At 42.7% G+C, this 144,179-nt stretch overlaps 2 protein-coding genes and 1 long non-coding RNA gene across 6 annotated transcripts; 2 read left to right on the top strand and 1 right to left on the bottom strand.

The window, feature by feature from the left end:
- Positions 1 to 49,395: 49,395 nt before the first annotated feature.
- Positions 49,396 to 120,778, top strand: LOC139069629 (spectrin alpha chain, non-erythrocytic 1-like). Of its 4 annotated transcripts, XM_070550269.1 has the most exons (8): positions 49,396 to 49,906; positions 50,038 to 50,150; positions 118,467 to 118,877; positions 119,301 to 119,393; positions 119,504 to 119,608; positions 119,681 to 119,713; positions 119,794 to 119,829; positions 120,038 to 120,778. In XM_070550269.1, the coding sequence occupies exons 4-8, from the start codon at positions 119,328 to 119,330 to the stop codon at positions 120,113 to 120,115; spliced, it is 318 nt and encodes a 105-aa protein (XP_070406370.1). In that variant the 5' UTR covers positions 49,396 to 49,906; positions 50,038 to 50,150; positions 118,467 to 118,877; positions 119,301 to 119,327; the 3' UTR covers positions 120,116 to 120,778. The 4 variants fall into 4 exon arrangements, with proteins under 4 accessions (XP_070406370.1, XP_070406369.1, XP_070406372.1 ...); XM_070550268.1 differs by having other exon boundaries at positions 49,396 to 50,150; XM_070550270.1 differs by lacking the exons at positions 49,396 to 49,906; positions 50,038 to 50,150 and adding an exon at positions 110,834 to 116,120 and having other exon boundaries at positions 117,785 to 118,877.
- On the top strand, positions 73,995 to 76,487 carry LOC139069627 (gastrula zinc finger protein XlCGF57.1-like). The gene has a single exon (XM_070550261.1). The coding sequence runs from the start codon at positions 74,423 to 74,425 to the stop codon at positions 75,908 to 75,910; it is 1,488 nt and encodes a 495-aa protein (XP_070406362.1). The 5' UTR covers positions 73,995 to 74,422; the 3' UTR covers positions 75,911 to 76,487.
- LOC129153522 (uncharacterized) lies at positions 90,398 to 91,306 on the bottom strand. The gene is made up of 4 exons (XR_008559514.2): positions 90,797 to 91,306; positions 90,648 to 90,719; positions 90,517 to 90,570; positions 90,398 to 90,439 (listed from the first exon to the last, which is right to left on the bottom strand). It is a non-coding gene; the product is annotated as an uncharacterized lncRNA (long non-coding RNA).
- Positions 120,779 to 144,179: the final 23,401 nt, after the last annotated feature.

The following is a 144,179-nucleotide window of genomic DNA, read 5'->3' as shown; positions in this document are numbered from 1 at the left end:
ACATACCTGTTTAAAACAAGAATACTTTCAGTGCAGCACTTCGGTAACACAGGTCTCCTCACAAACACCTTCAATAAAGAACAAAAAGAAACCACAATGGCGCAGGAGCCTGATAAAGGTTACATGAACTTACAGCCACTGCACTGATTAAAAAACCCGCCCCAAAACCCCTAAATGGATGGATAAAAACATTAAATGGGCTGTAGAGTTAATTAATGCAAGTTGAAAGTGTTTTCTATAACATTAACACATTCAAATGCGACACAACTCAACTCACTCACCTCTCCCAAGCGCAGCTAAGCGCGAACTGAGGGAAAAGAGCGCCAACACGGAAATGACATCCAGTGGGTTAAGAAAATAAGAGCTTACCCGCCAAAACAAAATACAATCTGTATAAGAAGAAGATAAATACACACAGAAAGGAATAACTGATTTTGGATGGAATATAAAATTGCTTCTCTTGTTTTACACACCTGTTACAACAGCACTCTGTTTATTATTTACCCACACACTAATTTTATTACTCCCCTCCTCATCTCTCCTAGAGAGCCGGGGACGTAATAACGTGGGGGCTCGTTCGGGATTTTCTTTATTTTCCATCATATCCCGACAATTTCAAGTGTGTGTCACAATATTAACATTGTGTTTGTGTCCCTTAGAGGCGGAGCATGGCAGCCTTCGACCTGCACGCATTTGTGACGGCTCCTTCGCGCCGGCTTCTGGAGAGTTGCTGCAAAGCCGATCTGCGGCAGGTTGCCGCCCATTTCAGTCTCCCCCTTCTGAAAAAGCTCACCAAGGCTGCTCTTCAAAATTTGTTGATGGATTATTTGGAAACACAAGGACTTATGCCTTCGCCGTCCCCTCATGGTGCGTCTCCGCCGCCCTCGGACGAGAAAACGCCCGGCTCATTCAGAAGAGGGAGACCCTCGCCTCGGCTCCTCCTTCTTCCGCTGACTCGTCGGGAGCATGTTCTCCCCGTACTCCACTCACTAAAGCCCGGCTGAAGCTAAGCTTAGCTCGCCTAAAGATCCAGGCGGAGGAGAGAGCTCATGAACGACGCCATGAGCTGGATTTGAAAAGAATGGACACCGAGGTTCGACTCCGGGAGCTCGGACTACAATTAGCCACCGTGCAAGCTACTTCCTCTGTGAGCTACCCCCTCGCCGCTGATCACCCAGCGGCCTCGTCTCGGTCTCAGCATGAACTGTCCCGAGACGCCACGTCTCCTCCGGCCGCCACAACGTTGCCGCCCACCTTCGATATCTCCAAATGTGTTTCGCTTCCTCCGCCCTTCCGAGAGACTGAAGTGGATGGTTTTTTTTCTGCTTTCGAGAGGATTGCGGTGACTCTCCAGTGGCCTCGTGAGGTGTGGTCATTGCTTTTGCAGTGCAGGCTCACAGGCAAGGCCCTTCAGGTAAATTCGGCTCTGTCTCTAACGCACAGTTCTAATTATGAATGTGTAAAAGCCGCCGTGTTAAATGCTTATGAGCTCGTTCCTGAGGCTTATCGTCAGCGCTTTCGTTTTGAAAAACCTCGGCCTAATCAGACGTATGTTGAATATGCTCATGAGAAATCCATCCTCTTTGAAAAATGGTGCTCTTCTTCAGGGGTAGACTCAGGTGACCCCAAAGAGCTAATCATGGTGGAGGAGTTTAAAAGACACGTGCCTGAGAGGCTCATTTTGTATTTGAACAAACAGAAGGTCTCAACTCTTTCGGCTGCTGCACAGTTAGCAGATGAGTTTAAGCTAACGCATCGGTCTTGGGAGTCAAGAACTGACCCCGGTTGACGTAGGAGATCCTCTGACACCTCCTCTTACCCTTGCGAGCTCCCGGAATGTTTCTATTGTCATGAAAAAGGTCATTTCATTAGAGATTGTTTTCATCTCCAGCGAAAAAACCGGAGGAGTGTAAATCCCCCTTCACCGAAACCCGTAGCTGCTTGTGCTGTTGTCTCAAACAAGTTGGATAACTGTGAAACCCCTCACTCGAGTTTTAAGCCATTTTTGTCTGCTGGAGTGGTGTCTCTGTTAGGAAGCCATATTGACCAGGAAGTAGTGATTTTAAGGGATACCGGAGCTGCTCGAACCCTGATGAAACGGAATGTGCTACCGTTTTCTGTAACCTGCCAGGCTGGTTCTTCTGTGTTGTTGCGGGGTATTGACATGGACTCTGTTCCAGCGGAGGTTCATTATATTAACCTCTCCTGCCCTTTGATTGCTGGTGACCTAAAAGTAGTCATTTTAGATGAGTTGCCGATCCAGGGAGTAGACATGATTTTGGGAAATGACGCTGCCGGTGGGTTAGTTTTACCACCTCCTGAGCTCATCTCTCCTCCAGAAACCTGTGCCGACTCAGATTTACTGCCTGCTTGTATCATAACCCGTGCTCAGCGTAAGAAGAAATCAGAAAAGTCTCTTGGTGGTTCAGTGTCCCCGCCGCTAGCTGATGACGTCACCCGGCCAGAACTGGCTGTAAAAATGCCTGATCTGGCCTCTAGAGGTCCTCGAGTGGTTTTGCCTATTTCTCGTAAATCGTTGACTGATGTTCAGAAAACAGAGCTACGTCTGACATCCCGTTTTGCTCGAGGGAACCTTCTCTGTTGTGGCTCAACCACTGAAAACCGTGTTGAGTCCTCGCATTCATTTATCAGGGGCCCCGAGATGTCAAACCACTTTTGTGTCTCTGCTAATCCTCATTGGTGGTGCTCTGTCATCCTCATCACAACCGCTTCTTTACACAGTTTAATCATGAGGCTCCCTTGTAGGGTTTTTTGTTTTAGATGTCGAATCTCCTATAAGGCTAGTGTTGTCTGTGAAAGCAGACATCTCGGGAACACTCCGCTGCGCTGGGGATAAGCCCAGCATGATAATTTGTGTTTAATCTGCCCGCCTTGAGAAGATCCAGGGGTAGTTAGTTCAGTTAGTTTTTTGTGTGTGTTTAGATAGCGGGATACCTCGTTTTAATAAATGTTGGTCCTTTTGAGCCCCCCCCGTTTATTTTCTTAATTCAATTCAATTCAATTCAAGTTTATTTATATAGCGCCAAATCACAACAAGAGTCGTCTCAAGGCACTTCACATAATAAACATTCCAATTCAGGTCAGTTCATTAAGCCAATCAGAAATAATGTTTCAGTGACTATACAGCAATCCTCATACTAAGCAAGCATAAAGCAACAGTGGAGAGGAAAACTCCCTTTTAACAGGAAGAAACCTCCAGAGAATCCTGGCTCAGTATAAGCAGCCATCCTCCACGACTCACTGGGGATCGAGAAGACAGAGCAGACACACACACACACACACACACACACACACACACACACACACACACACACACACACACACACACACACACACACACACACACACACACACACACACACACACACAAAGACAAGTAATGTGTCTATAGTTATATTCAGAGGTGGAAAGAGTACTAAAATGTTGTACTTAAGTACAAGTATAATTACTTTCATGAAATTTTACTCAATTACAAGTAAAATTACCTGCCTCAAAATGTACTCAAGTAAAAGTAAAAAGTAGCTTATTTCAAATGTAGTCAGAGTAAAAGTTACTTAGTTACTTTTTTGACTGTGCAAGGACGGGCTCTTCTGAATAGTTAAAAAAAAGACAATGGGGTATAAATGTCAAAGTGGCCGTTTTTTTAATTAAATGAACAAATATGCATATTGAAGTACAAAGGCAGTTACACTGCAAACTAGTAACATAAATTTGGTTATAGTCACAAGCCCATGACTTTTCCCTGAATGCTTATTTAGAGCAGCTGATTTTTAAAGTTAGCAGAGTTCATCTTTGGTAGTGGGTTCACTCACTCATTTAAAGATATCGTCCAGAGGCAAAATTTGTTTGAACAGCATGTGTAAATGTGTATTAAAATCTCAGATGAAAAAGGTTTTTGGATTTTGTCGGCTGGAATTGTAAGAAAATCTGATGTTTGTGACTGGCGCAGGAAAAACAGAAACTAATTTCCGGTCTAAGCCCTGGGCAGCAGTTGACGTTTCACATGGAGCTCTGCTGAAACAGCTGTAGTAAACAACGCCTGGCTCTGCTGTTTCTGCGTTAGCGTTATAGCAGAGAACAATGTGTCATCAATCAGATGTAGCTTCTGAAGCCTCTACTAGTCCATCAGATTTGTTTTTTCTCTGGGATACGGCGACAAGAACGGATATTAGATTACTGGAGAAGTTCAACCGAACTCCGACCCTGCCAGCTGGATTTCGCTACCAGAGGTGCAGACATGTTTTAGACCGTTTGACTCAGAAGACCTGCGACCTGATTTGGACATAGAGGAGGATTCTGTTCATCTTCAGAACCAAAATCGGTACAGTTTGTTTACTTTTCTTAAATATTTAATTTCTGTGCTCCAACGGGAGCTCTAAGCTGACAAGTTTTCAGCTGGTCTTAGCTCCATCATGTGTCCCAATATAGTTCAGTAATCTACAGTTTTACTGCTGTGTGTATTTATTGATATACCTCTGGAAAATATTTAACCGACAATTTACCAGAATAAATCTTCCTGATGCTGGAGTAACTCCTTAGCTCAACTCGTTGTTTGCACTAATCCAGGATGTCATGGAGGTTTTAATGTTGAAATATAGAGATAATCTTTTAGATTATATCTGTGTGTGTGTGTGTGTGTGTGTGTGTGAGTGTGTGCGTGCGTGTGTGTGTGTGTCGTAGCTTTCCCAAAGGACTTGTTCTTTCCTTACCGGAGCGAACACGATTAGTTTTGTTGCAGTCATGCTAACGGGACTCGTCTGGAGTCCAGAAGTAGCGGTGCGTTTCTAGATGGATTTATAGATGTAAGGTCTAAAGATCAGACCTGTTATTTAAAAATGCGTGTAGGACACAGACACATGGCTCAGACCTTTTGCTGCAGCTGTAAACGCAATTTTACGTAATAATTAGGAGCATGAAAGTAAACAAATAACAGTGATTCACAATATTAGCATCAGCATCAGCAGCTAGCTTGTTGCAGACAAGCTTGTTGCACTGAACACCTGCAGTACCAGAAGATGTGTTCCCATGGAAGTAGTCATAACATAACAAGTCCAACACCTCCAGATCTTTGGACATCTGCACACCTGCTCTTTCAGCATGATTCAGGCGACAATGTGCATCTTCTTCATAATAGGGCTCTTAGGAGCCTCAGAACTGTTGTTTGTTATGCTTCTCCTGTATCACAGACACGGCATAAGTTTGAGAAACAAAAGGGGGGTGTGAAGCCTCCTCCTGATCTTAGAGCATCGTCTCTTCATCTCCAGTTCACTCCAATTTCTGATTGCAAAAACGTTGCCTCCGTTAAGCTGATAAACATCCACGAACAGGTCAATTCAGGTTCTGATCTAACAACTAAACCATCCGCTTCACTCCAGTTCCAAACGGGTCCCTCAGGTAAATTCAAACAAGTTTCCCTGTGGGTTCGTAACACCAGATACAAACCGCATGATGACCAAATCTATTATGACACGGCTCCCACAGATAAATTCAAACTCGTTTCTCTGTGGGTTCGCAACACCAGATTCAAACCGCTTACTGAACAAATCGATTCTGACCAGATTCGTTTCCACTAACTGGTGGAACGTTACAAATTCACTCAATTTTTTTGCTTTGTTGGATGAATTTTTAACAAATGTGATATCCTTTGAGTTTTTTTTTCAGGTTACCTGCCTCCAGCCAGGGTCCTGCTACTAACTCACATTTTTAGGGATTACTAACCTACTGATTTACATTTTTAGAACTGATTTACACCTCTATCTTTTCATAGTGCTTTGTGTAGAGTGATTAATTTTGATTACAGATTTTAACTTGTTAAAAATTTCCCTTAAAGGGCTACAAGCAATTTGCCCTTCATTTTCAATTTTTTTATATAAGCCTTTAATCAGTGCAGCCTGCTGATTTTCACATATCAGTTAGGATTTTATTTCTTTTATTTGTGTTTTCTCTGCATCATGTTTTCACATGGCATGTAGAACAGGGTGCAGAACATTTCTTCTTTAGATAATTCACAAAATGCCTTCACATTTTCCCAGAGGTACCCATAGATAGGTTTTTGATCATTTCTTTGATTTGCATCAAGCGCAATCTATCGTGTGGGCTGTCTCACTGTGTCTCCTTCTCCGAGCTCGTCCGGCCTTCGATGTCTGCTTCCATTCCATGGGGGTCTCCGCCATCAGAGGGTCGTCTTCACCTTACTCCACCTGGGTTCCTGTCGCATGGGGCTTCGGTTGTGGTTCGAGAGGAATCGAGGTCGTCCCTGGACTTCGCCTGGACTACGGCCGAGGGTTACATCACCTGCCCAGCTCCGTGTGGACACACGAGCTACCTTATCCTTTGAATATACCTTTACATTATTGCTGATGAAAATTAACTGCTATTGAAATAGCTCTGCTTTCAAGATTTCCTAAGTGGATTACTTTACAATGATTTGCAACAGTTTTGGCCTTAATCATCTGATCAGGATATACTCCTTTCTACACGAGACCTGTGGAGACGCTTCATCGCTCCTGCTTTCATCTGGAACATGCATGTCTACCTTCATGAGTTTATCACGTTAATGAGGTCACGACGTCAGGTGGTTTTTGCTTGACCACCATGTCGTCGCGAAAGGGGGGAATGTAACGTGAGGAAATATGGGTTTTCTGTGCCAAAGGTCATTTGACTCAGCTGGGTCAAGAGCTGGGTCGCTGAGAACTTTCACCCACAGATTAAGACCTGAACGCCAGCGAGTCTGGGAGAAACCATAACATCTGAACACCTGCAGTACCAGAAGATGTGTTCCCATGGAAAAGCTAGTCATAAGAGTCTTACGCTTCCTTTGTTTATTAATTAAAATAATCATTTTAATAACCATTTTACTCATTATAAATGTGTTTTAATCAAATGAATGATTATTATGCTTTGGGTAATCATAATAACTAAAGAATCACTGCTAAATTAAATAATGTTCTGAGGATGTTTTAGTGGTGACCTTCACACACTCAAACATTCACACACACACAGATTCTCACAGTAAACTCCAAAACACATTTGCTGACGCACACGTTTTGCTTTCAGAAGAGAAAGGCTTTTGGTAAGTTTCAGTCTCATGATTCAGTTCGTGCTTGACAACGAAGGAGGGAGGACGTGCTGAACAAACGCATCGGGGAACGGAGCTGCGGCTCCCCCCCCCCCCCCCCCCTCACGCTATTCTTGCCAAGTCAAAAAGGAATAGCTGAATTGCAACAACTAACGCGGACTCGCCTCGAGTCCTTTGATTTCTGAGTAATTAAACTTATGAAAGCGCATCTGCAAACGCTTTATCATCAACGTGTACCGGGGGGCATCTCTGGACCAGACCGGTGGACACCTTCGTCTTCTCTGCCAAGCCGAGGTGACCTGGATGAAACATCATCCTTTGACGTCCGGATCTGAATGAGGGTCCTCGTACGGTGAGGCAGACACAGTAGATAGCATTTTGATGCATCTTTCCAACAAAACCTGTTTATTCAAACCATCACTTTTCACTCAGACACCTGTTTCTTCCTGAAGCAAATCAGATGCACACGCATTCATCTCACCTCATTTTCAATTCTCACTACATTTTGCATACACACATCCATAATCACGTCATATCACTCTCAATCTTCAGCACCTCCAACAGAAGGTCTATTTGAGCAAGTTTACAATATCAACTGTTAAAGATTGTTCAACAAAGTTGCCAGTGTTGATTGTTGTTTCATATGCTTGTCATTTCAAAATCACTAGTTTAATTTGAAGAATTAAATCTTTTAACTTTCAACTTGTCTCTTCATTGAACTGAAACACAGACCCACGGATATTATCGACAGTTTATCGATGAAAACAACCGTTGAGTCTTCTTAAAACTATACAATTTGGTTATTAATTTAATAAAATTAATATCACAAATTAATATGTAGAATGGTTCCTCTTTCATAAAAGAGCATAAACCATAACGCTACAACAGTATCAGGATTAACTCACAGAGGCCTGCAGGTCTTCTGTTTTATGATCAGAGCGCTGATAATCGGCTTCTTAGGAGCGCTAAACGTAATTTTGCCGCTTCTGTGCGCGGTAAGGAAACACATTTCAAACACGGAACCGAGTCTGGTTGCCGAACCGAGCAGAATTCTGATGACGTCACACCGGTGCGCGAAGGTGCGGGTTCCAACCCACAGGAGAGGAGGGAGAGAGGAGGTAAACAGCGAGTGGATAACAGGGACTGAACTGATGTTTTTGAGCAAAACTTCGGTAAAAATGGCTGTTTGTCCTCATCATAAAGCGTGTAGGCCCCCCCGGTTTAGACGTGGCGCTCATGCAGGTGTCTCTTTCTGTTCCAACGCTGCTACACGTAATATTTGTAATTTATTAAGCCTACAATTTATTTTTACTCAGTATATATTTTACTCAGTATATTGTGATCTCTTAGTAGATATTCTATTTGGTGAAAGATAAACTTTATTGTATTTATCCTAGAGGATCTATAATTAAACAGATAAACTAGTAGTAGCACATCCAACGTCAAGGAAAGCAAAAAGTTAGTATCAGGAGAGGGATAATGTTTTAGTGCAGGGATTCCCAAAGTGTGGTGCGCGCACCCCCGGGGGTGCGCGAGCTGCCACTAGGGGGTGCGCGAGATGAAAAGTGTAATGGCTGCGGAGCTCAGAGAAGTCTGTCAGGTGTCACCATTAGCGTTGCCAGAAAACTCATTTGTGGGTGGGCCAAAGAAAAAGTAAGTGGGCACAATAAATGTAATTGAAAACAAGTATATTTTACTTGTGTGTGTGTGTGTGAGTGTCCTCCACATGTGCCCTAACTTCATAATAACAATGCGCCGAGCTTCAGCACTCTGGCCTGCGCACGCCGATATGTTCCGTATTTGATCATTTTTAACGGTGTTGGAGAAATCTGAAGGTGGTGAGTCATTCTGGCAGATTGTAATTAACACCCTGTCTCATGCAGGTGTTCTGACACTGTAAACCTCACACGCGCTGAAGATCTGAAGTTTAGAGTGCGTCTGTCAGAGGTCAGACGCGGTCCAGCGGAACCACGGCTCACGTGTGCACAAGTGAGCACATCCGGGCTGGGCAGAAGTAATTTTACAGCATTGGTTTAAATAGCGCCATTAACGAGACACAGTGACTTAAACACTGCAAGTTGTGAAGCGCGTTCCATCCGCGAGCCGCATCACCAAGCGGAAAGTGAATGCATCAAGCATAAACCAAGCTTCGTGGAGCTGTGCCGCGCGCGCACACACACACACACATTCAATAAGTGCACGCTGCGCAAACTGCGGCGCGCCAGACTGATACCGTCAGACTGAAGGCAGAAATGAGCTCTGCCTCCTCTGTGATAAAAACTTTTAAGAGGTTTTATAACAACATTTTTCATTCCAGGTCAAATTAAGATATTAGCTTCTATTTTGGGATGACGTATTAAAGTCGGGTCCGCTCCAGCCAGTGACTCCGAACCTGCAGCATGTTATTCCTGTCCGCGTGGCAGCGGATCGCAGATTCAGCCACACCATAAAACAGCAATAAGTCGGTCTGAGGCAAAAGTGAACCTCATGGCTATATCTTTTTCCTTTTCCCCTATAGACATTTGAGTACGCACAGGTGGCCAGTTAAGGTTTACGCAGAGCAGAAGGAAGGAGAGCGCTCTGGCCGCACAGATTAAACGTTCCTACTTTAAGAAAACCGTTAAATTGCATTGTTTATGTGCTACCTGGGCTCTCTAAATATTTATTTAAAATTAAATCAAAGGAAATTGTAATGGTATCGAATGTTTATTAATTACTATTTAAAAAATGAAAGTGATGGGGAAAAAGGTCGATCATATTTTTTAACCCTATATATATATATATATATATATATATATAGCCATGCCGTGATGTGTGTGTGTGTGTGTGTGGGTGTGTGTGTGTGTGTGGGGGGGGGGGGTGCGTCGACATGGTCGGCACATAGAAGGGGGTGCGCGGCTAAATAAGTTTGGGAACCACTGTTTTAGTGGTTAGCAGCAGTGTGCTAGTCGATGGCCCCCTCCTTGAGGCCACCACAGCTCAGCAGAACATCGTTGTAGCTTCTTCTGGGGAGAAAAACACTTACAGAGAAAATAAAGTTAACAGCTGAAATTGCAGAAAATAGTACAGTTAAAGAGCAGACTGTAGAAGAAAGCAGTAGAGTGTGAAAAGTGGTCAGTATATCCTCCAGCAGTCTAAGCCTATAGCAGCATAACTACAGAGATAACTCAGGATAATCGATCCTATTTAGATGGAGGCATGTTGGAGTCAGGGCAAGGGAGAGCCGTCTTTACCGACTGTACACTCCACCTCCCTGTACTCCCCCACTTGTCCAGATTAAGGCTAACATCAGATTTTAACCATAGGCCCTATCAAATAAAAATGTTTTAAGCCTATTCTTAAAAGTAGACAAGGTGTCTGCCTCACGGACTAAGGCTGGGAGCTGGTTCCACAGGAGAGGAGCCTGATAACTAAAAGATCTGCCTCCCATCCTAATTTTAGATATTTTGGGAACCACCAGTAGACCTGCAGTCTGAGAGCGAAGTGCTCGGTTAGGAAGTACCACCCAGGAGTAGTCGATTCAGATGACGAGTCACGGATCCACCCCCAGGAAGCAGGATCCTCACGAGCTCAGCAGAGGAGAGAGAGCACAGTGCAGGCACTTCAATGTAGAAACGACAAGATTGCGTTTCATGTCATCAAAGAAACACAAACCTAACTCTATGAGTACCTGTTGTACTATGTGTAAGTTGTATGTGAATTACCCATTAAGTGAAGAAATGGATGCAGCCCTCTCTGTGTGAGATGCAAAAAGTATGATGCGAAAAGCAGAAAATGAAAGAACCCTATCTGGTATCAGTGAATCCTCACATGAAATACACGCTGTCAGGATAGGGGCAAAATTTGTTATAGCCCTGTAAGGTAAATCAACGCTGATAACATTCACTTTTAAATCAACTTGTCAAAGGTACTATAAAAAACAGAAATGTAAATCAGTACTAAAATGTAAATCAGTAGTTAGTAATCACTTTCATGTTAATGTACCCATAAGGAACTGTGATTAGTAAAGATAAAAAAAAAATTTTGGACAACAGTACTATGTGGCCTAACCCACTCACTGTTACCTGGCCGTTTACCTGACTCCAGGAGCCCACAGCACGTCCGTCTCAACAAACCCTAAGTCTGCACGTGACGTACAACATGAAAGACAACCATGCACTCTCACATACAATCAAATTTGTGTAACCTGAGATAGAAATCTGTGGAACCAATGGGACGTATTTTTCACCCCCCTTTTGAAGTCGGTAGATTGTTGTCGGCATCGGCCAAATCTGTGGAACCCTTGTGCAGTTTGATATGGTCCCTGTGTACCCATTTGTAGACGGGCGCCTTGTTTTTGCTGGCGATCTTGATCTGGTACACGACCGGAGAGATCTTATCTGTTATCAGGTATGGACCCGACCATTTGGGCAAAAGTTTCTTAGCCAGCTTCCCCGAGGGAAGCTTCACATCCCAGTCTCGGTGGTTAGCTGACACGTACTTCTTCAACATGCCGATAACTGTGCGGTTCACCCTTTCGACTTGTCCAGAAGACTGGGAACGGTGGCTAATGTGGAACTTAGCCTTGACACCCAACAGTTCCCACAGATGTTTCATCACTTCAGAGGTGAAATGAGTACCCCTGTCCGAGTCGACCCGCGTGGGCAGACCGAAGCGGGCAAAAACGTGATTCATCAAGAGGATCGCTGTCGTCTTCGCCGTGTCATCGGGTGCTGGCAGACATTCAACCATTTGGTGAATGCACAGGTGACAGTCAACATATATCTATTTCCCCTGGTGGATTTGGTCAGAGGCCCCACCCAATCGAATTGCAAGTCCGACCATGGAGTGGTCGGCCCTCTTTCCTGTAGGGGAGCTCTGTGCGTAGGGTTGTACGGCTGAAACTGACAACAAACCAAGCAACGCTCGACGTGGTCTGAGATGTCACGACGCATCCCCGGCCAATAAGCAACCTGGCACAGGGCACCGAACGTGGCCTTGACACCTTTGTGACCAACGGAGGGAGAGTCATGAGCCTGCGTGATCATGCCCCTCCTTAGCGGCTTTGGTGTGACAAGGACAGGAGGCAAAGGAGGCTTGGCGGCGTGCATCAGCAGCCCTTCGACCATCCTCAGGGTGGACCGCACGCGAAAGAGAGACCGAAGCTCAGGAACGGAGTCAAGCTCGATGGAAGTTGGTAGCTGGGTTTTAGGATCAGAAATGTACTTGATCATCCTGCTGATAGCAGGGTCCCGAGATTGAAGACTGACAAGATCATTACCCGAATAGGCAGGTCTAACGGACACCGCACCTTTGGTTGGTTCCGAGGTGGACGCGTGAGCGGCCTGAGCTCGAGTAACAACACACACCTGGAGTTGACCAGGTAGAGGCCACACCCGTCCATCAAGCCACTTGGGGCAAAAAACCCATGGGGTACCATCGGCCGCGCCCCGTTTGGCCAAAGAGTCTGCGAGATCGTTCAATTCCTTTTCTGGACCGGGTGCACGAGAGTGTCCTTTGACTTTACGCCAGTAAACGTGCATGTCAAGTGCAGTCATCAGAATGTCACATGCCCTGAAGAGGTCCTGATGTTTGACGGGATTCCGGTTAGCGGTCTGGAACCCGTTCCTCTTCCAAGATGGTAGATGACATATGAAACTGAGACGCGTGTAGTCCGAGTCAGTGCAAATCACCAGTTCACGGAAGCCACGGTCCCTAGCACTGCGTAGCATTATCAAGATCCCCGCTACTTCAGCATACTGTGAGGTCTTTTCACCCAGAGAGTAACATTGGGATTCCATCTGATCACCGTCTACCCAGACGACACCTACGCCCGCTCTAGGCGCAGGACCTTGCCGAAAAGCACTGCCATCTACGTACACGGTCGGCAAATCCGCACAGAATGACTGGTCGAAGTAGTGGTGGTTGTGGTTCAGAAGAGCCTGAGGAGGGCTGGCTGGCGGGACTGGCGCGATGGCGTCGTCCGAGCAGTGTTGGCACGCAGCCAAACCCATGCCAAGAGGGCTACGTTCGTTCTGGGCGTAGCGCACCTCGATGTCAAAGCTTTGAAGAGCCAGCAGCAATGACGCGATCCGCGAATTGGTCACCACCCCATCTCTGATGCGCTGATTGTTAAGGAAGGTCACCGGCTGGTGCCGTGTCTCAATGATGATCTTCTGGCCACCAATGTAGTTCGCAAAGTACTTAACTGCCCACATGGTGGAAAGCAAAGCTTTTTCACAGTCAGAGTACTTCAACTCAGGCCCAGACAAGAGCTTACTAGCATAGGCTACCACACGCCTGTCACAGTCATGAACTTGGTAGAGACCAGCACTCAAACAGTGAGCCAAGAAACCAACCTCAAGGTGGAACTCCTTGTCACAGTCGGGGAGCGCCAAGCACGGAGCCAAGCACGGAGCCGAGCACAATGCGGCCTTCAGGTCATCCATGGCCTGCTGGTGCTGCTCTGCCCACTCGAATGTCACATCCTTCTTCAACAGACTAGTCAGAGGGCGTGCTATCTCAGTGTAACGTTCTACGTTCTACGAACGAGACATTAGTCGGAGGTGTGATGGTGGCAACGCCCTGAATTCTGCCAAGTTGAGGCTGCATTCCCTGTGGTCCCACCAGGAGGACAACGTACTGAACTTGCGACCTGCACCACTGTCCTTTGGCGAGAGAGATCTTTGCACCTGCCGCCGCGAGCTGACCCATGACATGGTCCAGCTCGGACAGGTGGTCATCTAATGTACGTTTGCGAATAAGAATGTCGTCGACATAGATGAGGGTCCCCCGCTCTCGAGCATTGGGGCAGGCTTTGTTCAAGAAGATGTTGAACTCAGCAGATGAGTTGGAATAACCAAAAGGACACCGGGTGAAGGTGTACTGCCGGTTGGCAAAGGAGAAGGCAAGTTTGTGTTGGTCCGATTCGTGGACGAGAATCGTCCAAAATCTGGACGCAATGTCAAGTGTGGAAAAGTACTTAGCATCTTTCACCCTTGGAAGCTCCTGCTCTAGGCGTGCCATAGGCCACCTAGACAAGGGAACCTGTTTGTTGAGTTGCCGGTAGTCAATGGTTAGTCGCCACTTACCATTAGGCTTCTGTACCGGCCACAACGGAGCCGAGTAGGTGCCGTTGCAGGGTCGAATGATCCCGTTAGCCAAGAGGCTGTCAATGATTTCCTGGACTGGTCCTTGGGACGCCAGGGGAATCTTGTATTGCCGCACAAAGGTCGGCGGTGCATCTGGCCTTGTAGGAATCCGGACTTCATGGATGGTGGTTAGACCACAGTCCAAGGAGTCAAGTGAAAGAAAATCCTTGTACTTTAGCAAAAGTTGTCGTAGTTTGTCTCGCTCGACCTCGTTGGTGAGAGCATCCGCTTGGTCTATTACATTCTCAATATGAGACAGAACTTCAGGGGGCTTTCCGGTTGGCTTTGAGCGTGGTGGTGAGCCCGTAGTCGCGGCCTCACCTGAAAGACTTGCCACAGAACAGCGGAAGTCTGTGTCAGGCGGCGGTTTGTACGGCTTAGGCTTTCTCACACGTGCAAACAGTTGGCCGGACTTGTAGTTGATGACAGATTTAAGGCGTTGAGACAGTCCAGCCCTATGAGCATGGGAATGGTCATATTTTCATCGATGTACACGGGGTGTTTTAAGGTCATGGCCCCTATCGAGATGTTCACCTCAGTCTTGGAAGACGCGGTCGCTGGAACGCCATTGAAATCATTGAAAATCATCGAGCCTGGAATGAGTGTGGGGGGTGAGAGGCCCTCCCCCCTTTTTTCGCACATGCTGTTGTAAAAACCTCCGCTCATGATCGTAATGTCCGAACCAGTGTCTAGTAATGCGACACAGCGATGTCCCTGATGTACGGTGACCTCTACTGTGGGCCTATCAGACCCCTTCCTCACGACCAGAGGTGCGAGCAAAACTTTGTCAGCTACGGCGATGGTGGTACCGGGGCCGTTGTCCATGGGTGCATCGCCCAACATCACCACGGATGGAACAACCGGTGAGGTGTTGTTGTTTTCCTGTGAGTCAGAACCTGTGAAAACATCAGCCTGCTGAACATGCTCATCATGTTCCTTATCTCAGTCACCATCGGTAGGAGAGTGCTTTGCATCATTGGTAGGAGAGCGCTTTGCATCGCCGCCTGAAGTTGTGATGGTAATTGCATCGTTTCCTCTGAGCCCATCTTCCAAATTAGTAATGAGTTCTTTAATTTACTAATTCCTCCAGAAACAACCTTACCTGTAGACTTATTAAAGAATTAGTTACAGGGAAGCTTGGCTTTTGATTGAATATTTGGGGCAAAATCGTTTAGTAATGCCAAAAATATCATTCTCTTTTGACCTGCCCAAGATGGCCGGTCGAGCTACGTGTCGGGTTACCTAAGATGGCGGATTGTTGCGCATGCGCTGTCCGTCACTCGGCGCTTATCTCCGTAGCAAAATCACGATTCTACACACCGGAGCGTTTTACACGAACCGCCGCTAATGCAACCGACTGTACTTTGTATCGGAAGGTTTAGCGGATTTTAGGACGCAGAATCGCTGCGTCGGAACGGTTGCTGTCGGTTTGACAGCTTATCGGGACGCGTTCCCGTGCCAAAACCGGGGTGGCTAGTTAGCTCTTCGGCTAAGCTAGCGAACGCCTGGAGCGACCAGGACAAAATTGCCCGATTAACCAAACGTGCCTTAGCGACGAGGTAATTTTGGGACCTTAGCGTCTGCACTCTGGGGTGCAGATGCGCTCTTCGGTGTATAACGTCGGCTTATAGCAAATAATATTAGCAAGTGAAGCTAACTATTATGCTAGCGATGTTTACCGGGAATGGACAGACGCGGATCAGACGTCTTCCGAACGGAAGTAACTTCCGACGGGGATAAATCTATCTCCGATTTCACAAATAATCGCACACAGTGTCACAAGCACTGCGACAAATAATAAAACAGACAGTTTTCAACGTACCAAGACAGGAAAAATATACTTTCAGATGTAGGCCTCAAAATGGCCGCTAGTGCACGTCAGCTTTAAGGTGTTTTGATGAAACAGCGCCTCCTTTGGAGGGTGATGAATGTGCAACCACCCTTCAAGATAAAAGCCCTGTCTCACTAGCTGAATGAGAAAAGCTCACTTTTTACTTTTTTTCTGATCTTACACTGAACAAAATCCCAAATATGTCTCAAAATCGGCACAAAGTGTAATAAACTGTGCAGATATCAGGCTAGGCTCGCCAAAATGTAGTGGAATATAGATTGTATTTTTATACACTGTAATTAGATCTAGATATTATAATCAGAAGCGGTTGTTTTTATCATCAGGGAGTTTACTTAAACACTTTGTATTGACTGAGAGACAAGAAAAGAGAGAGTTGGGATCATTTAAGAATCTTTAATTTCTATAATTATAAATTCTTACAATCTACCAGGACTCACTCTGTGATGTATGCATATGGATTAGAATGTTATCGTGTTGGTGTGTGTGTGTGTGTGTGTGTGTGTGTGTGTGTGTGTGTGTGTGTGTGTGTGTGTGTGTGTGTGTGTTCAGAATCTCTAGGCTGACGTAGGCGAATCTGGTTGTTATGACTACGAACCACGAGGCTTCAGAAGCTGATGACATGAGCAGCCATTTTGCCGTGACTACGTACCGTCTGGAGCCTCCCGTGTTACATCAGGAAATGCCAGGTCCTCGGACCTTCAGATGTACTGGAGCTGGTGGAACAGCGGTCGCAGCACGACAAAGCCCGTCTGCGGATCGACTCCCGGTATCAGCGGCAGGCGTCAGCGAGTTTGCTCTTATTTTGAAGGAACGTCGTCTTGTTGTTCAAACGACGGAAATCTCCAGCTTGACAGTTCTCAGCTTAAAGTAGGAAAGTGCAGCTGGCCAGCCTGCACTTTTCTTAGCGATGACGATGGAACTCCTTAGGAACTCAGATTGAACAGAACTGAGGTTAAAATGGAACAGAGGATAAAATGGCGTTGCCTTGTTTTATATCCCCTAGTTGTTTATAAATCTTAGTAAACCGGATTGGACAACTTCAGTAAACAGCCCAGATTCTGCCCTACGACCGACGAAAGTTCTGATTGGCTGAGAACAATGTGTCATGCGTTTCCATGTTAATGTAGATCAGTCTGTCTGGTGCAGTCCTGTTTATTCATTAAACACATAAATCATGACACCTTTATTTCACAGATCATTCACCTGATTATTATTGATCAACATATGTTTTGAAAAACGTTCTTCTTCTCTTCTTCTGTCTCTTCTCCTGGAATGTAAACATTCAGAAACCAGCACCCGACCATGGCGATTCCTACACGTTGTTACTGTGTAAAGGGGCAGCTGTTAAGGGCAGACAATTAGAATATTCATAACGCTACAAATGCATGAACTAGTTTTTCAGCATCACTCCTGGAAAGGATGCTTCTAATCTTAGCAATATTCCGAAGGTGGAAAAAGGAAATCCTACAAACCTGTTTAACCTGGGATTTGAATGACATGTCCTGGTCAAAGATAACACCAAGGTTCCTTACTTTGTTCTCGGAGATTAATGTAATGCCATTCAGGTCAGGTGATTGGCTAAGCAATTTCCTTTTCTGGATTTCTGGTCTAAAGATGAGAACTTCCGTCTTGTCTTGATTTAAAAGCAAAAAGTTTAGAGTCATCCAATTTTTTATGTCCTCAAGACAAGCCTGTAATCTACCCAACCGATTAGGTTCATCAGGGTTAATGGATAAATATAACTGTGTATCGTCAGCATAACAGTGGAAGTTTATCCCATGCTGTCTATTGATTTTACCAATTGGGAGCATATATATAGTAAAAAGAATTAGTCCAAGCACTGAACCCTGTGGTACTCCGCAAGTAACCCTGGAGTATGAAGACGATTTGTCATGTACATTTACAAAATGAAATCTGTCAGACAGGTAGGATTTGAACCAGCCTAACGCTGTACCTTTGATCCCTTCAACATGTTCAAGTCTTTCTAAAAGAACATTGTGATCAACTGTGTCAAAGGCAGCACTGAGATCTAACAAGACTAGAACAGACACAAGATTCTTATCTGAGGCCATGAGAATATCATTTGTAACTCTCACTAATGCAGTTTCAGTGCTGTGATACTCTCTAAAACCAGACTGAAATTCCTCAAACAGAGCATTAGTGTTTAAATGCTCACATACTTTGCCACTATTTTCTCCAGGACTTTGGATAAAAATGGAAGGTTAGATATTGGTCTATAATTCATTGGGTCATCTGGATCCAGAGAAGGCTTCTTAAGTGAAGGTTTGATTACAGCAACCTTAAAATATTGTGGTACATATCCATTTACTAAGGATAGATTGATTATATTTAGAATGGGGGCAGTAACCAAAGGAAATGCTTCTTTAAATAATTTGGTTGGGATTGGATCCAAAATGCAAGTTGAAGGTTTAGGTGAAGCTAATATTTTTGATAACTCTGAAAGCTCAACTGGATCAAAACGGCACAGAAGCTGCAGAGGGGTGGGTTAAACTACGACTCTGCTTCCTGGTCTGGACCCTGGGTTGTCATGAAGGACTAATAAAACTGGCCATGTTCCTAGAAAGAAGAGCTGCTCCATCCAAAGAGGGATGGATGCCGTCTCTCCACATCAGACCAGGTTTTCCCCAAAAAGTTTTCCAATTATCAATGTAGCCCACGTTGTTTTCAGGACACCACCTAGACAGCAGGGCCGTGCAGAGACCTTTGAAGGGGCGGGTGCTCAAATTTAAAAAGGGACACACAGAATAATATTTTCTAACACCATGACATAACCACAGTATACCCGGCTGAATAACAAATCACATTTATTAGAAATTCAAAATGGAAGCGAATCATTATATACACCCTTACCACATAAGGACAATGTAAAGCAAAAGTAACTTGTTTGGTAAATGGTCTGTATTTGTATAATGCCTTCTTAGGGTTCTACAACCCCCCAAGGCACATTACAACACAGTCATTCACACACACACACATTAACACACTGATGGTGATGAGCTATGATGTAGTCATAGCTGCTCTGGAGCGCACTGACAGAGGCGAAGCTGCTGAGCACAGGCGCCACCAGTCCCTCCGACCACCACCAGCAGGCAAAGCAGGTTAATTGTCTTGCCCAAGGACACAACAGCATCAATCTCTGATTACAGTCAGGATCAAACCTGCAACCTTCTTATTACTGGACAACCTGCTCCACCTCCTGATCTGTTGCTGTCCTATTTTACCTGATGATGGGGTACAATGTAGCTGTTGCAGGGTTGCTCCTCTTGCTGCTGATGATGATGCTAGAGGGCAAGGCTGTGTTGATCTCAGACTGTAGGTAGTAAAACGAACAGATGAGAAATGTTAGTCAATTACAAAATTAATGTAAGCTAATAAAAAAGGCAAAAATTGGTGAAAACTCTTAGAACTGTAAGACAGAAATATCTGAGACAACACCTGTGGTAAATAAATGGAAATCTAAACATTAGTGGATAATAGAGGAGTTTATGTCAGAGATAAGAATGTGACAGAAATATAAACAGAAAGAGTTGTGTGTGTGTGTGTGTGTGTGTGTGTGTGTGTGTGTGTGTGTTTTCAACATCATAGTATGACCCTTACCAGAATAGACTGTAGAACTCTATTGGTTTCTTCCTTCCATCATGATTCTATCTTTCTTTTTTCTCTCAAATATTAAAAGCAACAATACAAATGCAAATAAAGATAAACCAACAGGCAACAATCAAACTGTTTAATAATCTGGAAACAAAAATAACAGTGGTTGTGTTCAGCAAAGAGCAGGAAGAACCAAGATGGTCATCAGGTCATTTTACACATCACAACAGTAACTTTCTGTTGGCCATGTCTCGAAAAATGTCAATAACATCACCGTGGTTGACTGTAACATCTTTCTCAACAGCCAATAAAAGAAGCTCCGACAACCTCTCCTCAGAGCAAAGGGTGCGGAGTTTGGTTTTTACCAGTTTGAGATTTGAGAAGGGAACGCTCCACTGTTGCTGTGGACACCGGAAGTGTGCCGTATGTCTTCATCAGCTCAGTCATGTTGAGGAAGATCAAATGTGCATTGTTTTCTTTGACCACTGAAAGAATGGATGTCACATTTATTGGTGGAGGGCATGAGTAGGAAGCATGAAAGACCTTAAGTTCTGTCAGTAATTTGTCTTCTTCCTCAATGTCATAGAACTGGCAGAGTTTCTTCACAGCTTGGAGTGACTCTGTTGAGATTCTTGCTGTTTGCCAGTTCTCTGGGACTGTCAGGTAATGGAAGGCATTCAAGATGTCCCATGTGGAATTAATTCGTCCTTTAAAACGTCTCTGAAGCTCCTGTGTCATTGTGTCCACAAAGGTGTAGTACACTTTGGCACGGTAGTACTCTTGGGGGGTTGTGAAAACATGTTCAGCAGTAGCTGTTGTTGCAGTAAACTTAAACTTTGCTGGCACTTTCCTCCTCCGAGCTTGTCCAGGCACCTCAGATGGAGGATCCAATCCCACTGATGCTGCCTTCTCTGTAGCCTGTTGATACATTTTCTCAAATTCTTCCTCCGTTCTGCTGTGGGACAGCCTATTCAATACTCCATCAACAATTTTGTATGCTGAAGCCAAGTCCATGTCTTTTTGCTGCAGTGCATCAGATGCTGTTGCTGTCACTAGGAAGATTGGACAGGTGATCTCCAGACACAGGAGGAATTCAAAATTGATGTTTTTGAGTAGAATCATAGCATCACCTGCTGAAGAGTCTGGGGGATCTTGCTGTGTTATTTCCCCAAGAAACTGCATTAAAGCTGGAAGGACCTTCCTCATTGTCTTAAGAGCAGTTTCTCGGCAGCTCTACCTAGTGTCCGACAGCTTCTGCAGCTCCAGTGGACGCTGATCAGGGTACACCTTCTTCTGCATTTTAATAAATGCTGAGTGTCGTTTTGATGAGTTGGCCACAAAAGTGTAAAGTTTTTCAACCAAGTTTAAAAAACTCACAAAACAAATGTTTGACTTTGCACTTTCTACCAGCACCAGATTAAGGCAATGTGCCTGGCAGTGCACATATAAAGCCTTTGGATTCTGTTTCTGGATTCTCGACTGAAGCCCCTTAAACTGCCCACTCATGTTTGCAGCCCCATTGTAACCTTGACCTCGGATGTTGTCTATCTTCAGGTTATTTTCTTCTAGTAGAGCCCTCACAAGCTTTTCAAGAGCATCTCCACATGTTGATTCCACGTTACACACCTGAAGGAAGCGCTCTTTGATTTCCATGTTGTGTACATATCTGACAACAAAGGAAACCTGTTCAGTGTGAGAAACATCAGTGGTTTCATCCAACAATATGGAAAAAATGTCACACTCTTGCAGTTCTGTTTGGATGACACATTTTACTGATGTGGCCAAAGCTTTGATTATGTCATTTTGACTTCTGTTTGACAGGAGCGAGACAAGAGGTCTTTTTCCAGGTCCTTGTTGCTCTTTTATGGCATCAAGGTATATTTTCATCACACTGTCATACTTGCTGAACAACTCAACCAACTCCAAGAAATTTCCTCGATTCTGACTTGATGCAGTCTCATCATCCCCCCTGAAAGGCAGGCCCTGTCTTGCTAGGTAAAGAGTAATGGCTATCAAACGAGACAAAATTTCTCTGTTTCTCTCTCTCTTTGTCTTTTGCTGCTTGTGACACTTGGTCAGCCACTTCAAATGCTTCCTCCAATGACTTTTTCCTGAATGAGTTCCATCTGACCATACTACACATGTGAGACTCTGACGCACTGTGCTCTTTGATTTTTTGTAAAGCCTTTCTCCACCTATTAAACCCTTCTGTCTTCCAGCAGGTTTTGCGGCTTGTGTTTTTCCTCATGTAAAAAAAGACGGCAGCTGAAACAAAACATAGCATCAGTACTTGGAGAATACTCTAGCCATGAATTATTCTCATACCACTTGTTTTGAAAGGATCAACCTTCTTCATTTCTGGGATATGATGACAGTATTGGTTTGCAGGGTCCAATTTTATCACACATTTGAATAAAGGCCTCTGTGTACTTTATGTTGCAGAGTAGGACATGGGCAGGATCATTTGGGTGTGCAAGTCCAAGTAGGTCTAAGAATGTTCTCTCTATGGCTTCACTCTCCTTCTCACTGGGCTCTGACTCATTCTCTGATACTTTCACTTTAGCCTCGGTCTCCTGAGACTGACTTGCCCTTTCCTCAGAAATCTCTCTTGGCTCTGTCTGTGACTTGCTTTCTGTCCCTTTTCTTCCTTCAATCCCCTCATGTGATCTATCACTCTCCACCTGCTGTCCATCTGAGAACAAGGCAAAATTACCTATTGTATGAATGAAGTTTGTAGTTATTCACATTTAACAGGTCTTGCACCTAATCCATGATCAAGTAGCTAACAAAAAACATTTTCTGGCATCAAAACATTGCAGTTGTGTATATTATTGTTTCTACACTTGTTGCTGTGATGCAACTTACCTGTACTCTTTTTTATCCAGCTGGTGAGGGACCCACTGCCTTTAGCTGCCTCATGTAGCTCCTTCTGTCGCTGCTTCCGCCTCCTCTCCTTACGAGGCATGTCTGTACAATGATATATCATAATTAATTTACAAATATTTTTTCATGCATGTAAAACTCATGCATACACATACTGGGACATTTCATTCCTTATCCAGAAAACTAACTGTATATAATTTGGCCACAAATTTGCTTCATGATGCTGATCCAGAATATTTCCATACTATTTTAATCATAGTGCTTTAGTAATTATAATAAAAATAAAGAATAAAACAATGTTTATGCTTTCATTCAGTTTTACTATCTACTTTGTGCAAAACAGAGAACTGTACAGATAAAATAATTTTGCTGTGAAAACAATAGTTTTTTTTAATGTACATCTTTAAAACATAATGTTTTTTAATACAATGCATTCAAAAAGAGAGCAAATATAAACTCCAAATTTTGAGAATACGCATAGTATATTAGTGAACTATAAAACCCACCAGAAGGGCTGAGAAACCTTAAAATCTAAAACAAAACTATGTTCCCTAAAACGCTGGACAGAATTTACAGACAAGGACTGAATATTTTGTAACACAAAACTTGTGACGGTTGTTACCTTTAGTATTTTTCTTATTTCCTTTCACAAAAGGTAGCTAAATTTTAAATTTGTTCAAGTTTTATAAGTCCGCGAACCAGGAAGTGATTTTGTAAACAAGAAGCAGGACTGTGTGTGAGACCCCAGTCACATGACACGCAGCAGCGATAGGAATGCAACTTTGCGGTACCTAGTTAACAACAACATTTTATTGGCAAATTCCCAATATTTAAGATTGAAAAAATATTTTTGTACAAGTACTTATGAACAGAATGTTTTTGGTTAACCCTAAAGCTACTGAGGTTCAGAATCGGTACCCAGCCACAGACACACACCCAGCTAGTAATATATCACACACAGGGCCGTTGCTAGCTATTTTGGTGCCCTAAGCACAAAGGCTTCGTGGTGTCCCCCACCCCACCCCCACCCACCCCGCAGAAAAAAACAACACAATAACACAGTATGTGCAGGCGCTTCGCCTTAAATTATCTTTAATTCTCTTGTATGCACAAACTGCTTATTATTTACAAAAAGTAGGACTGATATTTACATAATATAACATACTCAACACAGGAACTTCATATCGTTATTATTTAGAACTATGTAACAGATCCACACAACACAAGCACCGGTTGTGGCACACGTGTTTCTCCAATGTAATTTTCAGATGCTTTTTCAGATCCAGGACTCACTCTGCCTTCAGAAGTGCTGGCTGTGGGCTGTGCTCGGCCTGTAGGTGTGCTTTACTTTGTAATTCCTGGTCAGGGCTGGGTGATGTTGTAGAAGGTTCAGACGTGATGGCTGACAACTGATCTTGAGCTCTTGAACTGCTGGTGGATGGCTGATCTGAACTTTTGGCTTGAGCTCCTCCTTGAATGTACTTGTTCATTGAGCCTGCATTCAAACACAAAAAGATAATTTGTCATATTCATTCTATAATAAGATAAAAGTTTTAAACCATGGTAAAAAAAACTGCAATAGATTATTTATAGGTTTATATTATAAATCACTGGCATGTGACATGACTAAATTCAAAACTATTTAACCTTTATTAAGGACTAGAGAGGCACAATATACACATTTTATACACAACTAGAAAATTCTGAATAAGAAGGGAGGAGGTTAGCATAATGGACTTTTTTCTTCAAATTATACCATCAGCAGCTGATGTTCCCCTTGGCCCGTAAATGTTTATGAAATATAAGTCAACATAGAGCAAATACCTAGTTTGAAAATAGGTTTATCTAATTTTTCATATTAAATCTCAGTTACATAGCCTATAGGCCACATGGGCTATTTAATAATGATATAAATCATGTCCATAGTCCATGATTAATCACAAACAGCCGCTTATTTAAAAATAAAATGTCTTACTTTACCTTGACTGTGTTTTTGTCCTTCCTGTTTTTGTGATATTTAAGTATTTGGGTGGACAAATATGATTCATTTGTTTATTTCTGTTTCAAAACAGCACCGATGGGCCTATCTGACCTCACAGAGGAAACTTTATTTTACTTGAGAAAGATGTTTTAAGATTAAATTATTAAAACAAAAAATCTTCAAACTCTTCCAGGTCTATTTTTTAGATGAACAACCTTTAACACTGTTCAGACTTATTTTTTGATACAAGTCACATGAACAGGCTGAATAAAAGGATATTTCCCTTTGTTGCATTTAACTATTTCTTCTTCTTTAAAGAAGTGCTGATTCAGAAGAGAATAACTGCATTTAGGAAGATGATGACTTACGTTTTTTTTCTCCAGCAGTAAAAAAGCTCTAAAGCGTCTCTGAGTTTCTCTCCCTCTCAGCCTCTCTCACTCAGCTACTAATGAACGCCCGGTAGGCGGACGGGAGGCTGCGGGACAGAGTGGCGCATTACTTTTAACAGACTGGAGAAGCAGAGAACGAAATCTGCTCAAACCACGCAGATAGAGTCAAAATGTTAAATGTACGGAAGCAGAGAACGAAAAACACCAAATAAAAGTCCTGAAAAGCAGCATGCTTATACCAAACTTGGCAAAATTTGACCATAAACAGATTAATTAACAGCAGTAACAAGTCTGAATTTAAGCTAGGTCAAACGACCCTCTGAACTTGACCACACGTGTTTAGAATTAGGAATAGATTTTAAAAAAATTAAGAATTTCCATTTAAATATGAAAATATATGTAACTCTCATATAAGCTCTTTTATTATTCATTCTTACATGCTACTCTTTTCATTATGGGATCATGTTATAATATTAAAGGCCTCTCTGTGTTTCTCTCCTGCACAAGCTCTTAAAACAGCTGCAGGAACTCCAAAAGGGAGTGAGACATTGCAGTCTCTTCTTGTACCAGGTTACCCAGGATGTTTCTGCTCATCTTATAATTACAAGTTCTTGTGACATGTTAGATCCTGCCTAACAAGGCAATATATATATATATATATATATTTACCTTATAAGCTCATTTTATTATTCTATGCTATGGAAACTCGCTCAGATACTCAAGGCCTCCACACAAAGATTAATAGCTGTGTATCTTCTCCTGCACCAGAGAAAGGAGTGTGCACATTCCATCTCCACTCAGTGCCTCTCCACACCGTGAATGTATCTTCTCCTGTCATGAATGTATCAGGATGTTCCTGGTAATCTCAAGGATGAATGTTCTACACTGTCCGCTAACAAGGCTGTTATTTTCACCTGTCATAATCATTGACGTATGTACATGGCAAACTGCGTATGTAACATTCCTGTAATCTTCAATAAAAATCAGCCGTTTTCAGCAGAACGGCGAGAGTCTGTCCGAAGCAACTGACGGGAGCAGGTCGCGGGACCTGCTGGATGTTGCAAAAAGGCTCTCCCCCTCATGAGCGGTGAAAACAGTGACTGGACTTCTGATCATTTGTCTCCTCGTTCTGTCAACTTAAAAGGTGTTTAACTCCATCTTCTCCGTACCCGTGCTTGGTCTAACAGAAGAAAGACCAACAAATTTGGCGTCACGAACAGGATTTTTTCTTTTTGAAGAAAAAGGAGTTTTTGGAGGACGATTCGACCCACTGACCCAGCGAACAATCTTGGCACAAAAACACCGCGGTGGAAATAAGGTAAGCAGAGCCTATTATCTAAAATCTGCTCATTGGATTTATCCAAAGCCTTTGTGTCCAGAATCATAGTAGCTGTGGTCCTAAAATAATAGTTGGAGAAGAAAGTGGAGACAAGTGCAGAAAGAATAAGAGATTTTTTGTAATGGTTTAATGGTGAAATGAAATGAGGATTTTCTAATGGTTTAATGATAAATGAGATAAGGAAATAGTACAGAAGAAGGGTTGGAGGCCCAGGGCTATTAGAGGAGCCCTAAATTCCATTTTCCAGGTCGTGGCTGACCACACTATTTGCTGACGAGTGAATAGAATATATAACGAGGTTATATAATGCTTGGTTGGAGTCCATAGGTGTGGGAAGCCTAAAATTCTACAGGTCAAGGACCTGGTTCGGGTTAAGGCCCTGGGAGGCTAAAGAGAGCTCCCTAAATTTTAAAGGCACAGGTCGAGGACCTGGTTTGGGTTAAGGCCCTGGGAAGCTAGAGAGAGCTCCCTAAATTCTAAAGGTCAAGGACCTTTTGCATGAGATGAGAAAAATGTTCTGAGGTAACTGTTTTTGCATAAGATGATAAATGTTTTTGACTGCTTCTGCGTGAAGAGAGCAGTGCTTTTGGCTATTTCTGCGTGCTTTTGGCTGTTTCTGCGTAAATGAGCAATGTATTTTGGCTGTTTCTGCATGAAATAAGCAATGTGGATATGAAACTGTATTTTTAGACACAAAACACACACTATAGTTAGAGAACACGCTGTATGAATGTCAAGTCTCAATCAGCTTTGTCGGTAAAACAGATGGAGCTGACTGATTAACTTGAATTACATAATAAAAGAGACAGTATAAAACTCCAAATGAGAGTGAATAAGTCTCTTTAGGCTTAGCAAACATATCATCTGCACTCACAGCGCAGATAGTAAGAATAAGTGTAAAAGCACATAGATTTTTTCATATCACAACTAATAGGGATTAGTTGAATAAGCGGAAATCATCACACACTCCGCAGTTAAAGATGGGTAATGAGTGAATGAACCGTACTAACAAATTGTATGTGTAAGTGAGAGAAATACAGCGCGCCCTTGTGGATGCTCTAGGCAAGATTTCCTCACCTGAAACACAGGTTGAAGAAGGAAATACCACAGAGGTCATTGGCGCTGTCTCACTAATCAATACTGGTGAGCTAGAGCCCCCTATGGGCTAAACCCCTCGTCAGTCCAAATTGTCACCAAAAATCAGCAACATACAACATACTAACAGAATGATGGAAAAAGAACATGTTTGTGGAACGGAGGATGATGGATGGGAACCTGATGACATTCTGAGTACACTGGGAGAACAATTAGCTTGTATGGAAACTGTAATAAATTTGACAAGCAGCCCGGCTGAAGCTACGAGAAATAAGGTTTTATTGAGAAAGTCAGCAGAAAAGGCGATGAAGGAAAAAGGAACAGATGTTAACAGCAGAGGTAATTGGAGCAGGATCTGGGAAGTAAAAGCTGCAGAAGCGAGAGAGAAAAGGCAGGAGGCTGCAGAGAATCTGAGGGAAGCTGGAATGTTGACGAGGAAGAAAGTAAAAAGTGAGGTTGACAAGCAGGCAGCTCGTGTGAGTAAATACATGCAGTGGATAATGTTATGGAACGCCGCCAGACCCAACATGAAAAAAGTAAAGAAGGAAAATAAATCTCCACCTCCTTATTCTTCTGCTGCTGCTCCGACAGCTGGAATGTATCCATTAATTAAAGTTACAAGCGGTACATTGGACATTCAGCCTGAAGTCCCACTTGATAATGAGAGTGAGTGGTCAAGTGTAACTATGACCTCAGGATCAGACGTTAAAGTCAGTCCCACAGCCCCTGAGACACACAATTCTTATCTGAGAAGCAATGAAACATTAAACAGCATTCCGTCTGCGAACAACCCAGCTGCGCCGTTCGAATTAAGAGCTAAACGACAGGAAATAGATAACTCACAAAAACAGTTCACCACTCCCTACTTCAGTCAGGGCCTGGTCGCTCCTGATTACAACATGGGTATGAGCTCCCATGCTCCCCCTCCAGCGCCTTGGGCAAACTGCCCACCAGTATGGCCTAAAGCACCTGAACAAAAGCCAACACCAATTTTTTCATCCTCCCAGCTAAAAGGTGAAGAGCAGGAAGACCCTAATAAAAGTGTAGTGGTTAAAATGGTTCTGGTAGGACATGAATCATCTGATCCCCCTCCAGCAGCCAGTCAGAGTCATAAATCTCTCCTAGAGGAAGAATGGCAAGAGCCGCCGGAAGAGTTTGGGGGAGAAGGGGATTTGCTTTCCCACCCTCCATCCCCAGAGCCAGAAAGAAGACACACTAGGTCCATGGGACCACCCACTTACCAATTACCCCTGGTGCAGAATAAACCCAACGCCCAGAAAGTCTATCAGCCGTATTCCCTTGGGGACATACAGGCTTTAATAGATAAATTACCAGACATACAGGAGGGTGGTAACACTTGGCTTTCAGACTTTGACACCCTCACTGCTGGACAGGATCTTGCATTGGGAGACTTCAGAGCAGTAATCACTAGGTGCACGTCACGCTCACAGGCGGAGGCCTTAGAAAAGGATGCTGGCACAACTCGTGATCCTAATTCTGTACCTCTCGGTAGAGTGATAGCCCAATTAGGCCCAGCTGTCAGAAAGATGTTTCCGCTAAAAGATAGCAGCTCAATGTGCAAATTTAAATGGGATGCTAAACAAAACCCTTCAATTTACCTGAACCAAGCCATTGACACCTGGGTGGCCCAAACTGGCCAACACCCATCCAAACGGGGCACGAGCAGCATGTGGTTTAAAAATGCAGTCCTGAAAGGAGTCCCTGATTCGGTGACTCAGAAGATGGAAGATAACCCTGATTTGCAGGATTGTGATTTTAGCAAATGGAAAAAACATCTTATTTTTAACCTTAATAAAATGCAGGTAAAGGAAGAAAAAGACTCTGATAACTTAGAAGATTTACAAAAACAATTGCTCAGGGTCCAATTACAAGCTGCAAAAAAGACTTTAGGTGAAAAGGGGGACAAGGTTAAGAAACAAATGGTTGCGTCCACAGCCACACCCCCACCACAGCAGACACTTCCTGATCAGGTTTCACCTATAGCTTGGCAGCCGCAGCCACCATATTCAGGGCAGCCACAGCCACAGCCACAGCCACAATATTCAGGGCCATATGTAAACACACCCAACCCATATGCTGCCCAGCGACCACCTTTTGCTGGTCGAACCAGAGGCGGTTTCAGGGGAAGGGGACAGTGGAGGCCAGTAGGCAGCAAAGGGGGACCACATGCTCAAGACATTTGCTACAACTGTGGTCAACCAGGACATTGGTCCAGGAACTGCCCCTTGCCATACAGCCCACAGAAGGAAGGTCGAGGCAGAGGCACCTTTTCAGGACAAGGAGGGCCTACCGGACCCCACACCCAGATGCCAATGATGGGCTGGGAACAGTGGGAGGGTGGTCCAAGACAATAGGACGCCCCACAGAGAAACTCCGACGGTCAGGGAGCCACGGCAGACCCCCTGCTGTCAATAACTGTAGATGGACAACATCAACCATTTCTGGTTGACACTGGTGCCACCTGCTCCACCATGCAAACTGTACCGCCCTCTAAGACATCTACGCGCACTATCTCAGTTACGGGCTTCTCTGGGGAACAACAAACTCTGCCTTTCTCCCTGCCACTCCCAACTACGGTGGGAAACCAGACAGTACTGCACAGCTTCGTCTGTTCACCAACAGTTCCAGTCAACTTACTAGGAAGAGATCTCCTCATCAAATTAGGAGCCACCATTTTGTGTGGTCCTACGGGACTTACTGTCACTCTGCCAGAAGGGACTATTTTGCCCTGCACCGGAGAAGCCAGTGATGGCATGTACTTGGCCCAAAAACTGCCTGACATATCAGACTGTGCTGAGATTTATTGGGCTCTGTTGGACACTGAAACCAAGGACACTCCTGGCTTAATGACTCTGTACCAGCAGTGGAAACCCTGGCTGACTCAGGTCCATCCTTATGTTTCTCCCCCTGACCCTCCTCACCTAACATTATTCTATGACAGACATGATTCAGTTTGGTACAAAGAGGCCTTCCAAAATCATTTAGAGGGACAGCAATGGTGTGTACAAACAACAGATATTTATGCTGCACCAGAAGGTGTGGCTGCTGCAGCCAACCTAACCCAGGAACAATTGGCATGGTACATGATGGGAGATGAGGCAGTCCCTCATGTCTCTCTTGCTTTACATCCAGCCCATCAGGCAAAAGAACTAGGAGGAATGGTTAAACGTTCCCTAGCAACCACTGATTGGCGTTCAACTCCTCTTCCACAAGTGTCATATTCAGAATCAACTCAGACATTTAAAATCACTGCGGCTTGTAGTAATTCGACACATTTACAACAGGAAACAATTAGCAGATCTCATGGCCGTGAACGAACCGATCACCCTGATGCTCTGATAATGTTAGACTCGCTTCCCACCTCCCTGTGGTCAACAGGCCCCACTGATGTTGGGTTGGTGTCCATCCCACCTGTGACCTTTCACCTAAAAGATCATGCTCCTCTGTGGGTTCCACAATACCCACACAAATCGTATGCTGAAGAGGGGATAGCAGACACCATCAATGGCCTGTTGCAGGCAGGGGTGTTGGAGCCATCCATGTCAGAATGGAACACCCCGATTTTACCTGTAGAAAAGAAAAATACTGGTAAATATCGAATGGTTCATGACCTGCGTCGTATAAACGCCCTACTAAACACAGATTCACTTCCCGTCCCTAACCCATATGTGGCTCTGACAAACATACCACCTTCACATGCATGGTTTACCTGCATAGATTTGGCAAATGCATTCTTTTGTCTTCCACTTCATGAGTCTCTGAGGGACATTTTCTCTTTCACATTCAGAGGGCAGCAATTCAGATACACTAGGTTGCCACAAGGGTTCACCCTGTCACCTGGTTTGTTCAACCAATGTTTGCGACAGCTCCTAGACACATGCCCCCTACCTGATGACTGTGTTTTGGTGCAGTATGTTGATGATTTGCTCTTGTCAGCGCCCTCTGCAGGCTCCTGTCTGCAAGCTACTCAGACTCTATTGACTCATTTGGCCAAGCTTGGATTTAAGGTCAGTCGGTCCAAACTTCAGATAGCCAGGAAACAAGTGTCATTTCTAGGCAGGATGGTTTCACAAGTTGGTGTGTCATTGTCACCAGATCACAGAAACTCCATTCTCCATCACTCTAAACCTGAAACAGTCAAAGACATGTTATCTTTCCTTGGCCTGACAGGCTACAGTAGGCACTTCATCCCTAACTATGTTGGTCTCACTGCCCCACTACGTGCTCTCATAGCACCTTTTGGGATGCGTCAACTCACAGCTCACCTGAACTGGACTATTCCAGCGGAAGAAGCTTTCATAAAACTAAAACAACAACTCTCCACTGCTAGTGATTTAGCTACTGCAGACTACAACTCTACGTTTTTCCTTGATGTTTCTGGATCAGAAACTCATGTAAATGGAGTTCTGTTCCAGAAAAAAGGGGGAGGTCAGAGACAAGTCTTGATGTACATAAGTGTCATGCTAGATAACATGGAAAAAAGACACCCACCTTGTACACAGCATGTAGCAGGCCTTGCTAAAATTTTACAAAAAACAGCACATATTGTAATGGGCTATCCTCTGAAAGTACTAACAACACACAGTGTAGTGGCTTACATTACATCACAAGCTTTCACCATGACCCCACTAAGACAAAGAAAAATCAGTAAGATCCTAGAGGCCCCACACATCACCTACACACATGAAGGGATAAACATGGCAGACCACATGGGTAATGGGGAGCCTCATTCGTGCGAACAAAGAACAGCAATAGAAGAAAAAGTCAGACCAGATTTAAGTGCAACCCCACTAGAAAATCCTGATAAGAACTGGTTTACAGATGGCTGTTGCTACAGAGATGACAATGATGGATTAAAAGCTGCATGGGCAGTAATAGAGCAACTCCCTACAGGCGAGTGGTTCACTGCAGGAGCGGAAAAGCTGAAAGGACAACAGTCAGCACAGAGAGCAGAAGTGTTAGCTATTATTGCCGCTCTCAAAATGAGCACAGGGAAGAAAGTAAATATTTACAGTGACTCAGCTTATGCTGTAGGAGCCGTGCATGTTGAATTGAAACAGTGGTTGAGAGCTGGCTTTGTGACTGCTGGGGTGAAACCCATAAGACATGAGTCTGAGATGAGGGAACTAGCAGAAGCTTTATTCCTTCCAGCAGAAGTGGCAGTGATAAAATGCAAAGGACATAGTCAGGGCTCTGACTTTGTATCTAAGGGAAATCAGGAGGCAGATAGAGCTGCCAAGATAACAGCTGAATATCTTCCTGTATATAACCTGGTGGTTGAAACAGCAACTGTTGAAAAAAGCATTGATCCTAGAATATCCATCACAAAAGAAACACTGAAAGACATGCAAGATCAGGCTTCAACACAGGAAAAAACTTTATGGTTGGCAAGAGGTGCCACTAACACAGATGTTTGGAGAAGTCCAGATGGTAGACCCATACTACCTCCTGGCATCAGGCAAACTGCAATGGAAGAAGCACATGGTGTTGGACATGTTGGTGTAGCACAGATGATGAGAAATTTGTCCCCCTGGTGGCATCCATACCTAACAGACATGGCCAGGTATTTGGTTAAAACTTGTACAGAGTGTACTCAGTTTGGCATTAGACCTACCCTGAAACCAATCCAAGGTCAATTTCCAATACCAACATGCCCTGGAAAAGAGATAATCATAGATTTCACAGATATGATTGACAGGGTAAAAGGCTACAGGTATCTCCTAGTGTGTGTAGATGCCTACACTGGATGGCCGGAGGCTTGGCCTGCGAAAAAAGAAGACAGCAAAACAGTCATCAAATGTCTGATCAATCATTACATTCCCCAACACGGGTTCCCGGAAAAAATCAGATCGGACAATGGGACACATTTTAAGAACAAAGATCTACAAGAGGTTGAAACCATGCTGGGACTGAAACACAAGTTTGGTTCAGTGTATCATCCTCAGTCCCAGGGAAAGGTGGAAAGAATGAATCAAACGTTAAAGGTCAAATTGGCTAAAATCTGTGCACAGACCAAATTAACTTGGTTAGATGCTTTGTCCCTTGCTCTGATGTCCACACGGAGCTCAGTTAACAAAACCACAAGGTTCACTCCCTTTGAACTGCAGACTGGACAGCCGTTTCCAGGACCCGCCACAAAACTACCTCTGACTGCTGACCTGACTGACTCCCTCGACTCAAGGTCATATTATAACCTGTTGCATAGTCTTGTCTCTCAGTTCTCGTTACAGGTTAAGGCTGATCGTACCACCACAGATGCCCCATCTCCACAACCTGGGACAGACTGGGTCCTGCTGAAGGTCACCAAAAGGAAGTGGACGGAACCGAGGTGGACCGGACCCTACAGGATCGCAGAGAGGACGTCACACGCTGTCCGGCTGGACGGCAAAGGAGACTCCTGGTACCATTGGACCCAGTGTGCTGCTGCGGAGGAGCCACACCGCACCCTGACCGAGGTCCAAGAGAACCTGTCACAGAGGGAGGAGCCTAACCTGGAAGAGAAGCAGCCGACATCTGCCTGACCAGAAAAGTACCCAAAGATCACGACGAGAAGCAGCTGACATCTGCCTGACCGAAAAAAAAAAAAAAAAAACAAGGGACCTAAAAACCAGGAAGAGAAGTAGCTGACTACAGTAGCGTGCCAAGCTACCAATTCTGCGGGACGAGGTAGCGTGCCAAGCTACCACCACATCCTGCAGGACGAGAATCTTGATATCATCACCCCCTGCAGCTGCCTGGAGCCAGTGAAGGGACCTCAACAGGGGGAAGAAGTAACCACCCTATGAACATTCTACAAGGGTTCTATTTAACACCCTCATTTATTTTACAAGGGTTATATTTAACACCCTCCATTTATTTTATCTGGGTTCTATTTCACACCCTCATTTATTTTACAAGGGTAATATTTTACACCCTCTACTCATTTTATATTATTATTCATTTACCTGTTTAGTATTAGATATATGTTTGTGCTCATTGCATTTCTACAACCTTTATGTACATTCTGATCACTCATTTGTCCTGGCCAGAAGAAGATTCTGAGGGTAACATAATTCAACAAGAATCATTTACAATAGTCTGGTATCCAAGTAAGCTGAACCGGTTGGCATACAGGGACAGCAGGTTGGGGTTGTGGAACGACAGATACTTTCGCGATTTCTCTAATTTAGAAGATTTGTTAACAATAGCAATTTTAGCTTATAGCGCATTCTCTGGTACTGATTACAGCAGCTATAACCCATACAATTTCTTAAATTAACACCTGTATAAGTCTAATTATGTCTTGGCCATTCCCTCCCATTATCACGTGCAGGCAGCGTCTCCTGATCCTACTTCTCACTGTTATCCTGCTATGTATCCCATTGGCTATTTTGTTCCTCTGTAATGACTTCCCCTTGCCACCCTCACCCCCTACATCCACTAAGAATACCCCGCTAACACCAACAGCCCATCCCCCACCCATTGACCGGCACAAGCGATCCCTACCTCTCCCATCCCCCTCACCTCCTTGTAACTCTGATTTTCTCTATTTAACCCAAGCAATCACTCTGTGTATCCCATTATCCACAGCCACCACGGTTACACTCCCCTACGATGTTTTGCCCTCGAACCCTGCCCATGGTCGTTACACGCCATCTGATCTGAAAGAGCATGTTTGGTACTTAACGTGGGGATCTTATTCTCAATGGAAGTGGAGCAGTCTTGTTGCTGAAACAGGCGATGATTGGTCATCCTACTCCAAAGGAGTAGCTACAACTTGGCGTACCAGAATCAAATTGATAAAACAAGGCGGATCCAAAACAGGCCCTTTGACTTTCATAATAAGTCCAATAAACTCTCTCGGATGTACCCTATTTGTACTTGCTCCCTGGATTAGTGGAAGGTACTACTGGACAGTGCACCTTTGTGTCCGTAATATTACTTCACCTACCTCTACGGTCTTTGATATTGTCGGCCTAAGTAAATCTCACCCCACTCCTGTGTTAACTGACATGGATAAAGTAAATAAACCCTCACCAGCGATAACTATTGACACTAAAAGCCCTTCTGTTGATGAGACATTTCAGACGGTTACAGGCATTTCCGCCAGCACTAACAATTGGTTACTCCTGGCTGAACAAGCAGCTAATGCTTCAGATCAAGATTGTCTTGTTTGCCTTTCAGCTCGTCCTACTCTCCGTATTGTACCTCCTCCGATCCCTCCAGAATGTTTCCTTCATTTGATGAACGGGACTTCCCTAAATTCTAATTGTACTAAGTTTGGACAAATCTTTCCAAAGCAAAAACCAGGTGATGACATTGGTACGCCCTTCTTTTCAAACATTGTGGCCCCTAATAACTTCAGTTGTATTCATCTAATTGGACGAGGCGGTCCTATTCTGGGGAATGTCACCACAAATTGGTGCGTTAATACAACCGTGTCAGTTTCATCACAATTCAAACCCAAAAAGCGTGCCAATCTATGGTGGTGGTGTGGTGCTCCACAACTCTATAATGGTTTTCCCAGGAAATCTTCAGGTTTGTGTGCCCTTATTACTTTACTGTTACCTGTCACTGTAACTCCCGTAACACTTCGTGATACCCCTATTTCCAGCTCTTACTCTAGCATACGGCGAAAGCGATCTTTACCAGCTTTACCTGCATTTCACAATCCCACTTATATAGATGCCATTGGCGTCCCCAGAGGTGTTCCCGACGAATACAAATTAGTTGACCAAATAGCCGCCGGATGGGAATCTATTTTTGTCTGGATAACTCCCAATAAAAATGTCGACCGCATTAACTACATCCATTTCAATGTTCAACTCTTAAGTAACTACACTCGTACTGCACTTGAGGCAGTTCATCAACAACTATCGGCTACTTCCTTGATGGCGTTCCAAAACAGAATTGCTGTAGACATGCTGTTAGCTGAAAAAGGGGGCGTGTGTTCCATGTTTTCTCAAGATTGCTGTGTTTACATCCCCAACAATACGGCCTCGGACGGTAGCTTAACTAAGGCCTTAGACGGCCTCCGCTCTTTGACAGAAAAAATGAAATCCCACTCTGGTGTAGACACCTCCATGTGGGACTCTTGGCTTGATGTATTTGGTAAATACAAATCGCTCGTTTCCTCCGTCCTGGTGTCCATGTCTGTCTTCGCTGCCATTCTTGTTACATGCGGTTGTTGCTGTATCCCTTTTCTTAGGCAACTAGTCCAGAGATTGATTACCATTGCCATCTCTCCTCCACCTGCTGACCCAATTATCCAGATGCCCTTGTTACTAGCCAATCCTAACATCTATTTGGGAGGGGAACCCTCTGATGAAAGTGATGACTCTCATGATGAAGAAGATGTTGTTAGAGTGTGAGAATATTGAGTGATTTATGTAACAATCCCTTAAACTGTTTATTTCTATGAGTTTTTTGTTTTTATTGTTTTTATTTTTTGATCATTGATGTCCTAGGCATGCCCACTCTGTGCCAAAAGGCGTTCGCCTCAAAATGAGGGGACATGGGGGAATTTTCCCTATTTGACGTACATAATTAGGGTTTTTCGCCCTCATACAGGTGTGCATGCGATCCATACATGTTGTCACATGTTCAGTTGAACGTATGATCATGTTTTTGTATTAGTTTACTGCTAGAAATATGAGAAGCTGTAGTCTGATTGATTGTTTGTATAAGTATTTTAATACTTTACTTATTAGATTCATTTTGATGAAATTTGGTGTTGTTGTTTTGATTTCCTACATCTTTGTTGAACTCTTAAAAGAGTTCAAAAGGGGGATTGAAAATATATGTAACTCTCATATAAGCTCTTTTATTATTCATTCTTACATGCTACTCTTTTCATTATGGGATCATGTTATAATATTAAAGGCCTCTCTGTGTTTCTCTCCTGCACAAGCTCTTAAAACAGCTGCAGGAACTCCAAAAGGGAGTGAGACATTGCAGTCTCTTCTTGTACCAGGTTACCCAGGATGTTTCTGCTCATCTTATAATTACAAGTTCTTGTGACATGTTAGATCCTGCCTAACAAGGCAATATATATATATATTTACCTTATAAGCTCATTTTATTATTCTATGCTATGGAAACTCGCTCAGATACTCAAGGCCTCCACACAAAGATTAATAGCTGTGTATCTTCTCCTGCACCAGAGAAAGGAGTGTGCACATTCCATCTCCACTCAGTGCCTCTCCACACCGTGAATGTATCTTCTCCTGTCATGAATGTATCAGGATGTTCCTGGTAATCTCAAGGATGAATGTTCTACACTGTCCGCTAACAAGGCTGTTATTTTCACCTGTCATAATCATTGACGTATGTACATGGCAAACTGCGTATGTAACATTCCTGTAATCTTCAATAAAAATCAGCCGTTTTCAGCAGAACGGCGAGAGTCTGTCCGAAGCAACTGACGGGAGCAGGTCGCGGGACCTGCTGGATGTTGCAAAAAGGCTCTCCCCCTCATGAGCGGTGAAAACAGTGACTGGACTTCTGATCATTTGTCTCCTCGTTCTGTCAACTTAAAAGGTGTTTAACTCCATCTTCTCCGTACCCGTGCTTGGTCTAACAGAAGAAAGACCAACAAATACTACCTGCAATCAAAGCAACAGCATCATCCCGCTGTTTATTCTTTTGTCTATTTACTGCCCCGGACTCCTGCAGCCTTTTCGGAGCCATGACTGTGCCCGCTGCGCTGCATCCTCCGCGCGGGGGTGAGAGGGGGGGGGGGGGGGGGGTTTGACGGTGCGACACGGTCCATCTCCTTTCCGTTTTGTGTTGTTTTCTCTCTGTAAACATGCTGTTAACTTGCTTTGCACATCTTCTAATTGAAATCTGTCTGTATCATATACATTTTTTTTTTTTTCATAAGCTTGCGTTTGGTGCCCCTCCCCCGGCGTGGTGCCCTACAAGCTGTGCGTGCGTGTGCAGAGCGCTGGCGCTGATCACACACACCTAGTGCCACAAAACAACTTAATAATGTACAAAATAATCTAATAACCGTGTATAGTAGTGTGCATCCTACTTACCGGTGTTAGTCCGTTTCTCCCAATCAGTATGTCCTAAAAGCTCTGCACCGCTCGCTCGGCCATGAAGAACACGTGGGTGCTTGCAGCTGGTTGTGACCGGCTGTGCGCTCTGGCTTGAGGAAGAGACGGTGTAGTAACGTGACTCACGCCAGCTATATAACTTTATTAAACAGAAATGTTATTAATTATTATTTTTGTTATTGTTGAGGGGGCACAAACAGAAAATTCTTTTAAAAAAATTAAAAAAAAAAATCATTAACCTCAAAAAGGGCACTTTGGGCACATGGGACAAAAGGGGCAGGGTCTCCAGCAGCCTCTGCCCCCCCCCCCCCCCCCCCCCCTCTGCACGTGCCTGCTAGACAGCCAGCGGTTGAAGGACAGCATGCGGCTAAACATGCTGTCACTGGTCCGATCGGGTAGAGGGCCAGAGAAAATTACGGAGTCCGACATTGTTTTGGCAAACTTACACACCGAAGCAACATTAATTTTAGTGACCTCCGATTGGCGTAACCGGGTGTCGTTACCGCCAGCGTGAATAACAATCTTACTGTATTTACGCTTATCCTTAGCCAGCAGTTTCAGATAAGATTTAATGTCGCCCGCTCTGGCCCCAGGTAAACATTTAACTATGGTTGCTGGAGTCTCTAATGCCACGTTTCTGACTATGGAGCTGCCAATTATCAGAGCCGGCTTATCAGTGGCTGCGTCACTGAGCGGGGAAAATCTATTAGAAACATGAACGGGTTGGTGGTGGCCCACTGGCTGGGTTCTATGCTTCCTGCGTACCGTCACCCAGCCGGCCTGAGGTCCCGGCTGCTCGGGTTCTGCTGGAGGACCGCTACGGGGTGGTTCTGAGCTAGTTAGCCCCGCGCTAGCTAAGTAGCTACGGCTGTTTACTGGTTTTTCAACAGCGCGGAGCTGGGGCACCAATTCCGACACCCTCGCCTCCAAAGCTACAAAAATGCTACATTTATTACACGTACCATTATCACTAAAGGAGGCAGAGGAGTAACTAAACATCTGACACAGAGAGCAAGAGATAGGAGACGGAGAAGCAGAGACAGAAGTAGCCATAGCCGTGCTGAGGCTAAGCTAACTGGATGAGAAAACTGTTCAACACCAAATAAACTGCGTGCAAACTCAAATGGTTCCCTAAAAGCTAGGTGGAACAACAGAAAATGTGTGTTTTAGCGTGCTTATGTGCTACAATAACTCAGAGATATCCTAGTACAGAGAAATTAAATCAGCTTTAGCGAGCCCCAAACACCAAACAGCTACACGTAGTGCAACACTGAAAACAGGAAACGCCTTACCACCAGGTGCAGCCAATGAGCCAATGGGGGGGGGGGGGGGGGGGGTGTTACGTGCCGGCCCCCTTTTGGGCCACAAGATGGCCGCTGTAGCTTCTGCCTCGCTTGTCTCCAAATCCCAGCTGTTCCTAATCTCAGCTAATCAGGGAGCAGCTGTTTAAAGCTGCTCTCCGGCCCACAGTCTTTGAGAAGGTCAAGGATAGTGCAGACTGGGAACAGTTTGGGCTACTCTCTTCTCCTCGGTTCGCTCTTTGATAATATTCGGTTTGCTCGCTAGTTTGATAGATAACTCATTTGGATTTGGATAAATTAGGATTTGATCATTTGGCTTGTAGACTTCGGAACGGCTTTTTGACTTGGAATTTAGGATCTCCCCAGATATTCTCGGTTGTTTTCCCCCCATCCCCTTCTGGGTTGGCGCTTTTCATTTCTCCTTTTTAAATCTTGCTCTTTTTGTTTTTGTATATAATATTGCTCTTTAGGTTCTTTGTAAATACTCCCCTCCTCATCTCTCCTAGAGAGCCGGGGACGTAATATGATGTTGGCTTTTAGCTAGTTTTGGATCATTTTTATGATTTAAATAGCATTTTTATTTAGTTTGAACCATATTTGAATCTGCTTAGTTTATTGTTTGAACTCTTTGGCTGTTTTTAGTCCAGGTTATATTGTTTTATTGTTGATTCTGTTGTTCTGTGTGCAGGACTTTGGTCCTGCAGGTGTTTCAAGTGTCATACAAATACATTTGGTATGATTAGTAAGTTCAAAGAAGGCTGCTTTCTTCACTCTTTATGTTACTTTGGTTATCACAGTACAAGAGGAGTTTCCTCACTGATGGAGATGCTGACTACAGAATATCTGTAGAAGTACTCCTGTGTGTGTGTGTGTGTGTGTGTGTGTGTGTGTGTGTGTGTGTGTGTGTGTGTGTGTGTGTGTGTGTGTGTGTGTGTGTGTGTGTGTGTGTGTGTGTGTGTGTGTGTGTGTGTGTGTGTGTGTGTGTGTGTTTATGAGGACACACACAGTAAATTAATAAAATTATGTGGTTAGGAGTCTCCAAAGCAACACAGCTCATGTCCGCCTTTGTTTACCTTGTCGAGCAGACTTTCCCGCGTGTATTAGGCCCCGCCCACTGGCTCGGGATTTCCACATTCTTGAGAAGTTCCTCGGATTTATGTGTGAACACTACACGCCCGTACCAGCCCAAACTCACGCCATCCAGTTGGACCCAATGCCAACTGTGCCGACGCTAATGTGTAAGTGCCAAAAGATACATCAGTTGGTAATTCACATAATGTGTTTCCTACAGATGTTCAACAGCTGGCGCTGGTTAAAGAAGAACCTCCTGAAGAACAGAGTGCTGGTGACATTCAGCAGGACCCAGAACACCTCCACATAAAAGAGGAACAGGAGCAACTCTGTAGCAGTCAGGAAGGAGAACATCTCCATTTGAAAGAGGAGCCTGATGCTGCCAGCTTCCCATTCACTGTTGTTTCTATTAATGAGGATGATGTGTCACAGAGTGGAAATGTTGTTCTGTTATGTTTTATATTGCATGTTTTTTACTTGATGTGGTGTTTTTAGGTTGATTTTTAACTGTTCGGGTGTTTTGAAAGATTGCTGCAGCGTTGCAGCCCATTCTGTGTTAATCCTCCCTAATTGCCCACACCTGAGAGCGGGGTGTGGACTGGCAGAGAATGAACAGTGGCAGGACAGAGGGTTAACGAGCAGTGAGGCGAGCGGATGTGGAGACGGGAGGACGGTGAGGGGAAAGGAAAAAGACTCGCCGGAGCCAGACGGACGCCGCAAACCCCGCAAGCAGGGGAGGAGATCCACCAGGCACGGACAACAGCATCAACGGCAGCAGAAGCAGCAGCCCTCCACACCTGTGTGGCGCGCGCACGACCGTAGCAGCGGCGGAGAAAGAGGGATCCGCGGCCGGAGGGCCAGGCACGGAGCGCAACACGGCAGACGGGCAGAGTTACTCTGCCCCTGCGAGGACCGAGGAGGATTGAATCCACCGGCTGTCCAGCCTGTGGATCCCCGCGGACGACGTGCACCGCAGGAGGGCGGGGTCGTAGAGGGTTCACCTGGCGAGTGCATGCGGGGGCGGACTGGACTGCCTTGTCCTTTGGGCATCATCATCTGAGCTTTTAGAATAAATTCCTTTTTTTTTAAATTTGCTTCTGTGGTTGCACTGTTTGCCTTGGTTCTAGAATCCATTTTAATCTGTTAATAATAGTGGCACAAGCCATCCATACCACCTGATACGTGTCACATCAATTTTTGGCATTGTTGGCAGGATCCGAGCTCGAGCAGTGTAATAGCAGAAGCAAATTGTGTTTTAGACTGCATTTTAGTTTCTTTTAAAACCGAGAGGACAAAAAAAGGGTTTTAGAATGATGATGATGCCAGTATATCCCGGTGCACCTTGGTTGCCAAGTTCAGTGGGATGAACAGTGACATTAAGTATGGGGATTGGAAAGAACAAATGTTGGGTTTATTGCATGCACAGGACCTGACTGAATTGAGGAAAGTCGGACTCCTAATTGGAGCTTTAGCTGGGGAAGCTAATCAACAAATCAGTGTTTTAGACCCTGGAGGGCGGGATACGAGTGTAAAGATCTTTGCTTTCCTCGATTCCTTGTATGGTGATAATACTCCAATTGCAGTGGTCCGGTCCCATTTTTTTTTAGCTGTATTCAAAAACCAGATGAACCTTTGAAGTCTTTTGCCCTTCGTCTTAGGGAGTTGCACTGCAGGCTGCTGCGACACGACCCTGATGATGCACCCTCCGAGGGTGCGTTCAAAGACCAGATGCTCTTGGGGCTTAGTGAAGGACCTTTGGCTCAAACCCTTCGGACATATGCACGGCAGAGACAACAGTTCGTGCCATGTGGCTCAATGTAATCCGGGTTTTTGGAAGCCCTGCTAGGTTCCATTCGGATCAGGGTTCTAACTACGAGTCCTCCCTTGTCCAGCAGCATTGTCAGTTGTATGGGGTTAGTAAAAGCAGGACAACATCCTATCACCCAGCTGGCAATGGCGCTGTAGAGAGAATGAACCAGACTCTGTTGAATATGTTGCGCTCGCTTGAGGCAGAGAGGCAACGTAGGTGGCCCGAATATCTCCCGGAACTGTTGGCAGCCTACAATAACACTGTTCATAGCTCTACTGGTTATGCTCCCTCTTTTTTGATGTTCGGCAGGCATTTAAGACAACCGGTGGACCTAAGTCTGGGTGTAAGCCGAAAACCACCATCATGCAAGCTCCAAGGGTGGGTTAAGGACCACCAGCAGAAATTTTCCTTTGCCTATAAGCTGGCGAGGCGCAACTTGGGTAGAGCTGCAGATCGAAGCAAGCAGAACTATGACAGGCATGCATGCCTTCCCTCTGGTACCGGGTGAAAGGGTGTGGGTAAGAGACCGGAACCGCAAGGGTCAGGGTAAGCTCCATCCTGGCTGGGACCCTGAGCCCTATGTAGTATTGGAGCAGGTTGGAGACACCAAGGTGGTTTACAAGATTAGGCCTGAGAAGGGGGGCAATGAGAAGATGATGCACAGAAACTCTTTGAAACCCTGTATTGACACAATGGAGTACACTGAACAGACTGAGGCCCCCACAATAACTGAGGCCACCAGCCAGGCCCCTTATTACTTTTTTATGAATCCTGTTGCAAATCCCCCAGAACCCGCAGTAAACCTGCCGGATCCACCCATGAGCCCACGCCGTTCTATGAGACAGAACTTTGGGTTGCCCCCGCTCCGTTTTACGCCCGATGGGGACTGAGGTGACAGGGACTGCCACCTTTAAACCGGGGGGGGGGGGGGGGGGGGGGGTCACAGAGTTGAAATGTTGTTCTGTTATGTTTTATATTGCATGTTTTTTACTTGATGTGGTGTTTTTAGGTTGATTTTCAACTGTTCGGGTGTTTTGAAAGATTGCTGCAGCTTTGCAGCCCATTCTGTGTTAATCCTCCCTAATTGCCCACACCTGAGAGCGGGGTGTGGACTGGCAGAGAATGAACAATGGCAGGACAGAGGGTTAACGAGCAGTGAGGCGAGCAGATGTGGAGACGGGAGGACGGTGAGGGGAAAGGAAAAAGACTCGCCGGAGCCAGACGGACGCCGCAAGTCCTGCAAGCAGGGGAGGAGATCCACCAGGCACGGACAACAGCATCAACGGCAGCAGAAGCAGCAGCCCTCCACACCTGTGTGGCGCGCGCACGACCGTAGCAGCGGCGGAGAAAGAGGGATCCGCGGCCGGAGGGCCAGGCACGGAGCGCAACACGGCAGGCGGGCAGAGTTACTCTGCCCCTGCGAGGACCGAGGAGGATTGAATCCACCGGCTGTCCAGCCTGTGGATCCCCGCGGACGACGTGCACCGCAGGAGGGCGGGGTCGTAGAGGGTTCACCTGGCGAGTGCATGCGGGGGCGGACTGGACTGCTTTGTCCTTTGGGCATCATCATCTGAGCTTTCAGAATAAATTCCTTTTTTTTTTTTATTTGCGTCTGTGGTTGCACTGTTTGCCTTGGTTCTAGAATCCATTTTAATCTGTTAATAATAGTGGCACAAGCCATCCATATCACCTGATACATGTCACAGATGAACAGAAACATCTGGTCTCACAGCTTCATCAGCAGCAAATAGAAGACAGATGTTCCAACCAGCAGCTCAGCTGACCAGATGACAGCAGAAACTGGTGGAGGAGCAGGAACTAGCAGAAACCCTCATGAACGGACATCTGATTCTTCAGAGACTGAAGTTAGTGATGATGGTGTGACTCTAGACTCTGAACTGTCAGACTCTAGGCCTGAAACTGGAGACAGAGACAATGACTGGATTGAGAACAGGTCTTTCGAGTCAGATGTCAAGACTGTCAACAAATCCTTTAGCTGCCATGAGGGCAGGGGCGGATTTAGCAATTTGGGGGCCCAAGGCGAACACAGACATGGGGCCCCTTACACTAAATTTTCAACAATCTTGCCTTTAACTGGATTTGCGAAACTCTCCCCTCTTCTGACATGAGTTATTTTCCCTTTTTATTAGTCCTCCTCTTTTTTTTCCTGTATTTCCCTCCCTTTGAGTGCTTTCAATATTTACTCTGCTTTCTTTTTTTGGGGGGGGGGACGGTGGCACAGGAGTTAAGTGCTCGCCCCGTAATCGGAAGGTTGCAGGTTCGAGCCCCGCTCAGTCTGTCGCTGTCGTTGTGTCCTTGGGCAAGGCACTTAACCCACGTTGCCTGCTGGTGGTGGTCGGAGGGACCGGTGGCGCCAGTGCTCGGCAGCCTCACCTCTGTCAGTGCGCCCCAGGGCAGCTGTGTCTACATCGTAGCTCATCCCCACCAGTGTGTGAATGTGTGTGTGAATGGGTGAATGACTGATTGTGTTGTAAAGCGCCTTGGGGGGTTTCAAGAACTCTAGAAGGCGCTATATCAAATACAGGCCATTTACCATTTTTTCTGTCAGTGCTCCTGTGCTTTAGCCTTAGTTATTATTTTTTCTACTTTCCATTTTGGTCTGTTTTCCTCCCTTTAAACATTTTCCATTGTCTTTCCTTTCTGCTTCCTTTTGTTGTTTACATCGAAAAACAACGTCACTTTCAGAAGTGAAAATAAAAGCTTTTATGAAGCACGCTGCTTCTTCCTCTTATTGGAGCCACTAGGATAACTTCATGTCATGCTTAATGTTTTGACTATCGCTTTGAGTTTGTTACGAATGCTCCCGCCTCTCTTCTTATTCTTATTTGTGGTCTTATGGCACTTGGCAAACAACAATTTGGTGCATTACTGCCACCAACTGGATTGGAGTGGAATGACTACCAACCACTTCCTGTTTGTGCATCGCAGTCTTAATAACCCTCTTATGACCATAATTATAACAGGGCCACCTGGTATTTTTTTTAATCTTATGGCTGTAAAATTGTAATAAAAAGTGCAAAGTGTGTGTAACTCTTCTCCTTTTTTCAGAACAACCTCAGCTTTCAGTGTGTGGTTTGTATTTCCAAACCACTATAACATTTCACGAAAAGAAACGTGAAGCCACTTCTCCTCCAGCTTCACTGGCTGCCAGTCAACTTAGGGTTCATTTCTTAATCCTGGTTTTGGTCTATAGGGCCTTACATGGACAAGCACCATCTTACATAGGTGATCTTCTTAGTCCCTACACCCCCAGCAGGTCCCTGAGGTCCAGTGATCAAAGCCTACTGGTTGTGCAGCACCAGGCTAAAGACCAAAGGTGACAGATCATCTGCTGCTGTGTCCCCCAGACTCTGGAACTCTCTTCCCCTGAGCCTGATATCAGTGGACTCAGTGGTCTCCTTTAAAAAGCAGCTGAAGACTCACTTGTTCAAGCTGGCTTTTGTATGACATTCTTCACCTCTCTCTCTTTATTCTGCTCTCCCCACCTATTCCACCTTCCTCAGGATCCACTGATTTCCCTCTTTCCTGTTCACTCTCTCTCTTTCTTAACATTTTTTCTTTTAAATCCCAATTGCCTATTTTTGCTCATTTTAAATATATTTTTAAACATTTTCTAAATGCTTTTTTACATTTATATTTTGTGAAGCGCCTCGTGATTTTTATCTTGACAGGCGCTATAGAAATTATATTTTCTTCTTCTTCTTCTTCTTCTTCTTCTTCTTCTTCTTCTTCTTCTACTACTTCTATTTAGAATTTATTTCTGTTACAGCCTTTAAAAAATCAGCTTAAAAGTGAAAAAAGCAAAAAACGGATTTGAATTTTTTAGTGTTATTACTGAACAGGAACTTCAAAATTACTGGGCAAACAATTTAAACTTTGAACTGAAATGCATCTATTCTTAAAAAAGTTTGAACCTTGGTGTCTTGTAGCAGTTTTTAAGACTTTATTTTTGTAAACTTTCAGACGTTTTTATTTGAATTGGTAGACCTTGAAGCAGTTTCTCTCCAGCTACAGGCAGAGTCCTGCACACCTCACACCGCCATGGGGTGCTTCTCTGGCACACCGTGCACTGCTATACCAAAAACATTTGTTTTAGCAAAAATAATTATTTATTGTAAAAAGATAAATAATGCTGGAATGAAGCTGAATCTTACAATTAGCAAATAGTTGAGGGTTGTTCAAATAAAAAATAAAATATAAAGACTGAACAAACGTTCATATCCTGGTTCACTGGAGATCTGTCCTTCTTCATGGTCACTGTCTTCAGATATAAGCCTTCTGGGACACCTAATAGATCGTGTTGATTTTCTTTGAGGCATTTCCATAATTTCATGCTGGCTTTTTATGCTGATTAGCTTCCCCGTTCCGTTATCCGCTTTCACCGCGGCGCTGCGCTCCGTTTCAATCAGGCTGTACAGCAGTATTTCCCCTCGTAGCGATGTTTTCCCTAACTCTGATTGCTTCATGATATAAATCATTGGAAAGCTGCTCTTATGCACTTTTAGGAACCGTTGGAATTTCCTGGAACTGATCAGCCGTTCAAAAGTTATACAACGGAGCATTTTGGATGACAAACTCAGCACGTCTCTGAATCTTTGTTGTGATTCGGTGCGCTCAAAACAGGGAATCCCGGTGGCTACCGTAATGTATTGTATATGCACGGAAAGCCCCATTTTTAATCTTTTCAGCACTTTTGGAATTTTAATGATATCTTGAACGGATCAGGAATTATGGTAATGAGATGTGCGCATGTCCAATCCCGTCTGCGGCCACAGGTTGGTAATAAGAATATTGTGGCATTAACAGAGGGGTGCTGGTGGTCAGGGCTAGGGGGCCCCCCAACACAAGGGGGCCCCAGGCGGCCGCCTACGTATGCCTAATGGTAAAACCGCCTCTGCATGAGGGCGGTAAACAGTTTGTCCACAAGTGGTCTCTCCAGAAACACGTGAGGGTGACAAGTCGTTCAGCAATAAGGTCCTCAGAGTTTCTGCTTAATAAGAAATGTGCCAGAGTTAAGAAACATGTAGACTCATGTAGGAAAGTCCAGGAAGAACTAAAATCAATAAGTTGTGACGATTGTGGAAAAAAGTTTAGTGTAAAATCAACTTTAAACAGACACATGAGAGTCCACACAGGGCTCAACGAACTAATTTAACTACACAAGTACCAAAATGATCATTGTACTATCTAGATCCTAGATAGTATTGCAACCCTGGTTGTTGTCCTGTACCCTAGATCAGGATCTCTTCCAGACCATGAGCCACCTCTTCCTGTCCTGCAAGCCCCATATTGTGGCCACTAAGTTGTAAATGTTTCCATCAAGAGGTGGCTCAGTATTGTTACACAATGATGAGTTGCTGACCTAAGGTTTCACTTTTGGAGTGTTGCTGAAAAGTATAGAATGCCATTTAACGCTTAATCGGCCTATCCTGCTGGTGGTGGTCAGAGGGATCGGTGGCATCAGTGTAAAGCACTTACACTCTGCTTCTCCTCCAGCTTCACTGGCTGCCAGTCAACTTCAGGGTTCATTTCAAGATCCTGGTTCTGGTCTTTAGGGCCTTACAAGGACAAGCACCATCATACATTGGGGATCTTCTCAGTCCCTACACCCCCAGCAGGTCCCTGAGGTCCAGTGACCAAAGCCTGCTGGTTGTGCAGCACCAGGCTAAAGACCAAAGGTGACAGATCATTTGCTGCTGTGGCCTCCAGACTCTGGACCTCTCTCCCCCTGAGTCTGAGATCAGTGGACTCAGAGGTCTCCTTTAAGAAGCAGCTGAAGACTCAGCTGTTCAGGATGGCTTTGAGAACAGTCTCTCCTGCTTCCTATAGCTCTTTATTTTATTTAGCATCTGAACTAATCTTATCTATTTATGAGCATTATAACTTGTTGTGTTTCTGCCTTGCTCTCTTTTCACACTGGAAGCTTTTATGGTCTGTTAATCTGTTCTATTTTGTTTTAATAAACCTTCGCTCACCTGCGTTCCAGCCTTCCTGTTTTTGATTCTCAGTGTCCATCAGCTGTGCAGCACCATTTTGTAAGTGGGTGATGCACAGAGTGCTCTGCTCTGTAAGATGAACACAACAAGCTCCTGGCTGATGGTAGTCTCTGTCTTTGTGTCCAATGATGAAGGTTGTCTCCATTGTCCTATCACTAACCCATGGTGCTCTGGAGACAACCAGTCCATAAACACCTCAGAAACTGAAGACATGATTCTAGACATGAGTGAAAAACACAACAGTTACACATGTATTATATCTTTATACTGAGTATTTATTATATTATATTACATATCATGAATTCTAAATAGAAACTTATTTTTTACTTTTGCCCATCAGAGCTCAGTGAGTAGACAAAACTAGAGTGTCGCCCTCAGGAAACATTACATGAAGCTATAATGACTAAATCAGCACCTTCCCAACACTTTTTATTTGTTACTCAGAGCTGCTAAAAATAAAAGTAACAACATCAAAAGTTTCTATCACATTCTTTATAGAAAGTAAGATTTTTTAGTTTGTTTGAAGTTCATAAAGAATAAAACTGGTCAGATTTAGATTAAAAACATCATAAAGAAAAACGTATTTTACTTGTTTTTCGTGGCTTTTGAAGAGACCACCTAAAATAATAAAAATATAACACATGTTATGTGTTTATTAGTCCCATTCTGAACACACAGGTGTGTTTTATTTCGCTCCAGCAGGTGGCGCTAGTGCACATTTACGCTGATCACCGACCACCAGAAGAAGCACAAACCGGAAGCTGCTAGCAGAGCTAGCTTGTTGTTGTTCTGGTGTGTGAGGAGAATATTTGAGGCTCTGCAGTAAAAATGTCTTCACTTCAGTCTCTGGGAGAGTTGATCAGCTAAAGCGACTAACTGCTGCTGCTGCAGAAATCTTCTCACCACTGTGGACACTTTCTTCTTCTCCTCAACAACTTGGTGGAGTTCTTTCCAGAAGCAGAGAAGATATTCTGCGGTCTTCGTGACAATCGGAGCTCCTGAATCAGGTTGTGGGTCAGAAAAGCTTTTCCCCAGACTTCCTGCCCTCTGGATCTGCTGCTGTTCCTTTGGCCTCTCTGAGAAACGCGCTCGTTTTGCTGCTTTCATCAGATTGAAGAGGTTCCCTCTATCAGACTCGCTCATCTGAGTTGGTCATGATGCAGGATCGCTGCTCGCTCTCTGATCCATCCTGCTCACACTCTCCTACGGAAAAGCCCCGAATGAGACTCTGGAGGAAAAAGTGGTTAGCTCTACTCCGTGAACTCTGGTGACTAAAGGTCCTCTTTTCCAGACTGGATCTGTCCTCAGCTGATCAGAACCAAAGCGTTGGATCTTTAATCTCCTGCGTTGTTCTGAAGCAGCATCTTAATCAGCTCTCCTGCTTTGTTTCTATTGCAGCTGTTAGCTAAACACGGCTAAAGAAAACCTGCTACCACTTCAGGATCATCCATCAGCTGGGACTGATTCATGGTATGTTCTTCACCACCTGGACCTGGACAGCATGGACACAGGTATGTCTGCCACCTTTCAGATATGTAAATAAGCCTTAAACAAGGTTATCTTTACTTTGTCAGAACAAGACTCAAACTTAGGAGCGAGTGTATTTCTCTGAGCGTATAACATACAGCTAGGGCTGCAGCTATCGAATATTTTTGTAATCGAGTACTCTATCAAATCTTTTATCGATTAATCGAGTACTCTAATAAATTACTCTTTTGCGTTTTTAAACCATTGTATCAAATAGCATGTTATAAAATATGAAAGACCTCTTGAAATGAGCACGCAAATGCCAGTTATTCAAGTTTTATTCAAAATTAGTTTTCAAAACTTCAGCACTTCAACTTTACTTCACAGTAAACAAATGCGAGCGGCTGCGGCCCAAACAGCACCAGAACCGCTCACGGCGCATGTGCAAACATGGCTTGCCAGCTGTTTCTCTATTAACACATGTCCGTTTTAATTTCTACACTTTTTTTGTCTCACACTAACAAGGATTGTCGAAAGCATGTTTGCCGTGGTTATGTCAAATTATACTGATCACAAAACATTTATTTACTTTCGTTCGTTTTCCTCCGCCACTCATAAATACCTGCGTCCTCCTGCAGCAATCCTGAGGGACAACGGACATCAATAACAACACAGTAAAAAGTCTGACGTGTTGTAAAAACTGCTATTTTTAGCACATTTGAAGTCCGACATGTTGCTACCAGACTTACGGTGTGAGCTGAAACTGAGTGCTACAAATGAAAAAGTCGCAGTGTCCGCAGCAGTGTTAATTTTGACAGGAAATTTTAATTTTATTTTAGTCTTAGTCTTTTTGCTAAAAATTAATTGTAGTCTTAGTCCAATTTTAGTCATTAGATTTATTTTAGTTTTAGTCCCATTTTAGTCGATGAAAATAACAAGTAATTTTAGTCGATGAAAATAAGCAATTTTAGTCAACAAAATGCATGTTTTTTCTAATGAAGTAATTTCCTACTTTTGTATAGAGCACGGAAAAACTAGTGTAATTTAATACACAGGGTCCAAACTCTTAACCACCACTGATCAGATATAGCACACACAGCTAAGAACATAGAATATTTGAATAAAAAAAAACACTTCACATGTTTAACACTTACGTGTTTAATAAAAAACAAAAAGCACACTGGAAATTACAAAGGTGCTATTTTTAGCTATTGCACAACAAGAATTTACAAGAACAGCAAATTTAAACATGTTAACCCTGAGTCTATAGATATTCACTTGTTACAACACAGGCTCAACCAAACAGTGTGAATATTTATTTGCTGCGATTCATTTTGAGAAAAGCACTTCGTGCTAGTGTGACCTTTGCTCAGTTGCGTTTCCCTCTAGTGAGGTCACCTGTGATACTGAACACTCTTTCTGCAAAAGATTGAGAAGCTGGCATTGCCAATATATCTAATGCTAATGGTTTCAGGCTGTGATAAAATGTGTCACATTTTCCAAGCCAAAACTCCATTCCCGTTTCACAAGTGATGGACTGTGAGAGCTCTTCCTTATACTGGCTTATCTGCTGTCTAACACTACACTTGGAAGACTTTGGTTTAGGCTTTGTTCTGAATTTGGAGAGAAACCTAAAGACTGGTTGTCTGGAGGAGGAGGAGGCAGATGATGAAGAGGAGGCGGCGGTGGGTGGTGCCAGTTCAGGTCCATTCAGTTCCTCCAGATCAGAGTGGTTCTCCTGTGTCTGAGAGCACCGAACAACATACCCTTCTGCCTGCTTGAGCAGCTCCTGAATGCTATCATCAGCCACATTGAGGAGGGTCTGACACACAGTAGGATTGAGAAAGCAAGCAGCTGCTACAAGTGGGGAAAACTTGTCATCTGAGGGATCAAGTACCCAGGCAAAACGCTGGTTCACATTCCCTTCCATTTTACGTGCTAGAGCAGCAACATCTCGACTTGTGTTTTGTTCCACATCTGCCAGATGGCTGAGTAAATCAAAGAGAGCAGGGAGTATTAATGACATCGACATTGTGTCACTCTGAAGAGTTTGTGTGTGCTCAGCAAAAGGCTGCAAAAGTTCTTGCATTGACTTCAGCTTCTGCCACTCACTTGAGAGCAAGCAGTCCCATCCCATCTCGTTTGCTACTTCACAAACAGATTCTTTAACTTTGAGGAGACGTGCAACCATTTCATAAGTACTTGACCAGCGTGTGGGGCAGTCATTCACAACAGTTAGGCCGCACTCATCCAAAATCTTCTGTGTTGCGACTGATGACTTGCGAAAAAGTTTCACGATTGATCGGACTTTGTTCAAGACTCTGTTGATGCTTTCCTCCTTGTTTATCATGTGGACAACAAGCTGCAGCATATGGACGACACATGGCATCCTGTACATGCCTAGGTCTTGACACTGCAGGTTTTCTGTCTCCTTGGAATCACTTTCACTTAGGATGGATTAATCTGGATCATCAGAGCTGGAATCTTCATCTTCTGGAGCACTATGTTTGAATGCTGCCACCATATTGCTACCATTGTCTGTTATTACGGTGAGAACTTTCTCATTTAGGATCCCCCATTCTTGCATGCACTTTTCCACACAAGCCTTAATGGACTGGGCAGTGTGTGGATGGTCAAGTTGTTCAAGAGCTAGCAGTAAGTGTTCTGGTTTTTGTTGTTCAACACAGAAAAAGCAGCAACTTATGCCAAGGAATGATGCTGTCAGTCCCTTTTTAGTCCACAGATCAGTCCCAATACATACTTTTCTGGCACTAGACAGTCTTTTCTTAAATGCAGCTTTTTTGTTTTCATAGTGTTTTTCAATTAGATTACTTATCTTGGTTTTCTTTGGCACAGTAAACTTCTTATCCAAACTTTCCATCATCAGAATAAAATCCTCATCTTCTACTGTTGTGACCGGCAATCCTGTACATCCAATCCATGTAGCGATAGCCTCTTCTTTAATTTGTTTTTCTTTGGCATCACTCTTGTACTTTGTAGTACTTGTAAATGCGTCCTCAGTGTTCGGGTTGGACATTTTTGCCTTTTTGGTAGCTGGTTGGCCACCATCAGCAATGGTTTTCTGCAACTGCAAAAAAATAAAAATACACAATTAAAACATTGACTTTCTAACAATGATTTACCTGTTGCTTTTTGAGATTTCATACATTTTATTTATATACAGTGGGGCAAAAAAGTATTTAGTCAGCCACCGATTGTGCAAGTTCTCCCACTTAAAATGATGACAGAGGTCAGTAATTTTCATCATATGTACACTTCAACTGTGAGAGACAGAATGTGAAAAAAAATATCCATGAATTCACATGGCAGGATTTTTAAAGAATTTATTTGTAAATCAGGGTGGAAAATAACCTGATATAATAAAATAAATAAATAAATAAATAAATATATATATATAGATATAGATATATAGATATATCTATATATCTATCTATCTATATATATATATAGATATATATATATATATATATATATATATATATATATAGATATATATATAGATATATAGATATATCTATATCTATATCTATATATATATATATATATATATATATATATATATATATATATATATATATATATATATATATATATATTAGTGGTGGGCATAGATTCATTTTTTTAATCTAGATTAATCTCACTGTAATCTTGGAATTAATCTAGATTAAAATGGCTCATTCAAATTCTGCCAAAGGCATATGTGTGTGCTACCTAGATAATGAATAAAAGCAAGTCTTTGAGAATGGAGGCGTATTTCTTGTTTCAATAATGCATCACAGACTGATAAAGCAGTTTTACTACGATAACTGATGATGAAAATAAATAATGATCAATAAGTATTTGTGTTTAATAGCTGTTTATTCAGTTCAACAAATTCTGCACTGTAGGTCTACAGAATAGGTCATGATTAACTATTTACAGTCAGTAGCATTTGGTCAATCAGTCCAAGCTCTATTTCTCCTTCTTCCACCAGTCACTCAAGCAGACCAGCTTGTTCACATTGTCTGGTGACAATCTAGATCTTCTCTTCTGCACAATATGGCCTGTTAAAGAAAAAAGTCTCTCACATGGGACAGTTGTGGCAGGAGTCCCCAAATATTTACGGGCAATGTGGGCCATCTTACACAGCAGTGTGTTCCGACCACCACTTCAGTGGACACTGATCTAAATTGGCACTGGGCTTTACCTTGTACCTCTCCACAGTGTTGTCTACTGGTGTCTCCTCATCTGAATCTGAGTCTGATCCCATTAGTAGAAGGGCTCTTTTCTTCTTGGGTGGCTCAGGGTTCTCCTCCCTGAGTGGCTTCAGAATAGGTTCTTGTCCCTTCACCAACTCACGTAGCTTAAAGGTTGGTTTATGCTTGACGCGTCCGCGAGGTCCGCACAGCTCCGCGCGGAAAAGTTGCGTCATTTTAACAACCACGCCCCTCCGCCGCGCCTCCGCACGGCCCAGAATTTCCGCAACGTGCACCTCGGAAAATTTCTAACCACGCGGACGGTCGGACGCGGAAAAACATGGCGGACCGGCAAGAACTAGTACGGCAGAGGTTCGTAAATACAGACAGTTGTATGATTCAGCTCTCAGAGATCACCGTGATCAACATGTTGTTAATAATTCTTGGAGAGAAATAGCTCGCACTGTCGGAAAAGACGAGAAGGCTGTTAAAAATGCTGAAATGCCGTGTTGTAAACAGTCATTTCTACTTCTACTATGGTGTAGTGTTGGATGCATGCCGTAGAGCTCCATGCTGCCCCGTTCAGTTTGGGAGAATATTGGCTCGCCGCAGAGACGAGCCGCACAAACCATAAACGCTGCGAGTTGTGAAGCGCGTTCCATCTGCGAGCCGCATCACCGCGCGGAAAGTGAATGCGTCAAGCATAAACCAAGCTTTACTCACACTGGCTCCCTCTCTGCTCTGGGCAAGCACTTGAGGTCCTTAAATCGTGGATCTAAGGCAGTCGCCACCTTTAATAAATAAAACATAATGATTATTATTGATGAAAATTTCACTTTCCAAATCTAACCTCCATATTTGTTCATGACTCCTTCATCTATTCATTTGACCAACCTACTAGATGGTTTTCATTTCCACTGCGCAGACCGCAAGAGCGATCTCTCTGGCAAAACCAAAAGGTGTAGGTGTCTGTTATACTAACAACAGTTGGTTTGGTGTTCTGATGTGACCACAATCTCCCAGCACTGTTCTCCTGATTTAGAATGCTTACTCTTCAACTGTAACCCTTTGTACTCTCCCCATGATTTCTCCTCATTTATTCTGGCCACGTCTACATCCTGCCGAGTGCAGACATGCACGCAGTGCAGCGTGCACTTGTGGATAAAATTTTGTGCGTGGGGCAAAAATATTGTGATTCCAGCATTGTTCCAACACTCAGCAGACTGTATTTCAATAACGACAAACCATGGCCAAACTCAGTCAGCTCACTGGAGAAGGAGATTGCATTTAAAAACAAAGACACAGAGCTACAAAAGAGGTGAAATGAAGGTTCAGCAGGGAGGTGAAAAATGCTAAATCAAGGTACTCTGAGAGGCTGAAAGAACAATTCTCAGCTAACGACTCAACTTTTGTGTGGAAAGGGCGCTTAGGCAAATCACTGCCAAGCCAAATAACCCACTCAACAGAGGACCTATAGTCAACAGACGACACCAACTGTCTGCCATCTATAATCCAGTTTTGAGATCCCTTCCCAGATGCCTCAACGCCCACGCATATCCTGGGCATAGACTGTACATACTGGACAAAACGATTCCATAGGCTCCAATAACACGTTTTTTGTCCATAATGGGAGGTGGCCACCACCGCCATTTTGACCGTGTCACAGGTTCCGTCCAGCCCAGACAATTCCATTAAAGGGAAGAGAGGAGGCGCTGAGGGTGGGGCTGTAAGGCTGGGATCGAGTGACGAACTAGCTACGAGCTAACCTGAAGCTAACCCTGGCTAACCCAAAGCTAAAGCGGAGGTGGGAGCCGAGCTAACGGATGTAGCCACCTAGCTTCAATTCAACCGTAGCTAACTGGAACACCCAACGACCTGACCCTCACACGGAGTTTAGGTGGAGGTTTTCTGCGCCTGTTCGTGAGAAGTACCTGTATTAAAAAAGTTTTAAACCGGTAAGTTTATAATTTATTTCCGTAATGAAAACATTTTGCTTTGAGCAAGTTTTCAGTACAGTTTTTTTCGGCGCTATCACTCCTGAGTTGCACCAGCCATTAAATGTATCATGAAGAAGAGAAAATATATTTAAGTCGTATTTTGGGGGGACATTTTATTATCTTTCTTACAAAATCTGAGACCAAGCGTTTCACATTGCAAGACAAGCACCGGTAACCATAACAGAATGAACAACAGCGCGCCACGGGTCGGAGTCGGCCCGCAGCAGCGCGGTGTAGTCTACATATTTTGTTATATGAGTCACTCCGGAGTATAAGTAGCAGGACCAGCCAGATTATGTAAAATAGTGCGAGTTATAGTCTGGAAAATATGGCAGTTATTAGTATTCGAGCTAAATTAGCAGCCTAAATACATTTCATATATTTCCAAAACGTAATACTTGTTTGTATCTTGTACAGCCAACTAGCCTAAAGAGACATTATACAGATGAAGTAAGCACAAGATAACTTACTGGAAGACACAGAATTATCACGAGAACCAGAACAAGAGAGCCTGGTAACAGTCAAGTGAAAATAACAGTTAAAAAAGTATGTATGTGTAATAGAAATAAAAATATATTAGAATTAGTGTAACTCACTGTGTTCCAAACAATAAATCAGCCATAGCTGATTAGTAAATATGACATGAGGTCTGGGAGTTTTTAAGTTTCATTCTTTTATTACATTTTTTTCTTAGATCTGTTAAAAGGTCACCATGGCAGCCTGTGTGTCTCCAACATCAGCTACACAACGCAAGTGTAAGTACCAAGTACTTGTCTTGACCACTTCATGTATGGTTCTGTACTTTAAACAGCTAGGCCAAACCTGTTATTTTTTCTCCATAGCCATTTGGATCATTGGAGACAGCTACGTGAGGCGTGGAGCCCAGAGAGCTGCAGACACCCTCGGAGACAACCTTGGCCTCCCTGACGTCTGTGTCTCCTGGTTCGGTTGGGGCGGACTGAGGTGGAAAGACCTTCTCCCATTTTTCACACCCGGCATGGAAGAGCAGCTCCGGATGTCCTCATCATTCACTGCGGCGGCAATGACTTGGGGGTGGTCAGCAGTGTGAAGCTGGTCAACATGATGGAGGACCTGCACCGGCTTCACCTTCTCCACCCTCAAATGACCATCATCATGTCGTCCATCACCCAAAGGCGTAGATGGAGGGCAGGTGTAAAACCTGCCAAAATTGAGAAGGCCCGGAGGTTCGTCAACAGTGTAATGGCTACTTTCATTTCTAGTTTAAATGGTGCTGTTGTTGTGCATCCTCACATCAGACATGACAGTCCAGGGATATTTTTGTCAGACAGAGTTCATTTCACTAATAGGGGAAATGATATATTTTTAACTAATATTGCTGATTGTCTTAAAGGCCAGCTCCAAAAGCAGTGAAACACTTCCAGGTGGGAGTCTCGCTGCTTTTGAATTTGGCCTTTAGGACAGATTTATTTTCAGGCAAACAGGATAAACATATCCCTGACTGTTATAGCTAATGTGTTGATGTAATTTATCTGTAGCCATTACACTGTTGAACTGTTCTTCCTTCAAACCCATAGACTGTACATACGTTCAAACCACATTGTTACACTCACTCATCAGCTCTCTGGGCCCAGTTTATTATTAAGTTTTTTTTTTTAATGTGTCGACACTTTGTGCCCTGTGTTATACAACGTAGTGTAAAAAATAAATGTTTTTGCTCAATTACTGGAATTTCTTTGGTTAAGACAAAAGTGAGGAATAATCATTTACAAGTTATTTGTACAACAGGCCCATTTTAAATCCCAACAGTTTCTTAGCAGCCAATAGAAATGTGTTCTTTACTAACTTTACTTGGTTTAAAAATCTTACTAAAATAAACAGAGTGCTGTATTGCAAAACCCAATCATACTTGTTATGTAAACATTAGCTTTGTAGATATTTTTTACAGATATATATTTGTGTGCAACAAAAACCAAACTTAAATAATTTTTCATTCTTAATTGAAAAATAACAAAATACAGGTAAACAGAAACTGTTGGAAAATGATAACGTGAAAGTATTGCTCTTTAAATGTAATACTACTTATTTTTAAATAGAAAAATTAATAATGTCCTGTACAGCAACATGACAGAAGAATGGTGTTCTGTCTGTCAGAATGTGCTGAACAGATTTGCTCTATTAAGAGGAGCCTTAATGTGTACGAGGTTCCCCTTGAGTAATATTGGTTTGGGTTACGTATCGCCACATCAGCATGTAAATGCTGAACCAATCTGGAATAAAGACTGCTGATAGAGGATAAACAAGTAAATAGGAGGAAAAATTAATTCTACTAGGAAACCAACATAAAAACAGCAACCAGCAGCTGCACCTGTGAAGAAACATTTCTAAGAGTCATCAAGAAAACGTGGGATTAACAACTATAAACATGTAAACCATGAACCGCAAACATCATGAACAACAAACATCAACAAGCAAGTGTTCGTGCGTGTGCTGGGATGTGAAGTGTTACACCTCCAAGGATCAGGTGCACTCTGGAACGGCCCCAAGCTCCAGAAAACCTTGCAACAGAGAACTCAGCTATGCCACATCCAGAACCGGGCAGACACAGGTCATGGGCCACATGGCACAGGAATCACACAGCATTTCCACCTGAAACAGAATCATTAAAATTAGAATCAAATACAACAGTTGTTCAGTATGACATCAAATGGATTTTTAAAGAAGATAATTGGACTTCTTTGGTTTCATGAATATAGGAGGGTTGATCTTAAGCCTGATTCATGCTTCTCCTGCGTCAGTGCGGAGACACACAACTCCATTTTCCGTCCTTGCGTAGGGCCCCAGCAGGCACGCACGTACGCACGGAGTCGAGCCCACTTTTTTAAACATCTGTTTAACGAGACGGACTGCGCAAGCTGCTGATTGGTCAGGATGCCGTTGTCGTTTCCATCCTGTTTTATGGTCTAGAACGGATCTTACTTTAGGTTTTCTTAGGTTTCTCTTTCATCTGGAAGTGAAAATGCTACATCAAATGCAAATGAATGCACGTTATCATGCAAGTACACCAAAATATTCAGCAATGTGCAGTTCAAAAGGTTTTGTTTTTATCTGGTGAACGTCAACCGGTCCACCAACGTAGAGGTGGGATGGGCCCAAAGATCTGCTCTTATTATTCTGTCTCCTCTGTTTAAATCTTAATAAATTAATCTACTTTAAATGTCACAGAAACACCTTCAGGAAATCAAATCAAAGCTGCTCTCCTTGTTACCAGTTAAATTAGGTTTTAAAAGTGTATGTGTGACTGAAATAATTGTCGATCAGCGACGACATGAAAGAAAAACTTTTTCAGATTTTGCCTGAAGGGCCTAAACTCTGTCATTAAAGAACCTGTGTGTGTGTGTGTGCGTGCTTGCGCGTGTGTGTGTGTGTGTTATCTCTAGCTGTGATGCTCTTTAAATGGACGTGGCTGGATGAGGGGAAACCACACGGACGGCGTAATGGCGTATGTGAAATGACAGGCCCTTTACTGGCGGGCACCGGAGCCGCCCTTGTGTAAAATGTGATTACACTTCTCCGCGGGAGGGGCAGTTTGGGGACCTGGCTCGTCACTGAGAGTCACGCTTAGGCGCCGCCATTGCGCACTCAAAAACAAAGAGCCGAGGATAACTAGCAACAGACAAGGAGAAACTTGAAGAACACCTTGCAAAAAAACTCTAAAAACATGAACGTTTTTATTCCCCGTGACTGGAGGAGTGAAACGATGCACAGCAAGCGTTTTATTTGTAGACGGAAATGACAGGAATCGTGGGTTTAGAGGTGGCAAGCCCATGAAGAGGTGTAGGAGAATGAGACAAATTTGTCAGTTAAAAAGTCTCTTATGTAAAAAAAAACACAATATCATCACACTATTTTGGACAAATACATGAGAGGATATCACAGAACAGCTCACCGCCCTCTGCTGTCCGGTCCAGGAATTGCTTTGCAACACTCCCCAGGAGACGGAGAATTATGAGAGCTAAACGTCCCCGTCCGTGCGTGCGTGTCTCTCCCTGTTGGAGCTGACAGAGAAGCATGAATCAGGCTTTATTGTAACTGTCAATTATTGCTTGATAAGCAGAAACTGTCACCTTCAAAACACCTCCTCTGCACAGGTGTTTCTTTGTAATTAGGAACAGGAATAAAGTTATAGAGGTCAGCAGGTTAAAGATCAGCTTGAATTAATTTCACCATTAGAACAAAGGATGTTGTGTAGGCGGGAGATCACCAAAGATGATAGGGTCTTTTAAATCTTACTTTCAGATAAGCTGATGACGTTCAAAACTTACCTTGTCATTCCTACTTACCTGTTCTTCCCTTCTTGGAACAGGTTTTTTGACCTTAAAGGACGAGAAGATTGTAGGTGTCCTTCAGGTAAACTCTCCCCTAAAATAAAAAAACATAATTACTTAATTAAAAAAAAAAGAGATTCACATATACACACATCAGACAAAGTCAGCTTCTGAAGAACACACTGGTACACCAGAGCACTGTGTGTGTGAGTGAATGTGCTTGCATGTGTGTGTGTGTGTGTGTGTGTGTGTGTGTGTGTAAAAGGCATGTGTAGTGTTTGTTATTTATAAAGCATATGTTGTTGGATTTTATCCAGAATCGAGACTTTGAAAATATATAGTTTAATTACAGTTTGATTTATTTGACATCTGTTTAATGTTTATTATTTTGTTTTTTTCCCCCTAAATGCCTAACGTTTTAGTTTAACATGAATATTTGTCATTCATCCAAATACATAAAGTTACACATTAAAGACTGTCCAAAAATTAATTTGTTTCTCTGAGTAATTAACCATAGAATTAGATGGAAATTAATAACATGATTGTTTCCCATCTAAACAGCCCTAGTCACAGGCAATTCAAGGGTGGGGAAGATTTTCTTCTAGTTACACAGCAATGTAACATCGGTATATTATACAGCTAATGCTTCAATTTTTTAAATCTCAACCAAAATATGAAGTAATGTGTTTGTACCCTGGAGTCCGTGGTGAAGTGATGACTCTCAAAGTGTTCACTGCACAAGCGGGAGAATGAATTGGGAGTCCAGCCCTCTCCTCTTTGGTTGCTCACCCAAAGGTCAAGCCTCTCTGGATCACCTAGAGGAAAACTTCATACAAAGAACTAATTAAGTATCTGGCTTTAAAATACTTACCGGAAATTACTGACTCGAGCGTACTGCAATATAAGCCTCACCCCCCAAAAAAGAGCCAGTTTATCTGATGGCATACAGACTTCTAACATCAAGCACTATCTACCAACTCACCTAGCTGCAGTATATCTGTGGTCAGGTCCGGCTTGGGGAGAAAATATGACACGTCTTTCAGGATGGACTTCATCTTTGGAAGCTGGCGAAGCTGGAAAAAGCAGGATCTAACCACCTGGCTAATGTGGGAGTCCATCCGCATCTCTGGGTCCAAAACCACCCCCAGGTTAGTGATGGTTGGCTTCACTAAGCTGCAAAAACAGGGTTGCAGGACAGGACTAACTGCAGTGGGAGAGAGAGGAACAAATATTCCAGTTATAAATATTAAATATTTTAACAAATAAATATTTGTTAAAATGAAGAAACTGATGATGACTTTAAGATTAGAGGAATGTTGTAGAACGGGTCTGGAACCAACGATGGCCCTTTGGATCAAATTTGGATTAAAAAAATAGCTCATGATTTGATTTATGGATGGAATAAAAATACAGGTTTTAAGCATCTTCTCAGTATCTTCATGTTGCACGACTTTCCACAGCAGAAGGACACAAAAACTGCCAGAATTATGATTAGATAGATTTACGTTTTAATCTCAGAATCCCAACTTTTCCCAGAATCCTCACATTATTCTATGAATTCAGAGAAAATATACATTTTTCAGAGGTCTCGCTCCCCTGCTGTGGATATTTCTCAAAATTCAACCATTTTTTCTTTTCAAAAGCTTTAGTAAGAGTTTGGACTCTAAACAATTTTTACTTTGCAGACTGCTTGTCTACACCTTCATCAGATCTGCTCATAATAAAACATTTGGGTTATATTTAATGTCTAGAGAAGATGCTCTTCCTGGGCATTAAGTTATCAAAAACAGATAAAAGTTTTTTTTTTTTTCCATAATTTTAACTGCTATCAGCTGATAAAAATAATAAAAACATGATGAAACCCGCTGGTGTTCCTTCAGCAGGCCTGGTGGCAGCTACAACGACCCAGTGGCTGTGCTTGGTCAATGTTATCGAGCTCAGTCCGGCTCAGCCGTGAATGAGCCAACATCCTACTCTGCTTAAGAAGAAGTGTTATTTTCTGCTTCAGAAGAAGCGTCCGTGTTTTTACGCTTTCTCAGAGACATGTCACATCGCTAAGTTGTTAGCGCCGCGCGCTAACACGTCAATAGTGCAGCGTAGCCTGCTGGAGATTTTAAGGGTTCAGATGAAAACACCTTTACCCTTTTACCCATCGAAATATGCCCTATTAATTATTTTACCGTATTTTACATTTAAATTTCATGGTTAAACAGTACATGCTACATGTTAAACTGATAGTTAGCTAGCTACTTCGGTAAACTCAGCTAGTTTAAAGGCGCGGCAGTGACATAAAATACAAATATAGATTTTAACTTACCGAAAAAATGAAGTGGAGACTCCTTGGACGCTCTATTAGTGCAATTAATACCACAGCAAGTCATTTTGTCCAACAATTGCACCAATAATATCCACAACAGAATACACAAACACACAGACTCAAAATCCCGGAACAGTTTCCAGGCCAGACCGAGGCTGTACTGAGGCCTTTCCACGGAGCTAGCTCTGTGGTCACGTGGGTCTGAGGCGGCGGTCACGTGGGTCGGATGCTCATTAATTATACAGAATTTTAGGCTTTCAATACACTTAAACAGAAGAGTGAGAAAAAAATTCACCCCCCCTCAGAGTTGTCATGAGTATAAACTAGATAATTTAGACAAAAAACAATTTTTGGAACCAGGCTGTAAACATGTTTATTTCTGCTGTGAAAATGGCATTTTTAACATGGGAGTCAATGAGGATTTGCTCGCTTCTGGTACCAGCCCCCAGCGGATGAGGGTGGAACTGCAATTTTTCTTACTTCCGGGATGGGACCATTTTTAGAGCGGCATTGTGAGGGCTTGATCCTGGGCCATCTGACCTCAGGAATTCACATGATATGGTGGGGCCAGGCTTCACAATGAGCTCACCTGAAACTCTGGCTGAATAGGACCCACACCCACCCTCACACATAGGCTCATGTGTTTATGTAGAAGATCATCAGGGGGTCTTTTGTTCCCTCTCCGGGGGGAAACTCCCACTGGGTTTGAATCTGGGACTCTCCACCATTTGACCTTAGAACTGAAGAAGCCTCTCGGATGAGAGGTGACACGTCTTCAAGCAACTCAAAGAAGTCCAGGCGCTTTTCTTTCAAAGCTCCTTAGACTATAGAGCTCCGGGAATTGACGTCACATCTCCCGGCATGCAACAGTTCAAATCGAAACGGCGCCATTAGGCAGGCAGAAGCCGGCAGCTGGACTATTTGTTATTGTCAGAAAACTCAATCAGACAGGAAATATGGTAGATTCCTGTTGTGCCCCAGGATGCAGAACAGACGCAGAAGACATAAGGAATGAGCTATCTACAGGATTCCCCAAGATCCGGAGCGCCGCAAACGTTGGATCATTGTAATAAAACGCACTAGTGACCGGGCTAAAATGAAACTGTGGGATCCCGAGAGTAAAGGTTTTCGCTTATGCAGCGACCACTTCATATCAGGTACTTAAACCAACGTTTCCTCAACTGTGTATGGTGTTTATTTTAAATGCTTTTATTACGATTCTTAGTGGGCTTCCTAAACTTATTTAAGCATGGCTTTTTCTGTCTTATTACTCATATCAACAAGTAAACATCACGTAAAACGTTGCCTCGTGATTTCTGCGTGCTGCCGTTTACGTGTTTTATGATCACAGCAATTAATCGGCTAAGCTGTATTTAAGTTTTAAGCAATGGTTGATCAATTGTCAGATCACACATAAAAAGCACTTTGGATTGCTATTATCTGTCTCACCGAGACAGATCTCAGACAGATCCTGAGACGCTCCTGCCTGACATATTTATTTTATTCACGGAAAAAAAAATCAAACTAGTGATTTCTCTTAGCGTTCAGTTTATACATTCAAACAGCACAGCACTCTATTTAAACTACTTACGTGTAAATCTGTTATTTGTCCATCCATCCATTTTCATCCGCTTATCCGGAGTCGGGTTACGGGGCCAGAGCGTCGAGAGTCCCAGACTTCCCTCTCCCCAGCCGCCGGAGCCAGCTCCTCCGGGTAAATCCCAAGGGGTTCCCCGGCCAGGTCCAGTAAGAAGTCCGCTCCGACAGCTTCTGGCGTCGGAGCGGGCAGTAGCGTCGAGAGTCCCAGACCTCTCCCCAGCTCCTCCGGCCGGGGGAATCCCAAGGGGTTCCCTGGCCAGGTCCGGTAAGAAGTCCGCTCCGACAGCTTCTGGCGTTTTTAAAAAGTATCCCAGGGGCACGGTGGTCGGAGATGTTTAGTCTTTGTAATTTCTGACTATATAAAACGATTTCTTCGGTTTTAAAGTGTGAAGTAAACTCCGACGAAGTAAAATCCAAGCGGATCCCATTCACGTTCATGGTTACATCCGTGTTTGTTTACCTTTTTTCCTGCCAAAATGGCGTCTACTAACTGAGAGTCACGTGGGGTCCGGAGCTCTATAGTCAACAGGCTAAACAAGTTCTAATCAGTGACTGTAGAAAGAGAGTTTGGCTGCCGCTATGATGGCCCAACAGCCAACCAGGACATCACACATCAGCTACATCTCCATTTCAACAAGGTCACCTACACCTCCATGGCCCCAGAAGTCTCCCCACAAAAGGCATGTCTCCCCTCCTCCAACACGCCACTAACCATCCTGGAAGAGGATGTTATTGGGCTATTCAAGAGTCTAACGTTTGGTTTATGCTTGACGTGTCCGCGAGGTCCGCACGACTCCGCGCGGCAAAATTGTGTCATTTTAACAACCACGCCCCTCCACCGCGTCTCCGCACGGCCCAAAATTTCCACAACGCGCACCTAGGAAAATTTCTAACCACGCGGACGGACGGACGCAGAAAAACATGGCGGACTGGCAAGAACTAGTATGGCAGAGGTTCGTAAATACAGACATTTGTATGATTCAGCTCTCAGAGATCACCGTGATCAACATGTTGTTAATTCTTGGAGAGAAATAGCTCACACTGTCGGAAAAGACGAGGACGCTGTTAAAATGCTGGAATGCTATGTTGTAAACAACAGTAATTTTTACTTCTACTATGGTGTAGTGTTGGATGCATGCTGTGGAGCTCCATGCTGCCCCGTTCAGTTTGGGACAATATTGGCTCACCGCAGAGACAAGCTGCATGAACCATAAACGCTGCGAGTTGTGAAGCGCGTTCCATCCGCGAGCCGCATCACCAAGCGGAAAGTGAATGCGTGAAGCATAAACCAAGCTTAAACCCCCACAAGGCGTGTCTCCATCCACTGAAAGAAACTGCAGCTGTGCCCAGTCTTTACAGAGACTATGCATATATGCATTGGTAGCTTCTGCTTGTTAAGCAACAACAACAGAACAGAGCACAAGCAACAACATAAAGCTATGCTTTATGGGCTTCCCCCACCCCCACCCCCACCCCCATATTCCAGCCAAAATTGACAAAGCTATTCAGATGAGAAGTGAAACATCTTCAAAAAACCAAAGAAGTTCACATACCTTCATTTGAACCCCTTTGGATCATAATGGTCAAATAATGCATTTATCTTCTGTGTCTGATATACCTTAAGCCACATATGTCAGACACAAGGCCCGCGGGCCAGATGCGGCCCGCGGAGCATTTTTATGTGGCCCGCGAAATAAATATCAAAAATATATTAAAACTGGCACGCTGGCCGATTTTACCGCAAAGACTTCAACTCCCATGATGCTTTGCGGCATCAGCCCGGAGCCGACGCGCCCCCTCCTTTGAGTTTTTTCCAGCGCCTGCTGCTAGTGTTTGCAGCTCCGCTGTCTCGGACAAACTAAACACTCGTCGCACTCAGCGCCGAGTTCACTCAGCTGTTTTCTGACGTTGAAGCCCAGAAACGGAGATTCTAGCCGCTCAGTAAAGTGTTCACGACTGAAAGAGAAAGTTTTCCATGTGGACCCAATCCGCGTGCACGGGTTGTGGCACGCCTCTGACGCCATACCGGACCCTGGTGAGGACAACAGACAGTTCCGCCATGCAGCTTACAGACAGTTTGTAGCATGGCAGCATGGAAAACTTGGTGGAGGGCACAGGGTAGTAATCCCAAGCTGTGTTATCTGGAGGATAAGGGAAAAATTCCCTGACCCCAATGGTAATTACATTGGCTTTCTTCCAAGACGATTGTAAATATTAGTATATATTTAATATTTTTCATCAGTTAGTTTTTTTATATATTTTTGTTTGATGCTCTAATAAAATGTTCTAAAGCATAATAAATGTTAAACTCCTGCACAACAACACAAACTTAACATCTACCTCCAGCATTTTACATACATTTTTAAATTATTAGTCCTTATTTCGCAAAAAAATGTCTTTATTTTCAAACAAAAAAAAGGAAACACAAAAATAAAGAATGTTTAGGGTTTTCTCTTGCCTCCCCCAACACCTATGTCTTTGGCAAAGTTTTACCTGTAAATAAAAAATAAACTCAATTAGCAATGGACTATTGTGTGGAAGATGTAAGGCAGATAATGTTTTATTTTACCATCACTGCGAGTCCGTAGGTGTTGTAGAAGTTCCTCTGTTGATGGTGCAGGAACTCCGGACAGCAAGCCATAACGCCTTGGATCCTCAGGCCTTAGCTTGCAGCGTTGAGGAAGACCTTTCTTGCTTGTCAAACGTTGGTTGATGATCATCGTTTGGATCTCTGGGATGTTGGAGTAGTCTTTTGCCACCTTCTCAGAATACAGCCTCCAGCATCTAGATTTTTTTGTAGAATATTTTATGGGCTCTGAAATGACACATGCCATAACGTGTAGTATCCAACAAATTAGCTGAAAAAATGTTTTAAATTAAAAGTAATTTAGGTAAGCCCCACCTGGAGGCGCTATTATTGAAAACGTGGGGTTTCTGTTATTCTACAGTTGGCCACTTGACAGCATGTTGTTAAACCAATATGTAGCAGTTAGGAGCGTTGTGGTTGTTCATCTGAGGAAGTTGTTCATAAAAAACGACTAAAACTGGACCAGTGAATTATGAATTCATTCATGTTTTATTAAAAAAAAGTAAATAAATAAATACGTACTGTATCGACCCATCTGCTCTCCTCGTCACTTCTCGATGTGAGTGGTGATTGTAATCCAACACAGCAAGCAGTATTTGGGCCTCGTAAACAGGTGGGATGTAACTGAATCTTTTGCTTGCATACTTAAGGAGATGGTTGTGAAACGCCTCCAAATTTGCTGTATATCTAAAACAAGAATTTAACATAACAGGATTGTTATGTATAAGAACATACCCATTTGACAATCATAGCTGTTCCTCGTGAAGAAATGTTGATAATGAATGGTGCAGAGGCACCACATTCCTCAGATGTTTGTGGGTCTTTCTCTGTACATATTTGGGCTGGCAAGAGGAGGAACTCTGCAAGCTGCTGCATACACTTGTGGTACACCATGGAAACCTGTTGACCAATTATGTCTCCAGGAATGTTGACCACTACTTTATCTGGTACGGGTGTTGCATCAGTTGCTTCTGGGATATTACAGTCATGAACTGTATCCTCTGTTAATTTCATGCAGAGTCAAGTAGTAATGTTTTTTGTAATGCTGCTCCAGTCCTGTCAACAAAAGCATTTTATTATCTATGCGCTATTGCAGTTTTATAGAATGTTAAACGAAAGGAATTCCCTGATGTGTATATAAGGCGTGTAGTCCTCATCACCGCTGTCATCAGTACCACTGTCCATCTCGATGGTTTCGTCCTCCTCTGAAGATGAATCAACTTCTGGTTCTCTGGTGGCCATGTGTCATCTGATGATTCTATCCTGAATCTATACAAAAAAAAGTTTTCAGTATGGAAAATTAGACACATTTTATTAACATCTGAATACTTACACAGAGTTTTGAATATTGTTGTACTCTTCCTCATCAATGTTCTCTTCAATTCCCACACAAGATAACCTAAAAAAGTAATTATTGTTTACTTTTCCTGACAAATGTGACAGCCATAATCAGATACAACCTTGTACTTACATTTGTGAAGATCCTTCATTTTTAGTTTCACCTTTTTCCATCACCTCCTCCAAATTATCATACCTATGAAAATAAAATACAAGCACAAGAGTATGATTAGAATCAATACATATTTTGTCATTTTGAAGGTAATAGACCTCGTCTATTGACCGTCATCATCACCCTCTCCTTATTTTTCCCCCTCTACTTATTACGCATTTCTCTGTATCCACTGAATTCCTTCTTTACAAATAATTTCCTGTCTCTTTCTTTAAATTTTAAAAACACAATTGTGTTGTTTTTTTTATCATAAACTTTGTTTAAAATAATAATTTTTTTAAATATTTTAAATTTAGTTGTTGTTGTGAAGCGCCTCAAGAGTTTTATCTTGAGAGGCGCTATATAAAATATAGTTGTACTTATTTATTTATTTATATACATTTTTTATAGTCATTCACTATCCCATTTCCAGAATTTCTTCAAAATAATCCACCACTAACTTAAAACAAACAGAGGGAAAATTATAATATTCCTGGTAGAGGTTTTTACGCAGCTATTTACCTTTCAGATGATTCTCCATGAATGCCAGACAGAGCTGGCACTGGTGTTGGAGAAATAAACAGTTGGCATTTCAATGGTGTTGATGCTGATGCTTCATATTTGGACTGATGACTGTAAAAACAAAGCCCATATTAAAATAAAAGGTAGTGATCACAGGCTAAACAAGTAAAAGAAACACACAATATTATGTTATATAGCCATCTCTTAGTTTACACTTCTATGTTATTGTAAGATATAATGAAATGAAGGTCAGAGAAACTACTAAATAATTGACTGTAGCATGGAGCATTCAAATCACATTATATTTTTACATTTACCTGCTAAGACAAATCTGATTGTAATTGATAAAGTATCTCCTCAGCCAACTGAGTTCAACATGAGCTGTGTAGCGTTATTAAGATCCTATTGTCTGCCCTTAACAGCTGCCCCTTCACACAGTAACATCGCCAAGGTCGGATGCTGGGTTCAGTATGTTTACATTCCAGGAGAAGAGACAGAGAAGAGAAGAAGAACGCTTTCCATTAATTAATCAAAGTTCTTTATTCGTGATAAAGCTAATCAGAGCATATGTTGATCATTAATAATTAGGTGAATGATCTGTGAAATAAAGATGTCATGAGTTATGTGTTTAATGAATAAACAGGACTGCACCAGACAGACTGATCTGCATTGACATGGAAACGCATGACACATTGTTTTCAACCAATCAGAACTTTCGTCTGTCGTAGAGAGAATCTGGGTTGTTTACTTAATTTGTCCAATCCGGTTTACTAAGAATTATAAACAACTGGGAGATATAAAACAAGGCAACGCCATTTTAAACTCAGTTCCATTTTAACCTCAGCTCTGTTCGATCCGAGCTCCAAAGGAGTTACATCATACTCTCAGCATTGTTTTCAACCAGCTCTCAATCCATCACCGCCAAAAGAGAAGTACAGACTGGTCAGCTGTACTTTCCTATTTTAAGCTGAGAACTGTCAAGCTGGATTTCTGTCGTTTGAACAACAAGACGACGTTCCTTCAAAATAAGAGTGAACTTGCTGATGCCTGCCGACTGCTACCGGAGTCGACCCACAGACGGGCTTTGTAGTGCTGCGACCGCTGTTTCACCAGCTTCAGTACATCCAAGGGTCCGAGGGCCTGGCATTTCCTGATCTACACGGGAGGCTCCACAGGGTACGTGGTCACGGCACAAAATGGCGGCTCATGTCATCAGCTTCTGAAGCCTCGTGGTAGCCTAGTCATAACAACCAGATTCGCTACGTCAGCCTAGAGATTCTGAACAACACACACACACCAACACGAAACATCCAAATCCATATGCATCCATCATTAAGATAGTCCTGGTAGATTGTAAGAATTTATAATTATAAAAATTAAAGATTCTTAAACAATCCCAACTCTCTCTTTTCTTGTCTCTCAGTCAATACAGAGTGTTTAAGTAAACTCCCTGATGATAAAAACAACTACTTCTGATTATAATATTTAGATCTAATTGCAGTGTATAAATATACTAAGTACAGATTATTACAGCTGTTAATCACTCCTTTTAATATGATTTGCTTTTTCAAAACAGGGAAACCTAATAAAATACTTGAATTTGGCACTCAACTATTGCTATGACTGCAACAGGCTAAATAGTGTGATATCAGGCTAACTGACAGCCAGTGTGACCCTGTTTTGGATAGGTTTGTGGTCAGATACGTCTTTTTCCAACAGCTAATGTTTCTCCCCAGCCTTCACAGATTTTGGCACGAGCTGATTATCATTCCTTTTATTTTAATATGGAGTTTTCACGTAGGTAAAACCACAAAACCAGACAGTAATCTGCCCACTGGCCCACCCAGGCAAACACAATAGGACTTTCAGTGCTAATGGAAACTTAGGGTTTTGGATATGTTCCTGATCAATCACACCTAATTCTAACTGCTGAATCATCTCCTCAGACCTCAACAAGTACTACATGAGCTGCTGATTACTCATTTTAATCAAACACGCAGCTCAGGAAAGTGTAAACATCTAATACAGCGTTCAAGATGCTAACTGAACCCCGCTAACGCTGAAGTTATATACAAGAGCTTAAAACAATACACTGATATGGCCTATAGTTAAACGCCACACTAATCATTAGCTCCCATACAAATAACACTAAAATCCCCTTTCGCTACTCAAACTTCTTCCAAATATAGCATAAATAGTTCAACGACTAACATCGATTCATGTCGACTTAGCATTCAAGCTAATGCTACATTAGCCAATAGGACACTAAGCAAACAAAGCTTGTTTGCTCTATTACTTCTTTCAGTGAAAGAAAGATTTTAAGTAAATTTATCTGAAAAACAATAAATAACTTACCTGTCCAAAAGATACTTTGCCAACTCTTCATCTGTTTTCAGGCCACATAGATCACGAAAATCTCTCCATCGTGTAAAACAATTTCCAATGTAAATTCGACTCGACTGTCTTAAACGTTTTACAGCCACTTTTGAAGAAGGGCTTTTAAACTTTTTAAATGCTTGTTGAGATGTGGAAGGCAGTCGAGGAATCGGTAATTTGGGGTTTTGTCGCTGCATTGTTTCTTCAGTCCTCTAAGCCGAGTGAGGCGCGTGACACTGTTGTGCTTGTGCACGCTGAGATCTAATGCTCGTTCTCGATGATTGACAGCTACCCCTGGTGGTAATGCAGCGCTATTGGTCAACGCGTTAGGCATGCAGAAATATTGGCTGAGCTCTACAGGGCAGGGGAGGGACTTAGTAGAAAATTGAAATATTAAAGATTATTTACTTTTTTTAATAAAACTGGGTCAGATGGTCAAAATTAAACATTTTTAAAGTTATTTCACATTTGAAACGTACGTACCCTGCCTTTAACTTAGACACAGAGGAGAGTGAAATTTGTGTCCAGCATTTAAAAGTTCCCAAGCTGAGAATACATGGAAAACTAAAAGAATTAAAACTTATTAAATGAAAATTCCCTACAACAGCTTTAATCTGCTGTCTCGTTTTAATTTTACTTCCAGACAATTTCTCCCCTTGTTCTGATCACAATGTCCGCTAATCGGAGATCTGAACAAGTTTCTACATTTGACAGACACCAGGAGATTCAGTTCGTGACAACCGATATTTTAGAGTGCTCAAAATGCTGTTTTCGACTTCAACAGGTACTGCACACCAAGTCTGCTGTTGCCCGGGCTCGATTGTCATTCGCTGAGAACTCCCTTGTCTTACTTTAAAATGTCAGAGACAAAGATTAAAATAAATAAATATGGCGATAAAATGCAATTTGACAATAGTCACAAATTTTGTTGGTCTGGGATTAATTACTGTTTTGACTAAAATATACACTCCTAGCTTTTATTTGGGCACTCATTTACTACAAAGTACTGATAAACAGTCAACGTCTCAAAATGAGGGATTCCACTAAACCCCTTCACTTTCAGCCACTAAAAGTGACACAGTTTATTGTCCAAAATATCTTAGTCACCAGATACCAGGAATTAAATATTTGGGTCGCGCCTAGCCTTTTGATGTATGAATTATGAAATCTTCAACCATGATTTTTTTAACAGTTATTTTCATTCATCTTTGGGTGTGAATGAAACAAATTTCAACAAATATTGTTTGTAACATTTATTAATTTGCGAATAATTTTACTGCATGTCCAACACCGTGGACAACGTGTATTCTGAACATGAAATATGGGCTAGACTTACTGAAGTAAAATGGAGGGGTTTAAGTGCAATAAAGTCTGCAGCAGCTGCAAAACAAATAAATAACAATTTTGAGAATCTGTTCAAATTATATTTTTCATTTTTATTTTCTAGTTATAAACTTCAGGCCGCAATTGACCTTGGTGGCTCAGGCTCAGAGCACAGCTGTGATTGTTCTGATTCTTTAGGCAGGCTCTTCCTTCTCTTTGTTTCATTTTTTCAACCTTTTTCTTTCTCTCCACCGCTCTGTGCATCCTCGTAACAATAATCCTACTAGTTCATTTGTAATTTTCTCATTTTTCTTTCTTGTGCTATCTCACTTTAAGGTTACCCTGCAAGTACAACACGTCAGCGGTTACCAAAATACCAGCGAAACATGTTTTCCATCAATCCTCTGATGATTTTCCCCATTTGCTGGATTTACATTTCCATCAATGTCTCATTCTCATTCAAAAGGTGTTTGTGAGTTCTTATTCCCCCACACATAGATACCACACGTACAAAGCAAATCCACACACGCTCTCATTTATCCAAACAACAATTAAGGCAGACAACATCTAAGACAACAAACAACAACACAGATAACTAGAGTACGTTTCTAATTCTCCGGCTAAAATGCTCAAAACCCAGCCAAATACAGACAGCATTCAGAGAATCTGTTAAAATCATCACCACTTTACAGCATTCAAGGAACCTGTCAAAGCCATCCTGTTCACGGCGGACGACACCATAATTTGAATCTCAATAGTTACCACACCGGTCTACTTATTTCTCACACCAGAGTTGCATTTCTAATTTCGGCTAAAATGCGGAAAACCAGCCAATGCAGCATCTCCGGAATCTGTTTATCTTTCTCTCTGACCGCACAACCAACAATGACAACTGGAGTTGCGTTTCTATTTAAGAATAAACGCTCAAAGCCAGGCCACCTCTCAGTTATCACACTGGTCCATTCATCTCTCAACCATACCAAAACAGCATTCCAGGAATCTGCTTAAAGCCATCCTATTCAAGGTGGACGACACCAGAATTTGACCTCTGGTCACCTAGGATTTTCACTCGGTACCACAAAACAACAATAAACTTGCCTCACCAAATCTCTCCACTCAGGTCTTGAGTACTTTGTGGGTCCGCAATCCCCCCCCCCCCCCCCCCCCCCCCCGCGACATCAAGATCCTCACACCGACCCCCAGCAAAAGCACAGCACCGGAGGAGATTTAGGTTGTCGACAGTTTTCCAGCGTCAGCTCCTGGCGCTGCGAGGCAATGGGATCCCGGCTTCCGAAGGACCAAATTATGTCATGGATTTTATCAATATGTTTATCAATAACCCATTTCCTATAGTGAAGAGAGGAGACAATGAGCAGACAAGTCAAACAGTTATAACTGTGGCATAATGCACGAGGCAAAATGCTCCGAACATCTGTTCACAGAGTCTATTTATAGGAGAGAGAGAGAGAGAGAGAGAGAGAGAGAGAGAGAGAGAGAGAGAGAGAGAGAGAGAGAGAGAGAGAGATATTGTTTCTGTGTGTGGGAAGTCAAGAATGTGTATGTGTGTGTGTGTTCTTGTGTGGGTGTGTCTGAATAAGTGAGCATGCAAGGAGGCATAGAGCAGTACATTTACATTCAGTTGAACGTTTCCGACAGCTTTTCTGTGTTTCCTACAGCTTTTCAACAGGTGGTGCTGGTTAAAGAAGAAGCTCTAGAAGAACATAGCGCTGGTGTCAACCAGCAGGACTTAGATTTTCTCCACATAAAGGAGGAACAGGAGAAACTCTGGCCCAGTATGGAAGGGGCACATCTCCATTTGAAGGAGGAGACTGATGCTGCCAGGTTTCCATTCACTGTTGCTTCTATAAAGAGTGAGGATGATGAAGAGAAGCCTCTGTTCTCACAGTGGCATCAGAAGCAAAAAGAAGACAGAGATTTTTCAACCAGCAGCTCAGCTGACCAGACGACAGCAGAAACTGGTGGACTAGAAACTAGCCGGAACCCAGATCTGAACTCTCACGAACTGACTCCTGATTCTTCAGAGACTGATGTTGGAGATGATGATGGTGATGATGATGATGATGATGATGATGCAACTCTAGACTCTGAGCTATCAGACTCTGGGTCTGAAACTGGAGACCGAGACAATCACTGCAATGAGAACAGGTGTTCTGAGTCAGATTTTAGGACTGTCAACAAATCCTTTAGTCATAGGACACTTTTAAACAGTCACATGAGAGTCCACACAGGACAGAAGCCTTTCACCTGTGAGCTCTGTGGAAAGAGATTTAGCTTAAAATCAACTTTAAACACACACACGAGAGTACACACAGGACAGAAGTCTTTCGCCTGTGAGTTCTGTAGCAAAAGATATAGCCAAAAGACACATTTAAACACACACATTAGAGTCCACACAGGAGAAAAGCCCTTTGCTTGTGAGCTCTGTGGGAATAGATTTAGTGAAAAGGGAAGTTTAAACACACACATGAGAGTCCACACAGGAGAGAAGCCTTTTGCTTGTGAGCTATGTGGGAATAGATTTAGCTTAAAGTCAACTTTAAACACACACATGAGAGTCCACACAGGACAGAAGCCTTTCGCCTGTGAGTTCTGTAGCAAAAGATATAGCCAAAAGACACATTTAAACACACACTTGAGAGTCCACACAGGAGAGAAGCTCTTTGCTTGTGAGCTCTGTGGGAATAGATTTAGTGAAAAGTCAACTTTAAACAAACACATGACTGTCCACACAGGACAGAAGCCTTTTGCATGTGAGCTCTGTGGGAATAGATTTAGTGAAAAGGGAAGTTTAAACACACACATGAGAGTCCACACAGGAGAGAAGCCCTTTGCTTGTGAACTCTGTGAAAAAAGATTTAGCCGAAAGACACATTTAAACACACACATGAGAGTACACACAGGAGAGAAGCCCTTTCCTTGTGAGCTCTGTGGGAATAGATTTAGTGAAAAGGGAAGTTTAAACAGACACATGAGAGTCCACACAGGACAGAAGCCTTTTGCCTGTGAGCTTTGTGGAAAAAGATTTAGCCAAAAGACCAATTTAAACACACACAAGGGAGTCCACAAATGACAGAAGCATTTTGCTTGTGAGCTCTGTGGACAAAGATTTAGCCGAAAGAAAACTTTAAACAATCATCTAAGCATCCACTAGGGCTGAACAATCTATTGCAGGGTTCTCCAACCTTTACTGGCCCGTGAGCTACTTTTACACAATGAAAGTACAGCAGAGTTACTGCCATATGATTTATTTACATTGATACTTTCCATGTGTGAATGTGCTTATGTTAAACATGCTATACTTACTATATTAATTAACAAGCATTGTATTCACAAGTTGATTTCTCTGTATTTCAGTAAACCAATATATATATTATTGTATAAGAATACTAGTGACATTCTGAAAACCAAATTAAACAAAACATATTTAGTTTTTTAAACTAATCAGACACTTCCAGATAATGAAAAACAAATGTACTTCATGTGAATGATTTGGTAATTTTTTTTAGGTTAGCAACATTTTAAGCATACAGGAACAGCGAACCTGTAAAGCTGATGCTATTTTATATAAAATACAAGCTAAATGTGATGAAAACACAAAAGTCTAAATAGTTTGAATTGAAATAAAAAATGTAAAATCAGAAATAAGACTTGTTCCTGCTCTCCTGATTTATTGAATATTTTTTATGGGGTTTTTTGGTCATGAAAGTGAAGTTTTGCTGTGTTTATTGCTGACAATATGAAGGTTGGGGGCTTATCCTTTTTTTCTGCATCTTGTAGGTTTTTTTTCTCCGCAGGTCTAAAAACTAATCAAACTAATTAAAAACAACTTTTTCATGATGCCTTCCATTAACCTATCCTTGCATCTGTGCTCTACTAGGTCTTTATCTGTACTGTGTTAATTTTATTCTATATGTATTTTATATGTATACCTATTCTGTGCTGTTTTATCTTTGTTCTATATTTTAAAGTAAATAATTGTACTTTATATGCTTTTATTTTTGTGTACTATGTTCTGTGTCAATATTCTTTGTTTTTATTCAGAGGTGGAAAGTAACGAATTACTTTTACTCACATTACTGTAATTGAGTAGCTTTTTTGTATATTTATGCATTTTAAGTCGTTTTTAAAGATCTGTACTTCTACTTTTACTTGAGTACGTTTTTAAAAAATAATTGTAATTCGCTACATTTTAAATCATATCCGTTACTGAGTAAAAATAAATTGTAGGCTTAATAAATTAAAAATATTGCGTGTAGCAGCATCGGAACGGAAAGAGACACCTGCATGAGCACCGCGTCTAAACCGTGGGGGGCAAGGGCATAGGAAGTGGGGTGGGGTGGGGTGGGGGATGGGGGGGTGGGGTAGGACATGTCCCCTTCAATATTGGACAAATGCGCATTTGTCCCCCCCCCCAATAACATGGAGGAGAAGAAAATTGATTTTACATTATTTGACTCGCAAGCTTTTATTTTGAAAGACACCGCAGACTTCTCACCGACGCAGCCCCTCCCCTCAGGGAGTCAGACAGGCTGGCTGAGTGAAGCGAGAGTCGGAGCCGGGACGACAGCAGCTCAGCAAGTTTTTCTCATGGGCAAAAAAAAAGAAAGAAAGGAAATATGAGTTGGTAATAATTTAGTCCAAGAGGATTATTGTATTTCTGGTCAAACGTTAGACTGGCTGACTAATGTAAACATCTTGCTAGGCAGCATTAAACATTAAACAACACTACTAGTCAACAAAAAATGGCGAATTTGACAGTAACAGACAAAAACCATTTGACACGAAATACATAAAAAGTAGAATCTCTAGTAGGGCTGGGCGATATCTCGATATTTTAATATATATCGATATTATTCTAAACAAGATATAACACGGGACAGTATCTCTAATATCGATGTAGTAAAAATTTCCTCCCCATTCCCGCATAATTCTCTCCTCCTGCTCCCTCACATCATCATACAAACATACACATAGGACCTTGGGGGGTGGACAAGTCAGGGAGTGCGGGTATGGACCCCATTTCCGCATTCCTGTGGCAACCTGCCCCCCAATTTTATTTGCACCTTATACACTTCCACCGATGACATTCCACGCAAACACACACTTAGGGCCTTGGGAGTGAGCACATTCAACGGCATTTGGCAGGGGGATTTCTCAGCCTCCTCCCGAGTGCCGGTGCCCACTTCCAATTTTAAACTGCACTTAGACACCGAGGGCTGTGGGTGCAAGTGGGGTGGTGTGGTGGCATCTGCTGGCATTGGCCAGACAATGCCTGCACTGCCCTCTCACCACAGCCATGGAATACACCTCATCAACACACAACACTATAATGGAGCAGGGGGAGAGAGACTAGGGGTCTTGGCACACCTCTGTTGTTGCTTGGCTTCCTGGGGCTGGAGACCAGGAGGGAGTTCTGGCCGTCTGGTTGGGGTCTGGGGTAGTGGGTTGCTGTGCTCGGCGTTGGGCGGGGGAGCCTGCTCATCAGCACCCCAGCAGAAAGGGTCAAACTCTGGTAACCGGTGATGGTTGTACCCAGTGTGCAGCAGTACCGGGACCAGAGTGAATAGGGTGTGTATGGGGAGCATGAGTGGGTGTCCGGCGTGCATTTTTGTAAGTCTTTGGTTGTATGTGTATGTGCGAGCATGAGGGAGTGTGTGTGTGACTGTGTTTGTGTATGACTGTATATGTCAGGTGGGGCCTTTGACTCCTCCCCTCTCCTGGGACCTCCTTTGATGATATAGATCTTTGTCTCCCCTCCCCCTGCCACACCCGGTGTGGGGTGTGGTGCCTTGGTCTGCCTGAGTGTTTGTGGCTCCTGGGTCAGGGGGTTTAAGATCTTTGGTGGCTGCCTGGTGGGGTCTGGGTCCCTGGGCTCTGCTGGGTCCCCGGCGGGGGTGGTCGCCCCTGGGTCCCGGGTCGCTGGGTCCCGGGCTCGGCCGGCTAGGGGGTGGGAGGCGGCGGGTGGGCCCGTGGGCTTGCCGCTGATATCTCCCGGGACTCTGCCGGCTGCTGGTTGTGGCCCCCCGGGGCGATCCTCTGCGCCTCTCGAGGGGGGCGGGGGGCCTTTCTGATTGCAGTCCCCTTGGGGTTCCTGTGTTCTGGGGCAGCGCCTGGATCTCTGGGACTTGGAGCTCCCCCCATCTCCTACGCATCTTTGGGGGCAGATCTGTGGTCCCTCACACTCTCTATTGGACGCTCCTATAGAGAAACCTTACATAAACAAGCGCGTGAACACACAGGTGCTCACATGGTGCTCTCAAAAGTATGGGCTTGGGCACGTTCAACACTTGTCTCAAGGCTGTCGTTGCCACTAAATGCACTATGATTTATTATCGTGTGATTGTTCAGTTAAACAATGTTGATTTTATATTTCATCATCACGTTGACGCAGTGATATCTTGCTCCTGATGTATTGTTGTGTGTCCCATTTTTTTCTGCTCTTCTCTTTCTGCAGGTCTAGAAGCAGACTCTTGTTCATTATTGTTAGAGACATAATAAGATACCTTTCGTCAAACATTTTGACAGGTCTATTGTTCTTTGACCTTTTTGACCTTTCAGTCCTATTGTTCATTTTGACCCTTGACCTTGCCCCCCTTTCCTATCATTAATCAAATGGACAGGTGTATTGTTCAATCCATGCCCCCCCTTCCGTATCATTAATCAAATGGACATGTGTATTGTTGATCGTCCAGATGGCTTAGACCCCCCACGCCGCATCATCAATGGCGTATTGTTGAACGTCCAGATGTCCATGATCCCCCACGTCATAGGCTAATGTGTGTAATGGCGCGTGAAGTTTCTTATTGTGTTACCCCAGTGGTTCCCACAGCCCCCTCCCTTCTGAGTGTAATCCTATAGTGGATAACTCTTTAAAAGCTCAGATCGTGTCCGAATGGTGAAAAGCCGAGCTCTAAGAAAAAATGATGAACCACGAGGAGATGCATGAAGCACCAACCAGCCCTTACTGGCACACCATATCAGTCTAACCTCATGGACTTTTTATATCAAACATGACATGGCTCACTGACAGTGGATGAGTGCGGCCTAACTGTTGTGAATGACAGCCCCACACGCTGGTCAAGTACTTATGAAATGGTTGCAGGTCTCCTCAAAGTTAAAGAATCTGACTGTAGAATGGGGTGGGCCTGCTTGCTTGCTCTCGAGACTCAGCCATCTGGCAGATGTTCACAAAGTGCTTTTCTCCCAAATATTAGATATTTGGATTTTGTATGTTCAGTCTTAAACTTTGTGTTTAAATGTGTAAATATTTACATGCAGCTCACTGACACTTTTTGACCAGAACTAAAACTATTGTGTAAAACTCTCTGTCCAGCAGCACATCAGGGTGAATCATCAGAGGCTGTAAACACACACACAAACTCTTCAGAGTGACACATTGTCTATGTCATTAATACTCTCTTTGATTTACTCAGCCATCTGGCAGATGTTCACATTGGATTTCGTATGTTCAGTCTTAAACTTTGTGTTTAAATGTGTAAATATTTACATACAGCTCACTGACACTTTTTGACCAGAACTAAAACTATTGTGTAAAACTCTCTGTCCAGCAGCACATCAAATTAATGGCTGTAAGCACACACACACACACACACACACACATACACACACACACACACACACACACACACACACACACACACACACACACACACACTTAAAGCACTTCCCCCTTTCAGAAAATGTCTGACTCTCTCTGGGTTACCAACTCTAAGCATCCATTCAGACATTTCTCTCACTTCACAAAAGCAATGGTTTACCATCCTAAACCATTTATGGTTCTATTGTAAAGCACCCTGCATACTCAAGCCTATAAGAATAAAAGTTGATCCTTACCTCAGCGTGACGCTTTTAGTCGACAACTCACAAAGCAAATGACTCTGTATTGTTCTGCAGGTGGGTTTGTTTGAAAGAGTGCCAGGAAGTTGGTCAACAAAGATCTGTTGAGCTTTCTTAAAGTTCATTCTAACCAAGCTGGCACGGCCGGCGACTTCTGACAAAGCAATTGACTTCCTTTTTTTTTGCAGGTGGCGGGAAAGTTTTAAAACAAAGAACTGGCTGAACCGACAACACACAAAAGCAAATGACATGCTATTGTTTCAAAGAGCTATTTAGGTGAACAGCATCTTTGGTTCGTCATCATCAGCAGTGAAAGCTTAACCATCGCCTCCTGCCTTTAGTGTCACATTTTGTGACTTTTTGTTTTCACACACACACACACACACACACACACACACACACACACACACACACACACACACACACACACACACACACACACACACACACACACACACACACACCTTTCAGAAAATGTCTGACTCTCTATGGGTTACCAACTCTAAACACCCATTCAGACATTTGTCGACTTATACAACAAAGCAAATGACTGTATTGTTTATAAACATTTTTTTTTCGACCAATCGCAACCGTTTTCTATTCAAGATTTTTTTAAACAGCGGTATAAAATGTAAAGCGCATTTTCGGAGTCGTGATTTGAGGTGTAACAAGCTAAGATGACGGGTAAGTTTTTAACTTAAGACGCAAATCTTTTTTTTCTCTTTCTGGTTTAACATCTTTATTTTTCAGACGCTATTGTCATATCGGACGGCGAGTGGGAAGAAATTCCTATAGAGGAATTAACTTGTAAAACACCGGTACCTTTTCCCCTGGATGATTTGTCTAAAATTAACCGTGCGGTCGACAGTCTGAGTGAGTGGATTTTATAAATATATACGTAACATTCTTTTCTTCAGCTGAGAAATATCTCATTTTACAGAAAAGGAGGGGGTTCAACCTTACCCCGGAAGTAATAACTTTTATCCAACCACGCCTCCATCCACCAGCCGAACCGTCTTACATTCAAATCAGCCCAGCCAGACCGTCAGATCACATGCGAAAGCTGTTCGTTACAGGACCATCACACCACAGACGATCCTCGAAGCTGGTAAGTGATTACAAAATAGTGATTAATAAGTCAAAGATGTGTCATTCATATTTATCGTTTTTATTCTCCAGAGCAACGGCCGACGGCCTACGCACCCCCACCACCTCCCCCTTCTCCTGCGCAGACGGATGGTAATGATAAAAAAACAACAACTGATTAATAAGTCAAAGATGACTCGTTCACATTTACCGTTGTTTTTATCCTTTCAGAACAACATCCGACAGCCGCTTCAATATCTCAGCCCACACCTCCTCCTCCTCTTCCCCCTTCTCCTGCACAGGGTAAGATATATATATAAAAAGGTGATTATTTACTTCAAAGATGATTCGTTCATATTTTTCCTTGTTTTTATTCTTTCAGATCAATCCGACAGCGACTCTGAAACCGCTGACCGTGCTCCTGAGCAGCCAGCCGGTAAGCTGTTTCACAAAACCGCTCCGCAGCGTATATTAAATTTTGAAGTAAAAATATGATGCTTTTTATCCTTTCAGATGAAGAGGAAGAGAACGCCCCACCTCCTGCACCCGTACAGAGTAAGTTAAATATTTATATAAATAATTTATTAAAAGCTCGTTCATTTTATTTATTTTTATTTATGTTTTCATCAGAAAAACGGCTGAAGAAGAAGAAGCGGGGCAAATTTACACCGATTCAGAGATTAAACAGGATGAAAATGGCCTACATGCTCCTGCAAGTCAACTCCGGCCTGGTGGATGTGGTGCAGCAAGTTCTGGTTTTGTAAAAGGAGGACGACGCAGATTTTTTTCTTCATTTTTAGTAGGTTTTTAATGTCTCTTGTATCATGAGTGAAAATTGGTTTGATGACCTTTCAGATTTGTTTGAAGTAGATGATGAATTAAACAACTTAGATTTGTTAGATAGAATTCTAGCCAGCCAAAATCCCTCAGAGGAGGAGGAGGAGGCCGAAGAAATTCTGTTAAATGACTGGTTTGATGTAAGCGGACGTAGTGAAGTAGATGAATTAGCTTCAGATAGTGAGATTTTAGACGATATTTTAGCATCCCAAGCCGTTTCAAACGAGGTCGATCAAATTCTAGCAAATTCAGATCCGCCTTCATCAGAAGCAATAAACGAAATTTTCAGACAAATAGAACACCAGCAGCGCGTAAACGAGATTGATCAAATACTAGCAAATTCAGATGAGCCATCTCCACAAGCTGTAGATGAAATTTTGAGACAAATAGAACACCGGCAGATCGGAGGGAGCGTAAACGCAGCTTTTAACCAGCGTGAAATTAGAGAGAGAGTGTCTTTTCAAGCAATCAACGACCCAGCCGAATTTTATATTAATCTGATGGAAATATTAAGCAGGTTTGCTGAAAGAGGAAGCCAGATCGCGCGTCCCAATGATAAGAGTACAGTTTGAAATTAATACTTTGCACACGACGCACCACGTTAATTTTAATTATGACGGATCAAATATGTTAAATCAGCTTCAGTATTTACTGGATCTATTAGTCCAATCAAATGAAGCATTAGAGGCCGACAACGAATTTAATTTCAGACTGCAGGTGATAAATAACCCTTCTGGCGGCGGGAAACGAAAAATCGAAACCATTCTGGATCACAAATTAGTCAATAAAAAAGGAAACCATCTCATTTGCCCTCCAGAGGCCAATCAGCCGTTGTGTTTTGCGCTAAGCATAGCCGGACTGTTAAATCCCTCAGCGAGAGATACAGAATTATTGAATGTGGCTAAAAATATTCATCAACAGGCAGGGCTTCAGGAGCAATCAACCGTTTCATTTAGCGACGTGATTCGATTTGGAAAATATTGTTCAAAGAAAAATAATCATTTTTTACAGATCCGACAGAATCATTTCTAAATTTGAAACAGATTTTAGCGATCGGTCAAATCCGTTGTTCATTTTGCTACTGAATCAACATTATTACGGCATAAAAAATATTAAAGGTTTCTTAGGAGCCAAATATTTTTGTTCATGGTGCTTTTCCCCTTATAATAACATGAACGGACATCATTGTAAATGGTTCTGTCGCGTGTGTAATACCGATTTATGCAAACGGACAGAAACGTCTCTCATCACATGTTCTGATTGTAATCGAATATGCCAAAATGTAATATGTTTTCAAACTCACAAAACACCTGTTTTCAGGCCTCAAGCAAACAGGGCAGTTTCTCCTTGCGAAATGTTTAAAAAATGCACCATTTGTAAACAAACTTATTACATCGCCATGGGTGGAAATGGCTCACAGCACGTTTGCTCAGCGACCAAATGCATCGTTTGCAAACAGTCGGTGGTCACGGATGATCATCGCTGTTTTATTCAGCTTGAAAAAAAAGATGACGGTTTAACGGAAAAGGTTATTTATTACGACACTGAAACGTTTACGGATCAGAACGGTGTGCATACACCTTTTTTAATCTGTGCAAAATCCGATTCAGGCGACGTTTGGGAGAAATTTGGTTTAGATTGCATTAAAGATTTTATTATGCAGATGCGTCGTCCTAAATTCAGCAATTATACATTTGTTGCACACAATGCGCGCGGATTTGATGCTTATATAATTTTGAGAGCTATGTGTCAATTAAAAATTGTTCCCAAAAATATACTCATGCAAGGCTGTAAAATCCTGAGTTTTCACGATCCTGATTTCGGGCTGAGATTCATAGACTCCTTAAGTTTTCTCATGATGAAATTAGCCAACCTTCCAGCTGCTTTGGGCTTTACAGATAAAACTAAAGGTTATTTTCCTCACAGATTTTCATCGCTTGAACGTCTGAATTATAAAGGACCTTATCCAGATGTCAGCCATTATGGGTTTGAACAAATGTCTCCGGAGCATAAAAAAATATTTTTAGAATGGTACACCGATGTGTCTAAACAGCAGCTGTTTGATTTCAGGCAGGAGGCCGTGTTTTATTGTAGAAACGATGTGGAAATTCTGCGTAAAGCATGCTGTATTTTCAGAGAGGAGTTTTTTAATGAAACAGCTATCGACCCGCTGAAATCTGTCACGATCGCTTCAGCTTGCATGCGCGTGTTTAGATCAAAATTCCTAAAACCAGACACATTAGCCATCCCTTGTCCGCTCGGCTATCGACCGCAACAAAAACCATTTTCAAGTTCAAGCATCGTGTGGCTGGAATGGGTTTCACGCAGTCAAAATGTAGACATTCAACACGCTTTAACGCCTTTGGGGGAGTATAAAGTGGGAGATTTTTATCTCGACGGATATGCTGTGATTTCAGGCGTTGAACAAGGGTTTGAGTTTATGGGTTGTTTTTTCCACGGCTGTCCAAAATGTTTCCTACAGTCATCCATATGTCCTCTGAGAAAAATCACTTTTGGTGAAATTTATGACAAAACCGTCGAAAAGCTTCAGTCGTTGGAAACTGTGCATCGATTAAAAATGAATGTCATTTGGGAACATGATTGGCAGGAGATGGTAAAAACTGATCCGGACGTGAAACAGTTTGTCTCAAGATTTGACCCCCCGCCAGCTCCTCTTTTACCTCGTGAAGCCCTGTATGGAGGCGGAACTTGTCCGGTTCGGCTGAGGCATTCAGCTCAGAGCGGTGAAAAAATCCACTATGTGGATTTTACGAGTCTGTACCCTTATGTAAACGCCACACAGACTTATCCCATAGGCCATCCCAAAATTCATGTTAAAAATTTCAGAGATCCAAGTCACTATTTTGGCTTGATTAAAGCTGTCGTTTTGCCACCCAGAAAACTGTTTTTCCCTGTTCTGCCTTTTAAAACATCCAAAGGTAAACTTGTTTTTACACTATGTCGTACATGTGCTGAAATGAATAATCAATCTGATTCTTGTTCACACAGCGCGTCTCAACGTGCTTTGACGGGGGTTTGGGTGAGTGTAGAGTTCAATTACGCTTTGGAGTCAGGTTACCGTCTGGTGAAAATGATTGAAGTCTGAGATTTTGAGAAAAGCAGTAAATGTGATGTCTCAGCTGGGTAAATAATTTTAACACTCCAGTATGGCTGGACGTTTGAGACATCATGTCATCCAAGATCACCAAGTGGTTTTGACCCGATGGAAATAAATCATCATCGTCGAATGAAAGCGGGAGACCTTGAATGAATCTAATACTTTTATTACAAAGATCATCATACATAGGTTGATAAGATGTAAAAAACCACACGATGTTTTTTGGCATTTCAGTTAAACATTGCATACAATTTTCCAAAATACTTTTTACAAAAAAGGTTTTTCCACAGCCTGACGGACCAGCAATTTGTACACTGAATGGAGATTTCAGTCTAGCGTCAAAATCAGTTTCCATTTTTAATACCCAAATGGTTCTGTACTGCCGTCAGCAAATAACCTCCGCTTATCAAAAATCACACGAAACCTTTTCACAAATGAAACATTCGAGAGAGTGAGGCCTTTTTTATCCCTCTTGACGATCTCCTGCCGAGTTTGCAAAAATCTTTCCCTTTCTCCAGCGATGTACCCCTCAACCAGCTGCGCCAAGCTGTCAAAATTGATGTGATCAGATGAAATGAATGACTGTGTGATACCCTTAGCCTTTATCACCACCTGCTGGCGGTCCCGGGTTTTGTAAGCATACGTTTTAGGACCAGCTGAAACAAAATCCATAATGGAATCGCCGTGCAGTTCATCGGTTAAATCCCCCAGCAGCGGTCCTGTTGGTAAAACACACTCATTCTCTTTGACAGAATAAATTATAGAATCTGTATCGTAATAAATGACGCGATTTCCCAGTTTGTTCAACGCATTTAATAATTTCAATCTGGCATAAGTTGTGGTGAAAGCGGCGATAAATATGTTGTTGCTTCTGCCAGGAGTCGTTAGGCATTTTTCTGTCAAACTGTGCTGCACCAGAACAGCTCCTGAAGTGACAAAGCTGAAGAATTTAACTTTGTATTTCCCTGAAAACAGAATGTCAAAAAATTCATCAGGTTTTTGAACAAATGTGGTTTGTACAAGATCATCTCTTTGGCCAAACTTTCCCCAGAGTGAATTGAGACATAATTTTGAAATGGCACGCTTAGCAGGATTGTGTTGAATCTTAGACTCATCTAATTGTATCCCCTGATGAAGTTGGTAGTCCTGAATGTATTTTCTTTTAGACTCATCGTCAATCAATCCTTCAGGAAAACCAGATGCTTGTTGTTTTTGCTTCAGAAACGTGTTAATGTAACCTGCAAACACGTCTTTACTGCTTTTCTCAAAATCCCAGACTTCAATCATTTTCACCAGACGGTAACCTGACTCCAAAGCATAATTGAACTCTACACTCACCCAAACCCCCGTCAAAGCACGTTGAGACGCGCTGTGTGAACAAGAATCAGATTGATTATTCATTTCAGCACATGTACGACATAGTGTAAAAACAAGTTTACCTTTGGATGTTTTAAAAGGCAGAACAGGGAAAAACAGTTTTCTGGGTGGCAAAACGACAGCTTTAATCAAGCCAAAATAGTGACTTGGATCTCTGAAATTTTTAACATGAATTTTGGGATGGCCTATGGGATAAGTCTGTGTGGCGTTTACATAAGGGTACAGACTCGTAAAATCCACATAGTGGATTTTTTCACCGCTCTGAGCCGAATGCCTCAGCCGAACCGGACAAGTTCTGCCTCCATACAGGGCTTCACGAGGTAAAAGAGGAGCTGGCGGGGGGTCAAATCTTGAGACAAACTGTTTCACGTCCGGATCAGTTTTTACCATCTCCTGCCAATCATGTTCCCAAATGACATTCATTTTTAATCGATGCACAGTTTCCAACGACTGAAGCTTTTTGACGGTTTTGTCATAAATTTCACCAAAAGTGATTTTTCTCAGAGGACATATGGATGACTGTAGGAAACATTTTGGACAGCCGTGGAAAAAACAACCCATAAACTCAAACCCTTGTTCAACGCCTGAAATCGCAGCATATCCGTCGAGATAAAAATCTCCCACTTTATACTCCCCCAAAGGCGTTAAAGCGTGTTGAATGTCTACATTTTGACTGCGTGAAACCCATTCCAGCCACACGATGCTTGAACTTGAAAATGGTTTTTGTTGCGGTCGATAGCCGAGCGGACAAGGGATGGCTAATGTGTCTGGTTTTAGGAATTTTGATCTAAACACGCGCATGCAAGCTGAAGCGATCGTGACAGATTTCAGCGGGTCGATACCTGTTTCATTAAAAAACTCCTCTCTGAAAATACCGCATGCTTTACGCAGAATTTCCACATCGTTTCTACAATAAAACACGGCCTCCTGCCTGAAATCAAACAGCTGCTGTTTAGACACATCGGTGTACCATTCTAAAAATATTTTTTTATGCTCCGGAGACATTTGTTCAAACCCATAATGGCTGACATCTGGATAAGGTCCTTTATAATTCAGATGTTCAAGCGATGAAAATCTGTGAGGAAAATAACCTTTAGTTTTATCTGTAAAGCCCAAAGCAGCTGGAAGGTTGGCTAATTTCATCATGAGAAAACTTAAGGAGTCTATGAATCTCAGCCCGAAATCAGGATCGTGAAAACTCAGGATTTTACAGCCTTGCATGAGTATATTTTTGGGAACAATTTTTAATTGACACATAGCTCTCAAAATTATATAAGCATCAAATCCGCGCGCATTGTGTGCAACAAATGTATAATTGCTGAATTTAGGACGACGCATCTGCATAATAAAATCTTTAATGCAATCTAAACCAAATTTCTCCCAAACGTCGCCTGAATCGGATTTTGCACAGATTAAAAAAGGTGTATGCACACCGTTCTGATCCGTAAACGTTTCAGTGTCGTAATAAATAACCTTTTCCGTTAAACCGTCATCTTTTTTTTCAAGCTGAATAAAACAGCGATGATCATCCGTGACCACCGACTGTTTGCAAACGATGCATTTGGTCGCTGAGCAAACGTGCTGTGAGCCATTTTCACCCATGGCGATGTAATAAGTTTGTTTACAAATGGTGCATTTTTTAAACATTTCGCAAGGAGAAACTGCCCTGTTTGCTTGAGGCCTGAAAACAGGTGTTTTGTGAGTTTGAAAACATATTACATTTTGGCATATTCGATTACAATCAGAACATGTGATGAGAGACGTTTCTGTCCGTTTGCATAAATCGGTATTACACACGCGACAGAACCATTTACAATGATGTCCGTTCATGTTATTATAAGGGGAAAAGCACCATGAACAAAAATATTTGGCTCCTAAGAAACCTTTAATATTTTTTATGCCGTAATAATGTTGATTCAGTAGCAAAATGAACAACGGATTTGACCGATCGCTAAAATCTGTTTCAAATTTAGAAATGATTCTGTCGGATCTGTAAAAAATGATTATTTTTCTTTGAACAATATTTTCCAAATCGAATCACGTCGCTAAATGAAACGGTTGATTGCTCCTGAAGCCCTGCCTGTTGATGAATATTTTTAGCCACATTCAATAATTCTGTATCTCTCGCTGAGGGATTTAACAGTCCGGCTATGCTTAGCGCAAAACACAACGGCTGATTGGCCTCTGGAGGGCAAATGAGATGGTTTCGTTTTTTATTGACTAATTCGTGATCCAGAATGGTTTCGATTTTTCGTTTCCCGCCGCCAGAAGGGTTATTTATCACCTGCAGTCTGAAATTAAATTTGTTGTCGGCCTCTAATGCTTCATTTGATTGGACTAATAGATCCAGTAAATACTGAAGCTGATTTAACATATTTGATCCGTCATAATTAAAATTAACGTGGTGCGTCGTGTGCAAAGTATTAATTTCAAACTGTACTCTATCATTGGGACGCGCGATCTGGCTTCCTCTTTCAGCAAACCTGCTTAATATTTCCATCAGATTAATATAAAATTCGGCTGGGTCGTTGATTGCTTGAAAAGACACTCTCTCTCTAATTTCACGCTGGTTAAAAGCTGCGTTTACGCTCCCTCCGATCTGCCGGTGTTCTATTTGTCTCAAAATTTCATCTACAGCTTGTGGAGATGGCTCATCTGAATTTGCTAGTATTTGATCAATCTCGTTTACGCGCTGCTGGTGTTCTATTTGTCTGAAAATTTCGTTTATTGCTTCTGATGAAGGCGGATCTGAATTTGCTAGAATTTGATCGACCTCGTTTGAAACGGCTTGGGATGCTAAAATATCATCTAAAATCTCACTATCTGAAGGTAATTCATCTACTTCACTCAGTCCGCTTACATCAAACCAGTCATTTAACAGAATTTCTTCGGCCTCCTCCTCCTCCTCTGAGGGATTTTGGCTGGCTAGAATTCTATCTAACAAATCTAAGTTGTTTAATTCATCATCTACTTCAAACAAATCTGAAAGGTCATCAAACCAATTTTCACTCATGATACAAGAGACATTAAAAACCTACTAAAAATGAAGAAAAAAATCTGCGTCGTCCTCCTTTTACAAAACCAGAACTTGCTGCACCACATCCACCAGGCCGGAGTTGACTTGCAGGAGCATGTAGGCCATTTTCATCCTGTTTAATCTCTGAATCGGTGTAAATTTGCCCCGCTTCTTCTTCTTCAGCCGTTTTTCAGATGAAAACATAAATAAAAATAAATAAAATGAACGAGCTTTTAATAAATTATTTATATAAATATTTAACTTACTCTGTACGGGTGCAGGAGGTGGGGCGTTCTCTTCCTCTTCATCTGAAAGGATAAAAAGCATCATATTTTTACTTCAAAATTTAATATACGCTGCGGAGCGGTTTTGTGAAACAGCTTACCGGCTGGCTGCTCAGGAGCACGGTCAGCGGTTTCAGAGTCGCTGTCGGATTGATCTGAAAGAATAAAAACAAGGAAAAATATGAACGAATCATCTTTGAAGTAAATAATCACCTTTTTATATATATCTTACCCTGTGCAGGAGAAGGGGGAAGAGGAGGAGGAGGTGTGGGCTGAGATATTGAAGCGGCTGTCGGATGTTGTTCTGAAAGGATAAAAACAACAGTAAATGTGAACGAGTCATCTTTGACTTATTAATCAGTTGTTTTTTTTTATCATTACCATCCGTCTGCGCAGGAGAAGGGGGAGGTGGTGGGGGTGCGTAGGCCGTCGGCCGTTGCTCTGGAGAATAAAAACGATAAATATGAATGACACATCTTTGACTTATTAATCACTATTTTGTAATCACTTACCAGCTTCGAGGATCGTCTGTGGTGTGATGGTCCTGTAACGAACAGCTTTCGCATGTGATCTGACGGTCTGGCTGGGCTGATTTGAATGTAAGACGGTTCGGCTGGTGGATGGAGGCGTGGTTGGATAAAAGTTATCACTTCCGGGGTAAGGTTGAACCCCCTCCTTTTCTGTAAAATGAGATATTTCTCAGCTGAAGAAAAGAATGTTACGTATATATTTATAAAATCCACTCACTCAGATTGTCGACCGCACGGTTAATTTTAGACAAATCATCCAGGGGAAAAGGTACCGGTGTTTTACAAGTTAATTCCTCTATAGGAATTTCTTCCCACTCGCCGTCCGATATGACAATAGCGTCTGAAAAATAAAGATGTTAAACCAGAAAGAGAAAAAAAAGATTTGCGTCTTAAGTTAAAAACTTACCCGTCTTCTTAGCTTGTTACACCTCAAATCACGACTCCGAAAATGCGCTTTACATTTTATACCGCTGTTTTAAAAAATCTTGAATAGAAAACGGTTGCGATTGGTCGAAAAAAAAATGTTTATAAGCAATACAGTCATTTGCTTTGTTGTATAAGTCGACAAATGTCTGAATGGGTGTTTAGAGTTGGTAACCCATAGAGAGTCAGACATTTTCTGAAAGGTGTGTGTGTGTGTGTGTGTGTGTGTGTGTGTGTGTGTGTGTGTGTGTGTGTGTGTGTGTGTGTGTGTGTGTGAAAACAAAAAGTCACAAAATGTGACACTAAAGGCAGGAGGCGATGGTTAAGCTTTCACTGCTGATGATGACGAACCAAAGATGCTGTTCACCTAAATAGCTCTTTGAAACAATAGCATGTCATTTGCTTTTGTGTGTTGTCGGTTCAGCCAGTTCTTTGTTTTAAAACTTTCCCGCCACCTGCAAAAAAAAAAGGAAGTCAATTGCTTTGTCAGAAGTCGCCGGCCGTGCCAGCTTGGTTAGAATGAACTTTAAGAAAGCTCAACAGATCTTTGTTGACCAACTTCCTGGCACTCTTTCAAACAAACCCACCTGCAGAACAATACAGAGTCATTTGCTTTGTGAGTTGTCGACTAAAAGCGTCACGCTGAGGTAAGGATCAACTTTTATTCTTATAGGCTTGAGTATGCAGGGTGCTTTACAATAGAACCATAAATGGTTTAGGATGGTAAACCATTGCTTTTGTGAAGTGAGAGAAATGTCTGAATGGATGCTTAGAGTTGGTAACCCAGAGAGAGTCAGACATTTTCTGAAAGGGGGAAGTGCTTTAAGTGTGTGTGTGTGTGTGTGTGTGTGTGTGTGTGTGTGTGTGTGTGTGTGTGTGTGTGTGTGTGTGTGTGTGTGTGTGTGTGCTTACAGCCATTAATTTGATGTCCTGCTGGACAGAGAGATTTACACAATAGTTTTAGTTCTGGTCAAAAAGTGTCAGTGAGCTGCATGTAAATATTTACACATTTAAACACAAAGTTTAAGACTGAACATACGAAATCCAATGTGAACATCTGCCAGATGGCTGAGTAAATCAAAGAGAGTATTAATGACATAGACAATGTGTCACTCTGAAGAGTTTGTGTGTGTGTTTACAGCCTCTGATGATTCACCCTGATGTGCTGCTGGACAGAGAGTTTTACACAATAGTTTTAGTTCTGGTCAAAAAGTGTCAGTGAGCTGCATGTAAATATTTACACATTTAAACACAAAGTTTAAGACTGAACATACAAAATCCAAATATCTAATATTTGGGAGAAAAGCACTTTGTGAACATCTGCCAGATGGCTGAGTCTCGAGAGCAAGCAAGCAGACCCACCCCATTCTACAGTCAGATTCTTTAACTTTGAGGAGACCTGCAACCATTTCATAAGTACTTGACCAGCGTGTGGGGCTGTCATTCACAACAGTTAGGCCGCACTCATCCACTGTCAGTGAGCCATGTCATGTTTGATATAAAAAGTCCATGAGGTTAGACTGATATGGTGTGCCAGTAAGGGCTGGTTGGTGCTTCATGCATCTCCTCGTGGTTCATCATTTTTTCTTAGAGCTCGGCTTTTCACCATTCGGACACGATCTGAGCTTTTAAAGAGTTATCCACTATAGGATTACACTCAGAAGGGAGGGGGCTGTGGGAACCACTGGGGTAACACAATAAGAAACTTCACGCGCCATTACACACATTAGCCTATGACGTGGGGGATCATGGACATCTGGACGTTCAACAATACGCCATTGATGATGCGGCGTGGGGGGTCTAAGCCATCTGGACGATCAACAATACACATGTCCATTTGATTAATGATACGGAAGGGGGGGCATAGATTGAACAATACACCTGTCCATTTGATTAATGATAGGAAAGGGGGGCAAGGTCAAGGGTCAAAATGAACAATAGGACTGAAAGGTCAAAAAGGTCAAAGAACAATAGACCTGTCAAAATGTTTGACGAAAGGTATCTTATTATGTCTCTATTGTTTATTTTTGTGGGACCCCCCCCCCCCCCCTCCCACCATTTGTCTTTTCCTTTCTCTTTCACCTCTGTCTCCGTGTCTGGTCGGAATTACAAAGCATTCAAAAAGAATAACAATAAAATTTGAAGTATCAGGCGTGACATTTAAAGCAGACGCTTTGATGCTCCACCTGAGAATAAATCTGTAAGGCTTGTTACCAGCATTCAGACATCAATTCTGCTTGCTTCACAGCCAGGACACGGTTAAAAAAAAATCAGTTTAAATTACAATAAATGGGCCACAACTCGCATGTTTTTCTCCTCTCCCAGTGTCCCTAAACACAACCTGTCTGTTCCGCCTCTGGTGTGGATGGGTTTGTTGAATTATTGATAGTTTATTAAACTAAAAATAATAAAATAAATAAAAACACGACCAGCCTCGGGAAAAATCTATAATCCGCTAAAGTCTTTGACAGAAAACTGTTATTTAGTGGTGATTTTGTTCTATTTGACAAACTTTAAGCTCAAAACCGCTGCGAGAAGTTAAAATGACAGCACTCATACGCATTGTGAGTGCTGCTCTGCTAGGGATGGATACTGAATTCGGTACTTTTTAAGGCACCGACCGAATTCCACAGTACCGACCGAGCACCGATTCACGTCATTTGAAACGGAGCCATGTTTCGGTACCCGTCCTTCATAACGAGAACTTGCCAAGACAGCTGCGCATGCGCAAGAGCGTTATGTCGTCGGTCGCTGCAAGCGAGTTGTAAACAGAGCAGCATGGTAGAAAACGCACACTAAAGCTTGGGTCCACTTCACTAAATGTGATGGGTAAATGGGTGATGATGAAACCAGCGACATCCTCATCTTAATCTGCTTCGGTAGGTAAATAAAATGTTTAAGATAACGTTAGCTTGATATGTTAGCTTCCGTTCCGCTAATGGTGCGTTCGCTTTCTCCTCGGAACTCCGAATTTCCAACTAGAACATGAACGCGCTCTAAAGTTTGGCTTCACTTTACTAAATGCGACGGGTGATTGGGTGAAGATGAAACCAGCGACAACGATCTAAGTGTGAGGCATCATCGTTTTAATCTGCTCCAGCAGTTAAATAAACTGTTTAAGATAACGTTAGCTTGATATGTTAGCCACCGTTGTTATCAGCTGATGGTGCGTTCGCTTTCTCCTCGGAAATTCTAACTTCCCAGGAGGAAAAAATCAAATGAAAAAGGACGGCAAAAGGAATGAAGATACACAGTAAATTTAGTTCACAGTAAAGATGTTTGCTGCAGTTTAATTATCAGCTTATAAAACTACAAGGACGATGTTAAAATACAAACAGTTGAATGTTATTTATCGTGATATTTATTATTTATTTATCAAATATTTTTATATATTGAGAAAAATATATATTTGATTATAAAAGAGAATTAAAATAATAAACACTCTGTTACATCCCCTCTTTCCGTCTAGGAGCAGGTAAGGGGGTGAACACAGAATAATTGAAATTAAGGAAGACTTTAAGGTAAATGAGGAAAAACAACTGAGAGTCGGGAGAGGAGTGTTTTCCAACAAAGGTAAAATAAAAGGATTTATTAACACAAGGGGTCAACAGTTTTATAACAAGACACCAGAAATTAACCTAAAGAAACTCCCCCTTTCTAAAATAGGGAGTGTGCCAGCCACCATAACCAACTTAACAAGCTCTTACAGGCGTTAACCAGGGAGAAACCTCAACAAAACCCTATTAAAAGGGGCCACCAAAAATATGAGGACTGGAATGAGCTACTTTACACGGGATGTTTAACAGAACCCAGTGGCTTAACAAGGAGGGGAGATCACAGTGCTCAAATGACAGAGTACAAGCTTTAACGCTCTAACCTCTCTGTAACTGTGTCTCCCCTGTCTGATGAAAATAGGAGGCTTAATATAGGATCCAGGTGTTGATGATTTGATTGGAGTCAGCTGTCTATCAGTCTCTCTGCTGTCCTCTTGTGGCGGTTCTCAGGACTCCAGGAGAGTAAGTCAGCTGCATTTGGCTTGCCAGGGCAGAGGTCGTCACAGCCCCCCCCCCCCCCCCCCCCCAAAAGATTCAAGAAAGGAAGTTAAAACAAGAACCTCACAAAACTTACTTTCTTGACAGTTCTTAAGTTGGGCACAAAGCCGGCTAATAACTTGCATGGTGTGTGCTAAGGTGAGCGTCCCCTCTAACTGCCTAATCAAAAACTATCTAACTGGACCCTGCTCTTCATGCGCTGCAGGGTGGGCAGATTAAGCACGTGTCGGTTGGGACACATTGAAGACCAGCCGAGAGAGAGGGCGTAGCCCCCACTCTTTCTGGGGTGCTCCCGAGATGGTAAAACAGAATTTTACCAACACTAACCCATTACACGCAACTCTACAAAAACAACAAACAGGTTATATCCCAAAGGGGATACACCTCTGTTCCTGACCAGGGTAAGACTCACCATACCTTTTGCACACAGTAACTAAAAAAATAAAAATAAAATAAAATAAACATGGGCCATTTATGACTCAACAAATCCTCGGGATAAACAATCGGCAACAATGTTGTCAGTCCCCTTTTTGTGGCGTATGTCCAACTGGTATTCCTGGATGAACAAGGCCCACCTCATTAAACGCTGGTTTCTGTTGAACATACGAGACAAAAACACTAAAGGATTATGGTCAGTGTACACAATCAGTGGGTCTTTCATTGAACCAACATACACCTCAAAATGCTGCAATGAGAGCAGTAAGGCCAACGTCTCCTTTTCGATAGTGGAGTAATTTAACTGACAGCCAGTGAATTTTTTGGAAAAATAGGCGATAGGATGGTCAACTCCAGCGTCATCTTCTTGAAGCAGCACCGCACCAATTCCAACGTCGCTAGCGTCTGTCTCCAGTTTAAAGGGCCTGGAGAAACTTGGGGCTTTCAACACCGGGGCGCTGCACAGCAACATCTTGCAGGCTTCAAAGGCAGCTTGGGCAGCCTCACTCCAAATGAATGGAACTTTTGGACTCAATAGAGAAGTTAGAGGACAGGACACAGTGGCAAAATTCTTACAAAAACATCTGTAAAATCCCGTCATCCCTAAAAACCGTCTTAACTCTCTGCGTGTCTTCGGACAGGGGAATAGAGAGATAGCCTGTATCTTATCCTTTAACATACGTACACATCCATGCCCAACCTCTTTTCCTAAGTAGGTGACTGTAGCCTTCACAAATTCGCTCTTGGCCAGGTTAACTGTTAATTGAGCATCTGAAAGTCGCTGGAAAAGATCACGTAAGGTGGTAATATGTTCAAACCAGGTAGAAGTATGTACCACAATATCGTCAAGGTAAGTACTGCAGTGTGGTAAGGACCCAGTCACGGTGTTCATCAGTCTCTGGAAGGTGGCTGGGGCATTTCTCATCCCAAAGGGCATAACAGTATACTGAAGGAATGTGTCTGGGGTAACAAATGCTGATATTTCGGACGCAGAGGGCGTCAGTGGAACTTGCCAGTATCCTTTTAATAAATCGATCTTTGTGATAAAAGAGGCATCTCCTATACTGTCTACACAGTCGTCAACTCGCGGCACCGGGTAAGAGTCTGGTACCGTAACGGCATTCACCTTTCTATAATCCGTTATGAACCGAGGAGTGCCGTCTGGCTTCTTTTCTATAATACAAGGGGAGCTCCAAGGACTCCGACTGGGAACAGCCAAACCATGTTCCAGTAAATAATCCGTTTCTTGCTTTATCAGCTCCCGTTTGATAGCATTTGCTCGATAAGGGTGCTGTTTAATAGGAGGTACCTTTTGTATATCGACTTCATGAGATATCATATCAGTACAGGACGGAACATCAGAAAACAGATTTGGATACCGTTTAATCAGATCCATCAGTTCTTTTTGCATATGGTCCTCTAAATGAGAGAGAGTGTTAGATATTTGTTCCAACGCTTGGGAATTTTTCAACCGAGGACTGACACCGTCAGTCAGTTTGAGAGAAAAGTCTCCCCCGGTGGGAGGCATGAAGCTTGCAGCTGCGCACACTGCAGCTTCAGATGGTGCGCTCTGCACCTGAGGGGAATGATAAAGCTTGAGCATATTGATATGACATGCTCGGGACTTTCGTCTGCGGTTAGGTGTGGAAATGACATAAGTGGTGGCGTTGATCTTACTCAGAACCTCATGAGGACCAGTAAACTGTGCTGACAAACTAGAACTCCCGAGCGGGTTTAACATCAGGACTTGGTCGCCTGGTTGTAGGTCTCTACTGGTTGCTTTGGTATCGTAGTGAGCCTTCATCCGTGTCTGAGCTACATCTAAATGGCCTCTGGCCACCTGGTTGGCCGTTTTTAGTCGCCATCTAAACTGCTTTATGTATTGGTTTACCTTTTCTTTCTTCGAGTCAGGGATTTGTAAAAACTGCTCTTTAAGAGCTTTCAGAGGTCCTCTTGGGGTATGACCAAAAACCAGTTGTGCCGGACTATAACCCAACGACTCCTGTGGGGCTTCTCTAGCAGCAAACAACAAAAAGGGGACCCCCTCATCCCATGACAGACCTGTACTTAGACAATACTTTTTTAACATGCTCTTAAGAGTCTGATGCCAGCGTTCTAAAACCCCCTGACTCTCAGGGTGGTAAGCGGAAGAAGTGACGTGCTGAATGCCTAAGGTTTTAGCCACTCCTTTAAACAAATCAGATTTAAAGTTAGATCCTTGGTCGGTTTGTAGCACCCGAGGTAACCCAAAAACTGAAAAGAAGGACGTCAAGGCTTTGGTAACTGACCTAGCCGTAATAGATGACAGTGGTATGGCTTCAGGGAACCGCGTAGCAGTGCACATCATTGTCAGCAGAAACCGCTTACCAGACTTGCTTCGGGGCAAAGGACCAACACAGTCTACTACAATGTTATCAAACGGGTTCCCCACCACAGGTATAGGATGCAGTGGAGCCGGTTTGGGTTTCTGGTTGGGTTTTCCTGCAAGCTGACAAACATGTTAACAGTTACAAAAAGCAGAGACATCTTTCTTCATTCCAGGCCAGAAAAAGTGCTCTAAAAGCACTTGATATGTTTTTCTTATACCCAAGTGACCTGCCCACTGACCTTCATGTGCCAAGGTTAAAACTTTGTACCGATATTTCTGGGGTATAACAATTTGTGTTGTTATGCCCCAGGACACACCTTTTGCTGCAGGATTTGCCCAACGACGCATCAGCACATCATCCATTATCAAATATTCAACCGTTTTATTAACAGGAGTTGCAACGGCGGAAAAGCATTTCTTTAAACTCTCATCCTTCTTTTGTTCTTCTCTTAAACTGAACCCTGTAACAGAAACCCAGGCGGAGGGAGGAGGTTTGTCTGCTGCAGCAACCTCCTCGTCATCCTCCCTTACTTCAGAGTGTTTATTCCTTTGGCTGCTACCATCATTAAACAAACTAGAAATGTCTATTTCTGGGTCCTTTTTCCTACTTTGGGCTCGTGTCAAAACACATGCAGGGAAAAGTCTAGTGTTTATCTTCTCACATGGCTCACATGTCTCGATGGGCTCATTCACAAGCTGCAATGGAGGAGTAACCTTCCCTCCAGCAATGTCATTTCCTAGAAGTAGTGTGATTCCTGCTACAGGCAATGTAGAACACACAGCAACGTCAAAGGTTCCTTGGACTAAATCACAGGATAAGTAGATTTTATGCACTTTGTGAGGAACAGGTTCAGCATTCAGACCTGTTAAAAGAACTGATACACCAGTTGAACTGTCTTCACAAAACGGCAGGACATTTTCCAAAATCAGGGTTTGAGACGCCCCTGTATCACGCAAAACTGTGACTGGTACAGGATCAGGAGCATCCTCAGTTAGCGTAACCCATCCAGATGACAAGAAAGGACTAAAGCATTCATTCACATCCTTGACAGCTAACCCGTTAGCTTCCTAGGGCTTGTTTAACAACCCAACCTCCCGTGGTGGAGACCCTCTCTGCTCATTCTTTCTGTTAAGCTTATAACATTCTTTCACTAAGTGGCCAGTTTTATGACAATAAAAACACGTAGGTTGGTTCACCCTTCTTGGCGGGCTAGAACAACTAAAAACAGAAACCACTGGAGCTGGTCTCACCACAGAGCGAGGATTAGCGTCTCTAGCGGGGTAATTTCCAACCACACGGTGGGTTAATGTAAATTCATCCGCTAGTAATGCCGCAGAGGACAGCGTAGTTACCTTCTGCTCGTTTAAGTAAAGCACTGTGCGTTCGGGCAGACATCTCTTAAATTCCTCTAGGAGGAACAGCTCTTTTAGGTCATTAAAAGTGGAGACCTTAGAGGCAGATACCCATTTATCGAAAAGCAAAGCCTTTTCTCTGGCGAATTCCACAAATGTTTGTTCATGTCGTTTGTGGGACATAGCTCTGAATCGCTGTCGGTAAGCTTCGGGCACCAGTTCATAAGCATTTAGCACAGCCGCTTTAACATGCTCATAATCTGAACTATCAGAAACTGAAAGAGACGACATTACCTCACGTGCCTTCCCTGTGAGCCTGCATTGTAGGATCAGCGACCACACCTCACGAGGCCAGCCGAGGGCCGCAGCAAGACGTTCAAAAAGCTGGAAGTAGCTGTCCACCTCGGTCTCTGAAAAGGGCGGCACCAACGCAAGGCATTTGCTGATGTCCGGCTTTCGGTCTTCCTCCGTGGCACCTAGTGGTGTCCCTGGCATCTCTGGATGGGAGGACTGGTCTGAAGCCTGGGACTGCCCCTTGCATTGGGGTAGAGACAAACATTCCAACTCCATTCTCTTCAGGGCGATCGCTGTTTGCGACTCGATTTCCACACGACGTAATTCCAATTCCAACTTTCGTAGCTGGACTTGCTCCTTCTCGGCTACATATTTTAGCTGAGCCAAACGTACTTGCAGCCTGACGCTTTCTGGTGTAGCTTTTGAGGAAGTTGGAGAGGGAGAATCAAAACGGGGCAAAGTCCTTGGCGAAGCCCCAGCAGGAGGAGTTTGCATACCGGCAGCAGCGGCCTCCGGTCTATCAACAGGAAGTGCTGACATATCCTCATCCTTAATGTCTTCCCCCTCCGTCAGTTCCGGTTCGCTCATTTTCTCAGAGTCCTTCTCATCCTCACCTTGGTGTTCATCCTTCAGTAGGTTCTCAGCAACTAAGGCAGACAACACAGCCTTTTTCAAGTCCTCCTTTAGCGTTGCATGTGTGACGCTCAGGCCAAGGTGTGCAGCCACCTCCAGCAGGTCACGTTTCCTGCACCCCTCGACCGCTTCCCGCGAAGGTGCGTCGAGAAACCCTTTAAGTGAAAACATCACAAGGTTAATACAAAGGCACACGTCACACAAAAAAAGTAAAGAAATGAATGAAACCCAAAACCACTACCAATTGCCAACTGAAAACACCCGTTACCACCTACGGGGTAGGTATCCACAAAACCTTTAACACTCGAAGGCCCCCACTAAACTAATAATCGTCCGTTGGAAGGGTAAAACACTCTAAAAAGGTTCAGAACAATTATCCCGGACGAGTCCCCATTATGTTACATCCCCTCTTTCCGTCTAGGAGTAGGTAAGGGGGTGAACACAGAATAATTGAAATTAAGGAAGACTTTAAGGTAAATGAGGAGAAACAACTGAGAGTCGGGAGAGGAGTGTTTTCCAACAAAGGTAAAATAAAAGGATTTATTAACACAAGGGGTCAACAGTTTTATAACAAGACACCAGAAATTAACCTAAAGAAACTCCCCCTTTCTAAAACAGGGAGTGTGCCAGCCACTATAACCAACCTAACAAGCTCTTACAGGCGTTAACCAGGGAGAAACCTCAACAAAACCCTATTAAAAAGGGCCACCAAAAATATGAGGACTGGAATGAGCTACTTTACACAGGATGTTTAACAGAACCCAGTGGCTTAACAAGGAGGGGAGATCACAGTGCTCAAATGACAGAGTACAAGCTTTAACGCTCTAACCTCTCTGTAACTGTGTCTCCCCTGTCTGATGAAAATAGGAGGCTTAATATAGGATCCAGGTGTTGATGATTTGATTGGAGTCAGCTGTCTATCAGTCTCTCTGCTGTCCTCTTGTGGCGGTTCTCAGGACTCCAGGAGAGTAAGTCAGCTGCATTTGGCTTGCCAGGGCAGAGGTCGTCACACACTCAAAAGTATCGAAAATTGGTACTGTTAAGTACCGGTATCGATTCCTAGGTACCGGGAATTAGTACCGAATCGATTCAAATGTCAAAGTACCTATGCTCTGCCTCGTTGTCTGCATCTGCAGCGTTACCCTCCTCAGTCTGGGACAAACTGAAAACACGCATTTTACAATACCCAGCACTATAAACAATGGTTAATAAAAGCTAGTTCACTTCCTGAACAAGCCAGTTCTAGTGAGCTACTCGCTTCGGCCGACTGGGTAAGCAAAGCATAAGGAACCATCCTCTTTTTTTGACCTCAAGGTCAAAGCCTTCTTTGCAAGCAGCATCAGATGACAACAGATAGGCCAGCTTCCTGCAGTCACCTGGAAGATTTCTCAGACCACACAGGCCGTATTTGGGGTAGAGCTACATGCTCCAATACCACAAATCCAACTCCACCGGCAGTCTGTCTGTACAGACGTCGCAGACCCTTTGGATCGCATCGGGAACCTTCATCACAAGGGTTCGTAGTGTCTGCCTAACTGGCGTGGACGAGTTTTTTAAATTATTGATAGTTTGTTAAACCGTACAGTCAGACTGATTTTACAACCCAGACATCACAAGTTTCTAAGACACTTAATAAGGTTTTGCTATGTAATATCTAAGCTTACATCCCATCGTCACATTCATTGTCTCAGTTATCTTGTTTCAACCATCATTCATCATAATTTGTTCCGTGTGGTAGAAATATAGTATTAAATAGATTTTTATAAACTATATTTTTGCCTCTGTCTCAAAGTATTACGCTGGTGTGATTTCCCTGAACTACCAAAAATTTCAAAAGATCAATAATATTGATAATTCATATTTATATGGAATATCACATCTTATTGATCATTTATTACTACTTACATCATGTTACAACCCTTAAGGAGGAGGTTCAGGTCCTTACAGATAAGTACCTCACACCACAAAAACAGCTTCTTCCCCTCTGCTGTGTAACGTGATGAAGGTGCTATTCCACCAAAGGTTATTTACTCTGTCTCCATAGATGCCTCTGACACAGAACTAATCTGCATGAGACTGCCTCAAGGTCATGCATTTGCTTCTAAACTGCTTTCTTTCTAGCTCAAGAGAAGAATGAAGACAAAGGATTATTTCCTTTTAATATATCAAAGAACTCTATTTTTAATAAAGCTAATCAAACAAGGTGTTAGTCAATAATATAATGTTGACCAATCTGTGAAATGACAATGTTATGATTAGTAAGTTTTAATAAGTAATATGACTTTAGTCTAGCTGCACTAGACATGCTGACTACATGTAATGTAAACACATGACACATTGCTTTTACTCATCCAATCAGAACCTTCCTTTCTGAAGCGTGGCATAGTCTCTGTGGTGTTTATATATCTGCCAACTTTGATTCGACCAGAAATCAAAACATCCAGATTAATAAAACCAGTTCCCATGCCATCTTAGTTCAGTTCTCTGAGTTCTCTACAGTTCACTGCAGTTCACCGCATGCTAAGCGAAGTATCGGACCGGCCACCCAGACTCCCCTTTTAAGCAAAGAACTAGGGCTGCACGATATTAGGAAAACCTGCGATAGGATCCAGTGCAGCTGGATCGAGGTGAGCATGCGCTGACGGCCGATCACCGGATACACGGCAGCGTTTGAAGCTGATGGCAGCTCGTTAACAAACATCCACAAACAATTAAGACGCATTTTCGCCTAATTTATTTACTGACAACGCAAAAAATGATCTGGTAAGTATAACTCACTCAATCTGGAGGTAAGTGAAGATAATTCAGAAAGTTTGTTAAATTATATTGACGAAGTTTTCGAGTTATTCGTCATGGGTCCGAAGAAATCAGCAGCTGAGGCTGAAACACCTGCTGGGACCAAGAGGAGCTGTCCTCAGGACTCGCCTGAGGCCTCATCTCCCCGGAAAGACGTATTAGAATTATTAGATTCTATAGATAAACGGCTTCTGGGATTTGAGGGGCGACTTCATCTGCTCGAGGTTCTTCACCAGGAGTTTCAGAACCTCCGAACATCTCTGGAGTTCAGCCAGGAACAGGTTGAGCGGCTCGCTGCTGAGAACGCGTCTCTGCGGAAGTCCGTCTCTTCCCTGGAAGAGGGAATGACGCGGATCACCCTGGACAACAAAACTCTGAAGGAGACGGTTTTGGACCTTCAGGCCCGCAGCATGAGGGATAATTTGGTGTTCGCAGGTCTGCCGGAGCAGACGGGAGGGGCGGAGAACTGCGAGCAAACAATAAAGAACTTTCTTCAGACAGAAATGAAGATACCCGAAGAAAAAGTTAAAAACATCACATTTCACCGGGTACATCGCCTTGGAGCTAAAAGAGGAGACAGCAGAAGACCTCGTCCCATCGTGGCTAAATTTGAACATTTTAAGCAGAAGGATCTTGTTAAAAGTCACGGAAGAGAGCTCAAAGGACAAGATTTCAGCCTGAATGATCAGTTCCCGAAGGAGATTCTTGATCGACGCCGGGTCCTCTTTCCGCTGCATAAAAAGTTTATCCAGGATGGGAAGAGAACTGTCATCTCGGTGGATAAGCTTTATGTGGACAATAAACTTTACAAGGAGCGAGGAGTGACTGACTGGCTGTTTTAGCCCAACATCAGGTCAGACATTTATTATTCTTATCAGGATTCACTGGGTTTGATCACGTCAGGATTAAACAGCTGCTAAATCCGTTTTTTAGATGATAAGATCACCTGTTAATCACCACCCCACACCCCTATTACCTTTTCTTTTTAGTTCTTACTTCTTTTTTAACCTATATCTGTACCTTCCCTTCCTTTTTACCTGCTTCTGTACCTTTACACCTGTATGGCACAACCACACAACTTTCCAACACTGCGTCAGACTCGACACACACACGCACACGCACACACACACACATGCACGCACATGCACACGCACGCGCACACACGCACGCACGCACACACACACACACACACACACACACACACACACGCATATATTAAATTCACAGCACAATATCATAATTTATGTGTCAAATAATACAACCACAAACACTGTTGGATCTTTATTATTATTATTATTATTATTATTATTATTATTATTATTTACTTTTTTGTTATTTATTAACATACTATTTATACATTTATATACTTAATCCATCTTATTCACATGAAGGCGTCATATTTTAGCTACTCACACACACATCTATGGGTGCACTAAGGTTTGTCTCATGGAACGTACATGGGGCTGGCTCCATAGAGAAGAGATTAAAAATTTTTGATCAGTTAAAGAGAGTGCAAGCAGACGTAATATTGTTACAAGAGACTCATAGATCTGCCACATCCGCAGATGAACTTAAAACACCTGAGTTTCCCAGCAGGTTCTCTGCCTGCTATAACTCTAGGCAAAGAGGTGTAGCTATTTTAATACACAAAAACATCAATTTCACAGTATTGGACACAGTTTCTGATCCAGAGGGTAGATTTATAATGTTAAAATTATCTGTACAGAACCAACGCTTATGTATCGTCAGCATATACTGTCCAAATATTGATGACCCTCCATTCTTTCATAATTTTTTCTCTGTACTCTCCGAACACTTGGACTGTCCACTTATACTTGGAGGTGATTTTAATTTTTGGATGAATTCCTTAACAGACTGGCTCAGTACAGCTGGGACTCAGCGCAATTGGCAATCCACTAACATAGTTAAACAGTACATGAGTGATTATGGGCTTTGTGATGCATGGCGATCTCTTCATCCTAACCGTAGAGAGTATACTTTTTTTCGCACGTCCATCACTCTCATTCACGTTTGGATTATTTTCTAGTCAGCAGCTCATTGTTGGCTGACATTTCAGACACTGAGATACATCCCATAGTTGTCAGCGACCATGCTCCAGTTTCTTTAACTCTGGTAAATAAAAAGACAATCCCACCAAGCAAAAACTGGAGGTTTAATACATCACTGCTTAAAGACGAAGGTTTTATAGAATTTTTTAAAAAGGAGTGGGGTTTATATTTAGAACATAATGACCTGCCTGGAACATCAGCATCTATTCTTTGGGAGGCAGGAAAGGCAGTGATGAGAGGTAAAATAATCTCTTTCGCATCACATAAGAAAAAAACGGAAAACAAACGTATTCAGGAGTTAGAAGAAATCATCAAGTCTTTAGAGGCGTCCACAGAAGAAGAGTTAATGAGCAAATTACGTAAAGCTAAATTAGAACTTCATGGAATTATTGACAAAAATACACAATTTTTAGCACAAAGACTACGAATAGAAAACTTTGAACATAGTAATAAATCAGGTAAATTCTTAGCTAGCCAATTAAAAATAAATAAAGAGAAAACTATCATATCTGCTGTTAAATACTCAACTGGGAATATAGTATATGACCCTGAAAGAATAAACAACACCTTCAGAGACTTTTACCAAACGTTGTACTCACCACAGATAAACCCATCAGATAATGAGATCAATGAGTTCCTTGACAGGATAACACTCCCTAAATTATCAGACAGCCAAGTTACAGTCCTGGACTCGCCACTAACATCAGCGGAGCTCCAGGAAGCCCTTAAATCCATGATGAATAGGAAAGCTCCAGGTCCAGACGGGCTCCCAGTAGAATTCTACAAAGAATTCTGGATCATTCTGGCTCCAATATTTTTCAGAATGGTGAGGGAAATCGAAGAGAGCAGCAGATTACAGCCAAACATGAATTCAGCCTATATTAGTCTCTTGTTAAAACCAGGCAAAGACCCGGCATTTCCTACCAGCTATCGCCCAATTTCTCTTATTAATGTTGATCTCAAAATAATTTGTAAAGCCCTGGCCAAAAGATTAGAGAAGGTAACCCCCTTCATAATACACCCTGACCAAACTGGTTTCATTAAGGGTAGACAATCACCCACAAATTCACGTAGATTACTTAATTTGATAGATTTCTCTTACAGTAGAAACATAGAAACTAGTATATTATCTCTAGATGCAGAAAAAGCTTTTGATAGAGTTAACTGGAAGTTCTTATTTGCAACTTTACATAAATTTGGTTTTGGGAACTTCTTCATAAACTGGCTACAAACATTATACAGTTCACCAACAGCACGTGTCAGGACGAACGACCAAATGTCAGCTAGCTTCTGTCTTCAGAGGGGGACCAGGCAGGGATGCCCACTCTCCCCCTCACTATTTGCTATCTTTATTGAACCACTAGCAGCAGCAATTAGGCAAACAACAGATATTAAAGGGATAAAGTGTAAGAAAATAGAACATAAGATCAGTCTTTATGCAGATGATGTTTTACTCTTTCTCCAGAATTCTCAATCCTCTCTCTCCCAAGCAATAGAACTGATAAACTCTTTTTCCAGAGTTTCAGATTACTCTATAAACTGGTTAAAATCCACAGTTCTACCAATTAATTTCTCATTTGTCAATTTGCTTAATACACAATTGGAGTCAGGGAATATCACATACCTGGGAATTAATATCTCTCCCAAGTTAGCAGATCTAACCAAACTGAATTACATCCCACTTTTAAGGAAAGTGGAAGATGATCTTGCAAGATGGAAATCCTTTCCAATATCACTCATGGGGAGAGTTGCTACAATTAAAATGATGGTCTTACCCAGAATAAATTACTTATTCTCGATGATCCCAAACAAACCTCCAGCTGACTGGTTTAAATCTCTGGACTCCTCAATTACTAAATTCCTTTGGCAGGATAAACCTCCACGAATTAGCTTAAAAACGCTTCAGAAGACCAAAGACAGAGGAGGACTGGATTTACCCAACTTTTATTATTATTTCTTAGCCAACAGGCTGCAATATATACCAAGATGGTTGGAAGATAACCCATTAGACGAGTCCTGGTTAGATATAGAACAGACACTTTGCAATACGATAGAGCTTTCAGACTTACGATTTATTAGCCCAAGCATAAGAAAACATGAAAGCTTCAAAAGTATTAGTATCAGCAACTCTCTGACAGCATGGTGGGAGTATCTTAAAATGACAGAGTCTTCACTCGTACCATGCAGACGCACACATATCTGGAACAATCCTGACATTTTGCAAAACAACAAAATGATGAACCTTCCGGACTGGAAAAATAAAGGAATCCTATACCTGGAACACATATATGAAGGATTGGACTTCATCCCATTTAATCAAATAGTCTCCCAATTTGGAATGGATAAGAATAGCTTTTTAGAATATCACCAAATTAAATCTGTAGTCAAACAAAAATTTAAGCTCAATAAAATAGAATTACAAACACCACCAAGGGTATTAGACTTTTATAATCTCAAACCCCCCAAACTACTGTCTAAAGTATATAAGACACTGTCCAAAATAGACGATAAAATTGCAATCCCTATTGAAAAATGGGAGGTGGATCTATCAGTTAGCTTTGACCAGGACTTCTGGTCCCAAACTTGTTTAAAAACTTTTAAAATGATCAGACACCCCAATTTACAATTAATTCAGTACAAAATTCTACACAGAGTACACTATACAGGTCATCGGATGTTCAAGATGGGGTTTGTGTCGTCTGACACCTGTACACACTGCACAAACAACATTTATGACAATTACATTCATGCACTGTGGTCCTGCCCACCTGTCCAGGAATTTTGGGGTAGAGTATGTGAGGATCTGTCAAAATGTCTGAAATGTCATATCCCAACTTCCCCCTCTCTTTGTTTACTGGGACAGCTGCACGATGTCCCGATTGCAACATCTTTGGTTCACGTGGTTCTGACTGCCATATGCATCGCTAAGAAAACTATCCTCTTGAATTGGAAAAATAGAGAAAGTCTCTGCATTAACCAGTATAGAAATCTTTTGTTAGATCACATTGCACTTGATATAGCCTCTGCTTCCACTTCAGATGAATCTCTCTGGGCTCCTTTGATCGGTTCCATCACATAGCGAGGGTGGGGGGCCATTGATGTTGTCCTGCGGGATGGTGTGGGTGGGGGGGTGTGGGGTCTGAGTTTGGATTATCCGGATGTTCCCTGGAGGTGCGTTCACTGGGGGTGTCTGGGACTGGGGGGCTGTTGCCCCCCTCTGGAGGTGCTTGGGTTGCCTCGGGGGGTGGACTGCTGGCGGTTGTGAGTGGGGCCCCTTGGGGATCTTGGCGGCGGCCATGGGTCACTGCCTGGCGGCTGCAATGCCCCTGGGCGGGTCTGGGTGGGGGCCTGGGGGCTCGGGGTTTGGGGGTGGCCGGCCCCGTGTGGGGATCTGGGCGGGGCCTTGGGGGTCGGGTCCTGACATGTATGCTGCCGGGAAGAAGGCAGGAACACTCAGCAGTGCCTGGCCCGGGCTCGGGGGCATCAGGTAGACCTTGGCTCCTCTGCCGTTCCATCACAGGGGAGGGGGAGATCCAGGACGGGGAGGACCAAACCTTACCTGGATGTCCCATGTCTTATATATTCTGGAAGTTGTGCAAATGCAGGGGTGGGCATAGATATTCTGCTGGGATGGGGCTGGGTTGGTGCCCTCGGACTCCGTGAGGCTCTGTAATGCTGCTGCTTTGGGCCCTGGCAGGATGGGCTGGGGTCTCCATGCCCTGGGTGGCAGTTTGACAACAGAGGTGCCTATTGGGGCCAGTAGGGGAGCTGGCTCCCTGGAGGGCTAAGCCCAACCAGCCATTCCTCCCCATCCCCGCATATTTCTCTCCTTCTGCTCCCTCACATCATCACACAAACATACACATAGGACCTTGGGGGGTGGGCAAGTCAGGGAGTGCAGGTATGGACCCCATTTCCGCATTCCTGTGGCAACCTGCCCCCCAATTTTATTTGCACCTTATACACTTCCACTGACGACATTCCACACAAACACACACTTAGGGCCTTGGGAGTGAGCACATTCAACGGCATTTGGCAGGGGGATATTTCAGTCTTCTCCCGAGTGCCGGTGCCCACTTCCAATTTTAAACCGCACTTAGACACTGATGGCTCAGGGTGTAAGTGGGGTGGTGCGGTGGCATCAGCTGGCATATGCCGGATGATGCCCGCACTGCCCACTCACCACAGCCATGGAATACACCTCATGATCACACAACACTATATTGGAGCAGGTGGAGGGAGACTAGGGGTCTTAGCCATCTCTGTTGTTGCTAGGCTTCCTGGGGCTGGAGGCTAGGAGGGAGATCTGGCTGTCTGGTTGGGGTCTGGGGTGGTGGGTTGCTGTGCTCAGCGTTGGGCGGGGGAGCCTGCTCATCAGCACCCCAGCAGAAAGGGTCAAACTCTGGTTACCGGTGATGGTTGTACCCCATGTGCAGCAGTACCGGGACCAGAGTTAATAGGGTGTGTATGGGGAGCACGAGTGATTGTCCGGCGTGCATTTTTGTAAGTCTTGGGTTGTATGTGCATGTGTGAGCATGAGGGAGGGAGTGTATGACTGTGTTTGTGTATGACTGTATATGTCAGGTGGGGCCTTTGGGTCCTCCCCTCTCCTGAAACTTCTCTTGATGATATAGATCTTTGTCCCCCCTCCCCCTGCCACACCTGGTGTGGGGGCTTGTGCCATGGTCTGCCTGAGTGTTCGTGGCAACCGGGTCTGGGGGTTTAAGATTTTGGCATCTGCCTGATAGATCCCGGTGGCTGCCTGGTGGGGTCTGGGTCCCTGGGCTCTGCTGGGTCCCCGGCGGGGGTGGTCACCCCTGGGTCCCGGGTCGCTGGGTCCCGGGCTCGGCCGGCTAGGGGGTGGGAGGCTGCGGGCGGGCCTGTGAGCTTGCCGCTGATATCTCCAGGGACTCTGCCGGCTGCTGGTTGTGGCCCCCCGGGGCGATCCTCTGTGCCTCTCGAGGGGGGCGGGGGCCTTTCTGGTTGCAGTCTCCTTGGGGTTCCTGCATTCTGGGGCAACGCCTGGATCTCTGGGACTTGGAGCTCCCCCCGTCTCCTGCGCATCTTTGGGGGGCGGATCTGTGGTCCCTCACACTCTCTGTTGGACGCTCCTATAGAGAAACCTTAAATAAACAAGCGCGTGTACACACACAGGTGCTCACATGGTGCTCTCAAAAGTATGGGCTTGGGCACGTTCAACACATGTCTTAAGACTATGGGGGGCACTTAATGCATTGTGATTTATTATCGCGATTCTTCAGTTAAGCAATGTTGATTATATATATATATATATATATATATATATATTGTTTTTTTTGTTTTTTTTTTCCATCAAGTTGACGCAGTGATAGGTAGATCTTGTTGTATTGTTGTTGTGTCCCTTTTTTGTGTCCTTTTGTTTTTTTTGTCTTTTTCTGCAGGTTTAGAAGCAGACTCTTGTTCATTGTTTATTTTTGTGGACCCCCCCCCCCCCCCCTCCTCTCTCTCCACCTTTTCTCTTCCTTTCTCTTTCACCTCTGTCTCCGTGTCTGGTCGGAATTACAAAGCATTCAACAACAGTAACAATAAAGTTTTAAGTATCAGGCCTGACATTAAAAGCAAACGCTTTGATGCTCCACCTGAGAATAAATCTGTAAGGCTTGTCACCAGCATTCAGACATCAATTCTGCTTGCTTCACAGCCAGACAGGACACCGTAAAAAAAAAAAAAAAAAAAAAAAAAAGGAAAACCTGCGATATTCGATAACAGTGCTTAATATTGCGATATCGATATTTCTTGCGATAAATGAACAAATACTAAAGTATGCAGTGTTGATGTCGTCTGGCGTGTGACGTCTGCTCTGGGTTCAAAGCAAACAAAAACTAATGCATGAATTCCATTATAACATAACATTTTTATTGCAGAAATATGCAGCTTCACCTGCTACTGTATTAGCAGCAAAACAACAAACTGCATGCATGCAGTTTCTCAGTGACTTCAAAACATCACCACCACCATAAAACTTTTTCTGATGCTCCAAATACAGAAAAACATCCCTTACCAGGGTTTTTTGAATAAATAAGAAAATCAGAAAATAAGTTTAAATGTTAAACAATAGTTAACATCACTTAAATGCAACAGCAAATTCTCTCATTGCTACTGAGCATTTTCTCCACTTATGTGGTTATGATAGAAGGCTGTTGCTGTAATTGGGAAGTTAACTGTGCTGGGCCAAACTAGGAGAAAATTAAGATTTTTTTGAGGAAAAGAGAAAAACAATTATCTACCTTTCACAAGAGGAACTGGCAAAAAAAAACTACATGGAAAATGTGTGAAAACGTTTGTTTTTAACCCCAAATTGAACAAGTTTAACTCGATCTTAAAAAGCAGCTCAGATGATGAAACTGCAACTATGATTCTGATAACAAGCTAACAAATTGAACTAGCTCCTCTTAAGATATCTGGCTAGCAGAGCTTCTGACTGACCCCGGGTTTCCACGGGAGCCGTCAGCAGCACGTTACTGCAGCAGCACGTCTTGCTCGCGTAAGCTGCTGCTTGGCCCTTCCCACGAGACGCGAAGCAGCAGTGGGGCAGCTGTCACCGACAGAGCACGAAGTCACACGAGTGACTTCGTCAGTAAACACAACAACAAGCAGGAGAAAATTACAACATGGTTTGCGTTTTATGTTCTGTCCGTTTTATAATCGCCAATACGGACCTGAAAAACAAAGGAGACCGCTAGCTAGGTGATAACTTCTCACGGGGACGCACAGTTAGTAACTTTTTTAAAAGTAAAGCAACCGGAAGGCAGTACGTTCTTTATTCTGAAAATCTCGGGAGCTTCTCTCCATTTCCGCGTCCGATTTCCTGTCTTTCCTTCCCCAAACATGTCTAAATTGACCCGTTTCAGAGGCGTCGCGCATAGGAAATAGAACCGGCGCGTAAAGGCCGCGACATGCTGCTCCAGAGACGCGGCCGACTCGCGCTGCTGACGGCTGCTGAAGGCTCCCGTGGAAAAGGTTCTGTTGACCACAGCGGTTCCTATCAGCAGCTATGACGTGCTGCTGCAGTAACGTGCTGCTGACGGCTCCTGTGGAAAGCCGGGGTGACAGTTTATGTGCAGCAGCAAATCAACTATCCTGAATAACAAGGTTATAAAAGCTCATAAATGAAAAATCACTTTGATGTGTGGGGGGACTTTTCCAGGCCCTCTTTAGCAGGGTGGGACTGGGAGGAGAGTGCTGTAGCCTTTTAGCTGGAAGCTAACCGGAGCCTGGGGCTAACGTCACCACCCGGTGGAACACTAGCGACATGAAGGTGGGTTGGTTCACTGGCACGTGTCGGAGTCAGCCCGGTTATTATCAGCTGCTTAACGACGCCGAGCGGACTCACGTTCACGTTTGAAAGCAGCACTGATTCCAGAAACCTCAGCACAAAGTGCGTTCGTTGCTCTGAGCCAGCATGACAAACAATGGAACGGCGCAGCTAACTCAGTTCGGATGTTACTTTCCATCCTAAGGGTGTACGTAGGGGGCGGGCGTATTACATGAACGGACCCATCTGATTGGCCGCATATCAGAAGGGCTACATTTGATTGGTCAAATAATAATTCCGCGTTAAAAAACTGCTGGTTTACAAAAAGTTGATGTATGACACGGATGGAAATGTTTGAACCAAAAACATTTATCGCCGTTTTTGACGTGCTTTGCGATGGGCCTATCGCACGTCCTGTTATCCCGATGACGATAATTTTTCAATATATTGTGCAGCCCTACAAAGAATCAACAAGCTGGATAAATTCTCTTGCATTTTACCAACTAAGCAACAGTTCCTTTCAGAATAAAAGCTGAACTCACTGACCCTCCGGGTCCATCTGACGCTGTGTACCAACTGTCGCTTTTTACCTGGAGACAATCCAAAGACTAGTCTGTTTTACTGCTGACGCTGTTTCATCAGCTCCAGTACCAAAGGGGGGTTCGAGGACCTGGCATTCTGGATCAGTACGGAGGTCTCATCCTGAAGGGTATGTGTGGAGCGACAAAATAGCGTTGAATGTGTTTATGAAACTCCGATCATAGCTTAAGCGCAAAACATCACTTCATCATTCAGACTTGCTTCTCCAGATACGAGAGTTCTGATTACAACATCACTCACACATACACCATTCATCTCACGTCTCATTCACACCAAGATCCATTCATCACTTAGAGTAAGTCTTGTTTAAAATTCTTTAAAATTGTTTAGAAATACATTTTAAACGTTTTAAAGGTGACTCTCTTCTCTTGTTTCTCAGTAAATACAAGTATTTCATAATTCCTGCAATAAAAAGTTCCAATCTTCTGGAATAACCGTACGATCCACAAGGTTTATTCCATATTCAGTATGAAATCTCATGTCTTATGGTCAATTAATTAGATGTAAACTAACCCCTTACAGCTGTTAGACCGCTGAACACCTATTAACAGTTTCAACCACATAGATATGTACCAATCACCTATATTCTTATGATTATGATTGCTTTTCCTGCTAAGTTCATTGCCTCAGTTATTTATGAAGCATCCTCATTTTTAAACAGCCTGCGCAGTAGGGATGCTCCGATCAGGTTTTTTTGCTGACGATCACCGATACAGATTTCCAAGAGATCACAGATACCGATCAAGTGGATTGGCCATAAATTTTCTACGAAGTTATAATGAGTGCTACAGGCTACATTATCTGGGAATAAAGGAACAATAACATCACCTTAAATGGCCTGTATTCATTTAGACAAAAATGTTTCTATTTTTAAAGAGAAAAAAATAAAGACTTGCAGCACAATTAGTGTGTTTGTTTTTGACCACAACTTCTAAGCCTGCTCACAACCCAAGGTTTAGAGCTGAAAATGTCTCTTGGATGAGAGTTAATAACCAGAAACGTCTTTTTCATCAAATCTTTTAGGTTGATGGTGTCCAGGATGACTTGAGAATCTACACCTACATGCTGAAGCACGAAGCATCACAAAAGTCAAAAGGAAAACTGCAACACTTAAATGTAGCTGCTACCAGTAACAATCTAACAGATTTACACTATTAAAAGCTCTAAACACTCTAAAAAATTCAGGAAAGCAAAAAAAAAAAAAAAAAAAGTAAAAAAAAAAAATCACAACTTTGTGTGTTGTGAGATTTATTATCATTAACATTATTATTATTAATGTCAGGGTTTTCCTGCGTTCAAATTTGCGTGGCGGCCGCCTCCAGCTATTTTTGTGCCGCCCCAGCCTGATTGTGTCACACCCTGTCCTGTCTCCCCATTTGGTTCAGCCTGTGTCTCTGTTGATTGTTCCCACCTGCCTCTCGTTTCCCAATCACCCAAGATCCCAGCCCTCTTGTATTTAAACCCCTCCAGTTCTGTGACTCTTGCTGCCTCATTGTTTCCATGTCCTGTGTCCAGATACCATTAAAACCCTTTTGAGTTTTCCAGTTTGTCTGCCTGCCTGCTTCCTCCCCAGCGTTTGGATTCTTACCTCCGCTCCACTCACCAGCGCGTCCTGACAGAATGAGGCAGTCCAGTAAAGGATCCGGCGGGGAGGTTCTCCCTTGGGAGTGCTTGCTCCAGTTTTTACCTTCGGACCACCGGCTGGCTCCTCTTCCTCCGGCATCGCCTCGCCGCGGACGCCGCCGCCGAGCCCGGGCTTCGGCGATCCTCTCCACCCTCCCGGAGCCGGAAGGAGAGTTGGACGGGGAGGAACAGTTATGTGTCTCTTGCTGCCTCATTGTTTCCATGTCCTGTGTCCAGATACCATTAAAACCCGTTTGAGTTTTCCAGTTTGTCTGCCTGCCTGCTTCCTCCCCAGCGTTTGGATCCTTACCTCCGCTCCACTCACCAGCGTGTCCTGACAGATTTCACTCTGCCCCCAGCTATATGGTAGGGCTGGGGTATACGGTTATTTTTAAAACTATTATTCTGACGATTATTTTATCGAATAGTCGACTATTCTAATGACTACTTAGACAATTAATCTAATGATTATTTTTGTATTGCACAGTTAATAAAAACCAAAAAATCTCTAAATTCCTCAAAAAAATTGATAAATTGTTACTGTAAGAGAATAAACACTACAGACCTTCCATTTTGTATAACACTGCTTTTATTGTGTTGGTTGGTTATGTTCTTGTGACGTGTAGAACTTGGGAGTGCAGGCTTCTGCCTGAGAGGTGGTTGAAGATGGTGTCTCCATACTGCTTTGTTTTGGTCACTTATGTGCGTGAGACAAGCCCCCACAATGCCGCTCAGAAAATGGTCCCATCCCGGAAGTAAGAAAAATTGCAGTTCCACCCTCATCCGCTGGGGGCTGGTGCCAGAAGCGAGCAAATCCTCATTGACTCCCATGTTAAAAATGCCGATTTCACAGCAGAAATAAACATGTTTACAGCCTGGTGCCAAAACATGTTTTTTGTCTAAATTATCTAGTTTATACTCATGACAACTCTGAGGGGGGTGAATTTTTTTCTCACTCTTCTGTTTAAGTGTATTGAAAGCCTAAAATTCTGTATAATTAATGAGCATCCGACACACGTGACCGCCGCCTCAGACCCACGTGACCACAGAGCTAGCTCCGTGGAAAGGCCTCAGTACAGCCTCGGTCTGGCTTGGAAACTGCTCCGGCATTTTGAGTCTCTGTGTTTGTGTATTCTTCTTTGGATATTATTGGTGCAATTGTTGGACAAAATGACTTGCAGTGGTATTAATTGCACTAATAGAGCGTCCAAGGAGTCTCCACTTCATTTTTTTCGGTAAGTTAAAATCTATATTCGTATTTTATGTCACTGCCACCTTTAAACTAGCTGAGTTTACCGAAGTAGCTAGCTAACTATCAGTTTAACATGTAGCATGTACTGTTTAACCATGAAATTTAAATGTAAAATACGGTAAAATAATTAATAGGGCATATTTAGATGGGTAATAGGGTAAAACCCAGTGCATTTAAGATAAAAATGGGTTGAAATATGACGGAGCGCTAAGAGGGAGACTTCTGTGTCCATTCTTACATCCGGTAATCCCCAGCGGTCAGGCCGGGCAGCCTGACCGATCCGGCGCCTACTTGCTGCGCCTAGCTGCTGCGCGGTCTGACCGCTCGTGGAGTTTTTCATGTCTGACTTTAACCGCATCTACCGTATTACGGCGTGAGCGCAACAGCGACAACTTAATATCGATGTGTAAGCAGCCTGAGTGGTAGGGTGTTTTCATCTGAACCCTTAAAACCTCCAGCAGGCTATGCTGCACTATTGACGTGTTAGCGCGCGGCGCTAACAACTTAGCAACGTGACATGTCTCTGAGAAAGCGTAAAACACGGACGCTTCTTCTGAAGCGGAAAATAACACTTCTTAAGCAGAGCAGGATGTCGCCTCGGCTCGTTCACGGCCGAGCCGGACTGAGCTCGATAACATTGACCAAGCACAGCCACTGGGCCGTTGTAGCTGCCACCAGGCCTGCTGAAGGAACTCCAGCGGGTTTCATCAGACTCGTAAAGTTTCTTGTTTTTGCTGGGGATTTCTGTATTTTACCGCTCCCTCCTGCAGTCTTCCCCTAATAAAATTTAAAATGTGTAACTTTATGTATTGTGATGAATGACTAATATTCATGTAAAACTAAAACGTTAGGCATTTAGGGGGAAAAAACAAAATAATAAACATTATACAGATGTCAAATAAATCAAACTGTAATTAAACTATATATTTTCAAAGTCATATAGACAGCATGATGGTTTGTGTGATCCGCGCGGTTTCACTTACACCCCTTTAATGATCAGGCTGTTTTTTATTATTTTTATCAGCTGATAGCAGTTAAAATTATGGTAAAAAATACTTTTATCTGTTTTTGATAACTTAATGCCCAGGAAGAGCATCTTCCTGGGCATTAAATATAACCCAAATGTTTTATTATGAGCAGATCTGATGAAGGTGTAGACAAGCAGTCTGCAAAGTAAAACTTGTTTAGAGTCCAAACTCTTACTAAAGCTTTTGAAAAGAAAAAATGGTTGAATTTTGAGAAATATCCACAACAGGGGAGCGACACCTCTGAAAAATGTATATTTTCTCTGAATTCATAGAATAATGTGAAGATTCTGGGAAAAGTTGGGATTCTGAGATTAAAACGTAAATCTTTCTAATCATAATTCTGGCAGTTTTTGTGTCCTTCTGCTGTGGAAAGTCGTGCAACATGAAGATACTGAGAAGATGCTTACAACCTGTATTTTTATTCCATCCATAAATAAAATCATGAGCTATTTTTTTAATCCAAATTTGATCCAAAGGGCCATCGTTGGTTCCAGACCCGTTCTAGAACATTCCTCTAATCTTAAAGTCATCATCAGTTTCTTCCTTTTAACAAATATTTATTTGTTCAAATATTTAATATTTATAACTGGAATATTTGTTCCTCCCTCTCCCACTGCAGTTAGTCCTGTCCTGCAACCCTGTTTTTGCAGCTTAGTGAAGCCAACCATCACTAACCTGGGGGTGGTTTTGGACCCAGAGATGCGGATGGACTCCCACATTAGCCAGGTGGTTAGATCCTGCTTTTCCCGGCTTCGCCAGCTACCAAAAATGAAGTCCATCCTGAAAGACGTGTCATATTTTCTCCCCAAGCTGGACCTGACCGTCATGTATCGGTCCAAAATAGTGTGATGATATTGTGTTTTTTGTACATAACAGACTTTTTAACAGACAAATTTGTCGCATTCTCCTACACCTCTTCACGGGCTCGCCACAGTAAATATTCTATTTGGCAAGAGATAAACTTTATTGTATTTATCCTAGTGAATCTATAATTAAACGGGTAAACTAGTAGTAGCACATCCAACATCAAAGAAAGTAAAATGTTACTATCAGGAGAGGGAGAATGTTTAAGTGGTTAGCAGCAGTGTGCTAGCCGATGGCCCCCTCCATGAGGCCACCACAGCTCAGCAAAACGTCATTGTAGCTTCTTCTGGGGAGAAAAACACTTAGAGAAAAAATAAAGTTAACAGCTGAAATAGCAGGAAATAATACAGTTAAAGAGCAGATTGTAGAAGAAAGAAACCCCTGGGTTAAACTGGTCTGTCTACTGCATAATGCTGAACTCTAACATGTGTCCTCAGGGAAGGACCTGATTGGTGTCCAGAACCTGCTGAAGAAGCACCAGGCTCTGCAGGCTGAGATCACAGGTCATGAACCTCGCATCAAGGCTGTCACCCAGAAAGGAGAGCCCATGGTGGAGGAGGGTAGAGCGGGTCTGGTCCTGACATGTTTCTGAGGTGTCTGCAGGTTCTGGCTCACTTTTTTTGGGTCCAGGTCACTTCGCTGGTGAGGAAGTGAAGACTAAACTGTGAGAGCTTCATGGACGTTGGGACACGCTGAAGGCCAAGGCGTCCCAGAGGAGGCAGGACCTGGAGGACTCTCTGCAGGCCCAGCAGTACTTTGCGGATGCTAATGAGGCCGAGTCCTGGATGAGGGAGAAGGAGCCCATCGTTGGAAGTCCAGACTAAGGGAAAGACGAGGACTTGGCCGAGGTATGGAAGTCCCTTCCTGAGAAACTCCAATCGCTTTTCTTTGCTCTCTTTCCAGTCCTTCATAATTAGTGTTTCTGTATTTGTCATTTCCTTCGGTTGTCTACCAGACGTCGTTGCTCGTTTGAGCGTCTCATGGGTTAGGGGTAGAAGTGCTGGCCTCGCACAGGAAGTGATGACAAACGTGTTCCCGTCGCTCTTATTTCAAACGGTTTACAAGCTGTGATGTGTGTTCCCGCTGCAGAGCAGCCATGACACGTGGCTGCCGGCAGAAGGCTCACGCTTTTCCACTAAACACCCGCAGAGCTACGTCTGCGGTGAACTGAGCAGGGTTTGTTTTACGGTGGCGGATCCGATTGGACCATCGCTGCGAGAAAGCTCCACTTGTGTCAGACGAGCTGAAGGTTCTGATGTTCTGCTCCACAGGCTCTCCTGAAGAAGCACGAGGCCCTGATGTCGGACCTGTCGGCTTACGGCAGCAGCATCCAGGCCCTGAAGGAGCAGGCCCAGTCCTGCAGGGTGAGTTCAGAACCCTTGGCCCGTCAGAACATTCTTATCCACCACGTTCTAACACCAGACCTGTTAACCCGACAGCAACAAGGTAATCAGCAGGTGCTTTTGTCCTGCAGGACCTGAAGGACAAAGAGTACCGCCTGAGGGACATCAACAAGGTGGCATCTGAACTGGAGTCAGAAGGTCTGATGGCTGAGGAGGCTCCTATGGTTCCGGCTCAGGTGAGCGTCACCTGTCTGCAGCAGCTGGTCCCTCTCACTTCCTGGTTTAACTCTGCTCGTCTATGTTTGTAGCAACAAGAACATCTGGGTTCTGCTCCTGGAAAGGTGCGTGTTGTCCTCCGCCTCCACCAGAACCAGACGTGGTGTTTATGTTACCACTCATTTGTTTGTTTGTTTGTTTACAGGATGAAGCCGACTCTAACACGGCGTCACCCTGGAAGGTGAGTTCATTCAGCTGATCAGAGGTCACCTCTGATGGCCGCAGTCACGGCCGACCGTGCTGACATCACACAGGAATTCAGGTGACCCGGCAGGCACCAGGTGCTGTTGAAAGTGGGGACATGTCAGCTGGTTGCCATGGCTACAGTTATCTTTATGCATCTGTATGACTGCTGACTGGTGTGTGTTTCCTGTGACCTTTGACCTCAGACCGTACGGTTGGGCGTTCAGACGACGGCTAACTTTAATTCCATCAAGGTAAGAGGAAGCTCTTCCCTTCCTGTCTGAGCGATCCGTCTCCAGGTTTCTTCGTCCGGCGTCCAGCCCGCTGGCGTCCACCTTCATCTCACCTTCATCTCATCTCACTTCATTTATAGTGCAATACTTTCACATTATCATTTTCCCACACTTCTGTATACCTGTATTTTGTTGTTTTTCAATAAAGAATGACAAATTATTTAAGTTTGGTTTTTGTTGCACACAAATATATATCTGTAAAAAATATCTACAAAGCTAATGTTTACATAACAAGTATGATTGGGTTTTGCAATACGGCACTCAAGTTTATTTTAGTAAGATTTTCAAACCAAGTAAAGTTAGTAAAGAACACATTTCTATTGTCTGCTAAGAAACTGTTGGGATTTAAAATGGGCCTGTTGTACAAATAACTTGTAAATGATTATTCCTCACTTTTGTCTTAACCAAAGAAATTCCAGTAATTGAGCAAAAACATTTATTTTTAACACTACATTTTATAAAACAGGGCGCAAAGTGTCGGCACATGTAGGTATTTATGTCGATGGTCCACCCCAACCGAACCAGGAGACACAGACGTCAGGGAGGCCAAGGTTGTCTCTGCAGCTCTCTGGGCACCACGCCTCACTCAGCTGTCTCCAATGATCCAAATGGCTATGGAGGAAAAAATAACAGGTTTGGCCTAGCTGTTTAAAGTACAAAACCATACATGAAGTGGTCAAGACAAGTACTTGGTACTTACACTTGCTTTGTGTAGCTGACGTTGACACACAGGCTGCCATGGTGACCTTTTAATAGATCTAAGAAAAAAATGTAATAAAAGAATGAAACTTAAAAACTCCCAAACCTCATGTCATATTTACTAATCAGCTATGGCTGATTTGTTTGGATCACAGTGAGTTACACTAATTCTAATATATTTTTATTTCTATTATACATACATACTTTTTAACTGTTATTTTCACATGACTGTTATCAGGCTCTCTTGTTCTGGTTCTGATGATAATCCCGTGTCTTCCAGTAAGTTATCTTGTGCTTACTTCATCTGTATAATGTCTCTTTACTTTTGGTAAATTGTACTGAGTCCAGAATAAAGGCTAGCTGGCTGTACAAGATACAAACAAGTATTACGTTTTGGAAATATATAAAACACCGCCAGCATCTGTTAGAGCCTGTGGCGGGGTGCTGAGGGCCGGCTCCAGCCCAGGAATGAGCTCTACACACCGGCCGGGAGGGTTTGAAACACCGCCATCCTCTCCTCTGCTGGCTGTTCATTCTGTTATGGTTACCGGTGCTTGTGTTGCAATGTGAAACGTTTGGTCTCAGATTTTGTAAGAAAGATGATAAAATGTCCCCCCAAAATACGACTTAAATATATTTTCTCTTCTTCATGATACATTTAATGGCTGGTGCGACTCAGGAGTGATAGCGCCGAAAAAAACTGTACTGAAAACGTGCTCAAAGCAAAATGTATTCATTACGGAAATAAATTATAAACTTACCGATTTAAAACTTTTTTAATACAGGTACTTCTCACGAACAGGCGCAGAAAACCTCCACCTAAACTCCGTGTGAGGTTCAGGTCGATGGGTGTTCCAGTTAGCTCCGGTTGGGTTGAAGCTAGGTGGCTACATCCGTTAGCTCGGCTCCCACCTCCGCTTTAGCTTTGGGTTAGCCAGGGTTAGCTTCAGGTTAGCTCGTAGCTAGTTCGCCTGGGTGTCGTCACTCGAGCCCAGCCTTACAGCCACACCCTCAGCGCCTCCTCTCTTCCCTTTTATGGAATTGTCTGGGCTGGACGGAACCTGTGACACAGTCAAAATGGCGGTGGTGGACACCTCCCATTATGGACAGATAACGTGTTATTGAAGCCTATGGAATCGAATTGTCCAGTATATGTACAGTCTATGGCGTGAGACGAGTGGTGTTACGACCCTTCCTGGGGAGTTTGGCTCATGTGCAAAAAGGAAGGGACAAAAACATGGGATTTAAAAGTTAAAATGATGATCAGGTTTATTTACAACTACAAAAAAACATAATCTTTCCATCCACAGGTTGGGAATAATAAAACTAATTCTGCCCGTGGGGAATTAAACCAAAATTAAAAATAACTAGGGATGTCCCACTGGGCAAAGATTACTGGGTTCTGGACCAAAATAAGAATCTCCAAAGGTCCAACTCTAAACTAGGTGGTTAAACCAAACTCAAGGTGATATTTTAAACGAAACCAAAAACCCACAACACTCTAAATGTAATTAAAGGGAGATCTACGCCACAAAAAAAGATTAACTCTAAACCAAAACGTAACAGCTTATCCAAACGCAAGAAGCTAATAGCGAAAATGCTAACAGTAGCTTTAACAACATTAAGTTCAAGTTACCAAGTATAAATAAACCAAAAACACCCAGCAAACAGACCAGCACGGAGGAGAGACTACTACCACAAAAACAGCTCTCCTAATATCTGAAAGAAGCTCCTTTATGAAGGGAGAAACACTCCCGGTGATTTTCTACATCTGCAGTAGAGACAAAGCAGCGCATCTGACCCCGGAAGTTGTTGTCCATTGCCGGGAGACAAAGGCGGGCAAAACAGGAAAATAATCTAGTAGCGGACGGACATTGTTCCGGGTCTTCGGTATTTGGCGGAGAAGAGGGTGAACTATAGGAAAAACAGGCAGATTCCACCTCTATTTACAAACTCCTGGGGATGCAACAAGTGGGCGCGGTGCGTCGACTACCGGATCTGACGTCGACACATTTTTAGAATCGAGCTGTCGACGTCATCGAGGCTTCGCTACAGCCCTACTATATGGATGTTATTTTAACTGCAGTTATAGCGTTGCACCACTAAAGGGGCGCTGTATCAGCAGTGGTGCACCGTAAAGCACTAAAACCGCTGCAGAAAAAGATCAAAAATTGCTTTTCTCGCTAGTTGGTACATATCTATGGTTGGTGCTCTTGTAACCCTGGTTAACATAGCTCCCAATAAATAAAAGCCTGTTAACTCATTCACTACCATTGACGACAAAAGTCGTCATTTTAAATCCAAACTTTGAAAATTGCTGGCAGCAAAGGGCTTTACTGATCAGGAAACGTCTGGCAGTGAATGAGTTAATAAACACTAATGTAATGAACACATGCGCCATAAACACTGAACAAAGGCGCAATGAAAATGCTTAAAAAATTCATTAATAAACACGGATGTAATGAACACATGCGCCATAAACACTGAACAAAGGCGCAATGAACATGCTTAAAAAAACAATTTATTAACTCATTCACTGCCATTGACGACAAAAGTCGTCATTTTAAATCCAAACTTTGAAAATTGCTGGCAGCAAAGGGCTTTACATCTGGAAGTGAATGAGTTAATAAACACGAATGTAATGAACACATGCGCCTTAAACACGGAACAAAGGCGCAATGAACATGCATAAAAAAACAATTAATTAACTCATTCACTGCCATTGACGACAAAAGTCATCATTTTAAATCCAAACTTTAAAAATTGCTGGCAGAAAACTCCTTTATTGGTCAGGAAACGTCTGGCAGTGAATGCGATAATAAACACGAATGTAATGAACACATGCTCCATAAACACTGAACAAAGGCGCAATGAACATGCTTAAAAAAACCAATTTATTAACTCATTCACTGCCATTGATGATGAAAGTCGTCCTTTTAAATCCAAACTTTGAAAATTACTGGCAGTAAACGCCTTTATTGGTCAGGAAACGTCTGACAGTGAATGAGATAATATACACGAATGTAATGAACACATGCGCCATAAACACTGAACAAAGGCGCAATGAACATGCTTAAAAAACAATTTATTAACTCATTCACTGCCATTGACGACTAAAGTCGTCATTTTAAATCCAAACTTGGAAAATTGCTGGCAGCAAAGGGCTTTACTGATCAGCAAACGTCTGGAAGTGAATGAGTTAATAAACACGAATGTAATGAACACATGCGCCATAAACACTGAACAAAGGCTCAATGAACATGCTTAAAAAACAATTTATTAAGTCATTCACTGCAATTGACGACAAGTCGTCATTTTAAATCCAAATTTTGAAAATTGCTGGCAGCAAAGGGCTGACCAGGAAACGTCTGGTAGTGAATGAGTTAATAAACACTAATGTAATGAACACATGCACCATAAACACTGAACAAAGGCGCAATGAACATGCTTTAAAAAACCAATTTAGTAACTCATTCACTGCCATTGACGACAGAAGTCATCATTTTAAATCCAAACTTTAAAAATTGCTGGCAGCAAAGGGCTTTACTGATCAGGAAACGTCTGGCAGTGAATGAGTTAATAAACACGAATGCAATGAACACATGCGCCATAAACACTGAACCAAGGCGCAATGAAAATGCTTAAAAAAACTATTTATTAACTCATTCACTGCCATTGATGACAAAAGTCGTCATTTTAAATCCAAACTTTGAAAATTGCTGGCAGCAAAGGGCTTTACTGATCAGGAAACGTCTGGCAGTGAATGAGTTAATAAACACGAATGTAATGAACACATCCGCCATAAACACTGAACAAAGGCGCAATGAACATGCTTAAAAAACAATTTATTAACTCGTTCACTACCATTGATTACAAAAGTCGTCATTTTAAATCCATATTTTGAAAATTGCTGGCAGCAAAGGGCTGACCAGGAACGTCTAGCAGTGAATGAGTTAATAAAAACTAATGTAATGAACACATGCGCCATAAACACTGAACAAAGGCGCAATGAACATGCTTAAAAAACAATTTATTAACTCGTTCACTACCATTGATTACAAAAGTCGTCATTTTAAATCCATATTTTGAAAATAGCTGGCAGCAAAGGGCTGACCATGAACGTCTGGCAGTGAATGAGTTAATAAACACTAATGTAATGAACACATGCACCATAAACACTGAACAAAGGCACAATGAAAATTCTAAAAAAATCATTTATTAACTCATTCACTGCCACTGACGACAAAAGTCGTCATTTTAAATCCAAACTTTGAACATTGCTGGCAGTAAAGGGCTTTACTGACCAGGAACATCTGGCAGTGAATGAGTTAATAAGCACGAATGTAATGAACACATGTGCAATAAACACTGAACAAAAGCGCAATGAACATGCTTAAAAAACTATTTATTAAGTCATTCACTGCCATTGACGACAAAAGTCATCATTTTAAGTCCAAATTTTGAAAATTGCTGGTAGCAAAGGGCTGACCAGGAATGTCTGGTAGTGAATGAGTTAATAAACACTAATGTAATGAACATATGCGCCATTAAGACTGAACAAAGGCGCAATGAACATGCTTAAAAAAACAATTTATGAACTCATTCACTGCCATTGACGACAAAATTCGTCATTTTAAATCCAAACTTTGAAAATTGCTGGCAGCAAAGCGCTTTACTGATCAGCAAACGTCTGGAAGTGAATGAGTTAATAGACATGAATGTAATGAACACATGCGCCATAAACACTGAACAAAGGCGCAATGAACATGTTTTAAAAAACCAATTTATTAACTCATTCACTGCCATTGACGATAAAAGTCGTCATTTTAAATCCAAACTTTGAAAATTGCTGGCAGAAAACGCCTTTATTGGTCAGAAAACGTCTGGCAGTGAATGAGTTAATAAACACAAATGTAAAGAACACATGCGCCATAAACACTGAACAAGGACGCAATGAACAGGCTTAAAAAACTATTTATTAAGTCATTCACTGCCACTGACGACAAAAGTCGTCATTTTAAATCCAAATTTTGAAAATTGCTGGTAGCAAAGGGCTGCCCAGGAATGTCTGGTAGTGAATGAGTTAATAAACACTAAAGTAATGAACATATGCGCCATTAAGACTACACAAAGGCGCAATGAACATGCTTAAAAAAACAATTTATTAACTCATTCACTTCCATTGACGACAAAAGTCGTCATTTTAAATCCAAACTTTGAAAATTGCTGGCAGCAAAGGGCTTTACTGATCAGGAAACGTCTGGAATTGAATGAGTTAATAAACACTAAAGTAATGAACACATGTGCCATAAACACTGAGCAAAGGCGCAATGAACATGCTTAAAAAACAATTCATTAACTCATTCACTGCCATTGATGATAAAAGTCGTCATTTTAAATCCAAACTTTGAAAATTGCTGCCAGCAAAGGGCTTTACTGATCAGGAAACTTCTGAAAGTGAATGAGTTAATAAACACTAATGTAATGAACACATGCGCCATAAACACTTAACAAAGGCGCAATGAACATGCTTAAAAAACAATTTATTAACTTATTCACTGGCATTGACGACAAGTCGTCATTTTAAATCCAAATTTTGAAAATTGCTGGCAGAAAACGCCTTTAATGGTCAGGAAACGTCTGGCAGTGAATGAGATAATAAACACGAATGTACTGAACACATGCGCCATAAACACTGAACAAAGGCGCAATGAACATGCTTGAAAAACAATTTATTAAATCATTCACTGCCACTGATGACGAAAGTCGTCATTTTAAATCCAAACTTTGAAAATTGCTGGCAGCAAAAGGGCTTTACTGATCAGGAAACGTCTGGAAGTGAATGAGTTAATAAACATGAATGTAATGAACACATGCGCCATAAACACTGAACAAAGGCGCAATGAACATGCTTAAAAAACTATTTATTAACTCATTCACTGCCATTGATTACAAAAGTCATCATTTTAAATCCAAACTTTGAAAATTGCTGGCAGAAAACGCCTTTATTGGTCAGGAAACGTCTGGCAGTGAATGAGATAATAACACGAATGTAATGAACACATGCGCCATAAACACTGAACAAAGGCGCAATGAACATGCTTAAAAAAACAATTTATTAACTGATTCACTGCCATTGACAACAAAAGTCGTCATTTTAAATCCACATTTAAAAAATTAATGGCAGCAAAGGGCTTTACTGATCAGGAATGTCTGGCAGTGAATGAGTTAATAAACACTAATGTAATGAACACATGCGCCATAAACACTGAACAAAGGCGCACTGAACATGCTTAAAAACAATTTATTAACTCATTCACTGTCATTGACGACGAAAGTCGTCATTTTAAATCCAAACTTTGAAAATTGCTGGCAGCAAAGTGCTTTACTGATCAGGAAACGTCTGGCAGTGAATGAGTTAATAAACACGAATGTAATGAACACATGCGCCATAAACACTGAACAAAGGTGCACTGAACATGCTTAAAAACAATTTATTAACTCATTCACTGTCATTGACGACGAAAGTCGTCATTTTAAATCCAAACTTTGAAAAATGATGGCAGAAAACGCCTTTATTGGTCAGGAAACATCTGGCAGTGAATGAGATAATAAACACGAATGTAATGAACACATGCGCCATAAACACTGAACAAAGGCGCAATGAACATGCTTAAAAAACAATTTATTAACTCATTCACTGCCATTGACGATAAAAGTCGTCATTTTAAATCCAAATTTTGAAAATTGCTGGTAGCAAAGGGCTGACCAGGAATGTCTGGTAGTGAATGAGTTAATAAACACTAATGTAATGAACGTACATATGCGCCATAAAGACTGAACAAAGGCGCAATGAACATGCTTAAAAAATAATTTATTAACTAATTCACTGCCATTAACGATAAAAGTCGTCATTTTAAATCCAAACTTTGAAAATTGCTGGCAGAAAATGCCTTTATTGGTCAGGAAACGTCTGGCAGTTAATGAGTTAATAAACACGAATGTAAAGAACACATGCGCCCAAACACTGAACAAAGGCGCAATGAACATGCTTAAAAAACAATTTATTAATAAACACGGATGTAATGAACACATGCAACATAAACACTGAACAAAGGCGCAATGAACATGCTTTAAAAACAATTTATTAAGTCATTCACTGCCATTGATGACAAAAGTTGTCATTTTAAATCCAAACTTTGAAAATTGCTGGGAGCAAAGGGCTTTACTGATCAGGAAACGTCTGGCAGTGAATGAGTTAATAAACATGAATGCAGTGAACACATGCGCGATAAACACTGAACAAAGGTGCAATGAACATGCTTAAAAAACAATTTATTAATAAACACGAATGTAATGAACACATGCGCCATAAAAACTGAACAAAGGCGCATTGAACATGCTTAAAAAACAATTTATTAACTCATTCACTGCCATTGACAACAAAAGTCGTCATTTTAAATCCAAATTTTGAAAATTGCTGGTAGCAAAGGGTTGACCAGGAATGTTTAGTAGTGAATGAGTTAACAAACACTAATGTAATGAACATACGTATGCACCATAATGACTGAACAAAGGCCCAATGAACATGCTTAAAAAAACAATTTATTAACTCATTCACTGCCATTTATTACAAAAGTCGTCATTTTAAATCCAAACTTTGAAAATTGCTGGCAGCAAAGGGCTTTACTGATCAGGAAACGTCTGGCAGTGAATGAGTTAATAAACACGAATGTAATGAACACATGCGCCATAAACACTGAACAAAGGCGCAATGAACATGCTTAAAAAACAATTTATTAATAAACACGAATGTAATGAACACATGCGCCATAAACACTGAACAAAGGCGCAATGAACATGCTTAAAAAAACAATTTTTTAACTCATTCACTGCCATTGATGACAAAAGTCGTCATTTTAAATCCAAACTTTGAAAATTGCTGGCAGCAAAGGGCTTTACTGATCAGGAAACGTCTGGCAGTTAATGAGTTAATAAACACGAATGCAATGAACACATGCGCCATAAACACTGAACAAAGGCGCAATGAACATGCTTAAAAAACAATTTATTAATAAACACGAATGTAATGAACACATGCGCCATAAACACTGAACAAAGGCGCACTGAACATGCTTAAAAACAATTTATTAACTCATTCACTGCCATTGACGACAACAGTCGTCATTTAAAATCCACATTTTGAAAATTGCTGGCAGCAAAGGGCTTTATTGACCAGGAACGTCTGGGAGTGAATGAGTTAATAAACACGAATGTAATGAACACATGCGCCATAACCACTGAACAAAGGCGCAATGAACATGCATAAAAAACAATTTATTAACTCATTCACTGCCATTGACGACAAAAGTCGTCATTTTAAATCCAAACTTTAAAAATTGCTGGCAGCAAAGGGCTTTGCTGATCAGGAAACGTCTGGCAGTGAATGAGTTAATAAACACGAATGCAATGAACACATGCGCCATAAACACTGAACAAAGGCGCAATGAACATGCTTAAAAAACAATTTATTAACTCATTCACTGTCAGTGACGACGAAAGTCATCATTTTAAACCCAAACTTTGAAAATTGCTGGCAGAAAACGCCTTTATTGGTCAGGAAACGTCTGGCAGTGAATGAGTTAATAAACATGAATGTAATGAACACATGCGCCATAAACACTGAACAAAGGTGCAATGAACATGCTTAAAAACTATTTATTAATAAACACGAATGTAATGAACACATGCGCCATAAACACTGAATAAAGGCGCACTGAACATGCTTAAAAAACAATTTATTAACTCATTCACTGTCATTGACGACGAAAGTCGTCATTTTAAATCCAAACTTTGAAAATTGCTGGCAGAAAATGCCTTTATTGGTCAGGAAATTTCTGGCAGTGAATGAGATAATAAACACGAATGTAATGAACACATGCGCCATAAACACTGAACAAAGGCGCAATGAACATGCTTAAAAAACAATTTATTAACTCATTCACTGCCATTGACGACAAAAGTCGTCATTTTAAATCCAAATTTTGAAAATTGCTGGTAGCAAAGGGCTGACCAGGAATGTCTAGTAGTGAATGAGTGTTGTGAGCTGGGAGGTGAGCACTCTACATACACCATTACGTCACCTGTTTTTTGGGAGCTTCTCTGATTTCAGGAGAGAGAGCAGCAGCTGTGGTCAATCAGCTCATCAGCAGGTGGCCTTCATAAGGAGGACGGAGGTCACTGCCAAACTGCCGGATGATTACGCCTCACTGGTAGAAATCCCAGCCTCTGTGACTCTAAAGAACTCTAGATTTTTGAAACTTAGATTTACTACGATTTTTGTGCTTAGACTTTGTTCTTGTTTATCCCCTCGTGCTGTAGGCTCAGTCATCCCTCTCGCTACACCGGATCTCTGCGTGACACTTTGGATATACAACTGCCCGACCATACAGCCTCTGGATTCACCTCTCGACTCCCCGTCCTCCTAACGGCTCGACTTGCTCCTGGCAAACCTGCTCTCTCTCTCACATCACCTCCAGTTGGAACCCCGTCGATCTGCTTCAACCCTGGATATCCGCTCGCTCTCCCAGCTCACCCCTCCCCGGACAAACTTCACCACACTTCGCCCGTAAGTCCTCCTCCCAAGCACATCCTGTACCATATTACCTTATCAAAACCTCACATCTGCTCCTCTCCCCCTCAGACGCTGCTCCCGTCACTCATTCGCTGTTTACCAGTTACTCCTGGAATCATCTTTTCTAAATAAATCATTATTATTCCTACCACCAGCTTCCGTGTACTGATTCTGCATGTCCTGGGTTAAACTTTTACCACAGAACATGACAGAATCATCCGGCCAAAACGTTAATCCAGCAGAATCAGTACTCACCTCTCTTTCTCACAGATTAGCCCAGCAGGAACAACTCCTCCCCAGGATCATGGAGCAATTAACCATTTCGAATCAACGTTGCCAGCAGTTAGAAACCATGGTTCGGCAACTTCACGAATCTATTTCCATGCCTCGTCCCTCTACGTCCTCCTCAGATACACAATCCGATCAGGCAGCTGTTACGAGCTTTCCTGGAGCAGAAGCAACAAATTCCGCGGAGGAGACTCATTTCCGGGTTGCCCCGTCACCGGCAACCACCCCCTTTGGAGGTGAGTTCGAGGACTGTCGTAGTTTCCTGCTTCAATGCAGATTAGCGTTTGAACGTAGTCCCGCTGCTTTTAGATCAGACTCTGCAAAGATCTCATATGTGGTTGGACTCTTACGGGGCAGAGCCTTAAGATGGGCTGAGGCTAAAAGCCACAACGATTCCTTTTTGCATGGATCATTTAGAGACTTTGTGACTGAATTCACTCAGACATTTGGCAGTGAGGAGTCTATTTCTGATATCAGGAGGAAACTGATGAAACTCTCCCAAGGCAGACGAACAGTGGCAGACCTGGCTGTGGAGTTTCGAACTTTAGCAGCATGTACAACCTGGGACGAGGATGCTCTCATCGGGGTGTTCACTGAGGCCCTGAACGATAGGATCAGGAACCAGCTCGCTCTCTGCCCTGAACCCAAGTCCTTGGATGAATTAATCAGGCTGGCCATCTCTGTCGATAAACGTCACTGCGAGGTGAGAAGGACTGAGGTGGTGACCTCTCCCTCTATTCCGGGAAACTTCATTGGAACCAGGGGGCGCTCCACACCTGACCCGCTACCCACGGACGAACCCATGCAGATGGGCCGAGCCAAACTCTCTCAGGAGGAGAAAGAACACAGACGCAGGATGGGACTTTGTTTATATTGTGGGTTGTCTGGACATTACGTGAACAACTGTTCCTCCCTGGTAAAAGGGAGCGCCCGCCAGTAAGACCGGGTCTAGTGGTGGGCGGTAACCTAAGTTCTACTGTGACCCGGTGCTCTTTTTCATGCTCTTTGTTTCATAACTCCAAACAGATTTCTCTCGAAGCTCTAGTGGACTCTGGGTGTGAGCAGTCGCTGTTGGATCCTCGTATAGTGGCTGAATGGAAAATCCCCACAACTAAGCTCATTACACCACGCTCTGTCTCATCTCTGGACAACCGCAACCTCTCCTCCATTACTCATCAGACTATTCCCCTCCGCCTTCAGGTTTCAGGTAATCACGTGGAAACTCTCACCTTCTATGTGTTCCCTTCTCCACAGTCTCCACTTGTGCTAGGGCATTCATGGCTTGTCCGCCACAACCCCATTCTCGACTGGAGGGAGAATAAGATCGTTGGATGGGACCCAGCGTGTTCGCAGTTGTGGCTGCGTTCCGCAATTCTACCTACCCGTGGGCCTGTCGCTCCTCCCGCAGAGAACATTAATCTGGCTACGGTACCACAGGTTTACCATGATCTGAGACTTGTTTTTAGTAAGGACCGGGCATCTTCTCTACCCCCACACAGACCATATGATTGTGCCATAGACCTATTACCCGGAGCCCCTCTGCCTACCAGTCGTCTTTACCAACTGTCCAAGCCTGAGAGAGAGAGCATGGAGGAGTACATCCAGGAGTGTCTCGCCGCCGGAACTATTCGACCATCATCATCCCCCCTGGGGGCAGGCTTCTTTTTTGTGCCCAAGAAGGACGGAACACTCAGACCCTGCATCGACTACAGGGGGTTGAACCAAATCACTGTCAAAAACAAATACCCTCTGCCTCTGCTTTCCTCCACTTTCGAACCAGTACAGGATTCTACCATCTTCACTCGACTGGATCTCAGGAATGCTTACCATCTGGTCCGGGTCAAGGAGGGAGACGAATGGAAGACGGCGTTTAAAACACCGGTGGGTCACTATGAGTATTTGGTAATGCCCTTCGGGCTTACTAACGCCCCTGCCGTTTTCCAATCTTTGGTTAACTCTGTGCTGGGAGATTTTCTTAATCACTTTGTCACCGTTTATCTGGATGATATCCTGATATTTTCTAAGAACCCGGAACAGCACGTCCAGCATGTGAGAGCGGTTCTCCAACGCCTTCTCGAAAATAGACTTTATGTGAAAGCCGAGAAGTGCGAATTCCATGTCCCGACTGTCAAGTTTTTGGGGTTTGTCATCGAGGGAGGAAGACTGAGGGCGGATCCTGAAAAGGTACAGGCGGTGACCGAGTGGCCAACCCCGACCACAAGAAAGCAGCTTCAGAGGTTCCTGGGGTTTGCTAATTTTTATCGGAGGTTTATCCGTAACTTCAGTCAGGTTGCGGCACCACTGACCCAGCTGACCTCCGTTAACAAGACTTTTGTGTGGTCCCCAGAAGCTGAATCAGCTTTTCGTGCTCTGAAAAGGAGATTTGCTGATGCGCCCATCCTACACCGGCCAGACCCTCAACGTCAGTTCACTCTGGAAGTGGATGCCTCGGACACTGGGGTGGGGGCGGTCCTCTCCCAGGTGTCTGAAGAGGATAAACGCATGCACCCCTGTGCTTTCTTCTCGCGACGGCTCACCCCGACCGAGAGCCGTTATGATGTGGGAGACCGTGAGCTGTTGGCGGTGAAATTGGCCATTGAGGAGTGGAGACATTGGCTGGAGGGGGCGGAACAACCATTTCTCATCTGGACAGACCATAAGAATCTTATTTACCTCAAGGAGGCAAAACGTTTGAACCCACGCCAATACAGATGGTCTCTCTTCTTCTCTCGATTTAACTTTCTGATCTCCTACAGACCCGGCTCGAAAAACACGAAGCCTGACGCGCTCTCCAGACAGTACGCCCCAGACCGGGACGAACCCCCATCGATCATCCTTCCCCCGGCCTGTGTGGTGGGAAGCGTCACCTGGGACATCAAGGAGCAGGTACTAGAGGCCTTTAAGACGGACCCGGGCCCAGACAACGGCCCCTCGGGTAAACTGTTTGTTCCCCAACCTGTAAGAGGCAAGGTCATTCATTGGGCTCATACTGGTCGGTTCTCTTTACATCTGAGGGTGGCACGCACTGTGGCCCTTATCAAACGTACATTCTGGTGGCCTTCCATTTTCAAAGATACCAAGGACTATATTTCGGGTTGTCACACCTGTTCCCAACACAAGGGGGACCACCGCCTCCCAGCCGGTCTACTTCAGCCCCTGCCTACACCCTCTCGGCCCTGGTCCCACATCGCCCTGGACTTCGTCTGTGGTCTTCCCATCTCACACGGTTTTACCTGCATTCTTACCATAGTAGACCGGTTTTCAAAGGCTTGCCACCTTGTACCCCTCAAATCTCTCCCTTCATCCACAGGCACAGCGCAGCTCCTGGTTAAGCACGTGTTCCGTCTCCATGGCATCCCGGAGGAGATCCTGTCGGATCGGGGTCCGCAGTTCGTGTCCCAAGTGTGGAAAGAGTTTGCAGAGGCCTTGGGGGCGAAAGTGGCACTTACCTCCGGACACCACACCCAAACCAACGGCCAATGCGAACGGATGAACCAGGAGCTGGGGGCCATGCTGCGCTGTGTCTGCTCCATTCACCCATCTTCCTGGAGCACCCATCTTCCCTGGGTGGAGTATGCCCATAACAGCCACATCTCTACAGCTACAGGTCAGTCCCCGTTTGAGGCTTCCCTTGGTTTTCAACCCTCACTTTTCCCTACACAGACTGCGCCGGGCTCCTCTGTTCCCCAGTTCCTCCGTTGTGCCCGTTGTGCCTGGGCCACCACCAGGGCAGCGCTGGATCGGACTGCACAGAGGAACAAACTTATAGCTGACCGCCGGCGGCGTCCGGCCCCTGTCTACGTTCCGGGACAGTCTGTTTGGTTGTCCTCCAGGGACATTCCACTGAAGGTGACCTCCCGTAAGCTGTCTCCCCGCTTCATTGGTCCCTTTAAGGTTCTGGCTGTTCCTACTCCCTCTACAGTTCGCCTGGCTCTTCCTCAGTCTCTACGGGTGCACCCTGTGTTCCACGTCTCCCTGGTCAAGCCGGTGGTTACCAGTCCCCTCTGTCCCGTGCCGGCGCCTCCTCCCCCGGCCCGCATGCACCAGGGGGGCTTGATCTACACGGTCCGCAGGATCTTGGACTCCCGTCCCCGCGGTCGGGGTACGCAGTACCTCGTGGACTGGGAAGGCTATGGTCCTGAGGAACGCTCCTGGGTGCCACGCTCCTCCATCCTGGATCCCTCGCTCATTCGGGACTTCGAGGCCGCTGCGGCTAGGACGCCTGGAGGCGTCCGTTGAGGGGGGGGGGGGGGTACTGTTGTGAGCTGGGAGGTGAGCACTCTACATACACCATTACGTCACCTGTTTTTTGGGAGCTTCTCTGATTTCAGGAGAGAGAGCAGCAGCTGTGGTCAATCAGCTCATCAGCAGGTGGCCTTCATAAGGAGGACGGAGGTCACTGCCAAACTGCCGGATGATTACACCTCACTGGTAGAAATCCCAGCCTCTGTGACTCTAAAGAACTCTAGATTTTTGAAACTTAGATTTACTACGATTTTTGTGCTTAGACTTTGTTCTTGTTTATCCCCTCGTGCTGTAGGCTCAGTCATCCCTCTCGCTACACCGGATCTCTGCGTGACACTTTGGATATACAACTGCCCGACCATACAGCCTCTGGATTCACCTCTCGACTCCCCGTCCTCCTAACGGCTCGACTTGCTCCTGGCAAACCTGCTCTCTCTCTCACATCACCTCCAGTTGGAACCCCGTCGATCTGCTTCAACCCTGGATATCCGCTCGCTCTCCCAGCTCACCACACCCCGGACAAACTTCACCACACGTCGCCCGTAAGTCCTCCTCCCAAGCGCATCCTGTACCATATTACCTTATCAAAACCTCACATCTGCTCCTCTCCCCCTCAGACGCTGCTCCCGTCACTCATTCGCTGTTTACCAGTTACTCCTGGAATCATCTTTTCTAAATAAATCATTATTATTCCTACCACCAGCTTCCATGTACTTATTCTGCATGTCCTGGGTTAAACTTTTACCACAGGACATGACAATCAGTTAATAAACACTAATGTAATGAACATACATATGCGCCATAAAGACTGAACAAATGGCGCAATGAACATGCTTAAAAAACAATTTATTAACTCATTCACTGCCATTGACGACAAAAGTCGTCATTTTAAATCCAAATTTTGAAAATTGCTGGTAGCAAAGGGCTGACCAGGAATGTCTGGTAGTGAATGAGTTAATAAACACTAATGTAATGAACATATGCGCCATAAACACTGAAAAAAGGCGCAATGAACATGCTTAAAAAACAATTTATTAACTCATTCACTGCCATTGACGACAAAAGTCGTCATTTTAAATCCAAACTTTGAAAATTGCTGACAGAAAACGCCTTTATTGGTCAGGAAACATCTGGCAGTGAATGAGTTAATAAACACAAATGTAAAGAACACATGCGCAAAAAACACTGAACAAAGGCGCAATGAACATATTTGAAAAACAATTTATTAATAAACACGAATGTAATGAACACATGCGCCATAAACACTGAACAAAGGCGCAATGAACATGCTTAAAAAAACAATTTATTAACTCATTCACTGCCATTGACGACAAAAGTCGTCATTTTAAATCCAAACTTTGAAAATTGCTGGCAGCAAAGGACTTTACTGATCAGCAAACGTCTCGACGTGAATCAGTTAATAAACATGAATGTAATGAACACATGCGCCATAAACACTGAACAAAGGCGCAATGAACATGCTTAAAAAAACTATTTATTAACTCATTCACTGCCATTGACGACAAAAGTCGTCATTTTAAATTCAAACTTTGAAAATTGCTGGCAGCAAAGGGCTTTACTGATCAGCAAACGTCTGGAAGTGAATGAGTTAATAAACATGAATGTAATGAACACATGCACCATAAACACTGAACAAAGGCGCAATGAACATGCTTAAAAAACAATTTATTAACTCATTCACTGCCATTGACGACGAAACTCGTCATTTTAAATCCAAACTTTGAAAATTGCTGGCAGCAATGGGCTTTAATGATCAGCAAATGTCTGGAAGTGAATGAGTTAATAAACACGAATGTAATGAACACATGAGCCATAAACACTGAACAAAGGCGCAATGGACATGCTTAAAAAACTATTTATTAACTCATTCACTGCCAGTGACGACAAAAGTCGTCATTTTAAATCCAAACTTTGAAAATTGCTGGCAGAAAACGCCTTTATTGGTCAGGAAACGTCTGGCAGTGAATGAGATAATAAACACGAATGTAATGAACACATGCGCCATAAACACTGAACAAAGGCGCAATGAACATGCTTAAAAAAACAATTTATTAACTCATTCACTGCCATTGATTACAAAAGTTGTTATTTTAAATCCACATTTTAAAAATTGCTGGCAGCAAAGGGCTTTACTGATCAGGAATGTCTGGCAGTGAATGAGTTAATAAACACTAATGTAATGAACACATGCGCCATAAACACTGAACAAAGGCCCAATGAACATGCTTAAAAAAAAACAATTTATTAACTCATTCACTGCCATTGACGATAAAAGTCGTCATTTTAAATCCAAACTTTCAAAATTGCTGGCAGAAAACGCCTTTATTGGTCAGGAAACGTCTGGCAGTGAATGAGTTAATGAACACGAATGTAATGAACACATGCGCCATAAACACTGAACAAAGGCGCAATGGACATGCTTAAAAAAACAATTTATTAACTCATTCACTGCCATTGATTACAAAAGTTGTTATTTTAAATCCACATTTTAAAAATTGCTGGCAGCAAAGGGCTTTACTGATCAGGAATGTCTGGCAGTGAATGAGTTAATAAACACTAATGTAATGAACACATGCGCCATAAACACTGAACAAAGGCCCAATGAACATGCTTAAAAAAAACCAATTTATTAACTCATTCACTGCCATTGACGATAAAAGTCGTCATTTTAAATCCAAACTTTCAAAATTGCTGGCAGAAAACGCCTTTATTGGTCAGGAAACGTCTGGCAGTGAATGAGTTAATGAACACGAATGTAATGAACACATGCGCCAAAAACACTGAACAAGGGCGCAATGAAAATGCTTAAAACACAATTTATTAACTCATTCACTGCCATTGACGACAAAAGTCGTCATTTTAAATCCAAACTTTGAAAATTGCTGGCAGCAAAGGACTTTACTGATCAGCAAACGTGTGGACGTGAATCAGTTAATAAACATGAATGTAATGAACACATGCGCCATAAACACTGAACAAAGGCGCAATGAGCATGCTTAAAAAAACAATTTATTAACTCATTCACTGCCATTGACGACAAAAGTCGTCATTTTAAATTCAAATTTTGAAAATTGCTGGCAGCAAAGGGCTTTACTGATCAGCAAACGTCTGGAAGTGAATGAGTTAATAAACATGAATGTAATGAACACATGCGCCATAAACACTGAACAAAGGCGCAATGAACATGCTTAAAAAACAATTTATTAACTCATTCACTGCCATTGACGACGAAACTCGTCATTTTAAATCCAAACTTTGAAAATTGCTGGCAGCAATGGGCTTTAATGACCAGCAAACGTCTGGAAGTGAATGAGTTAATAAACACGAATGTAATGAACACATGCGCCATAAACACTGAACAAAGGCGCAATGGACATGCTTAAAAAAACTATTTATTAACTCATTCACTGCCATTGACGACAAAAGTCGTCATTTTAAATCCAAACTTTGAAAATTGCTGGTAGAAAACGCCTTTATTGGTCAGGAAACGTCTGGCAGTGAATGAGATAATAAACACGAATGTAATGAACACATGCGCCATAAACACTGAACAAAGGCGCAATGAACATGCTTAAAAAAACAATTTATTAACTCATTCACTGCCATTGATTACAAAAGTTGTTATTTTAAATCCACATTTTAAAAATTGCTGGCAGCAAAGGGCTTTACTGATCAGGAATGTCTGGCAGTGAATGAGTTAATAAACACTAATGTAATGAACACATGCGCCATAAACACTGAACAAAGGCCCAATGAACATGCTTAAAAAAACCAATTAATTAACTCATTCACTGCCATTGACGATAAAAGTCGTCATTTTAAATCCAAACTTTCAAAATCGCTGGCAGAAAACGCCTTTATTGGTCAGGAAACGTCTGGCAGTGAATGAGTTAATGAACACGAATGTAATGAACACATGCGCCAAAAACACTGAACAAGGGCGCAATGAAAATGCTTAAAACACAATTTATTAACTCATTCACTGCCATTGACGACAAAAGTCGTCATTTTAAATCCAAACTTTGAAAATTGCTGGCAGAAAACGCCTTTATTGGTCAGGAAACGTCTGGCAGTGAATGAGATAATAAACACGAATGTAATGAACACATGCGCCATAAACACTGAACAAAGGCGCAATGAACATGCTTACAAAAACAATTTATTAACTCATTCACTGCCATTGATGACAAAAGTCATCATTTTAAATCCAAACTTTGAAAATTGCTGGGAGCAAAGGGCTTTACTGATCAGGAAACGTCTGGCAGTGACTGAGTTAATAAACACGAATGCAATGAACACATGCGCCATAAACACTGAACAAAGGCGCAATGAACATGCTTAAAAAACAATTTATTAACTCATTCACTGCCATTGACGACAAAGTCGTCGTTTTAAATCCAAACTTTGAAAATTGCTGGCAGCAAAGGGCTTTACTGATCAGGAAACGTCTGGCAGTGAATGAGTTAATAAAAACGAATGCAATGAACACATGCGCCATAAACACTGAACAAAGGTGCAATGGACATGCTTAAAAAAACTAACTCATTCACTGCCATTGACGGCAAAAGTCGTCATTTTAAATCCAAACTTTGAAAATTGCTGGCAGAAAACGCCTTTATTGGTCAGGAAACGTCTGGCAGTGAATGAGATAATAACACGAATGTAATGAACACATGCGCCATAAACCTTGAACAAAGGCGCAATGAACATGCTTAAAAAACAATTTATTAACTGATTCACTGCCATTGACGACAAAAGTCGTCATTTTAAATCCACATTTAAAAAATTAATGGCAGCAAAGGGCTTTACTGATCAGGAATGTCTGGCAGTGAATGAGTTAATAAACACTAATGTAATGAACACATGCGCCATAAACAGTGAACAAAGGCCCAATGAACATGCTTAAAAAAACAATTTATTAACTCATTCATTGCCTTTGACGATAAAAGTCGTCATTTTATATCCAAACTTTGAAAATTGCTGGCAGAAAACTCCTTTATTGGTCAGGAAACATCTGGCAGTGAATGAGTTAATGAACACGAATGTAATAAACACATGCGCCATAAACACTGAACAAAGGCGGAATGAACATGCTTAAAAAACAATTTATTAATAAACACGAATGTAATGAACACATGCGCCATAAACACTGAACAAAGGCGCAATGAACATGCTTAAAAAAACAATTTATTAACTCATTCACTTCCATTGACGACAAAAGTCGTCATTTTAAATCCAAATTTTGAAAATTGCTGGTAGCAAAGGGCTGACCAGGAATGTCTGGTAGTGAATGAGTTAATAAACACTAATGTAATGAACATATGCGCCATAAACACTGAACAAAGGCGCAATGAACATGCTTAAAAAAACAATTAATTAACTCATTCACTGCCATTGACGACGAAAGTCTTTCATTTTAAATCCAAACTTTAAAATTGCTGGCAGTAAAGGGCTTTACTGATCAGGAAACGTCTGGAAGTGAATGAGTTAATAAACACTAAAGTAATGAAAACATTCGCCATAAACACTGAACAAAGGCGCAATGAACATGCTTTAAAAACAATTTATTAATAAACAGAAATGTAATGAACACATGCACCATAAACACTGAACAAAGGCGCAATGAACATGCTTAAAAAACAATTTATTAACTCATTCACTGCCATTGATTACAAAAGTTGTTATTTTAAATCCACATTTTAAAAATTGCTGGCAGCAAAGGGCTTTACTGATCAGGAATGTCTGGCAGTGAATGAGTTAATAAACACTAATGTAATGAACACATGCGCCATAAACACTGAACAAAGGCCCAATGAACATGCTTAAAAAAACCAATTAATTAACTCATTCACTGCCATTGACGATAAAAGTCGTCATTTTAAATCCAAACTTTCAAAATCGCTGGCAGAAAACGCTTTTATTGGTCAGGAAACGTCTGGCAGTGAATGAGTTAATGAACACGAATGTAAGGAACACTTGCGCCAAAAACACTGAACAAGGGCACAATGAAAATGGTTAAAAAACAATTTATTAACTCATTCACTGCCATTGACGACAAAAGTCGTCATTTTAAATCCAAACTTTGAAAATTGCTGGCAGCAAAGGGCTTTACTGATCAGGAAACGTCTGGCAGTGACTGAGTTAATAAACACGAATGCAATGAACACATGCGCCATAAACACTGAACAAAGGCGCAATGAACATGCTTAAAAAACAATTTATTAACTCATTCACTGCCATTGACGACAAAGTCGTCATTTTAAATCCAAACTTTGAAAATTGCTGGCAGCAAAGGGCTTTACTGATCAGGAAACGTCTGGAAGTGAATGAGTTAATAAACACCAATGTAATGAACACATGCGCCATAAACACTGAACAAAGGCGCAATGAACATGCTTAAAAAACAATTTATGAACTCATTCACTGCCATTGATGACAAAAGTCATCATTTTAAATCCAAACTTTGAAAATTGCTGGCAGCAAAGGGCTTTACTGATAAGGAAACGTCTGGCAGTGAATGAGTTAATAAAAACGAATGCAATGAACACATGCGCCATAAACACTGAACAAAGGCGCAATGGACATGCTTAAAAAAAACTAACTAATGCACTGCCATTGACGGGAAAAGTCGTCATTTTAAATCCAAACTTTGAAAATGCTGGCAGAAAACGCCTTTATTGGTCAGGAAACGTCTGGCAGTTAATGAGATAATAACATGAATGTAATGAACACATGCGCCATAAACACTGAACAAAGGCGCAATGAACATGCTTAAAAAACAATTTATTAACTGATTCACTGCCATTGACAACAAAAGTCGTCATTTTAAATCCACATTTAAAAAATTAATGGCAGCAAAGGGCTTTACTTATCAGGAATGTCTGGCAGTGAATGAGTTAATAAACACTAATGTAATGAACACATGCGCCATAAACAGTGAACAAAGGCCCAATGAACATGCTTAAAAAAACAATTTATTAACTCATTCATTGCCATTGACGATAAAAGTCGTCATTTTAAATCCAAACTTTGAAAATTGCTGGCAGAAAACTCCTTTATTGGTCAGGAAACATCTGGCAGTGAATGAGTTAATGAACACGAATGTAATAAACACATGCGCCATAAACACTGAACAAAGGCGGAATGAACATGCTTAAAAAACAATTTATTAATAAACACGAATGTAATGAACACATGCGCCATAAACACTGAACAAAGGCGCAATGAACATGCTTAAAAAAACAATTTATTAACTCATTCACTTCCATTGACGACAAAAGTCGTCATTTTAAATCCAAATTTTGAAAATTGCTGGTAGCAAAGGGCTGACCAGGAATGTCTGGTAGTGAATGAGTTAATAAACACTAATGTAATGAACATATGCGCCATAAACACTGAACAAAGGCGCAATGAACATGCTTAAAAAAACAATTTATTAACTCATTCACTGCCATTGACGACGAAAGTCTTTCATTTTAAATCCAAACTTTGAAAATTGCTGGCAGTAAAGAGCTTTACTGATCAGGAAACGTCTGGAAGTGAATGAGTTAATAAACACTAAAGTAATGAAAACATTCGCCATAAACACTGAACAAAGGCGCAATGAACATGCTTTAAAAACAATTTATTAATAAACAGAAATGTAATGAACACATGCACCATAAACACTGAACAAAGGCGCAATGAACATGCTTAAAAAACAATTCATTAACTCATTCACTGCCATTGATTACAAAAGTTGTTATTTTAAATCCACATTTTAAAAATTGCTGGCAGCAAAGGGCTTTAATGATCAGGAATGTCTGGCAGTGAATGAGTTAATAAACACTAATGTAATGAACACATGCGCCATAAACACTGAACAAAGGCCCAATGAACATGCTTAAAAAAACCAATTAATTAACTCATTCACTGCCATTGACGATAAAAGTCGTCATTTTAAATCCAAACTTTCAAAATCGCTGGCAGAAAACGCCTTTATTGGTCAGGAAACGTCCGGCAGTGAATGAGTTAATGAACACGAATGTAAGGAACACTTGCGCCAAAAACACTGAACAAGGGCGCAATGAAAATGCTTAAAAAACAATTTATTAACTCATTCACTGCCATTGACGACAAAAGTCGTCATTTTAAATCCAAACTTTGAAAATTGCTGGCAGCAAAGGGCTTTACTGATCAGGAAACGTCTGGCAGTGACTGAGTTAATAAACACGAATGCAATGAACACATGCGCCATAAACACTGAACAAAGGCGCAATGAACATGCTTAAAAAACAATTTATTAACTCATTCACTGCCATTGACGACAAAGTCGTCATTTTAAATCCAAACTTTGAAAATTGCTGGCAGCAAAGGGCTTTACTGATCAGGAAACGTCTGGAAGTGAATGAGTTAATAAACACCAATGTAATGAACACATGCGCCATAAACACTGAACAAAGGCGCAATGAACATGCTTAAAAAAACAATTTATGAACTCATTCACTGCCATTGATGACAAAAGTCATCATTTTAAATCCAAACTTTGAAAATTGCTGGCAGCAAAGGGCTTTACTGATCAGGAAACGTCTGGCAGTGAATGAGTTAATAAAAACGAATGCAATGAACACATGCGCCATAAACACTGAACAAAGGCGCAATGGACATGCTTAAAAAAACTAACTCATTCACTGCCATTGACGGGAAAAGTCGTCATTTTAAATCCAAACTTTGAAAATTGCTGGCAGAAAACGCCTTTATTGGTCAGGAAACGTCTGGCAGTTAATGAGATAATAACACGAATGTAATGAACACATGCGCCATAAACACTGAACAAAGGCGCAATGGACATGCTTAAAAAAACTAACTCATTCACTGCCATTGACGGGAAAAGTCGTCATTTTAAATCCAAACTTTGAAAATTGCTGGCAGAAAACGCCTTTATTGGTCAGGAAACGTCTGGCAGTTAATGAGATAATAACACGAATGTAATGAACACATGCGCCATAAACACTGAACAAAGGCGCAATGAACATGCTTAAAAAAAATTTATTAACTGATTCACTGCCATTGACGACAAAAGTCGTCATTTTAAATCCACATTTAAAAAACTTAATGGCAGCAAAGGGCTTTACTGATCAGGAATGTCTGGCAGTGAATGAGTTAATAAACACTAATGTAATGAACACA

The sequence above is a fragment of the Nothobranchius furzeri genome, chromosome 4 (genome assembly GCF_043380555.1).
Source record: "Nothobranchius furzeri strain GRZ-AD chromosome 4, NfurGRZ-RIMD1, whole genome shotgun sequence".
Classification (NCBI taxonomy): Eukaryota; Metazoa; Chordata; class Actinopteri; order Cyprinodontiformes; family Nothobranchiidae; genus Nothobranchius; species Nothobranchius furzeri.
This window is presented reverse-complemented; position numbering and strand designations above follow the sequence as displayed.

Coding starts and splice junctions, on each gene's coding strand:
- LOC139069629 (XM_070550269.1), top strand. CDS start 119,328: ATGTCGGACCTGTCGGCTTACGGCAGCAGCATCCAGGCCCTGAAGGAG. Junction 119,394..119,503: donor AGCAGGCCCAGTCCTGCAGG/GTGAGTTCAGAA, acceptor TTTGTCCTGCAG/GACCTGAAGGACAAAGAGTA. Junction 119,714..119,793: donor TGGGTTCTGCTCCTGGAAAG/GTGCGTGTTGTC, acceptor GTTTGTTTACAG/GATGAAGCCGACTCTAACAC.
- LOC139069627 (XM_070550261.1), top strand. CDS start 74,423: ATGCAAGGAGGCATAGAGCAGTACATTTACATTCAGTTGAACGTTTCC.